Below are 144,179 nucleotides of genomic sequence, written 5' to 3' on the forward strand. Positions count from 1 at the left end.
CAACTACTGAAGTCTGTGGGCCTAGAACCTGTGCTCTGCAACAAGAGAAGCCACCGCAATGAGAAGCCCATTCACTGCAGTGAAGAGTAGTCCCCGCTCACCACAACTAGAGAAGACCCTTGTGCAGCAACAAAGACCAACGCAGCCAAAAATAAATAAATAAATAAATAAATAAATAAACAAATACACAAATAAATAAATAAATTTATTGAGGGAAAAAAAAACAATCCAACAAATTCAGTTCAGTATCTTTCTGGAAGTTACAGTCTTCTGACTTAATTCTCACCTGAATTCAAGGAAGTCTTCAAAATACTAAAAAAGGAATGAAAAAGTTTAAAGTAGTATAATGTAAAAGATATGTAAAACATTTACTATACATCTTATTTGCTTATTTACAACACAATGAACATTGTAAATTGGTTTAGGTTCTCTGAAGTTATAGGCAAAAATTTATGTGATGTGTCTGCTATGTACAGTTTTCTGGGGAGTAGCTTCATAGCTTATTGATTTCTCAAAGGATCTAATGACTCCCCTCCTCCCCAATCAAGTATTTCCCTGAGTAAAATTATGGTGTAGATAAGTTCATTTTTGGAAACATCTCCCTTGATAATACCTAGCCTTGTGTAATAATAATGATAATAGCTGACTTAAAAAAAAGATTATTATCTGCTTATGTGCCAGGAACAGTTTCATAACCTTATGAAGAACATAGTACTATTATCCTTGTTTTACAGTTGAGGAAACTGAGGCATAGTAACTTGCCCATGGTTACACAATTAGCATGTGGTGGGGCTAGGAACCCTAGCATATTGGCTTCAGAGGGTCCCATGCAATGAGGCCATGTTCATGAGCTATAGTTTACTCCTTTGTAAATTGGGGACAATAATAGTAGCCAGTGTCATTGTGGGTATTAGATGAGTTAAACTGGGATAGTCCATAGCTGCATGCCTGGCACATACTACAATGGGCAGTTAATAAATAGGAGCTCTCCATGCTTAGCCTCTGTTTTATTCCTGAAGTCTTTGCTATCTTTCACTGTAGCGATATGGGTGTGATAAAATGCAAGACGGAACAGGGGGTGGGTGGATAAGTATTTGAAAGTCTAGGGCCAAAGCTGGAGATATTGCTCTTCCCATTAAACTCTTTAAGGCCTCATGTTTTCTCTTAAAATTGTATGCAAATGTCACATGCTATTCCACAGTTCAATTGCTTATCTATTAATATAAAACTTGTTTACTCCAAAGCTTTCGGGATCATTGTTCTTCTACGGAGAAGATGTACCTTATTTATGCCTTGGTTTCACACACACCCCTTTGAGGGACTCAGCCACGCAGGTTTGGGAATTTGGAGGCCTAGATTCCCAGCTAGGACCCTCAGCTTGTTTGGGCCTTATATTTTTCATTTATAAAATGGTGTGGGTAGTAAGGACTATTTTACCAAAGTCTTTTTTGCCCTGGAATTATACAACATAAAATTGTCCTAAAAGTGTTTTCAAACTGTGGGTCTCCATTTAAAAGTAGGCGAAAAGACCAATTCGATTGGTCAAACATTAAAAAAAAAAAAATCAGGGTAAGTACTGTTTGGTGAAATTTTTGTTTCAGAATAGATATTAAAATGTAATATGTGAAACATACACCTAAAAGGTGTCTTACTGCGGCTGGTAATAGAAACATTTTAAAGCTACATTTAAAGGAGCGCAATGCATCCTCTAAACGTGCCCGCCCTCGGGGGAAATCAATCTCAAAACCTGCCCACTTGAGAGCCCCCTAGAGAAGCGGAAGACGCAAATCTGGGTGCGGTCCTGGGCCCCGCCTCTCCTCGCGATTGCGGCGTCCCGCGGGTCTCGGGGGCTGCACCTGGGCCCACGTGGCGTCTCCCGCCTCCCGCCTCCCGGCCCCGGCCTGGGCCCACAGGAAGCTGCGCACCTCCTGACGTCATCAAAGGGCGCCGCTGCCTCGACCTCCTTCCACTTCGCGGGAGAAGTTGTTGGCGCGAATGGATCCCGAGCCGCGGTAACGGATTCCCCAGCCGGCCGGCCTGCCCGCCCACGCCTTCATCCGTGGGCTGCAATGGTGAGCCCCCGGGGGAGGCTATGCGGCCAGGGGGCTGGGGAGAGTTTGCAGGCTGGGCGTGGACCTGGCATTCCTGGCATGGAGGGTCGGGGAGGACCGCGATGCGTGGCTTCGGAGGGGAGCGAAGGCAAGAAAGGGGCCACAAACTGGGCACTGGTCTCACAGCTTTCCTTGCACCGCGGGCTTCAGCTCTCAGCCGCAGCCAGCGCGCGGGGCTATTCGTGCTGCGCAGCAGTTTTAACTTTTTTCCACTCTTGGGGGAAGGGAGAAAGGAAGGGAGTAATGAAGGTGATTTTGGGGGCTCAGCGGTACAGTTGCTTTTCCTGTTCAGTGTTGCTTCGAACCTCGGTTTGAGTCCTGCCTAAAGCGTTGATTTCAGGCCTTGGGTCTCGAAGGAGAAGAATGTTACAGACTTTCCTTTCTAATGAAAAAGTTGTCTTAGGCCTTCAACTTTCATCATTAACAGCCCTGCGAAATGCTCATCACAGAGCCGTTTTGAAATCGATGGCATGGGAAGGATGTTTTATTTTGTTTAGATGAGTTCATAGAAATCAAAGGGATAACACGGTTTACCAGGAAAAAAACAAAGCAAAAAACCTGGTAGAAACAGCTGTAATACATTTGACAGCTGTCATCGCTTATCACCTGATGTTAAAAATAATCTTAAAAAAGAAACCCTCAGTGCATAATTCTGCATAAATCCTTTAAATAGAGAGTGAAATAATTATGCAGGCGTCAAAACAGACATTTACACTGGAATGGCAATAGATACAAGTATGTATTTGAAATATTTTAATTTAAAGGACAATTTATGATGGTCCATTAAGCCAGAATCTACTTAATAATCAGACATAATTTTTTCAGTCATTTTATCTTCAATCAGCTTATTTGTCTGTCACAATGCCAGCATTCTGAGCTGTGTGTGTGGAATTTTATGCCAAATTGGGAACCCTTACAGCCCTTCGTGTTTCTTCTCAGAGAAGGATGAAATGATGATAATAGCCACCTTGTAACAAGTATCTTCTTCAGGTGGATATGCAGGCTGTTTGTTTTACATGCCTTTCTTCATTTAAACCTCACAGCAATCCAGTTTTACAGATGGCAAAGGAGACTTTTAGAGTTTGAACAATTTGTGATATGACTAATAAATGGTTGAGCTAGAATTAGAACCTAGGTTTTTCTGACCACTACATTATACCACCTCCCTATAATGATCATAATTGCATTTTGGACTTCAGGCACTATGGTAATTGTGTAAAGTTCATGAGATTTGGAGTCTTGAAGGTGAGAGTGAGGCAATGTTTTGGTCTTGCTCTGCCATTTAATGGTTAAGTGGTTTTGATTAAGTAAATATCTTAACTTTAACCTCTTAAATCCTCTGTTTCCTTACCTGTAAAAGGGGGGAAATATAGCTGCCTTAAGTGATTGTCTTGAGGATTAAACACGATAATAAATGTAAAGCTTCTATTCTGTTGCCTGGCATGTGGTAGGAAATATACAACTACATTACTAATGATCTAATTTTCTCAGGAAGGACTCTGTGGAACATTACAAAGAGTTTAAGGGACATCAAAGATGCCTCTGATGTTGTCAGTTATGGTGAACAACAGCTTATATAGTCAACTTTTGATTATTCAGTTACTTTTTTTTTTTTAATTAATTAATTAATTAATTTATTTATGGCTGTGTTGGGTCTTCGTTTCTGTGCAAGGACTTTCTCTAGATGCGGCAAGCTGGGGCCACTCTTCATCGCGGTGCGCGGGCCTCTCACTGTTGCGGCCTCTCCCGTTGCGGAGCACAGGCTCCAGACGCGCAGGCTCAGTAATTGTGGCTCACGGGCCTAGTTGCTCCGCGGCATGTGGGATCTTCCCAGACCAGGGCTCGAACCCGTGTCCTCTGCATTAGCAGGCAGATTCTCAACCACTGCGCCACCAGGGAAGCCCATTATTCAGTTACTTTAAATGATTGGTTCTTTTCCCTCTTAGTACTCCTGTTCATAGTGCATATGAAAAATAAAGACCTTCTCAGAAAAGAAGTGGGGAAAAGGTTCTGTAAAGTACGTAAGAGTTTTGGATTATATTAGTGTTTAATTTAGTCCTTCTGTCTTGTAGTACAAAAATTAGCAGAATCCTAGACCAGAATTCTGTTCAACCTATGTTTATTGAACACCTATGCACAAGTTATATTGTACAGTAGTTCTTAACTTTTGCTTGGGTCACAGCTTTCTTTGATGTTGTGGTGAATGGTATGCAAGTTTTCTGCCCACAGAAATACATACGAATACATACCATTTTAGGGGATTCACATATCTTCTGAAGCACTTCTACAGGTGCAAGGTTAGTAACTCTTGCCCTTGGAGCTGCATCTTTTTCTCAGATCTTTTCCAATTAAAGTTATCAAAGGAATAAAATACTATATATCCACAAAATGGAATACTATGCAACCACTAAAAAAGAGAAAACTTTATGCCCTGATGTGAAACAGTTGCCAAGATAAGTGAAAAAAGAAGGTGCAGGACAATATGTAAAGTATGCTACCACTTTATGTAGAAAAGGAGAGAAAAGAATATGCATATTTTGCTTGAAGATGTGAAGGATACACAAGGAACTAACTGATAACATTTGTTGCCTCCAAAGATGGGAAATGTGTGTCTGAGAGGCAGGGTGGGAGGGAGACGTTTTACCCTTTTGAATTTTTTTTTTTTTAATTTTTATTTTTTTTAATGAGGATCTTGAATCAGATGCGTATGTTTGATTGATTGATTGATTGATTGATTTTGGCTATGTTGCGTCTTCGTTTCTGTGCGAGGGCTTTCTCCAGTTGTGGCAAGCGGGGGCCACTCTTCATCGCGATGCGCGGGCCTCTCTCGTTGCGGAGCACAGGCTCCAAACGCGCAGGCTCAGCAGTTGTGGCTCACGGGCCCAGCCGCTCCGCGGCATGTGGGATCTTCCCAGGCCAGGGCTCGAACCCGTGTCCCCTGCATTAGCAGGCAGACTCTCAACCACTGCGCCACCAGGGAAGCCCCGACCCTTTTGAATTTTTGAACCATGTGAATATAATGTCTGTTAAAGGAATCTAAATGAAATTAAAATAAACAGAATAAACAGTAGCCATGTAAATGATTTGAATTGCTACAAGGATTTAATTATTTGCTCAAAATGGGAATAAAACTTGAAAGATGCCGTTTTTAAGAAATCAACATATATAATTCATTGGCTGGCATAGTTATTTATTGAAAATATGCATAAGTTTGAATTAAACATGCATGAGACATAAGGGAAAGCCTTTTTGAAGAGCTGTCAAAGAGAGTCTGACTACATCTAAGCTGCTTCATTGCAGCATTCTGGGGGAGACCTTTCACATTGTAGTTTACTATGTGAATGCTCTCCCGGAGCAGCGTTGTCACCCTTTTATAATGTGTTGGGTTTTCGTTGCTGCGCGTGGGCTTCCTCTAGTTGCGGCAAGCGGGGGTTACTCTTCGTTGCGGTGCGCGGGCTTCTCATTGCGGTGGCTTCTTTTGTTGGGGAGCACAGGCTCTAGGCGCGCAGGCTTCAGTAGTTGTGGCACCTGGGCTCAGTAGCTGTGGCTTGCGGGCTCTAGAGTGCAGGCTCAGTAGTTGTGGCGCACGGGCTACAGTAGTTGTGGCACACGGGCTCAGTAGTTGCGGTGCACGGGCTCTAGAGCGCAGGCTCAGTAGTTGTGGAGCACGGGCTTAGTTGCTCCGTGGCATGTGGGATCTTCCCGGACCAGGGCTCGAACCCATGTCCCCTGTATTGGCAGGCGGATTCTTAACCACTGCGCCACCAGGGAAGTCCTGGAATTGTTTTCTTAATTTCACTTCTGGATTGTTCATTGCAAAAGTATAGAAATATAATTGGTTTTAGTATATTGATCTTGTGTGTCATGCAACCTTGGAGAACTCATTTCGTAGTTCTAAGAGTTTTTTTAGTGAATTCCTTAGGATTTTCTCTATTTAAGATCATTTCATCGGCAAATAAAGATAATTTTTCTTCTTCCTGTCCAATCTAGGTGCCCCTTTTATAATTTATTTTTTTCCTAATTAGTTTTTTTTTTTTTGCCACAGTGTTGAATAGGAGTAGCAAGAAGGATCTGTATTTTTCCTGACCTTAAGGGACTACATTCCAACAACTTACCTGTTGTTTTTAAAGTATAATGTAATTTTAACTATTTTAAAATTATTTCATTTCATTTGTTTCTTCTGTGCTGCTATCAATATACAATATTAGTCAGATGTATAATTTTGCATTTAAGTGGTTTTAAAGATAAAAGATTTTTACATTTGGATAGGTTTTGTGAAGTGTGTTGGTGATAATCAATTTCTGCTTGTGGATTTGGTGGAGGACTTAAAAATATTAATCAGAAATATTTATATTTCTTTACTTTCAAAATAGAGAAGTAAAGCCAAAATGTCATATTTTGGCAGCTACCCCACAGAGCACTGCAGTACTTATTTTGCATAACATCCTGTACTCTTCAAAGTAAGTGAACACAGTGGCATGATTTGCTTTCTCTTTGCATTTTTGGTAGGCACATATAACTTGTTGGTTGGTTGAGCCCATCAGCAGTGAAAAAAAGTTATTAGAGCTGTTTGGTTATACTTCAAAATAGATATATATCAGCTTTTGTACTTTGACTTCTTAAAGTTAAAAGGTCATTATGATGGCTTACTTTGTGCAGGTTTAGGAGTATTTACTGCAAAAGAAATTTTTTAAAAATCTCTGTTAATAGATTTATAATCAACCAAGTTAGAAAATTCTAAAAAATGCATGATTTTTTTGAGTACCAGCGAGGTCTGGTACTTTGTCTTGACTTATGCATATTAAAATTGCATTTGGGTTGCCTGATAGGCGATGCTTCTCTTTAATAGTGTTGTAGAATTGTTAGTTACACCTTAGGGTAGGAGAGTGCAATAAATCTTTTTTTTTTTTTTTTTTTTTTGCTTACACTTAAGAGCATTTAAATTTCAAAACTTTTACTAGAAAATGCCTTGTTGTCATTCACAGTTTTTTCATCTGTCAATTAAAGTTAAAGAATGTCATAGATTTGTTCTGTGGATTAAATTAATTTTTTAAGTGTTTAAATCATTGTCTGGCACAGAGTAAGTCCTATTTAAGGGTTTGTTAAAAAAGTAAATAAATGAAGCCCTAAATCAGGGCATTGGCAACAGAAATAGAGGAAAGAAAACAGCAGTATTTGGGAGATTAGGTTGGGTTGGTTGATTAGGTGGAGGGTCAGAATGAGGAGGAAAAACAGTGCTCATTTTTCTGTTTTCGGTGAATGGTGGTGCTATGCATTGAGGTGGGAAATAAAGAGAGAGAAGCAAGCCTCCAAAATATGGGCTTAGTTTTGGATATTATGAGTTGGAGGCACCTTTGGGGCATTTGGTAGAGGTGGAGATGACAGACTATTGGCTACATGGATATGGAGCTCAGAGGTCTTGAGTCGAGACAAGATTTAGGAAGTAGCAGTGTGTTTTTAAGTGGTACTGATATTGGGCTTCCCTGGTGGCGCAGTGGTTGAGAATCTGCCTGCTAAGGCAGGGGACACGGGTTCGAGCCCTGGTCTGGGAAGATCCCACATGCCGCAGAGCAGCTGGGCCCGTGAGCCACAGCTACTGAGCCTGCGCGTCTGGAGCCTGTGCTCCGCAACAAGAGAGGCCGCGATAGTGAGAGGCCCGCGCACCGCGATGAAGAGTGGCCCCCGCTTGCCGCAACTAGAGAAAGCCCTCGCACAGAAACGAAGACCCAACACAGCCAAAAATAAATAAATAAATAAATAAATAAATAAGTGGTACTGACATTGAGATGGATGTGAGTTAGCTTGTGCAGTGTGAATATGTGAATCAGAAGTTTTTAACTTAAGGTTCATGGAGAGCCATTAATAGCCTTCAGAAAAAAGCCCTGAAGAAGAGGAAGTATTATACTAAAAGTGAAAGTGTTTTGCTTTTTGTAGCCACAGTGTTGTAATATGACAAGAGAGTACCATATGATAGAAGTAATAATACACAATAAGTGTTAATTTAATACCCACTTAAAGTTTCTTAAAACAAAGTGCAATAGGTAAAGTGATGGCAAAAAATTAATCTCAAGTAAAGATTATTTTAATACACAATCTTTAAAAACAAATTTACCATGAATTTCATTTTACATAATTAAGAACTTCTGTTTCTGAGCCCAGGTGTGAAGGTCAGTGACCTTAGGAATAACCACTCATGTGTTCAACCATTATTAATTAAGCATCTGCTTATCTGAGGTGCTGGCCCTGTACTTGAGATACAGAGGTGAGTAAGCTAGACAGGCCTGCTGTATGGAACTTACAGCAATGTTTTCAAACTCAGATTTCTATGACTGTCAAAAGTATCTCCTACTAATCATTTTGGGACCCATTTCAGGTGTTGCTTCTTTTGGTAAACTGTCCCTGAGGCTCTCTGTGTTAGGTGCTCCTGGTGCTCTTACAGTTTTGTGACTTAGCTCTGTCTTAGCACTGCTTTGTATTTAATTCTTTATATACTAATTTGTCTCCCAGGTAGCCTCATGAGGGCATTTTCCTGTTTGTGTCCTAAGTGTCTGCCTGTAAGCACACAAGGATCAAATGTATCAGGAATAATGAGAATGGAAAGGCCGTATTGCTAGTTGTGGAGTATGGCTACTTTTGCATAGATCCTTAGAATTATGGTAAAACTATGAGGGGGCAGTCATGGTCAAGTAGAGAACTATGAAAGGGATTTGGAGTCAGAGGACCAGGTTCCATTCTGTTGTGCCATCTCTTCTAATCCCCACAGGAATCCTGTGGAGTAAGTGGCATTATGAGGAAACTAAGGGCCAGAGAAGTTACGTAATTCATCCCAAGTGTCTGGAAGTAGGTGGCAAAACTGACAAAAAGCTTTTTTTTGTCTGACTTAATTCCACTTACTTACCTATAAAATGGAGATAAATCATTCTATTTGCCTTTATACCTCACAGAATCATCAGAAGAGATAAATCTCTATGTCCAGTAGCTGTAAGTAAAAGCGTGAAAAACTTACTTGTTACTATTAGCTGTGTGTGCTAAAATTTGTTTTAATTTTTATGTGATTTTTGCCTAAATCTTTTGCCTTATTTGAACTGACCTGTTCACTTAGTAACTATTAAAAAAGAAAGTAAGAAGAGTGAATTACTACTCTCTTTTGGTTCCCGAAATAAAACTATTTCTTTTACCATTTACTTTAGAAATGAAATTACGGGGACAGAGGGTATGCACATTTAAAATTTTGATAGATATTGTTGGATTGTCTTGGAAAGGTTATACCAATTTTTACTTTTATTAGCAGTGTAGTATGTGAGCATGTTTCCCCACAACTTTGACATATCTGGGCATTATCAATCTTTTAACGCTTAGGGAAATATAATCAAGTTCTAATTTATCTGTTTATTATTTGTGAAGTTGAGCATCTTTTGTTACGTTTGTTGGTTATTTGCATTTCTTTATAATTTGTCTACTGGTAGCTTTTACTCATTTTTCTACTGGGTTATTTTTTATTGATTTGTAGGAGCCTTCTTATATATAACATGTTGTAGATATTTTCTGTTAGTTGCTTATATTTTAACTTTGTTTATGGCATATTTTATTTTATTTTTATGCAGTCAAATCTGTCTTTCTTTATGGGTGGCTTCTAGCCTTGATGTTCTGCTTGGAAGGACTTCCCTTTGCTAAGATTATAAAAGTAAACTTAAAAATTTGTTCCTTTTTCTACTCATATACTCAGCAAGAATTATTCCGTGCAGTTAAGAGTGATGTCTAGATCCATTACTTGGGAGTTTGATTAGTCACTAGTCTTCGAAGACCTGGAATACCAGACAGGGAATGTTAATTAAGAGTAAGGTGAAGTCACACTATAAATTAAAGTCAAATTGGTGACCTTTGGCTCTTAAATGTTCATACACCAGATGGCTGCTCACACTGGAGATAATCCCTAAAAAGGTGTGAGTATAGAATCGCTTTCATTCTGATGTAAATTCTTTTCCGAAAGTTTAGATTTTTAATGTATATTGAGTTAGATCAGGATGCTGTAATTTAATTGTTCAGCTGCCATCAGAGTATAAGGGCATGGGGAGTGGGAGAGTAGGGTAGAATAAAGGGAAAAGAAAAGAAAAGGGTTGTGAATAGGAAGAATTACTTAAGGAGGAAAGGTTGCAACAATGCTAAGGATTGGCAGTATGGAACAGACAAAAATCAGAGAGCTCAACGTTACCAACAATTCCATTTCCTGAATTATATTTTGTTTTCTTTCTCTTGCTTTTTTAAGTATTTGTGGTTCCAACACAGATGGAAAACCACCATTGACTTTAAGCTGATTATTAATATTTAGTTTTGATATTTCCATGGTGCATGTGTGCTGTGTGTGTGTGTGTGTGTATGTATGTGTTTGTATGTGTTTTAAAAATCACCACTGTTTCAATGAAGACTCACTTGGTAATTTCAAAAGTGAAACTCCAATGTGAAACTCTCATTTCCTCCAGAAGCAATAAAGTAAGTAGTTGTTAGCCTCAAACTCAATTCTTTGCAAATTATAGGGAAGACTGTGGCTTTCTGACTTTCTTATTCATATATCTTTTCTTTAGCACCTGACACAGATGTCTCAGTTTCATAGCTGAGGTATCCATTCTGCAAACAGTATTTTTTAGACTTAGATTTTATTAGGATGGATTTGTGACTTTTTTATATTAAGAAATTTACAAAAGAGGGTATAAAACTAGGGAAGTCTGTAACCTTTCAAAAAAAATTTAACATGTCTGTGTACCTCATTTATCTGTTTTCTTTATTGCCTTAACCACAAAGCTGTGTGTGTGTGTGTGTATGTCTTTCTATAACACACTTGTTTGGGATTTTTGACATTTTAAGGGTTTGACAATTACTGCGAGGATCTAGGAGAAAAATTGTTACCTTTCTTACACTTGGTAAAGTACTTTTAACAGGCATTTTCCTCACTACAATAGAGATAGGTTGGAACAGGTTAAAAGAATTGAAGACTCAGGCTTATGACCATTAAGGATAGGAATAGGGAAAACAGTACAACAGGCTCTTGAGCCCATCCTTTGGAATTCAGATCCTAAATTCTCACTATTCTTTGTTCCTTACACCCTTGCCTGTGAGCAGAGACAACTGTAAATGGAGATGTTTCAGTGACATGAAGGGATAATAGTTCATAAATGAGGGAGAAGGGAAGCTTTTTACTGAGCCAATATTGTGATAGATGCATGATTAATCCTCATAAAGTGTAGGGAGTATTAGTCTCACTTTACTGATGAGAAAACAGATTAAAGTAACTTGCTCAGGGTCACCCAGCTAGAAAGCACTAGAGCAGAGATTCATACCAGAGGTTTCTCATTCTAAGGTCCGTTCCCTTTTCTCTATACCACAGTTTCTTCAAAGCTAAAATCTAAAAGGGTAGGGAAGAGTATGTATGCAAAGGATAAGAAAGGTGAGTGATATTAATTGTAAATTACATTGTAAATGTTTCAGTATGATTAATTTGATTCTGTTGTTTAACACGGGGTAGAGTAATTGAAGAAAGTATTGTAGTCAAAATTTTTTCTTCAGAATTTGGAAAAATCATGTAAAGGAAAATAATTTCAAGGTTCTTAGTTATTAAGGTCTTAAATGATCAGGGTTCTGAGAGTTACTCTTCTCTCAAACTGGAGTATAAATCCCATAGGTGGGACTTCCCTGGTGGCACCGTGGATAAGACTCCGTGCTGTCAGTGCAGGGGGCCCGGGTTCGATCCCTGGTCAGGGAACTAGATCCCACATGCATGCCGTAACTAAGGAGCCCTGGAGGTGCAACTAAGGAGCCTGCCTGCTGCAACTAAGACCCAGTGTAACCAAATAAATAAATAAATAAATATTAAAAACAAAATCCCATAGGCAAGGATTATGTTCTTCAACTCTTTGTCTTTTCACCTGCTATGCCTGAGATGTTGGGGTGTGTGCATGCATGATCAATAAATGCTTGTTACTTACCTCTTTAGTAGTTGTGCTGTCGTTAGGAAAAATTTCCTTTGTTTATTTTTGCCCTGTTTTTGGCCAGATTCTGAGAATTAATATTACTTTTCATTAGGCACATTATTTTTTTAATCTTTTTTTTTGGGGGTGTGATGCACACCACGTGGCTTGCGGGATCTTAGTTCCCCGACCAGGGATTGAACCCGGGCCCTCAGCAGTGAAAGTGAGGAGTCCTAACCACTGGACCGTCAGGGAAGTTCCCGGACACATTATTTTTAACTGAGGTAATTTTATCAGTTAACTTTTGCATATAGAAAGAATGCTGCTGCACACATGGAACTATCTCATTATGAAGAAATTACCTAGAGTAAACCAGTGTGTGTGGAGAGTTGTTCCTTTTTACAATTGAAATTAGAATTTTGTGCAGTTAATGTTTGTTTATGATTCTCCTTTTTTGCTTCTAGGATATTCGAAAATTCTTTGGGGTTATACCAAGTGGAAAGAAAGTTGTAAGTGAAACAGCAAAGAAGAATGAGAAAACTAAGTCTGCTGAAGAAACTATAAAAGCAAAGAAAGGAATAAAGGAAATCAAGGTCAGTTTTCCAGATACAATATTGAATTGTATAAAATAAACTCAGTTCTGAGATTTGATTTATTTGGAGCCTTGAGTAAATATAGATTTCAACTCATTTAGCAGAGGAAGAAGAAAATAATAAGGTATTACTTATTTCTGGTTAATATATCTTACTGCATTCATAGCTTGGTGTTTTCCTTCACTAGACATGGAACCCTTTTTAATTGTTAAAACTTTGTGTTTTAAGACCAAAATTTGCTTATAAAGACAGGAGAGCCAGGTGAATGGTATTGGGCTTCTGGTGAGGGAAGGCTTTGGAGGAAAGCTTTATTCTTTTTCCTGTCCTCCTTGGGCCTCAGAGAAATTAAGATACAGCGTCACTATGAAAAGCAGACAATGACTACAATAGTGTATTTGAGTTAATATTGTTCCACTTTGTGTAAAATGTAAGAATTCTGCAACTCTACAGGTCTGTTTACCACCACCCCATCCTTTATGCCCTAATTGGCATATGTATTATATCGACATATATTAATACTCCACATTCAGTGTAATAATTATTGCTGTAAACTGACATTATTTTGAAGAAGTTAAAAGAGGAAAATTGATTTGTAACCACGTGTGGTGATGGATGTTAATGACTTGTCATGATCATTTTGCAATATATACAAATATCAAATCTTCATGTTATACACCTGAAACTAATATAATGTTACATGTCAATTATTTCTCAATAAAAACTTAAATTAATAAGATAAGCAAAATTAAACAAAATTTTAAAAATATGTAAGATTAAAATTATAAACAAATACATATAATAATTTAAAATAAGCAAACCATCAAAATCATCAATAAATTATAATTTAAACACATAAATAATTTTTTTTATTTCTTAGGTGAGACTAAAATAAACACCTCAGTTTTCTGCTCTGCAAAAAAAAAAAAAAACAAAGAAGAGAATTGATCTTTTGTACTTAACTATGTATTTGCTGCTTCTAGTGCTTTTCATTTCTTACTGAAGATCTGAATTTCCATCTAATATAATTTTCTTTAAACCTGAAGAATTTTTTTAAGCATTTCTTGTAGAGTAGGTCTGTTGGCAATGAATCCTGTAAGTTTTTGTTTATCTAAAAATGTCTTTATTTTGCCTTCATTCTTGAAGGATATTTTTGCTGGATATAGAGTTTTGGATTGACAGTTTGTTTCAGCACTTAAAAATGTCCCATTCTTTTTTTGGCCTCCATTTTTCCTGGTGAGATGTTAGCAGTCATGTTGTATTCTCTTGTATGTAATGTATTATTTTTCTCATGCTGCTTTAAAAGATTTTCTCTTTATCTTTGGTTTCAGCTTTGCCCATGGTGTACCTGTGTGTGATTTTCTTGTGTTTATACTGTTTAGGGTTTCTGAGCTTCTTGACTCTGTAAATTTATATCTTTCTTCAAATTTGGGAACTTTTGCCATTATTTCTTCAAATATATTTCTGCCTCATTCTCTCTCTCCTCTTCTTACGGAATTCCAATTATATACACATTAGAATTTTGGAATTGCGGGACTTCCCTGGTGGTCCAGTGGGTAAGACTCCATGCTCCCAGTGCAGGGGGCCCGGGTTGATCCCTGGTCTGGGAACTAGATCCTGCGTGCATGCCGCAACTAAGAGTTTGCATGCTGTAACTAAGAAGTCCTCACACCGCAACTAAAGATCCCGTGTGCCGCAGCTAAGACCTGGTGCAGCCAAAATAAATAAGTAAATATGTAAAAAAAAAAAAAAGAATTTTGGAATTGCATCACAGATCATTGCAGCTTATTCATTTTTATTCTTTTTTTCCTCTGTACTTCAGATTGGATAATTTCTCTATTACTGTCCTCAAGTTCTTTGACTCTTCTGTCATCTCCAATTTGCTATTAAGCCTGTGCAGTGAATATTTTGTTTTAAGTATTGTATTTTTCAATTCTAGCATTGCCTACTAATTCTAACGTCTGGATTCATCTCAGTTTAGTGCCTTTTATCTTGAGTCTGTGGGTCATGTATTAGTCAGTTTGGGCTACCATAAAATACCATAGACTGACTGACTTAAAAACAGGAATTTATTTTCTTACAGTTCTGGAAGCTAGAAGTCTATGATTAAGGTTCCAGTCAATTCAGTTTCTCTCGAGAACTCTCTTTCTGGTTTGCAGATGGCTCCCTTCTTGCTGAGTCTTCACATAGCCTTTCCTTGGTGTGAGCACGTGGGGAGAGAGGTTGAGAGACAGAGTGAGTGAGTGTATGCACGTGAGTTCTCTGGTTTCTCTTCTTATAAGGACACTAACTTGTCAGATCAGGGCTCTACCCTTATGACTTCATTTAACCTTAATTACCTCCTTAGAGACTCCATCTCCAAACACAGCCATACTGGGATTTAGGGATTCAATCTATGAATTTTGGGGGGATACAAGCATTCATTCCATAATATTCTGCCAATGGTCCCCCAAAATTCATGTCCTTTTTGCATGCAAAATACATTTATTCCATTCTAAAGCCCCCCAAAGTCTTAATTCAGTGCATCACCAGTTCTAAAGTCTGAAGTCCAAAGGCTTATCTAAATATCATCTAAATCATATATGGGTGAGACTTGAGGTATGATGCATCCTGAGACAAAATTCTTCTCCAGCTGTGAACCTGTGAAACCAGACAAAGTATGTGCTTCCAAAATATAATAGTAAGACAGGCATAGAATACACATTCCCATTTCAAAAGGGAGAAATCAGAAGAAAGAAGGGGGCGACAGGTGCCAAGCAAGTCTAGAACCTAGCAAGGCAAATTCTATTTGATCTTGTTTGATGAAATATCTGGGCACCTTGTGGCCCAGTCAGGTTGACAGATAAAAGTAACCATCACAGGTCACATCTCCTATTTCTTTGTACATCTGGTTATTTTGGATTTACCTTGCATAGTGTGAATTTTACAATGTAGGAACTTTGGATTCTGTTATTTCCTCCAAAGGGTGTTAATTCTTTTAGTTTAGCAGGCAGTTAACTTGCCTGAACTCAAACTCCAAACTCCTGTCCACTCTGTTATGGGCAGCATCTGAAATCTTTGTTCAATTTTTTTTAACCTTAGTTGGGCACTTCGAGTTTTTGTGTGCATATATAGTTCAGGAGACAGCCACAGATTTGGGCTAAGTTTATTGACAGAATTTGGAACACCCCTTCTGTGGCTCTTTCCCTCCTGGGATACCCCTTTCTCTCACTTTTGAGTTATTGTCATTGTTTCTAACCCTGTCCTCTAGTCTGGTGGTGTATTTGAATTACGGTGATTTATTCATCTCATTTTCTTCCAAGCTAGTTGATTGTGCTTAAGTTTTTGAAGTTTTATTATAATGGATAGAAACATATTTCTACCTTGTAATTGATTATAGTCAGTTTTTTTGCTGTCTGCTTTCTTGATATTTGGGGGGAAAATTTGAATGTGTTAGAAATGTGATGTATAACTACAAAATGTTAGTAATACCTTATGAATATGTTAGAAATGTGTATATAACTAAAAAATATAAATATTAATACCCTTTGCCTTGGTTTTATTTAGTTTTCCACCAGGCAATGAGTAGTGATACGCCCACAACTCCTTAGCTTTTATTTCTGTCTCAATTTTTCATTTTCAGGAAGCACTTGCCTTGTAATATCTGATATCCTTTTACTCTTTGTTATACATAGGTTAGTGTTGAAAGTGGAAATGAATAATAATATAGCCTTTTCTACAATCCTGCCTTTGCCATCTGATGCAATTATTATCCGGCTTATTCTCTCCCCTGCTCCTCCCCGCCCCCACCAAGTTTTATTGAGAAATAATTGACATACACCACTGTATAAGTTTGAGGTGTACAGCATGATGGTTTGACTTACATATATTACGAAATGATTACCACAGTGATTACCACATGTGGGTGCAGATACCTTTTCAAGTTAGTGTTTTTGTTTCCTTTGGTTATATTCTCAGAAGTGGAATTGCTGGGTCGTATGGTAGTTAGTTCTATTTTAAAGTTTTTGAGGAACCTCCATACTGTTTTCTATAGTGGCTGCACTGATTATAGTCCCACCAACGATGCACAAGGGTTCCCTTTTCTCCACACCCACAGCAGCATTTGTTATCTCTTATCTTTTTGATGATGGGTCTGGCCTGTTCTTTTTTTTTTTTTTTTTTTAAATTTTATAGCTACTTTATTTATTTATTTATTTATTTTTGGCTGTGTTGGGTCTTCGGTTCGTGCGAGGGCTTTCTCCAGTTGCGGCAAGTGGGGGCCACTCTTCATCGTGGTGCGGGGACCACTCTTCATCGCGGTGCGCGGGCCTCTCACCATCGCAGCCCCTCCCGCTGCGGGGCACAGGCTCCAGACGCGCAGGCTCAGCAGCCGTGGCCCACGGGCCCAGCCGCTCCGCGGCATGTGGGATCTTCCCAGACCAGGGCTCGAACCCGTGTCCCCTGCATTAGCAGGCAGATTCTCAACCACTGCGCCACCAGGGAAGCCCTGGCCTGTTCTTTAGCCTAATTCAGGCATTACTGACATTTGGGGCAGGATAATTCTTCGTTGTGGAGGACTGTCCTGAGCATTGCAGGATGTTTAGTAGTATCCCTCATCTACCCACTATATGCCAGTAACACCCTCAACCCAGTTACGACAAGCAGAAGTGTTTCCTGGGGGGGCAGCGTTCCTCTAGTTGTGAACTATTGAGCCCAAATCTAATGAGGAGAAAACAGCTAAGTTATATGGGCTTCTCTGTGTTCTAATTATACTGTGATGTTTATAGGTAAAGAGTTCTTGTAAAGAAGATGACTTCAAGCAGAAGCAACCAAACAAGAAAAAGAGGATCATCTATGATTCAGGTAATATTTCTTTTGAGGAGCTTTCAAGTTTACAGACTATTTTATATCTGTTAGAACAGTGTTTTCCAGACTGACGTTCTGAGACACACAGCTCTCTGTGATGTTAACAGGTGCTGTGAGAAGAGGGCTCTATGTTCAAGTAAAGTTGAAAACAACTTTATTATACTATAGAATTTATCAGAGCCGAAATATGTTAATATATTAAAGTTTTGTTCGGGAGGGGAGATAGTATATACAGCGTGTCTGAAACTTACTTTGAATATGGTATATTTATTTTTTAAAATATTCATATTAACTTCTCTTTCAGCTGAGGTTCTTAGAAACTGAATTTGAAAAATAGTGCCATAAAATGTTGCTTTAGAAACAAAGATCTAAAATATAATTTTTGTGCTTTTGATCTGGTCCTTTTTTGTTGCAGTTAGAAAGGAACAAACACAATTTAAAAACTTTGAATATACAGTTGACCCTTGAATAATGCAAGGGTTGGGTCTTCAACCCCCCTTGTAGTTGAAAATCTGCATATAACTTTTGACTCCCCGCAAAACTTAAGTACTAATAGCCTACTGCTGATCAGAAGCCTTGTCAATAACATAAAAAGTCACTTAATACATATTTTGTATGTTATATATATTTTTTACTATATTCTTACAATAAAGTAAGCTAGAGAAAAGAAAGTGTTATTAAGAGAATCTTAAGGCAGAGAAAATACCTTTACAGTACTGTACTGTATTTATTGATACTGTAAGTTTATGTCATCTGTTTACAAGATGAATCATCTCTCAGTACCTACATCAATATTGTCTAATATGATACAAAAGACTGTAGATGTTATATGTATTACTAACACTAGACATCAAAAATGAAAAGGTAATGTGAAAAGGAAGTTAGTATTTATTTACAGATATAACGATTCATGCATTGATAATGAAGAAGCAGCAGTATGATTGCTTTATGGTAGCCTAGTGTTATTGATACAATTGCTTCATGATAGCCTAGCCTATGCACTAATGAATGAATCTGTTATAAAATTTTGGCATACAGTATTACAGTCATATTCATAATACAGTATTGGAAACATTGTTACATTAAAAAAAAACTCACCTGTGATGATAGATAGGCTGATATGCAGTTTCTCCAGTTACAGAGAGGCATACTGTATAGTAATGTAATTCTTTGAAAGCAAAGTTATAAAACAGAAAACTAACACATTAATTTTATATTGAAGATCACCTTATACCTATGTAGGGATAGACTAGTATCTACACATATTTTATGCATTCATAACATACTTTTTTCTTAACTTTTTCGATATTTCTAGGCTACGTGGTTTGTCTCTTTTTTCAAATTGTTGCAAATCTCCAAAAGTTTTTCCAACGTATTTATTGAAAAAAATCTGTGTATAAGTAGACATGTGCAATTCAAACCCATGTTCAAGGATCAACTGTACTTTTAAGATAGGGAATATACACTTTTATGCATGCCTTTTATGATATGTTAAAATAATGGTAGAACTCAGGAAGTTTTAGGTTTTGCTTTTTTTGGAGAAGATCTATTTGGTATGAATTCTTAAAATTAGAAATGTAACCTAAGGAAGCATTTATAGAATGTCAGGATTTTGACAGTGATAGCAAAGATTCTGACTCATTTTCTAAAAGTACTTGAGTGTTTATCGTGAGTCTTTTACTGCTGTATAGAATTGTAAAGAATTTGAAATAAGTACATATCACCATTCCCCAGGAGTTTCCATCTTTTGGGAAAGTGGAAATTTAATTGTTTGATACATTTTAGAACAGTATGAGACAGGGTTTAAAAATGCATGGTGAGAGGAAGAGGAAGGACACTAAAGTTTCTGAAACTCCTCTATTGTGTACCAGACGTATACTAGGTATTTATACTTGGTCTTGATTTATATTTAAGTGCTCTGGGTGATTAGATTGTGGTAGACAGAATAATGGCCCCCAAAGATGTCCACACCCTAGTTAATAGAACCTGTGTATATGTTAGGTTACGTGGCAAAAGGGAATTAAAATTGTAGGTGACATTAAGGTTGATAATCAGATGACCTTAAAGTAGGGAGATTATCTGGATGGGCCCAATGTGGTCACAAAGAAGAGGAAGGCAGAAGAAGAGATTTAGAGAGAGATTGACTATGGAAGAAGGTTAGAGAATTAGAGAGATGGCAGCATGAGAAGGACTTTGCCTAATGTTGCAGGCTTTGAAGATGGAGGAAGTGGGGGCCATGAGCTAAGGAATGCTAACAGTCACTAGAAACTAGAAAGGTGAGGAAATGGATTCTTCCCTATAGTATCCAGAAAGGATCACAGCCATCCTGATGCTTGATTTTAGCCCAGTGAGACCCAAATTGGATTTCCAACCTCCAAAACTATGAGATAATACATTTGTGTTGGTTTGTTGTTTTTTTTTTGGCTGCTTCATGCGGCATGCGAGATCTTAGTTCCCTGACCAGGGATAGAACCTGTGACCCCTGCAGTGGAAGCACGGAGTCCTAACCACTGGACCTCTGGGGAATTCCCCATTTGTGTTGTTTTAAGCCACTAAGTTTGTGGTGATTTGTCACAGCAGCAACAGAAAAGTAATACAAAGGCTTAACACTGGATAGAAGGCAACCTATGAGAATTTATAAAAGAGATTTACCTTGAAAAGGGTCTTGAGGAATTGGTTAATAATAACCACTTTAAGGGAATTCCGTGGTGGTCCAATGGTTAGAACTTGGTGCTTTTACTGCTGTGGGCCCGGGTTTGATCCCTCGTCGGAGAACTAAGATCCCGAAAGATGCATGGCACAGCCAAAAAACAAACAAAAAAATCACAAAAAAACCCACTTTAAAAACACACTATATTTTACTATTTCTTTTCAAAGTTTTAATTTTCCTGTCATTTAGATTCAGAATCAGAGGAGACAGTGCAGGTAAAAAACTCCAAAAAGCGACCAGAAAAATTGCCACTGTCTTCTAAACCTGCTAAAATTCGACACCAGGATCCTGTTACATACATTTCAGAAACAGGTAAGGGTACCGAATATGTTTATTGTTTTAGAAAAAAGTGCAGTGTGTGTTATGTTCTTGAGCTTCTCGTTGGTATCTAAATATACCTCCTTCACTTTGAACTGAATTTCTGTTGCCTTTTTTGGTTTGTTGAATTATATTTACCAGGGGAAGGCTGTAATTATCTTTGGCATTTTCTGTGAGTTAAGGGCCAATTACAGGGGAATTGGTTCTTAGAATTTTTTTAAAGTGCTGTATATTGAAGCATATATGTTGAAGTTCTGTCTTGAATCATATATTCAAATATTATTGGGTTGTTTTAAGACTTTTTAATGTAAGTTTTTTTATCTTGGGTGTTAAAGTCATAACAATCTTAAGTATATAATGACTATTCATATTTGTGCTTTATAATCTAGCACAGATGTGACCTAAATTCCTTATATTCTCTGGTGACACAAAAGATTTTAGCATTGGCTTTTAAAAAAAATGATTGTTATTGTATTTATATTTATTTGAGCTGTTTTGACTGGTCAAAAAATAAGACATTTATAAATGTACACTAATCTTAAGATTTCATAGTATAAATAATTGTTTCATAGATAGTATTCTTTTATGGTGAGGAGCCCTGAATTATATTGTCATCTTAGGAAAAAAACTTAGATGGGTGCATTATAAAGTCATTTAGATTTTAGCATTGTTAACTCGTTAACTCCTAGAGGAGACCATCTTCAAATTCACAGAACCTGTTTTATCAGTTCCTATATAGAAATGCTTAAAGGGGCCATGAGAGCATCTGATACCTCATTGGTTTGTTCATCTTAAGGAAAGCCTCTGACACCATTATTTTTAGCACTCTGCTACTTGTATTGCTAGTGAAGTGAATACACCTGGTTTGAAGAGACAGGGTAAAAACCACAATTATTTTGACACAGCATGTTACAACTTACATTCAACAGACATTTATTGTTTGTCTTTTCCGTCCTAGATACTAGGTGCTGGGGATACAAAGATGATTAAAGACTCCTAGGTACTATAGGAATTGCCTGAGGCTGCAATATGCAATAGTCAGGGAGAGGGCTTGATGGAGAGGGTAAGATTTGATCTAACCCTTGACAGATGAGCCTGTGATGGAGGGAAAGAACATGTCTGGTTAATAAGATGGGATTATTTAAAGCACAGCATCCAGCACAAGGCTTGATGTATTCGCAGGACACTGAAGAGATTGCTTGCCCACATGATGAGGAATAATGAGAGGTAATGAAGCCCGTTTAAGGAAGATCTTGGAAGCTAGGCAGAGGAATTCCACATAGCAGGGAAAAGGGAACCATTAAAGTTTTTGAACAGTTATAGAATGATGAAAATAGTATTTAAGAGTGATTGCTAGTATTTAAGGTGGGAAGGAGAATAGAAAAATCATAATTGGGGAGGCTGAGGCATTTATGGTAATCTACAAGTGAAGTAATGAGAGTCTTAAAAGTTAGCAATAGTTAGGGACTGATCTGTAAACATTTTGGGAGATGAGTTATAGGTTAGGTTTTTGGATTACCTATGGGTTTCATTCAGCCATGCTATCTATGGTTTACTATTAGGATAATTGGAGAGCTGATGTTATTAGCATGATTACATATAAAATTTTTTTATTTTTTAACATCAGCTTTATTGAGATAAAATTCACATACCATACAATTCACCTTTAATGGTTTTTTAATATAATTTTTTAAAATTTATTTTATTTATTTTTGACTGCGTTGGGTCTTTGTTGCTACATGCGGGCTTTCTCTAGTTGCGGCGAGCGGTGGCTACTCTTTGTTGTGGTGCGCTGGCTTCTCATTGCAGTGGCTTCTCTTGTTGCGAAGCACGGGCTCTAGTCGCATGGGCGTCAATAGTTGTGGCACGTGGGCTCAATAGTTGTGGCTCGCGGGCTCTAGAGCTCAGGCTCAGTAGTTGTGGCGCACAGGCTTAGTTGCTCCACGGCATGTGGGATCTTCCCAGACCAGGGCTCAAACCTGTGTCCCCTGCAGATTCTTAACCACTGAACCACCAGGGAAGTCCCACCTTTAATGTTTTAATGTTATTGGAATTTGCTTACACGTATGGGCTGTTACTTGAGAGTATGAAGGTACTCATGGTAGATAAATTGGTCAGTAAGTAGGGAATGAAACAGGAAAGAAATCCTTGTGTTGTAGAAGGAAGCTGAGACTGGAAGGTCAGAAGCCCTGCCTGGAGGGTACATCCTTGGTTCCCATCTAACAGCTGTGTGACTGGGCTAAAGGGCAGTGAGTCTGTCTCCCTTTCTGTAAAGCAGAAACACTAATTGAATAGGCTAGTTGGGAAAACTTAATGGGATGATGCATATGAAAGGGCCAGACCCAGTGCCTGAAACAGATAAATAACAGGCTGTCAAAAGGAAAAAATAAAAATGAAAGAAGCCCACAGATGAAGCTTTGTAGGTTCTCTGAAACATTTACGTATTTGATAAAGTTGTTCAAATGACCAAAGAGAAAATCTAAGTGACATGAACATATTTTCTGTAAAATTTTTTGTAAGCTGAGATAAATTTCTTCATTATGGCCTGTGGCAGATTGACTCTTGAACCTTTCTGTTCTGTTGCTAAATATCTGCTCAGGCACGTTGTGCAAATGTGCTCTTCCATTAAAAGGCTCCCTCTTACATCTGGCCACCTTTGTCAAGTTTTGAATATGTGGGAGGGATACTAAAACCAGTATGGTGATAGGTTTATTATGTAACTGAAGGTGGTGTGATCAAGCTTTCCAGTGACACCCTGAAAACGTCAAAGTTAGTGTGCAGACAGCGATGGCCTTCAACTGTGGATCAAGGCTATCGTTATCTTGTGACTTTAGGTACACAGAAGGGTCAAACAATTTAAGCTCTGATCACAGGTTTTCTTTAACACGGGACTGTTTATTTCAGACCAGGTATTTTCGAATGTTATTTTCTGAAGAGATAACTATCATCTTATCTGAAATTTTTATGACCATTAGACAGTAGTTATATCACCCTGCCAAGGGTATGTACATGTGAAAGTGAATGTTGTCATCTTGTCTTAGCAAAAAATCTTGGGGTACAGTATATCTATCTCATATGATGTTCAGTATTACATAGTATTCTGCTTTTTCCTGGATTTGAGATACAGGAAAGAAGTTAGCTGTTTTTTTGCCTGTTTTATCTTCTCATAATTTTTTATGCCTTGGAATGATAGGTGAATGGGAGAAAAGCCCTTTTCCTTCCCATCATAAAAGAGAATGAGACTGTTAGAAAGAAGTCTGCAATAAAATTAGCATAATAAAATCAGAAATATAATGAGTTTCAAAGAAAGAAAAGTGCAGCTTCTTGAAATTAATAAACTAACTAGAAATTTCTTGACCATAAAATAATTTTTATTCTTTTTTTTAAAGCCAAAACTACATACAAATTTTCAATGCTGGTTATGAATAAGTATTCATATTGTAGAAATAAATATTTATCAGTATATTGGGACTTGCCTGGCGGTCCAGTGGTTAAGACTTCATGCTTCCAATTCTGGGGGCATGGGTTCGATCTCTGGTCAGGGAACTAAGATCCCACATGCCACGTGGCCAAAAAAAAAAACCACAACAACAATTTCTCAGTATAGGGTTAAATAAAATATTTGTGGTAATAAAATTGTACTTTTTTTTTTTTTTTTTTGGAGTTTGGAGCTTCTTGTGGAAAAGGATTATATGATATGATTCAGTTTTAAAAACCTGTCAATTCCAAAAGAAACAATTTTCTTTACTATTCCATATTTTATCTTTTATAAACCAACTTCTTTTTTCCTTACAGCATAGCATGTGTAGTGTTTAAGAGCATGAGCTCTTGAGTAAAACCTCCTGCCTGGGTTAAACCTTCATTTACCTTCCCTGTGTCTTAGTTTCCTTGTTTGTGAAATGGGAGTATTACTAGTGCCTACATCAGAGGCCTTTGTGCTTGATCAAATGAGATAATGCTTGAAAAGCAATTAAAATAGGGTCTGGCACATTACGGAAAGCTCAGTAAGTATTAACTGTTATTATTATATTTTGACCTGATCGTATACCTACATCTGCCTTTAAGATTATGCTAAAGACATTTGCTTTTGCTTAGATACTTAGGGCTTTTTTTGATTATATAACTGTGCTTTAGAAATTTAGAAATTGTATTTGACCCACTTATGTTATAGATGGTCTTTGTCCAGTATGGAAACTACTACATGTGGCTTTTGAGTGCTTGAAATATGATTAGCCCAAATTGAGAATGTTTTATGTGTGACGTATAGATTTCAAAGACTTACTACAAAAAAAGGATAAATTATCTTATTAATAATTTTTTAGCATTGATTACATGTTGAAACAATAATCTGAATATGTTGGGATAAATGAAATATTAAAATTAATTTCATCTGTTTCTTTTTCCTTTTTTAAAATGTGGCTTGCATTTTATTCCTGTTGCACAGTGCTTTATAAACAATGAGAAACATATTTAGGAAATAACCTTACTTTATTTATTTATTTTTAAATATTTATTTATTTATTTACTTTGGGTGTACCAGGTCTTAGTTGCGCCATGCGGGCTCTTAGTTGTGGCCTGTGGACTTCTTAGTTGTGGCATGCATGTGGGATCTAGTTCCCCGACCAGGGATTGAACCTGGGCCCCCTGTGTTGGGAGTGCAGAGTCTTACGCACTGGACCACCAAGGAAGTCTTGGAAATAACCTTACTTTAGAAAATAACCTACTAAGCAACTATACTCCAATAAAAATTAATTTAAAAAAAGGTTAAAAAAGAAAAGAAAATACCCTACTTAACCTCCTTCAGGTGCTTTTGTTTGTACTATTACACAATTCTTTAGGCTGTATTATTATACAGATCTTTAGGCTTATCATTTAGCTCCATGACACACTTTTCATCATCACTTTGTTTGATTAAATTTGTCTTCTATTACATATTGATTTTTTTAAAGATTTTTTTGATGCGGACTATTTTTAAAGTCTTTATTGGATTTGTTACAATATTGCTTCTGTTTTATGTTTTGGTTTTTTGACCGCGAGGCATGTGAGATCTTAGCTCCCGACCAGGGATCGAACCTGCACCCCCTGCATTGGAAGGCGAAGTCTTAACCACTGGACTGCCAGGGAAGTCCCTTACTGATTTTTAAAGTACTTTGACTACATTAGTTTCCCATATTACAGGAAAAGGAAAAAAAATTGCTTATACATATCTTCATAGCTAACCATTGACTGTAGTAAAATGTTCTTGTAGGTTGGTAAAAATCCAAATACTTGTTGTACTGGGTAAATATGTTTACTTTTAGTTGTTTAATGAAGTGAGAGACCTTGAGTTTTGTTTGACACAGATGACCTTTTATTATGCAGTTTCATCAGGGGCTGCTTGTGTTTGGTTGAAATGGTGGGGGTTTTCCCTATCTTGAGAATTGTTTATGACGGGTAATTTTAAAAAAATTTTTATTGGAGTACAGTTGATTTACAATGTTATGTTAGTTTCACGTGTACAGCAAAGTGAATATATGCGCATATATATATATCTCTCTACTCATTTTTAGATTCTTTTCCCATATAGGTCATAACAGAGTATTGAGTCAAGTTCCCTGTGCTATACAGTAGGTCCTTATTAGTTACATAGTAGTGTGTATATGTCAATCCCAATCTCCCAACTTATCCCCTCCCCACTTCCCCCCTGGGTAACCATAAGTTTGTTTTCTACATCTGTGACTGTTTTTCTGTTTTGTAAATAAGTTCATCTGTACCATTTTTTTGGATTCCACATATAAGCGATATCATGTGATATTTGTCTTTGTCTGACTTACCTCACTCAGTATGACAATCTCTGGGTCCATCCGTGTTGCGGCAAATGGCATTATTTCATTCTTTTTTATGACTGCATAGTATTCCATCGTAAATATGTACCACATCTTTTTATCCACTCCTGTCAGTGGACATTTAGGTTGCTTCCATGTCTTGGCTATTGTAAATAATGCTGCAATGAACATTGGGGTGCATGTATCTTTTCAAATTGTGGTTTTCTCCAGATATATGCCCAGGAGTGGGATTGCCAGATGATATGGTAGTTTTATATGTAATTTTTTAAGGAACCTCCATACTGTTCTCCATAATGGTTGTACCAGTTTACATTCCCACCAACAGTGTAGGAGAGTTTCCTTTTCTCCACACCCTCTCCATCTCTCTACCCACCTCTTCAGCATTTGTTATTTGTAGACTTTTTAATGATGGCCATTCTGACTGGTGTGAGGTGGTACTTCATTGTAGTTTTGATTTGCATTTCTCTAGTAATTAGTGATGTTGAGCATCTTTTCATGTGATTTTTGGCCCTCTGTATGTCTTCTTTGGAGAAATGTCTATTTAGATCTTCTGCCGATGTTCTGATTGGGTTGTTTGGTTTTTTTTTTATATTAAAAAATGTACAAACAGCTGTTTGTATATTTTGGAGATAATCTCTTGTTCATTGCTTCATTTACAAATATTTTCTCCCATTCTGTGGGTTGTTATGACTGGTAATTTTTATTGAGCATATAATTCCAGAGGCTGATAGTGTCCTTGAAGTTATAATTATTTTGGGGACATTAAGTGGGAAAAAATTGGGAATGTAGTGTTCTCCAGGTTACCATGTAATATCAGTGACTTGTGACTCGGGAAAATAGCAGCAGAAAATATTATTGGGGAATGTGTGTACTAATTTTCAGTGACATACAGCTTTGTGTACCAGACAAATAGGAATAGATTTCTGTATAGGATAGAGAACTTCTCTTAGATATTTTCAGGGAAACCCAGTGTGACTGAGACAGAGAATTTCCTTGAAGTGAGAGGAAACCTAAGAACTGTGTATTATATTTCTTTCATTATACTTGTTCAAAAATTAATATGGATTTAAAATCAATATTAATTAAAAAAATTAATACTATTAATATTTATAGTCTTTATAAGACTATAAAAGAAACTAAGTTTAGATTTTTGAGGATGAGTATTTAGATTAATATTTTTCAGAATTACCTAAGTAACACATTCTCACTGAAAAAGAAACAATTCAGATAAAAAATGTTCCATTCCTTCATCCATCCCTTTTGCCTTACATAGCTATATAAATTAAAAATATATATATACACACACATATATATTTACATATATACACGTATTTGAGAGTGGCATCTTGTAACATTTCTGCAGCTTGCTTTTTCATAACTTAATGTCTCCTTCCCTTCCTCCTTCCTTCTCTCCTTTTCTCCCCACCTCCCTCCCCACTCCCCAGCCTCTCTTTCTTTCAATACAGAAAGATTCCTATCTCATTCTTTTAAACTTCTGCATAGTAAATTTTAATAATATGCATTTAATTTTTCTCATACTCTTATTTTGGATATTGGATTATTGATGTGAACATACTTGTTTATGCTTCAGTGTAATAGAAAATATTTAACTATCAATAAGTGGACAATTCACAATGAAGAATATTATCACTTAAAAGAGAATAGAATTTCTTGAGGTTAAGTGGCATTTGTTTTAAGGGTGTAGTTTATTCACCTGTATTATGAAGAATAGAAGGGGGTTCCACTTTGTGCTTCTCAGGTCCAGAAAAGGGACTTTATGTTTATCCTTATTAAATATTTTTTCTGAAAATTTTTTCTGAAACTCTTATGTTTTTATCTTGTTAGATTCCAGGCTTTTGTATTCTGATTCTGTCATCTATTTTTTTTTTATATTTTACATTTGAATACTTTCATTTAACAATATTAAATTCTCACTGATTTATTTATTTAACAAACATGATTGTTCACTGTTTGTGCCCAACAGCATACTGGACAATCTATTAAATAGATAAGAGAATAAAGCTCAGTCCTGTTTTCAAGGGCTTAAACTCTACTGGGGAGATAAGCCTTTTACATAAAAATTGTAATACAAGGAAACAACAGTGATAAAAATATCTTCCAAGGATATTTGGGCATAAGAGAGGTAACTTTTATTTTGGAAGTTCAGGAAACATTTCCTGGGAGAGAGAGAAATTTGAGATAAACGTCAAAGGTTTTGGTAGGATTTAACATGGAGATTTAGGTACTGTGTATACTAGAAAGGAGAATAATGTGAAGTTTGGAAATCAGTAGTGCTATTTCATATGCATTATTCATTACTTTCTAACTTATAGAAAGAGAAAATCTACTTTAAAAAATTCAATTTATAAACTTTCACAGATTTACTTATACCAGATTAATACTACCTAGTATTGTATTGTCCCTTGTATTTTCTTAATTACAGATCATCTGTGTAGGAATCCCTTACTTTACTTGAAACCTCTGTGTCCACGTGAAAGGCAGAGAGAATTCGACCTTAATAATGTTAACATAAATTTTGTCTTGTATACTATTATAAATTTTTTTCAAAACACTTTTAGACTGACTTTATGGAATGGAATAACTATTTATTATATGGCTTATATTTCCTATCTGTCTCATTTGATCTTCAAAACTACCTATTAGGGCTGACTTACCTTAAGAAAACTTACTCTCAAAGAATCAATTTTCAATCTAAGGTTGCACAAAGCTTCAGTGTGAAAGAATCCTGTAGTTCTTTGGATGCCCCTCATCCACTTATTTTTTATATCATCTGATTTCATATCTTCTACAAATTTGATAAACCTATCTATGTATTTCTTTCTGAATCATTAGTAAAATTGTTTAGTATTAAGGGGCATGTAAAGAAACCTTTTTCAAAATTGACGTGATCGAATATCAGCATCCTGGATACAGCTTTTCAGTTTCTTCTGAAGAGCTTTTCAATTAGTTATGAATCTCAGAAACCACTGTTACGTATCTTGTATTTCTCCATCTTGCCATAAATCAGTGCTTCTTAATCAAGGGTGATTTTGCCTTCCAGCAAAAAATCTGGCATATCTGGAGTGCTATTTTTGGTCATCGCAACTGGTGGATGCTGCGGCATCTAGTTGGTAGAGGCCAGAGTTGCTGCTAAACATCCTACAGTGCACCAGAGAGCCCCCTGCAAGAATTATTTGGCTCAAAATATCAGTAATGCAGAGGTTAAAAACCCTGCCATAGCCTATCGGAAGACAATTTGGTAGGTGCTTTGTTACAGTCCAGACATCCCTGTTTCTAATATTCATCTCATCTACTAGTCCTGTAACTCAAAGAATAAATGATGGCTCAGGCCAGCATAGTTTAATCTCAGTGAATCTCTGTCTGCTTCTGTTAAATACTCTCTTTTTGGTTTTTGTTTGTTTGTTTGTTTTTTATTTTAATTTTTTATTGAAGTATAGTTGATTTATAATGTGTTAATTTCTGCTATATGGCAAAGTAATTCAGTTATACATATATGTACATTCTTTTTCATATTCTTTTCCATTATGGTTTATCATAGGATATTGAATATAGCTTACTGTGCTATACAGTAGGACCTTGTTGTTTATCTATTCTATATATAATAGTTTGCATCTGCTAACCCCAAACTCCCGCTCCATCCCTCCCTCACCCCCCTCCCTCTTGGCAACAAGTCTATTCTCTGTGTCTGTGAGTCTGTTTCTGTTTTGTAGATGAGTTCATTTGTGTCATGTTTTAGATTCCACATATAAGTGGTATCATATGGTATTTGTCTTCTCTTTCTGACTTACTTCAGTTAATATGATAACCTCTAGTTGCATCCATGTTGCTGCAAATAGCATTATTTCATTCTTTTTTATGGCTGAGTAGTATTCCATTGTGTATATGTACCACATCTTTATCCATTCATCTGTCGATGGACATTTAAGTTGTTTCCGTGTCTTGGCTATTGTGAATAGTGCTGCTATGAACATTGGGGTGCATGTATCTTTTTGAATTATAGTTTTGTCCAGATATATGCCCAATAGTGGGATTGCTGGGTCATAGGGTAGTTCTACTTTTAGTTTTCTGAGGAACCTCCATGCTGTTTTCCATAGTGGTTGCACCAACTTACATTCCCACCAGTAGTGTAGGAGGGTTCCCTTTTCTCCACCCCCTCTTCAGCATTTGTTATTTGTTGACTTTTTAATGATGGCCATTCTGACTGGTGTGAGGTGATATCTCATTGTAGTTTTGATTTGCATTTCTCTAATAATTAGCCATCTTGAGCATCTTTTCATGTGACTGTTGGCCATCTGTAAATACTCTCTTTTTGCCCTGCTCTTGATATTGTTGTGTAGAATTGTTACCAAACCTTTCTCCCTCTATATTTCTGTAGCTGGGGATCTGCCTTTCTCTTTTTGACAATTAGGACTCCATTTCTCCTCTTTAATCTTTAGAGACTTCTTCCATTTTATATGATGATTCAAGGTCACTGATATCCTTTAGCAAGTTCATTCCCAAATTCATTTTGACTAAAGCATCATTATAAGAGCTAGATGCTTTCTTATAGTCTTTTTTCCCTAGTTTGCTCTTCAGTCCCCTTTCAGTAGTGCCTATTATGAGACCTGAAAAAAAATTCAGTGGCATATGAAGAGGGAGAACTGAAAAGGACATAGTGAATAAGGAAGCACTAGAGTATCTGGAATGATTATTGAGTGTCTGAAACATCTTTGAAAATGAACAGACTGTTGTTTTCTGGTGACACATATTTTGTTGTCAGGTACTTGTGAAAGTATGAGAGATACAGGATTGTACTCCAGAATGCTAAGGAAGTAGGATTATGTTATGAAAATGTCATTAAGCACTAATAAAACAATATACAGGTGATTTATACTTGGTCTTAGCATATAAACCAGCGTTGTTATGTCCTCTCATGTGCGGGGAAGTGGAATGTGAATGGAAGTGGAGAATTGCATTGCTGAACCACTCCCTTAACTCTTCCGGTCAGTCGAGTTTTCCTTCTATTGCCCGTTTCATGCTTTAGAGTTGTACGAAGCTCTGGATAATGTACCTGTGGCTAGTTATGTAAGCCCTCCCTCCCCTAACCCTGAACCTCCTTTTTCTTTTCCTAATTGGTGCGGTGGAGATGGAGGAAGGAGGCGAGTAAGTAGTAAAATGTTCCACTTTCTTCTCCTGCGTTGTTTTCTTAGTAATTGAAACCAGCTGTGACTTTCCATGGACTGTTATTCCTGCTCTGGGGAGGACTCTATATGGTAGATAACATCACAGCACAAGCCAGTACTTTTTTCTCTTAATGATAAATATCATTACTTACCTACCTCACTAGACCTCACGAATTATTAAATAATTTTATTCTTAAAATATAACTGACTCCATTTGATTCTAAGAGGATTTATTAGTAAAGAATCATGATATCTCTAAATTTCTTGATTAAGGATGAGCAGTCTCAGTTTTATTTCATTATACTGAAATATATCTGATTCACCACGTAAATCATTCAGTGATTCACCCCAGAATGTCTGATTCTCACACCCTATAAGTGGTGCAAAGATGACATGTGTAGTTTCTCTCCCGTCTACTTAATTAACAAATGTTTATTGAAGACTTGGAATATGCATGAACCTTTCTCTATGTCCACAACCAAAATGACAGTTTGGATTTTTGACTCAAGGAAGTATTGAAAAGGAACTTAGTAGAAAAAGGCTCTAAAGACTCAGATTCCCTTTTTAGTTTCTGACTTGTTGCAAAATAAATTATTTTTAATCTCTGTAACCAGATTCTCTCGGATGGTCTCCATTAATTTGGTTTCTGTGTGTTTCACACTGAAGGAAAAAAATCAGAATCCCAAACTCTCAGCAGTAGGAACTTCAGAATTAGATTTTTTTAGAGACCTGCACATTATTTTCTTGCTCTTTCATTTGTTATCCTTTTAAATAAATGAATGTATCTAACTCAGAGTGGCAAAGCAATCTTCTCTTCCAGGCAATTCCTCTGCTGTATGTTGGATAATGCTAGTTTACGTGGTGATTCTTACCACATTTGAGGTTATGTTGTATATAAATAAAAATAAATGGTGTTTTTATAAGGAGTCAGATATCCTGGGGGGAGATTCTAAGTGTTCAGTTGCCCATGATTTTCAACTAGGTCACAGAAATCTGACTTAGATCTGTTTATCATTATTTTAAGTTAATGCCAAGAAGAGAACACAGTTTTGCCTTTGGCTTCTGACAAGGCAGAACAAATTTAGGCTCATTACAAAACAAGAACAAATGTTAAAAAAGAAAAACAACCATAACTTTATTTGGGATGTTCCATCTCTACACACTGTGTAGAATTGTAAAATATTTATTTTACATAAGGATGGTCACAGCCTTATAGTTACAGGTCCATGTAGCTATAAGGACTATGGAGAAGTTCACAAATCACAGGGCACTAAATGAGCATTAAATCAAGCAAGTCAATATTTTTTTTCCTTTTTGCATAACTGTATTTCACTAGAATTGGTCCTACTTTCCAGGGGGACTTGGAGAACCATTTATTTTGTGGTTAGTAGAGAACAAAGGACCTTGTATACAATTTTTGCTTAGTACAGTGAAAGCATACTTGAAATTTCATGCAGAATATTTCCATATTTTTTCTTGAAAATTACATTTTTACTCAATATTTATGAAAATGTTTATAAAATTATGTCTATGTTTAGATGTAGTATATTTTTGGGATCTGTAGCTTGAAGACATTGTTAACTTTAAACCCATTGTAAAAAGATCTCTAGTAGAGAAGGCTTTGGAAAGAAGCTCTCTTTTAGGAGTGATGTTTAAGGCTAACCTAAAGAACAAAGTGATGCATTTTTGGTTTTTTGCCAGCTTAATTTTACTGTTTTCATAATTTTTTTTTGATCTTTGAAATTTGGGCTTAATTTTTTTTGACTGCATGAATTCATTGTATGACTAGATCACAATGTATATAGCCCTTCCAGTTTTAATTATTTTTGTTGCCTACATTTTTAATGTTCTTAGTAGTGTGATGAATATATTTGTATATAAATGTTTGTCAGCACCTCTCATTATCTCTAAGAATTACTATGCTAAAGGTTATGAACTTCTTTAAGGTTCTAGATATATTTTGCCAAATTGCTTTCTAGAAAAGTCATACTATTGGGTTGACCAAAAAGTTCATTCGGGTTTTTCGTAAGATGTTACGGAAAAACCCAAACGAACTTTTTTGGCTAACCCAGTAGTTTACACTTTCATAGTTAGTGTTTATATTAGTACAGACTTATCACATTCTCACCAGTATTGAGTACAGTAGCTACAAAATCTATGTGACTATCCACAGATTTTTCAGAATTATAGAAGGGAAAATCTTAAAAGAGTTTGTCTGGTCCAACATTTTGCAGAGGACAACGAATCCCAGATAATTAATTAAAATAACAATAGAAAGTCGAAGTCAGGTTAGCATTTTAGTTTTCTGGACTTTTGGTTCAGTATTGTTTTCACCAGAGAATACTGCTTTATTGTTTATTGAATGTTTATTATAACATGGCGAGGTACTATACTGGGCACTTTGATTTTTAAAAATCTAATCTTTCCAATAACCCAAATGGTGAGTGGTTTGAAACTTTACCATTTGTAGGGAAGAGGAGCTAAAGAAGTAAACGAAGGCAGTCTTCAAACACTGAATGTGAAAAAAGATTAATTAAGGAAAATAGGTGGAATTCACAGGGAAGTGTTTTGGCTTAATATAAGGAAGAACTTTTCTAAAGAGTACAGTAGTGCTGTTCACCAAAGAAAGAGGAGGTCACGTTGAATTACACTGCTCAATTTTGAAAGTATTTAAGCCCAGTCTGCATTTGCCAGGAATGTGGAAAATGGAATCCATGTATGGAATAAGAGAACTAGTTGACTAAAGATAATGCATTATAAAGAATGTGGTAGAGTACCTGGCATGGAGTTTAGTGCTCAATAATGATAACTATTATAAACTAATTATATCATAAATTAGATAAAAAGATACCATGAAGTCCCTGAAGCTAGTGACAGAATAAGCAGAGATGCTAATAAATAATGAAAGAAGTAAGCAAAGAAAAATGGAGAGGAGGGAGAAACTAAAGCCAAACCTTTTCTGTCTCAGAAAGCCAAGGGGACAGAGTTTCTAGGAGATAGTCAATTTGTTGTAAAATATGAGACATAGGTTAAAAAGAAAGAGAAGTGTAATATACAGATGAAAAAGATACAATGAAAGAAATGAAAAATCACCCAGAATCCCCTATCCAGAGATAAAAGTTGGTAACATTTTATTCTTTTCAGATCTTTGAACGTGAATTTAAAAGCATATCTATAAATACATAGATGGGTAGATTTAGATATATCACTAAACATCTTGTAATATCTCTTTTATCACTTAATACACATACAAATATCCTGATGTCAGTAAATATGGATATGCATTATAATTTTCGGTTGCATAATTCATTACATGGTTGAACATAATAGTAGGTATTCAGGTTATTTGTTTTCCCACTTTATAAACAATGTTCACTTATTTCTATCTTTGGTGCAACTGTCATAGTTGAGGCTGTCTTTTTGTCTAAACTGTATTAGTCCCTTAATTTTTCCTTCATCTTTTCTTGCCCTCTTGCAGTCTGTTCTCCATACTTTTGAATGGACAAATGCCATGATAAGCATTTTTGTACATATATCTTTGTGTACATGTTCATTTGTTTTGTTTTTTTTTTGGCCTCGGTGCGCAGCATGTGGGATCTTCATTCCCCGACCTGGGATTGAACCTGCGCCCCCTGCAGTGGAAGCGCGGGGTCTTACCCACTGGACCACCATGGAAGTCCCTGTTTTAATTTATTTATTTACTTTAAATTTTATTTATTTAATTTACTTATTTTTGGCTGCGTTGGGCCTTTGTTGCAGCGCGCGGGCTTCTCATTTTGGTGGCTTCTCTTTTTGCAGAGCCCAGGCTCTAAGCCCGTGGGCTTTAGTAGTTGTGGCTCGCGGGGTCTAGAGTGCAGGCTCATTAGTTGTGGTGCACGGGCTTAGTTGCCCCACGGCATGTGGTATCTTCCTGGACCAGGGCTCGAACCCATGTCCCCTGCATTGGCAGGCGGATTCCTAACCACTGCGCCACCAGGGAAGACCGCCCCCCCCCCCCCGTTTTGTTTTTAGACTAATTAGTTAGAAGTGGAATTGCTGGGACTTTCCTGGTGGTCCAGTGGGTAAGACTCTGTGCTCCCAATGCAGGGGGCCTGGGTTGGATCCCTGGTCAGGGAACTAGATGCCACCTGCATGCTGCAGCTAAAGATCCCGCGTGCCGCAATGAAGATCCTGCGTATAGCAACTGAGACCCGGTGCGGCCAAAATAAAAAAAAATTTAAAAAAGAAGTGGAATTGCTGGATCCAACTAATGGGTATGCATTTGTGAGGTTTTGATGCATGTTGCAAGATTGCCCCCCGTAAAGATTTTTTTTAATTTACTATTTTAAAATACTATTGCCTATTGCGTATGTAAAGGTCCCATTTCCCTACACCCTTGCCAACAATCTTTTTAATCTGGTAGTCTTAGAAATTCTTGATCTCACTAAATTTCATGCTCATCTGTTACCTGTGAATATTTATGAGATTGCTGGAGAAAGCGTTAAGCTAGGGATTGCAAATATCTACAATACCATTGTTTCCCTTTCTGAGTCTATACCAAATATTAGTGATTGATCTTGTTTGAGTTAATTGCTTAAGGACAATTACAATATTTTATATACTAAGGAAGTTCTTGAGTGAAGGGGAAGAACTATAACAGAAAAACATAGTGGTTGAGTTGGTCCATTCAGTTGGGATTTTCTGTCATACTGCTTGTACACATGGCTAGGGGTAGTGGAAATGGAATGTTACTGCTTTTGGCATTTTTAAAGCGAGGGAAAAACTAGTAGAAGACTGTCATTTTGCAGATACAGTTTAATTTTGTTCTTTCTCCATTAAGGAAATCCTTCCTACCCAGAAGTACAGTTGTTGAATTCAAAACAAACCAAGTAAAAATTATAAAATTTAATAAGCTCTCAGATAAGATTGGAAGTCTTGTCTTGTATATACTAGATATGCTTTTAACTTTGCACTTACTGCCTAAGGAGATATATTGGATATCTATACTTAGGAGGTTCCAGTTTTGTGGCTTTCTTATTTTATTTTATTTTTATTAAAGCCAGGATATCAACAATGTTGTTATTATTTTTAAAAATAAAGAAATTTATTTATTTATTTAGGGCTCCATTGGGTCTTCGTTGCCGCACGTGGGCTTTCTCTATTTGCGGCAAGCAGGAGCTACTCTTCATTGCTGTGTGTGGGCTTCTCGTTGCAGTGGCTTCTCTTGTTGTGGAGCACGAGCTCTAGGTGCGCGGGCTCAGTAGTTGTGGCTCGCGGGCTCTAGAGTGCAGGCTTAGTAGTTGTAGCGCAGGAACTTAGTAGCTCCATGGCATGTGGGATCTTCCCGGACCAGGGATTGAACCTGTGTCCCCTACATTGGCAGGAGGATTCTTAACCAGTGCGCCACCAGGGAAGTCCCAGCAATGTTAATTTTGTTTTGAATCTTCTTTTAAGGGGATTTCGTATAATTTGTTTTGACTGCTAAGGTAGAATAGTTTGTTTTTGAATGCTACTGGTTTGGTTATGCTACAGCTTAACTGTGTCTAGGGATTTAAAATAGACAAACCTTAAATTATAAAAAATTGGATTTCAATAATATAACAATTCATTATGTTGTTATCTTAGAGAAGAGGGAAGGAGTTTCAGATTATATTATCAATGGTTACTAGGATGGTTATGAGTGATTTACGTGGTTATCATACCTAAGTGGAATGGGGATAATGTCACCTGACCTTTGCAGAACCATCTGAATCAGATGGCAGAGGCAGAGAAGGACTGGTTGTCATGTAGGAAGAACAGATATATGAGTGACTAAACTTAGTCTGTTGACTCTTGTCAATACATGGATTGAAATCTGGTAAGTGTTTCAAGCCTTGGATGTGCTTAGAAGGATTGATGAATGAATTTTTAATTTAATTTTGAAGGTAGATTGGCTATAGTTGAAGATAAGAAAACAAGTATGCTTTAACTAAAATTTTTGGTTGCAGGTTAAGAAGAAAACCTAGCTTGTTGTAAGCAAAATGGAATTTATTAGAAGGCCATTGCTGAATGTCATTGCATGCAAAAATAAACCTTTAGCACCTTAGTTTAAACACATTAGTTCAGCAGACTGATCAAGGGTAAGATTCGCCCCACCTTGTTCAAGTGCCCACTCCTGGTCCGGTTTGTGATGGCAAGGAATATGGAACCATCTAATAAATATATCTGTGGTTATTGGAGGCCCCTGGAGGGTGGAGTGGGGTGTAAGGCCTTAGGGAAAGTAGGCTTATAGTGAACGGTATGGACATCCTCAGAGGTGTCTACTCTGCTCTTGCTTTAAATAGTGGATTACTTTTTGCATTTAGTACTCAGAAACCTGTAAGAGTTATTTATGCTTTGTAAAGTTTATAGTTTAATTTTAATATAAATATAATAATTAGAGAGACTAAATCCTTCTTGATTTTTACATATCTTGGATACTTTTTTGTTTGAGATGGCAGCACCTAGGAACAGCACAGTGCTTGGCACATATGACCCTTAGCAAATACTAGTAGTTGAATGAGTACTTGAGAGGAGGTAAAGACCCATTCATATGTGGCCTTGAATACCAAACTTATAAAGTGAACCCTCCCTCCCCCACAGTGACCTGACCTAGTCTTCACGACTGCCTTTTAAATTTTTCTTTTTATTGGATTTCTTTTGTTATTAGGCCAAAGTAAAAAGCTTTTTATCTTGCGAATCACTGAATCAAACAAAAAAGTTTACTGAGACCCTTTTGAGGTGCATTTTTGGGGTCTTTAATTATCTATGCATTGTCATGAATGCTTAGAAAGACTTTTAAAACCAGGTGTTCAATGGAAACTTTTTGGAAAGAAAATGTTATAAGACAAAGTGTTTAAAGTCTTCAATGAATAGCTAGATATTGCTAGATAGTCCACCTTCGATGTATAGCTAGACTCTGACAACTTCTTAACACCTCTGCAAATACCACCCTAGTCCAAGGCTTCAGCATTTCTTCTGGAATTATGTAGAATAGCTCCCTAAATGGTCTCCCTGCATTCGCTTTTATCCCTTGACAGTGTGTTCTCCAAAGGACGTGACTTAAGTTGGATGACGCACAACTCTGCTGAAAATTCTCTGGTGGATTCCCATTCTAAAATAAAACCTAAAATTCCTTCTGTGATCTACAGAGTTCTATGGGATTTGGCCTCTACCTCTCTCACCTTAACTCTTGTGGTGTACCCACTTCATTCTGCTGCAGTCACAGGAACCCCCAAGCACACTCAGTTTAAGGCTTTTGCACTTGTAGTTTTCATTGCCTGAACATTCTTGCCTGAGGTAACTTCATTTCAGGGCTCTCTTCAAATGTGGCTTATCAAGAAGCTTTCCCTGACTACCCTATCTAAAAGAGCACCCTTCATCACTCTCTAATTCTTTCATTCTGTCTTACTTTTCTTCATAGCACTTATAACTTGACAGTATATGTTTATTTCTGTATCTGTTTCCTCTTCTAGGTTCCAAGCTCCATGAGGGCAGGGATTTTGTCTTTTTTATTCACTGCTGTATCCTCAGTGCCTAGCACATAATGGATGCTCAGTAATTATTTGTTGAATACATGAGTAAATATACACATTTGTGTACTCTGGGTAGTAACTGGGGGAGATGGTGTATTACAGACCTGGCACTGGTAAATGTGAGGATAACTGTTGAATTTAGGAGATAGGAAGAAAAGAAAATCATTAGCATCCCATAGCACTTGTATATTTTTTATAAAGTTGGTGGAAGTGGTTGCTTTTGTAATTAGAATTGATATTTTATCAAGCCATATCTGGTCATATTTCATTTAAGATGAAGAAGATGACTTTGTGTGCAAGAAGGCAGCCTCTAAGTCAAAAGAGAATGGAGGATCTCCAAATAGTTATCTTGGAGCATCAAACATGAAAAAGAATGAAGAAAACACTAAGACACTAAACACTAAGAATAAGCCTTTGTCACCGATGAAACTTACCCCCACATCAGTGCTTGATTATTTTGGAACGGCAAGTGTCCAAAGATCGGATAAGAAGATGGTGGCAAGCAGAAGAAAAGAGGTGAGTGTTCTACAGGCAAGCAGGAATGTTCAGGATTTGTACCCGTTCAGTTGTTAGTAAGAGGTGAAATTGGATTTTATGAATAGACCAACATTTTATTGATGAAAACAATTTTCCTATGATTATGGGTAAAATGTATTGCTATTATGTTGGAGGACGACCAAGTTAGAATATCACACATTTAAGTTTTTAATATTTGAAAGTGAGAAAAGATCATTTAAATCATAAGAATGAATTGTGATTCTTAGAATTTAAATACTCAGAATGCAAACTCATTTTACTCTTGACCTCAGACAACATAATTGTTCCCAAATGAGGTCATGAACACATAACTTAGAATAGAGCCTCCCTATGCTGTACTTGTGACCTTCTCTATTTTGGCTGATGTTGGTTTCATCTTTTCCTGGACATTTAGGAAACAAATACAGATAAGTTAGTGAAAGTAGTTCCCTGCGAGGAAGCCTGCTGAGCAGTGTGTGTGTTGATTTCTTTAGTACCTCCGTTAGACAATGTAATCTTTCTCATGTATTGGTGTGCCAATGTTCTGGACTACTTCTGAAGCCAAGACGTTAGTCTCTAGGGTTTTGGGGGGTACTTCTTTTGAACATTTCAATAGAATTAAGTGAGAATCATCTGTCTGTAGGATATTTGCTTGTTAAGAAATTGGATGTGGTCACGGAGTAGCCATGAACATAATTTTTTGGCTGGTGTGCATTGAGTCTGTTTCATAACTGATACATTTATCTCTCATTGGTGTATTTATTCAGCTAGTTAAGAAAAAGCACCTTACTTTGAACTTAAGGTTTATGCTGATCTTGCTTGATTTTCCTTGAAATATAGCCTTCACAAAATGCAGATGATTCCAGATTAAATGATGAAGCCATCGCCAAGCAATTGCAACTTGATGAAGATGCAGAGGTATTAGCATTTTCTTTAGATATCATTAGCACCTTGATGTTGTCACTTGCTATTTAGTCTACCCAGGCAGACAATTAAGATAGTTCTAGTTTCATTTTGGATTGAGCCTCATTGTAAGAGTTATGTGTAAAATAAGTTAAAATCTAATTCTATATGAAAATCTAAGTTTATATAAAAGATAGATGATGAGAGCAGAGGATAACTAAAGATTTATTATTAGATTTCTTTGAATGGAAGCCTCCTTTAGATAGTTAAAATAATTTAACTTGGTCATATCTCTTCTCTTTCCACTCTGGGCAATCTCATCTACTCCTGTGGCTTTAAGTACTATGCATATGCTGGTGATCTCTAAATCTATCTTCAGTTCAGAGTGCCCTTTGTAGTGAACCTGTTATATTCATTCAGTAAGTATTTATCGAGCACTTACTGAGTGCGTGGCACACTTCTAGGTGTTAAGGATACCAAAATTAAAAAAAAGAAAAGTCAGATCATTATAAATGCTACGAGGAAAAGTAAAGGAATGATCAGTGGGGTTATGAGTGTTCTATTTGAAATACAGGGGTTAGGAAAACCCCTCTGAGGAAGTGACATTGGGGCACATAATTCATGATAATGGTGAGCCATGGGGCTTCCTTCTACCTGGAGGAAGATTTCCTCTAAACATAGAGAATAGCAGGTGTAAGCATCCTGAGGTAGTAATGTTTGAGTTTGATGAGTTTGGAAGAAATGGCCAGCAGCAAATCCTGTTATGTCATGACTGGTCTTTGGTACCTACCGGAAGGACTTGGGATGGTAAGGAGTTTGGATTTTAGTCTCTGTGAGATGAGAAGCCATTGGAGTATTGAATAGAGAAATGACATGACTTTTGATGGATCTTAAAAGAAAATTATTCTGGCTGCTGTGAAGCTAAAGAAACCACGGTGGGCAAGAGCAAAAGCAGATCATTTTGGAGACTGTTACGGTAGGGGAGGTGAGAGATGTTGGCTTGTACCAGGATGGGGGTAATGGAAGAGGTAGTGAGAAGTGGTCATCATCTGTATATGCTTTGAAGGTGCAACCTTCAAGTTGTTGCAGATAGACTGGACGTAAGGTATGAGGGAAAGAGAAGATTCAAAGATGACTCCATGTTTTTCGGCTTGAGCAACTGGGTGAATGGTGATATCATTTATTAAGACTGGAACACTGGTACAGGGATATCAAGAATTCTGTTTTGCACATAAGTTTGAGATGCCTAATAGGCTTCCAAATGGAGATGCAGAGTGGGTAGTTGGGTAGAGGAATCTGGAGCTCAGGGGAGAGGTCTAAGCTGAAGATATTTATTTGGGATCATTAACATTTGAATGGTATTAAAACCAGTGTAACTAGATGAGATCATGGGGAGAGAACGTAAACAGAAAAAAAGTCTCAGGATTGAGCTCTGGGGCCCTGTTAACAATGAGAGGTCAGGAAGAGAAGGATGATCCAGCAGAGGAGATTTAAAGAAAGTGGCTAGTGAAGTAGGACAATCAGGAAAGCTTGGTATTTTATTTTAATTTATTTATTTATCTTTTTTAACATCTTTATTGGAGTATAATTGCTTTACAATGGTGTGTTAGTTTCTGCTTTATAACAAAGTGAATCAGTTATACATATACATATATCCCCATATCTCTTCCCTCTTGTGTCTCACTCCCACCCTCCCTATCCCACCCCTCTAGGTGGTCACAAAGCACCGAGCTGATCTCCCTGTGCTATGCGGCTGTTTTCCACTAGCTATATATTTTACATTTGGTAGTGTATATATGTCCATGCCACTCTCTCTTTGTCACAGCTTACCCTTCCCCCTCCCCATATCCTCAAGTCCATTCTCTAGTAGCTCTGCATCTTTATTCCCATTTTGCCCCTAGGTTCTTCATGACCATTTTTTGTTTTGTTTTTTAGATCCCATATATATGTGTTAGCATACGGTGTTTGTTTTTCTCTTTCTGACTTACTTCACTCTGTATGACAGACTCTAGGTCCATCCACCTCACTACAAGTAACTCAATTTCGTTTCTTTTTATGGCTGAGTAATATTCCATTGTATATATGTGCCACATCTTCTTTATCTATTCATCTGTTGATGGACACTTAGGTTGCTTCCATGTCCTGGCTATTGTAAAAAGAGCTGCAATGAACATTGTGGTACATGACTATTTTTGAATTATGGTTTTCTCAGGGTATATGCCCAGTAGTGGGATTGCTGGGTCATGTGGTAGTTAGTTCTATTTTTAGTTTTTTAAGGAACCACCATGCTGTTCTCCATAGTGGCTGTATCAATTTACATTCCCACCAACAGTGCAAGAGTGTTCCCTCTCCTCCACACCCTCTCCAGCATTTATTGTTTCTAGATTTTTTGATGATGGCCATTCTGACTGGTGTGAGATGATATCTCATTGTAGTTTTGACCTGCATTTCTCTAATGATTAATGATGTTGAGCATTCTTTCATGTGTTTGTTGGCAATCTGTATATCTTCTTTGGAGAAATGTCTATTTAGGTCTTCTGCCCATTTTTGGATTGGGTTGTTTGTTTTTTTGTTATTGAGCTGCATGAGCTGCTTGTAAATTTTGGAGATTAATCCTTTGTCAGTTGCTTCATTTGCAAATATTTTTCTCCCATTCTGAGGGTTGCCTTTTGGTCTTGTTTATGGTTTCCTTTGCTGTGCAAAAGCTTTTAAGTTTCATTAGGTCCCATTTGTTTATTTTTGTTTTTATTTCCATTTCTCTAGGAGGTGTGTCAAAAAGGATCTTGCTGTGATTTATGTCATGGAGTGTTCTGCCTATGTTTTCCTCTAAGAGTTTGATAGTGTCTGGCCTTACATTTAGGTCTTTAATCCATTTTGAGTTTATTTTGGTGTATGGTGTTAGGGAGTGTTCTAATTTCGTACTTTTACATGTACCTGTCCAGTTTTCCCAGCACCACTTATTGAAGAGGCTGTCTTTTCTCCACTGTATATGCTTGCCTCCTTTATCAAAGATAAGGTGGCCATATGTGCATGGGTTTATCTCTGGGCTTTCTATCCTGTTCCATTGATCTATATTTCTGTTTTTGTGCCAGTACCATACTGTCTTGATTACTGTAGCTTTGTAGTATAGTCTGAAGTCAGGGAGCCTGATTCCTCCAGCTCCTTTTCTCGTTCTCAAGATTGCTTTGGCTATTCGGGGTCTTTTGTGTTTCCATACAAATTGTGAAATTTTTTGTTCTAGTTCTGTGAAAAATGCCTGTGGTAGTTTGATAGGGATTGCATTGAATCTGTAGATTGCTTTGGGTAGTAGAGTCATTTTCACAATGTTGATTCTTCCAATCCAAGAACATGGTATATCTCTCCAGGAACACTCCCCAACTCATTCTACGAGGCCACCATCACCCTGGTACCAAAACCAGACAAAGATGTCACAAAGAAAGAAAACTACAGGCCAATATCACTGATGAACATAGATGCAAAAATCCTCAACAAAATACTAGCAAACAGAATCCAACAGCACATTAAAAGGATCATACACCATGATTAAGTGAGGTTTATTCCAGGAATGCAAGGATTCTTCAATATATGCAAATCAATCAACGTGATACACCATATTAACAAATTGAAGGAGAAAAACCATATGATCATCTCAATAGATGCAGAGAAAGCTTTTGACAAAATTCAACACCCATTTATGATAAAAGCCCTGCAGAAAGTAGGCATAGAGGGAACTTTCCTCAACATAATGAAGGCCATATATGACAAACCCACAGCCAACATTGTCCTCAATGGTGAAAAACTGAAACCATTTCCACTAAGATCAGGAACAAGACAGGGTTGCCGATTCTCACCACTATTATTCAACATAGTTTTGGAAGTTTTAGCCACAGCAATCAGAGTAGAAAAAGAAATAAAAGGAATCCAAATCGGAAAAGAAGAAGTAAAGCTGTCACTGTTTGCAGATGACATGATATTATACGTAGAGAATCCTAAAGAAGCTACCAGAAAACTACTAGAGCTAATCAATGAATTTGGTAAAGTAGCAGGATACAAAATTAATGCACAGAAATCTCTTGCATTCCTATACACTAATGATGAAAAATCTGAAAGTGAAATTAAGAAAACACTCCCATTTACCATTGCAACAAAAAGAATAAAATATCTAGGAATAAACCTACCTAAGGAGACAAAAGACCTGTATGCAGAAAATTATAAGACACTGATGAAAGCTTGGTATTTTATGTAAGCCAAGTGAAGAAGGTATTTCAAGGGGGAGTGTTCGTCTCTGTCAGAGGCTCCAGACCTTGGTACCTGCTGTTTGAACCTCCTTCCTGTTTATTAGCATAAGTGTCACTTTCTCATATTCCCTAAACTATGTTAGAAATCCCTTCTGTATGCCCTGTAGCTACTATTAACGTTTATTTGTGTCTTCTTAAATTGCTATTTCAGTGTCTTCCTGTATGTAGACTTTAAACTCTACCTCCCAGGGCTGTTTATGTCTCAACTGTTGTGACATCAGTGTTCATCTTAGTGCTTGGCAAAGAAGAGGCTCTTTTTTTTTTTTAAACGTCTTTATTGGAGTATAATTGCTTTACAATGGTGTGTTAGTTTCTGCTTTATAACAAAGTGAATCAGCTCTACATATACAAAGAAGGGGCTCTTGATAACAATTGTTGTGAGAGAACAGTATTCTAGTCTTCTGAAATATACTGACTGTTCACATTTTATTAATTTGGCAGTTTATAGTATGTGTTTTCAAAATCTTTTTCCATCTTATTGACGACACTGAATTTTATAAACTACATACAGATATCCACATGACTCAGGGTAGGACAGATGGCCTAGGTAAAATCATGAAGTGATGTTTTTAGGGACCTGACTTCTTATCTGTCTGAAATACTGGAGGCTTACCCTATCCTTTCCAAACCAGGTGTGGCACTTTGTATCACAATCCTCTGTTTTCCCATTTCTATCACATTCTTTCAGTATCCTGTTTGGGTAACTTATTAGTCTGATGAAGGACTTTCAGAGTGTTAATAACTGACTGATGATGTCTTTCCTAATTATCCCTCTAAGAGCATCTATTTTCTTTTCCCCCCCTCACTTTCACCTTTTGGTTTATTCATTTAGTGAATGTGTGCCCAGAATCTAACATGCAAGTCAGTATGTTAAACACTATCTGCTGTGCTAATAATAATAAACATTGTATTAAAATATAAGACTTTTGGTCACATGATGCCATAATTACCAGTAATGAATTTCTAATGGAAGTATTTAAATTTCTTCTGTCTTCTAAAACATCTAGAATCCTCTTTACTAGAAGTATACTACCTAGTGTGAAATTTTAGAAAAATGGTGTAAAGTTCAACCAGAAATCCTTGCAGGACCACTGGAAGTTTAGAGTTTGAAGGACCTTTATATGATGAAGATTTTCATATTGTTTTTAGAAATTAGATGTGTAGTTCAGTTATGGTGAAGAAATATTAGGCAATAGAGAGTATATTGATCTGCATCTGTCTGGCTTGCTTATAGTTCTTTGTAGCTTGAGTTAGTTCATTTTATAGACAAGAGGAGGCTTGGTTACTGAGCTCTTATCAGGCTTATACCAGTTTCTAAACCTTTTCTTTTGGATTGGGTGGATTTTGAGGTCCTTTCCTTTGTTAGAATAATAGATTGTATTAGGCCATTTTATCAGGGAGCATAAAACCGTTTAATTTATAATGAGATATATACTCTACTTCCACACGTTCTCTTCTGGAAGAGCTCCATTTTACTGAAAGTAAAAATATTTGGAAATAACAGCGAGGTGACTAGAATGTCTGTGTGTTACATTAGCATTTTAGGAAAACTTCTGATATAATGACTTAAATTTTCAAAAGTCAGGACAGATAAATTACTACTGTGTTGTACCCCTTAAACTAATATGCTAATGTTAAGTCTACTATACTTCAATTTAAAAAAATATCAGAACAGATACATTTGAATTAGTAATTGAAAATAGAAGTTTGATGATATTAGTGATAGTTGCATTAGTATGTATCTTACTGTGTGTGCAAAGAAGGTATATAATTTTCTTGGTTTATAGATTCAATTCTATGTGTGCCCCCCCCATCCCCCACAAGGCTATTGTTTTTCTGTTAGGATAATGATTCTCTCCTGAACTCTTTTCAGAGTTTAAAATTAATAGAGATGAGAGATCTGTAAGTGTTGCATTGGGACCATTAAGAAAAAGCTAAAGACTTGGAACTTTATGCTCAATTTATCTATCATGCCTGCAAAACTAGAGATATATGTTCTGCGGTCTAATTTGGCTTAGCGAAACAAACTTGCGATACTCAGCTATTAAGTGAAAAAATGTCCTAGTTACTTTCTGGGAAATGTTTTTCCGGTTTCTTTTAAGCATCATGAACCACACATTTTAAAACTTTTCATTTACAAAAAGAAAAAAAGCAGCTCACTGTGTTGACGCTTTTTACAGCTAGAGAGACAACTGCATGAAGATGAAGAGTTTGCCAGAACATTAGCCATGTTGGATGAAGAACCCAAGACCAAAAAGGTGGTGTTTTACCAGGCTGTTTGCACTCTGAATATACAGTACAGATCAGTGTTCCCTTTCAGACCTGTGTAGTCTAGGCTCTGGAGATAAAACCATGAATAACTCTTGTAGAGAGAAGCTAAATTATTTTCATTTATTAAAATGTTTTTGGAGAAGCTCATTGAGAAACTTGTTCCTAAAGGAAGGTTGATAGAGCCAAAGCCAACCAAAACCCTTCTTCACAAAACAAATTGTAACTTTTACTTACTCTCTGTCACAAAGGGGTTCTCATGTACTTGTTCAGAGAATAACACTTATAAAGATTCCGATGGAATCTGAAGTTTAATAATTTTAATATTAATTACTGTCTTTTTAAAAACATAATTTTGCTGTTTCTAGTTAGCTAACTTTAAGATCTGTATTAGGACAGTCTCAAATAATAATGAGTGCATTTTTGGGAATCTCTAAAAGCATCAAGATTTTTTTCTTTAAGCACTTGATCTCCAAAAAATTAGCCTTATTTCTGTTAAATCACATTCTGTTAATATTGTCATTATCAATATCTGACTATTTTAAAAGATTTTACAGCAGGCAGGTGTAAGACAATGGGGTATGGTGGGGACTTTGTCATTTGAAAAGCCTTACTTCATCTAAAGGCATTTAAGTTAGAATTATTTTAAAAAAATGCTGTGTCATGCACCCCAATTTGTGACCTCTTTGTAAAATGTAGAGTTTTGAAGGAGCACTGAAGAGAATGGACATTTTTTTTCTCTTGAGAAAATACTCTTTATTTTTCTTTTGATCTTTAGATTGTTTTTAATTTAGTCTTTTGGGTTTAGATTTTAGTTTTTAACTGCATAATGCTAACAATTTGAGAATGGAGATGAAACCAGCAGAAACAAGGCTTTCATTTTCAGACTCACAAGTGGGGAACAACTGGCATAATTTTTTATAGATGTATTTTTTATACCCTTTCATCTGTTTCCTCATCTGTAAAATTAAAAGTAATAAAACATGTTTCATTTACCCCAGAAATTTTGTGTATAAATGAATGAAAATTTATTGTATTGTTCCTCTACTTTGGAAGATGACCCTTAATCTTTGGTTGATTTTAACAACATATTTTGTGGTAATAGTTTTCCTGTTGTTTGTCACATTTGACACTTTTTACGTTTTCTTAGGCTCAAAAGGACCCAGGAGAGAGAGAGACGTTTTCATCTGTACAAGCCAGTTTATATAAAGCAGAAAAACCTAAATATCATCATAAAGGTAAAACTAGCAGAAAAAAGTAAGCTGGAACATTTATCTTTATCGAAGAAAATTCATGTAACCATTTTTAAATGTTCTGTTCAGTAATTACCTGGTATTCTTAGATAGATATTTCATAGGAGTGCTGGAGCGTGTTCTACTTAGATACCTAGGAAGCTGTTTGGATATTAGTTGGTGTAGAATGCCTGTCTGCTCTGATTGTGAGAAATGTATCATAGCTCTTGGCTTCATGTTTATTTCCAAGTGTAGTGCAACTGTGTGGACTTCAATACATGAAGACAAAGAACTAGATGTTTCAGGCTCATAGAGTTGGCTCATAGTTGTCCAGGTCATCTGAAGCTCTTCTGCTCGTTGTCTGTAGGTTTTAGTTTTTTTTTTTAGTGGTTCTGATATCTAACCATCTGTTAATATAGATGGGCTTAATCTTATAAGTATATCTGTTCATATAATTTTAGTCTTGAAATCCCAAGATTCTTTCAGACTTTATTACAAACAGAATTTTTTATGTGATATATATATTTTTTTAATGACTTATTTATTTATTTATTTACAGCTGTGTTGGGTCTTCGTTTTTGTGCGAGGGCTTTCTCTAGTTGCGGCAAGTGGGGGCCACTCTTCATCGCAGTGCGCGGGCCTCTCACTATCGCGGCCTCTCTTGTTGTGGAGCACAGGCTCCAGACGCGCAGGCTCAGTAATTGTGGCTCACGGGCCTAGTTGCTCTGCGGCATGTGGGATCTTCCCAGACCAGGGCTCGAACCCGTGTCCCCTGCATTGGCAGGCAGATTCTCAACCACTGCGCCACCAGCGAAGCCCCTGTGACATATTTTAATTAGCAACTTTTCTCTGTGTGAATTTCAGATCATTGACATTTATCTGTGGAATAAAGTCCATGTTCTCAGATGTAGTTTACCATATTATTTCAATTAGTGAGTAATTTATATTTAAAAAGGCAGATCCCTTAATTTGAACTGGTTATACAAAGAAGTAATATACAGATGTTTAATTTTTTTTTTTTTTTTAAAGGATTTTCTTATTTATTTATTTATTTATTTATTTTTGGCTGTGTTGGGTCTTCGGTTCGTGCGAGGGCTTTCTCCAGTTGCGGCAAGCGGGGGCCACTCTTCATCGCGGTGCGGGGACCGCTCTTCATCGCGGTGCGCGGGCCTTTCTCTATCGCGGCCCCTCCCGTCGCGGGGCACAGGCTCCAGACGCGCAGGCTCAGCAATTGTGGCTCACGGGCCCAGCTGCTCCGCGGCATGTGGGATCTTCCCAGACCAGGGCTCGAACCCGTGTCCCCTGCATTAGCAGGCAGATTCTCAACCACTGCGCCACCAGGGAAGCCCCAGATGTTTAATTTTTAAAAATAAATGTTCTGTATAAACTGAAGAACTAAAATCTTAATGTGCATGTTATGAAGTCACCATATGACGTTGTGTCCTATTAAGACTATTCAGTTGAAAAATGAAAAAATAATCTTGATATTGGGTATCATTTTCCAAAAACAACAATCATAATCTTTTCTTTTTTCCTAATAAAAACAGAACAATTTTCAGATAACAGAAAGAACTGCAGTCCTAAGAAGCAAACTAAATGTGAAAGTTCAAAAGAATCTCAGCAACATTCCAGGTCATCCACTCATAAAATAGGAGAAACTTCTTCTCCAAAAACCAGTTCCAAGCTGACACTTTTGAAAAAAAAAGAAGAAAGTTCTAATAAAGAAACAGAGCCTATGGCCTCAAAAAGAAAAGAAAATGCCATTGAGTTAAAAGAGACAAGAACTCCTAAGAAAATCAAAAGTTCTCCAGCTAAAAAAGAGGTATAAATTTTCTAAAAGCATATCATTTGGGGGCTGTGTGTTGATCTTGGTTTGATTGTTTTCAAGTTTTATTTCTAACTTTGTAAGTCATTATAGTACTTTTTTTTTTAAAATAAATAAATTTATTTATTTATTTATTTTTGGCTGCGTTGGGTCTTTGTTGCTGCATGCAGGCTTTCTCTAGTTGTGGCGAGCAGGGGCTACTCTTTGTTGCGGTGCATGGGCTTCTCATTGTGGTGGCTTCTCTTGTTGCGGAGCAGGGGCTCTAGGCGCACAGGCTTCAGTAGTTGTGGCATGCGGGCTCAGTAGTTGTGGCTCGTGGGCTCTAGAGCGTAGGCTCAGTAGCTGTGGCACATGGGCTTAGTTGCTCCGCGGCATGTGGGATCTTCCTGGACCAGGGCTTGAACCCATTTCCCCTGCATTGGCAGGCGGATTCTTAACCACTGTGCCACCAGGGAAGTCCCCCTTTTCGTTTTTTTTGCTTGGGGCTAACAACTTGGCTTATACACCCAGTCTACCCTGAGGTATGTGCCTTTAGAGAGAGTCAACAGGTTTGAGAAGGGCTGATGGCAGGGATATTTATAAGCCAGGCACGTGTAAATTGGGGAGTACCTCTGTAGCTAAAATTGTTAATATCAGGATCAAACACTGAAGTGACTTAATGTTTATTTATTGATATGTATTTTTAATTTTACATTAAATTTGCATGACTTTATTCAATTTCCTCTCCCTCTCCCCGAAGTCTATAAGTCCTGAAGATTCTGAAAAGAGACGCACTAATTATCAAGCTTATCGAAGCTACTTAAATCGAGAAGGTCCCAAAGCTCTGGGCTCCAAAGAGATACCGAAGGTAAGAGTACTGAGAGGATATGTCATGGCCTCTGGTCTGTGGGTCCATGTATGTATTTACTATGTTTACAGTAGCAGAGAATTAATAATTAAAAATGAACAGAAAAGCCTTAGTCACCATCTTTACGAATTAGGAGATAGGCTGTGGCAGTCACAAGATTCATGCTCTTTGCCTTCATGGTGCTTATGGTCTAACTCAGGAAAGAGACATTAAGTAAATTATTATTTAATTATAATTGTGATATGTGCCATAAGGGAAAAATCCGAGATTCTTTTAGGGGGTGTGACAGAGGAACCTGGCCCTAAGAGGAGTTGTAAGTGGGGAAAAGTATGACCAGATTTACATTTGAAGGGGAGCACTCTGGCTGCTGAATATAGAGTGCAGTGGAGGGGGAGGAATAAATATAGGGAGATCAATTAGGAGAGATAGTGAGAAATAATAGTGACTTGTCTAGGCTAGTAGCAGTGAAAGGGCTGAGAAGTGAAGTAGCTTTGATGGAAAAGGCAAAATCTGTAGGACTTGGCTCTCTTTGGCACGTGTCTTTTGTATTATCAAGTTAACTTTCCAATCAAGAGATTATGTGCTGTTGCCTTTAAGTTGCTCGCAGGTTGTTAGATTTACTATCATAGGGTAAACAGCCAGAGAGAAGGGCAGGAGCTCAAACTTGTTTAGTTTTTTCAGAATTGAAACTTTCATTTTTTAACAATAGCAAGATATTCTGTAGGTGCATTGCATCTGGTTGTTAAAGTTTTACAAGTTAACTAGTAGTTTAAATATTTAAAAGAATGAGAATGGTATGAATGGATAATTTTAACACACTTTCCTAACCACATTGGACATATATTTTTTATTGCTGGTTTTATAAGTTTATTAAATGTTAACCTACATAAGAATTTCTCAGGATTTAATTTGTTCCTGCTTATTTGCTGTAAATTTCCTGTAAATTTTTTCATGCTGAGATTATTTATGATGTCGAATGAGAAAAATCAACTTCCTGCAGCTTTGATGCCAAATATTTCTTTGGAAAGCTGTCATGTAATTTCCTCTCTGCTTGAACACTTTGGTTTTTAGGGAGCTGAAAATTGCTTGGAAGGCCTTACATTTGTAATCACAGGAGTGCTGGAGTCCATTGAACGAGATGAGGCCAAGTCTCTAATTGAGCGTTATGGGGGAAAAGTAACAGGAAATGTCAGCAAGAAAACAAACTACCTTGTCATGGGTCGTGACAGTGGTCAGTCCAAGAGTGATAAGGTGGGTACTGCTGTGTTCTCAGCACAGTGAAGTAGCCTGCTTGCCTTGGCAGGCTCTTCATGTGACCATATGTAGTAATGTCCTTTACACAGAGTGAGATGAAGGAAAAAAATGGAAAAATAATTTCTTCATTATTTCTTCTCCACAGAAATGTTGTTTGGCTTTGACCCTGGGATTTTGGTTTTCCAGTTGAAGGCACAGTTCCTATTTACTTGGCTTTCTTAGTGTAGTATTCTAGTCAAAATCTCTTTTTGAAGATAGAAGCAAATGCAGTTTTCCTCTTTTTCTAGTCCTAAGTATTCCTATATATGCTGCTGTGGACTCCATCTTAAGTTTTTTAACTGGAAGATCTTTTTATTGGAAGGTCTGTTGCATTTAATTCCAAGTAATAGAATACCTGACTAACTGGTTTTGACAAATAGCTGCTTATTTCCTTACCTTATGAGAATTCCAGAGGCAGGCAGTTGCGGGGGATGGTGCAGCACCTTGGTGATGTAGCTAGACTTAGTGCCATCCTCCACTTCTGTCTTCATGCACGTTGCCTTGTGTTGCAAGGTAGCTGCCACTCTCCAGTTCACATGTCAGGCAGGAAATAGGGAGCAGTGACAAGATGTCATACTAGCTGTGACTGACCTTATAAGAGTTTTCCTGGAAACACCTCTTAACAGAATTCCACTTAAGTCTCAGTGGCCGGAGCTGTCACATGGCCATTCACAGCTACATGAGAGGTTGGGGAGGATGAGGACTTTTCTGATTCTCAGACCAATCATAAGTCATCACTTGGAGATGGACACATTGGAGTTCTGTTAGCAGGGATAAGGTGGAGGAGAATGTCTGCCAGCCGATATGGCTTTGACCCTAGTGGCTTTGACCTTTGTAGGGCAGAGGGAGAGGTAAAGCAATCCACAGAAGTGGCAGTGTGATACCTCAGGTGCCAACCCACCACTCTTAGAGGAGGTATCTGTTATTTTCTTTCTTTTTAATGATACTTTTTCATGAACATGGTTTTAGAAAATATTCCAGTGTTATCTAATTTACAAATGTGGTTTTTCACCTTCTGACAAGCCTGAGAATCATATTTTTTTTTTTACAGAAAGTAATGGTTTCAATGATTTGCATTTTTAATTAATAGGCAGCAGCCTTGGGAACAAAAATTATTGATGAGGATGGCCTATTGAATCTGATTCGAACTATGCCAGGCAAGAAGTCCAAGTATGAAATAGCAGCTGAAGCTGAGGTTTGTATACAATGAACTTGACTTATTTAAGTTGGTGTATAGCAACTTCCCTGTTTCACAGAGACATTTCTTGGGTGGATGAAGGTCTGTGGGCTAAAAAATTAACTTTTCCTTCTACCACAAATGAACTTACCTTATTTCCTTTTGAGTGGTGGACTCTGCTGTAGGCTGTTGTCTTTGATGTATTTCCTTACCTTTCTCAAAGGAGTATGAGGAGGGAGAGGGGACCTTGTATTGCACTTACCATATCTACTTAAACCGTCCATATTTTCCATATTCTTGCAATAACATTGTGCAAAGGTTCTTGTTTAAGAGTTCTTTGAAGGATATACTATAGGTATCAGCATGATAATATTTTCATTTAGAACTATATTAGGACTTTTCCAGTTGTGACAGAAACCAAGCCGATATCAGCTTTAGCAAAAAGGGAAAAATTTTGACTCACATAACTAAACTCTGGGCAGTCGGATGTAGGAACTACTGCATGTACAGACTGCAGTGCTTTTAGGACCCTTTCAGTTTCTGTCTCTTTACTTCTTCTAGTGTTAGCTTTATTCATTTCCACTGTATACAGGTCTTTTCCATGTGTAGGACACAGGGGTGCCAGCAGCCCAAGTTTAATGTCCCCAGCTCTGTCACCCAAGTGGTGAGGTGGTCTTCCGATTTATTCCAGTTAGAAAAATCTTGGGGAATGATTTGGATTAGCCTGTCATCAGTGTCCCCTAATGTTGACAGCTTACATAGCCGTAATACAGTTATCAAAACCAGGAGGTTAACATTCATGCCATGCTGTTAACTTCACAATTCCCCCCCATTATCCTTAGGATCCCACACTGCACTGAATTGGGTCTTCTTAGTCTCCTCCAATCTATGATAGTTCCTCAAGTCTTTCCTTGTCTTTTTATGACCTTGATTTGATGAGTACTAGTCAGTTGTTTTGTAGAATGTCTCTCAGCTTGGGTTGTTGATGTTTTCTCATGGTTAGATTGAGGTTATGCATTTTTGGCAAAGAAGACCACATAAGTGATACTCTGTCCTCCTCAGTGCATCGTATCAGCTGTGCATGATGTCGATATGTCTTATTACTGGTGATGTTAACCTCTATTACTTGGTTAAGATGATTTCTGCCTGGTTTTCCCACCGGTGAAGTGACAGTTTTTCCCCTTTGTAATTGATAAATATCTTGGGGAGATACTTTAATACCTTGTTTTTCCTCAAACATTCACCCACTAATTTTAGCACCCACTCACTGGTAAAGAGACACTTTTTTTTTTATTGAGACATTATTCACACATCATAAAATTCACCCTTTTAAAATGTATGTTAGTGGTTTTTAGTATACTCACAAGACTGTGCAGCTGTCACCACTGTCTATTCCAGAACATTTTCATCACTCCCCACAGAAACGCTGCACCCATTAGCAGTCACTCTTCATACCCACCCCTGGCAACCACTACTCTACTTTCTGTCTATGTATTTGCCTGTTCTGAAAATTTTCTATAAAGGGAAACATGGAATATGTGGTCTTTTTTTCTGGCTTTTTTCACTTAGCATCGTGTTTTCAAGGTTCAGCTATGTTGAAGTATAAATCAGTGCTTCACTCCTTTTTATTGGTGATTAGTATTCCATTGTGTGGATATACCACATTTTGTTTATTTGTTCATCTGTTGATGGCCATTTTGGGTTGTTTCCATTTTTTGGCTATAATAATATAATTATTTGTATATATAAAATATAATAATGCTGCTATGAACATTTGTGTATGAGTTTTTGTGGAGGAATTAAATATTAACTAGTCAGAAAACAAATTCTTAATCCTTTACCTTTTTTAAAACTGATTTTATAATACTTATTACTTTCAAAAAACTAATATCTTCTCATTTTAAAAATTGTATTTGGGTACTTTTTGGTGTGCTGTTAATTTTTTTAAAGTTTGGAAGATGGGGATTTCCACAAATAGCAGGGTCCATTGTGAAAAGACAGACCCAGGCTGGGTAGCTCATTTGGATATCTCAGATTGCCCTCTAGAGTACATTTAGAAGGATGGAAATTCTCTATATCTCATCAGGTTTCTTTTTTCCTCCAATTTTTAAGATGAAGAAAGAAAAATCCAAATTGGAAAGAACACCCCAAAAAAATGACCAAGGAAAACGAAAAATTAGTCCAACTAAGAAGGAATCAGAATCTAAAAAGTGCAAACTGACTCCCAAAAAGGAAAGCTCTATAAAGTCAATAAAAAAGGAAACAAGTATGTTTCAGAGAGGCCTGCACTTCAAGGAGCAGGTGGCTGAGGAAACAAATGGTGACAGCTGGGCTAGGAACTTGGCTGATGACAGCAGTGAAAACAGAGCGGAAAATTTGCTCTGGGTGGATAAATATAAGCCAGCCTCGCTCAAGACCATAATTGGACAGCAAGGTGACCAGAGCTGTGCCAACAAACTCCTGCGCTGGCTCCAAAACTGGCACAAGAGCCCATCCGAAGATAAGAAACACGGTGATTTTACAGCTTCATTCATTTTTCTGTGTGTCTGTCACCATGTCATTGCTCAGCGACACATGTGTTAGGAAGTGTAGTAGTTGGTTCATTGATCTCTCAGCAAGCATTTATTGAGAGCCTGCTCTGAGCCTAAGTGCTGTACTAGACCGCAGGAGTCCTATTGTGAACAAAACACAGTCCCCTTTAAGGCACTCCCGGTCAGTGAGGGAGACGTAGATAAACCAGTAATTAAAATGTATTGTGCTAAGTACTGTTACAGGGTTAAGTATAGGGTCCTCGGGGGTGGAAGTTTGTGGTCAGGGATTCTCATCCCTAGAGGAAGAGATATCTGAGCTAAGACTTGGAAACTAAGAAGGAGTTAGCTAAGTGAAGGGAGGGGAGTGTCAGGTGGGAGAGCATACATGTACCAAGGTCCGAGACATGTGAGAGCAAGACCCCTGAGAGGGCCAGAGAGACTCGGGAGGAAAGGTGCAAATAAAAGTTGAGGTATGCTTACGGAGTAGGCAGCCTGAAAATCCCAGTAGCATGTTTGCTTTTGGTAGGCACGGAAAATGAACAGTCACAATATATATTTAATGTCCAAAGTATTTATTATGGGAACTGAAGTTTCCAATCACAAATGTTAGTAGTGTTGTCTTGAGCTCCAGCCACAGCCCTGGGTGATACTGTGTGAGAAATAAGAAGGAAAAATTTAGTGAGCATCATAGTGAATTCTCAAAGCAATGACTGGGTTATTAATGTCTAGGTGGTCACTAGACATTGGCCAACAATGCCAGCTTATTTTATTTATAACAGTTAGATAATATAATTATAATAATACAGGGTTAAACTTAAGCTGACCCCTTTTCTCTTTCCAAAACCAAATAAAAGGTGGTATAAGTGCTTTGTGTACCTAGAGAAGACTTTTTAAGGCTTCGGGTGAACTATAGTCCGTTTTCCCATGCCTGAAGTAGGTTTAACCATCTCTCTCTCAGTCCTTGTATATGAACTGAGAACCCATTATGTGCCAGGTCCCCACGTGATAAGGGGAGGAGTTGAGCTGGGCAGGATAGTTGCAGATACAGCATCTTCAATTCATTCTTTTTGTGATCATGTAGGTGACTGTGCTTGTTAGTATTTACTGAGACATGCCAGGCTCTGTGCTCAGCATGTCCGTCCTCACAACATGCCCACCAGACGCATTACTATTGTACCCTCATTTTACAAAGGAGGAAACAGATACAGCGGGGTTACGTCACTTCTGAAGTTCTCCCAGCTGGTGAGCGGTAGAGTTAGGATCAGAGCCCAGGCAGTCTGCTCCGGGACCTGTGCTTTTATAGGAAAGGAAACTCATTAGATTATTGTTTCAAATCAGGGTTTTAAAGTTACTTATAGTGTTTCATTTTGAGTGGAGGTGAGGTAGGGAGTAGAATTTCACTAAATGCTCTGGAAACTGTTGTTTATACTTTGTAAAAAATATTCTGCAAATTTCGAACTAAACTGGAGGTGCTCCTGATGCTAACTTTATGCAGCTATTCCTGCCATTCCTGCATTTCTCTTAGGTAGTAGAGGTTAACATTCTGGAACTTCTTTTTTCCTAGCGGCAAAGTTTGGTAAATTTGCTGGCAAAGATGATGGCTCCAGTTTTAAAGCTGCACTGCTCTCAGGCCCTCCTGGTGTTGGCAAAACAACCACAGCTTCTCTGGTTTGTCAGGTGGGTATTCTGTCATTACTTTTCTAAAATCAAACCTCTAGAATTTGCTTTGGTTCTGGGCATATTTGTCATTTTCACCCTTTTTTTAATATTGGTTATTATAATAATAGGTGATATTCACTTGTGTGCCAGACAGTGTGCAAATAAGCCCTTGGGTGTATAATCTTATAGATAATATGTCTTACAGACTCTTATAGATACAGATATCTTATATACCCTTGTAGGAAGAATTCTGTGTACTGAATATAGGTACTGTTGCCATCCTCATGTGACAAATGAAACAGGCTTATAGAGGAGGGTGGTGGCACAGTGTGAACCCAGGTAGTCTACCTCTTCACTGCTATGGGATCCTGCCTTTGCTCTTGTTGTCTCTACAGCTGCCATATCTCTGGACAATGAGAGGATGAGGCACTAGAGCCAACCAGGGCTCCTGTATCAGGATGGTATGAAACGATACATGATGTAGTATCAGCATAATAAAATGAGAGGTTTTAAACTTACTTTAAATTTATTGCTGGATTGGGACTGCCCTGGTGGTGCAGTGGTTAAGACTCCATGCTCCCAACGCATGGGGCCCGGGTTTGATCCCTGGTCAGGTAACTAGATCCCACATACATGCCACAACTAAAGAGTTCACATGCCACAACTAAGGAGCCTGTGTGCCACAACTAAGACTCGGTGCAACCAAATAAATAAATAAATATATATTAAAAAAATTTATTGCTGGATTTCCCAACCCTCTGTTGGATAGGCTGGTGGTTTCATTTAGTCTTTGTTGTATGGACCAGGCCATACATTTTTAGTTGGTGTAATAACTATATATTTTCTACTCTATTATTTAACATTTAAAAAAACAAAAATTTTTTCCCCTAGTCTCTACAATTGTGAAGATGGCTCTTATTTTCCCTTTATTATTATCATTACTTTCTTTGGGAATTGAATTACGGTCTTTCATAATGCCTTATGATCAACATAATGATCAATTTTGGGAAATAAGTCCAAATTACTTTTCACAATTTGAGAGGAAGATTGTGTATAGGGATAGTTTGACAAAGAATGATTTAACTCTATAGTTTATCTTAAAGAGTCAATAATTACTTTTTGGTATCTTAATAAAGATTAATTCTAGATCTACTATTGAAATTTTAAGATGGTTATATTTAATTCTTTTGGGGACTTTAAGAAGCAAACTTATTAAAATTGCTTATGTTCAAATATACTCTTCCAGATTAGTGATATGTCAGCTAAGGTTTTAAGACCAAACTTGTGTGTGTTTACGTGTGTGTGGTATGTTATGCATATGATATTTTAAAAAAATCTCTTAATAATGTGAGGCATATTATAGTTAATCTTATTGTCTGTTAGTATCCTACTTTATCTTTGCACCCATGGTTACTTATGTGACTTCTCTACCCTCTTTCTTCCTTAATTGCCTTGTTTTTGGGGGTGAGTTATTAATTTGCATTGTGATAGTAATGGTGTCCAACATTTTGATTAGGAATTGGGATATAGCTACGTGGAACTGAATGCAAGTGACACTCGGAGTAAGAACAGTTTGAAGGAGATTGTTGCTGAATCGCTGAATAATACCAGCATCAAAGGCTTTTATTCAAGTACGTGGATTTTTAAACTGGTTTTTTGGGTGAGGGGGGGAGAGGTTATGTAAGAAAAACAGGTTAATTTCAATGTTCAGTAACCAGTATTGAACATTACTATGTGCCAGGCACCCTTCTAAGTCCTAGGGCTAATGAGAGAATAAGAAAAGCCTCTGACATAATTCTGATAGAACAGTAGTTAACTTTTTTTTTTGGTCAGGTCTTAGTGGTTTCTGAGAATGTGATAAAAATGTATATGTGGACATATTTATGCAGATTTTGGAGGATTCAAAAGTGAATCCTGTGAAGAGAGAAAGTTGATAAATAATACAGTGCGATGAGAGAGGAGATAAAGGCTGTAGGTGAAGGAATGATTCTATTTGAGACATTGGGGAAAACTACCAGTAAAAGGGTGACGTTTGTTCAAAGGGTCTTGAAGAATGAGAAAGAGAATAGTTTGTGAGTGGAAGAGGTTATTTCAGGCAAAGGTGGTAGAGGAGGAGAAAGGACATAGTGTGAAAGTGCCACTGTGTTTCAGGTTGTAGCTAGTGGTCTGGCGTGGCCAGGGTTTATGCGGAAAATAAGATACCCAAATTACAGACTATACTGCATATTTAGAATCTATGGTATATTGCATGGTCACCTGAACGGTAGAAGATGATAAAAAGAATTTGCTCAGGAAACGTCACTCTTATACATGATTGGTGGGAGTATAAATTGGTACAGCTCTGGAGAGCAATCTGACAGTATTGCTCAAAGTTAAATTATACATACTCTTTAACCCAGAAAATCCAATTCCTGGAATTTAGCAACCGTTATACTTGTATATATGCAAAATGACATATATGTGTAGGGGTATTCATTGCACACAATTCATAATAGCAAAAGATTGAAGGCATTTCATATTTTATCAGTGGAAAGTGGTTAATTATGATGTATGTGTAAAATGGAATATTTAAATAGCCTTTAATAAATGAGGTGTTCTGTATGTGCAGATAAGGAACAGATCACAAAAACATATTAAATGATAAAACCAAGGTATATATTTTTATGTACACATGTTTTTAATATGTATAGGATGTCTCTTAAGGGATATACGTACAGGAGACTGTTCCCACTGTTTGCCTCTAGAAACTGCGTATCCTAGGGGACAGAGGTGGGAAAGAATTTCTTTTCACTGCTTACTCTTGTGCCTTTTGAATTTCACGCCATGGACCTGTGTTACATAGATACATTTTTAAAGCAGCCGTGTTTGAACAATTGTGATTTTGTTTGTGTCCCATCCCATTGCTTCTCAACATGGGGTAGGCGGAGCAGCCCGTTCAGTAGGCACGAAACATGCTCTCATCATGGATGAAGTAGATGGCATGGCCGGCAATGAGGACAGGGGAGGAATTCAGGTAATGAAAGCACCGTATTTTTGAAGTTTTACTGTTGATTTTTATTTAAAAAAAAAAAAAATTTAAAGAACTAATTATCATGCTGTGATATTTACAGCAATTCAGGCACATGTTGCTGAGGAGGTTTTAAAACCTAAAATACATACGTTGTGTGGTATTTTGTTGTTCTTTTATAAATTTTTTATGTTGCAAATTTGCCTTTCAGGAATTAATTGGCCTGATAAAACATACAAAAATTCCCATTATTTGTATTTGCAATGATAGAAATCATCCCAAGATTCGATCTTTGGTTCATTATTGTTTTGATCTTCGTTTTCAAAGACCTCGGGTTGAACAAATTAAGGTATGATAATTGGAATATTTTTCTCCATCACACTATCCTATATATTTTTGGGTCAGTTTTTTTTTTTTTTTTTTTTTTTTTTTTCATTTTAAAATCTCGACAATATATTGTGTTGTCTAGGGTATGGGAAAGGGTATTTTCATATGTTAATGACAGATGTATAAATGAGTACAATTTGGGGAGGGACTATAGCTATTACAGTTTTAACATAAACGTAACTTTTGAACCAGTGCTTCAAGTTCTGAGCTTTTTAAAAAATTATTATTTATTTATTTATTTATTTATTTTTGTCTGTGTTGGGTCTTCATTTCTGTGCGAGGGCTTTCTCCAGTTGCGGCAAGCGGGGGCCACTCTTCATCGCGGTGCGCAGGCCTCTCACTATCGTGGCCTCTCTTATTGCAGAGCACAGGCTCCAAACGCGCAGGCTCAGTAGTTGTGGCTCACGGGCCTAGTTGCTCCGCGGCATGTGGGATCTTCCCAGACCAGGGCTCAAACCCGTGTCCCCTGCATCAGCAGGCAGATTCTCAAACACTGCGCCACCAGGGAAGCCCAAGTTCTGAGCTTTATCACAGCATATACACAGAGAAAATATGATTTCTTTTTTTGTTTGTTTGTATTTATACTGCAGGTTCTCATTAGTCATCAATTTTATACACGTGAGTGTATACATGTCAATCCCAGTCAACCAATTCAGCACACCACCATCCCCACCCCACCGCGGTTTTCCCCCCTTGGTGTCCGTACGTTTGTTCTCTACATCTGTGTCTCAACTTCTGCCCTGCAAACCGGCTCATCTGTAACGTTTTTCTAGGTTCCACATACATGCGTTAATATACGATATTTGTTTTTCTCTTTCTGACTTACTTCACTCTGTATGAAAGTCTCTAGATCCATCCACGTCTCAACAAATGACTCAATTTCGTTCCTTTTTATGGCAGAGTAATATTCCATTGTATATATGTACCACAACTTCTTTATCCATTCGTCTGTCGATGGGCATTTAGGTTGCTTCCATGACCTGGCTATTGTAAATAGTGCTGCAATGAACACTGGGGTGCATGTGTCTTTTTGAATTACGGTTTTCTCTGGGTATATGCCCAGTGGTGGGATTGCTGGATCATATGGTAATTCTATTTTTAGTTTTTTAAGGAACCTCCATACTGTTCTCCACAGTGGCTATATCAATTTACATTCCCACCAACAGTGCAAGAGGGTTCCCTTTTCTCCACACCCTCTCCAGCATTTGTTGTTTGTAGACTTTCTGATGATGCCCATTCTAACTGGTGTGAGGTGATACCTCATTGTAGTTTTGATTTGCATTTCTCTAATAATTAGTGATGTTGAGCAGCTTTTCATGTGCTTCTTGGCCATCTGTATGTCTTCTTTGGAGAAATGTCTATTTAGGTCTTCTGCCCATTTTTGGATTGGGGTGTTTGTTTCTTTAATATTGAGCTGCATGAGCTGTTTATATATTTTGGAGATTAATCCTTTGTCCGTTGATTGATTTGCAAATATTTTCTCCCATTCTGAGGGTTGTCTTTTCGTCTTGTTTATGGTTTCCTTTGCCGTGCAAAAGCTTTGAAGTTTCATTAGGTCCCATTTGTTTATTTTTGTTTTTATTTCCATTACTCTAGGAGGCGGATCAAAAAATATCTTGCTGTGATTTATGTCAGAGAGTGTTCTTCCTACGTTTTCCTCTAAGAGTTTTATAGTGTCCGGTCTTACATTTAGGTCTCGAATCCATTTTGAGTTTATTTTTGTGTATGGTGTTAGGGAGTGTTCTAATTTCATTCTTTTACATGTAGCTGTCCAGTTTTCCCAGCACCACTTATTGAAGAGACTGTCTTTTCTCCATTGTATATCCTTGCCTCCTTTGTCATAGATTAGTTGACCATAGGTGTGTGGGTTTATCTCTGGGCTTTCTATCCTGTTCCATTGATCTATTTTTCTGTTTTGTGCCAGTACCACACTGTCTTGATTACTGTAGCTTTGTAGTATAGTCTGAAGTCAGGGAGTCTCATTCCTCCAGCTCCGTTTTTTTCCCTCAAGACTGCTTAGGCTATTTGGGGTCTTTTGTGTCTCCATACAAATTTTAAGATGATTTGTTCTAGTTCCGTAAAAAATGCCATTGGTAATTTGATAGGGATTGCATTGAATCTGTAGATTGCTTTGTGTAGTATAGTCATTTTCACAATGTTGATTCTTCCAATCCAAGAACATGGTATATCTCTCCATTTGTTGGTATCATCTTTAATTTCTTTCATCAGTGTCTTATAGTTTTCTGCATACAGGTCTTTTGTCTCCCTAGGTAGGTTTATTCCTACGTATTTTATTCTTTTTGTTGCAATGGTAAATGGGAGTGTTTCCATAATTTCTCTTTCAGATTTTTCATCATTAGTGTATAGGAATGCAAGAGATTTCTGTGCATTAATTTTGTATCCTGCAACTTTACCAAATTCATTGATTAGCTCTAGTAGTTTTCTGGTGGCATTTTTAGGATTCTCTATGTATAGTATCATGTCATCTGCAAACAGTGACAGTTTTGTTTCTTCTTTTCCAATTTATATTCCTTTTATTTCTTTTTCTTCTCTGATTGCCGTGGCTAGAACTTCCAAAACTATGTTGAATAATAGTGGTGAGAGTGGACATCCTTGTCTCATTCCTGATCTTAGAGGAAAGGCTTTCAGTTTTTCACCATTGAGAATGATGCTTGCTGTGGGTTTGTTGTATATGGTCTTTATTATGTTGAGGTAGGTTCCCTCTATGCCCACTTACTGGAGAGTTTTTATCATAAATGGGTGTTGAGTTTTGTCCAAAGCTTTTTTCTGCATCTATTGAGCTGATCATATGGTTTTTATTCTTCAATTTGTTAATATGGTGTATCACATTGATTGATTTGCGTATATTGAAGAATCCTTGCATCCCTGGGATAAATCCCACTTGATCGTGGTGTATGATCCTTGTAATGTGTTGCTGTATTCTGTTTGCTAGTATTTTGTTAAGGATTTTTGCATCTATATTCATCAGTGATATTGGTCTGTAATTTTCATTTTTGTAGTATCTTTGTCTGGTTTTGGTATCAGGGTGATGGTGGCCTCATAAAATGAGTTTGGGAGTGTTCCTTCCTCTGAAATTTTTTGGAAGAGTTTGAGAAGGATGAGTGTTAGCTTGTCTCTAAATGTTTGATAGAATTCACCTGTGAAGCCATCTGGTCCTGGACATCTGTTTGTTGGAAGATTTTTAAACACAGTTTTAATTTCATTACTTGTGATTCTTCTGTTCATGTTTTCTATTTCTTCCTGGTTCACTCTTGGAAGGTTATACCTTTCTAAGAATTTGTCTATTTCTTCCAGGTTGTCCATTTTATTGGCATAGAGTTGCTTGTAGTAGTCTCTTAGGATGCTCTGTATTTCTGCGGCGTCTGTTGTAACTTCTCCTTTTTCATTTCTAATTTTATTGATTTGAGTCCTCTCCCTCTTTTTCTTGATGAGTCTGGCTAATGGTTTATCAATTTTGTTTATCTTCTCACAGAACCAGCTTTTAGCTTTATTGATCTTTGCTGTTGTTTTCTTTGTTTCTATTTCATTTATTTCTGCTCTGATCTTTATGATTTCTTTCCTTCTGCTAACTTCGGGTTTTGTTTGTTCTTCTTTCTCTAGTTCCTTGAGGTGTAAGGTTAGATTGTTTGAGATTTTTCTTGTTTCTTGAGGTAGGCTTGTATAGCTATAAACTTCCCTCTTAGAACTGCTTTTGCTGCATCCCATAGGTTTTGGATCGTCGTGTTTTCATTGTCATTTGTCTCTAGGTATTTTTTGATTTCCTCTTTGATTTCTTCAGTGATCTCTTGGTTATTTAGTCACGTATTGTTTAGCCTCCATGTGTTTGTGTTTTTTACATTTTTTCCCCTGTAATTCATTTCTAATCTCATAGCGTTTTGGTCAGAAAAGATGCTTGATATGATTTCAGTTTTCTTAAATTTACTGAGGCTTGATTTGTGACCCAAGATGTGATCTATCCTGGAGAATGTTCCGTGTGCACTTGAGAAGAAAGTGTAATCTGCTGTTTTTGGATGGAATGTCCTATAAATATCAATTAAATCTGTCTGGTCCTTTGTGTCAATTAAAGCTTGTGTTTCCTTATTTATTTTGTTTGGATGATCTGTCCATTGGTGTAAGTGAGGTGTTAAAGTCCCCCACTATTATTGTGTTACTGTCACTTTCCTCTTTTATAGCTGTTAGCAGTTGTCTTTTGTATTGAGGTGCTCCTATGTTGGGTGCATATATATTTAAAATTGTAATATCTTCTTCTTGGATTGATCCCTTGATCATTATGTAGTGTCCTTCCTTGTCTCTTGTAACATTCTTTATTTTAAAGTCTATTTTATCTAATATGAGTATTGCTACTCCAGCTTTCTTTTGATTTCTATTGGCATGGAATATCTTTTTCCATCCTTTCACTTTCAGTCTGTATGTGTCCCTAGGTCTGAAGTGGGTCTCTTGTAGATAGCATATATACGGGTCTTATTTTTGTATCCATTTAGCCAGTCTGTGTCTTTTGGTGGGAGCATTTAATCCATTTACATTTAAGGTAATTATCGATATGTATGTTCCTATTCCCATTTTCTTAAATGTTTGGGTTTGTTATTGTAGGTCCTTTTCTTCTCTTGTGTTTCCCACTTAGAGAAATTCCTTTAGCATTTGTTATAGAGCTGGTTTGGTGGTGCTGAATTCTCTTAGCTTTTGCTTGTCTGTAAAGCTTTTGATTTCTCCATCGAATCTGAATGAGATCTTTGCCGGGTAGAGTAATCTTGGTTGTAGGTTCTTCCCTTTCATCACTTTAAGTATATCATGCCACTCCCTTCTGGCTTGTAGAGTTTCTGCTGAGAAATCAGCTGTTAACCTTATGGGAGTTCCCTTGTATGTTATTTGTCGTTTTTCCCTTGTTGCTTTCAATAATTTTTCTTTGTCTTTAATTTTTGCCACTTTGATTACTATGTGTGTCGGTGTGTTTCTCCTTGGGTTTATCCTATATGGGATTCACACTTCCTGGACTTGGGTGGCTATTTCCTTTCCCATGTTAGGGAAGTTTTCGACTATAATCTCTTCAAATATTTTCTCTGGTCCTTTCTCTCTCTCTTCTCCTTCTGAGACCCCTATAATGCGAATGTTGTTGTGTTTAATGTTGTCCCAGAGGTCTCTTAGGCTGTCTTCATTTCTTTTCATTCTTTTTCTTTATTCTATTCTGCAGCAGTGAATTCCACCATTCTGTCTTCCAGGTCACTTATCCATTCTTCTGCCTCAGTTATTCTGCTATTGATTCCTTCTAGTGTAGTTTTCATTTCAGTTATTGTATTGTTCATCTCTGTTTGTTTGTTCTTTAATTCTTCTAGGTCTTTGTTAAACATTTCTTGCATCTTCTCGATCTTTGCCTCTATTCTTTTTCCACGGTCCTGGATCATCTTCACTATCATTATTCCGAATTCTTTTTCTGGAAGGTTGCCTATCTCCACTTCATTTAGTTGTTTTTCTGGGGTTTTATCTTGTTCCTTCATCTGGCATATAGCCCTCTGCCTTTTCATCTTGTCTATCTTTCTGTGAATGAAAATATGATTTCTGGGATATATGAGGCTTGGGAAAGGTAATATCCAAGATCCACAGCGGCTCTTCAGTTCCACAATTCTACAAGCTCATGAAGATTGGAAGTGTGGGCAGAGCCTCATCATAAAGAGGAAATCTTTTCAGATGAAAGCTTTGTAGAAAAATGCCCCATAAGATCTCCAATCTTCAAAGCCTGGAGACTGAAACTTATAATGTTCCTTGGGAAAGTGTCATTTTATTTTTTAAGTGTTTTCTGGGTCAGTTTTTAAAAGTACCTGATAAATATTTTTTTTAAATCTGATTATATGAATTAAAAAAAAATCATTGAAGATTCATTCCCCTTTGTCAATTTCAGGGTGCTATGATGTCTATTGCATTTAAAGAGGGTTTAAAGATCCCCCCTCCAGCTATGAATGAAATAATTTTGGGAGCCAATCAAGATATCAGACAGGTAAATTAGATATATATTATATAACATTGATGATTATTTTGAATGGATGCCTTCAGTGTTTTGGGGATGGGGAGTGGCAGTATTTTCCTGTCTTAACAGTGTCTTACTTGTGTTTCTTTCAGGTTTTACACAATCTGAGTATGTGGTGTGCACGAAGTAAAGCACTAACCTATGACCAGGCTAAGGCTGATTCTCATAGAGCCAAAAAGGATATCAAATTGGTAAAATAAATTTCCACTTCTTAAGTGCCAAAGCCCTTCTTTTCCTGTCAGTATTAATTTAATTGAAATAGTTCTTATAGTTCCTTGAGACACCTATGGAACCTATGGATATTTATAGTAAGAGATATAGACAGCTGCTAAAAGTGTTTCTAATTCAAATGAATTTTTCCTTAAGGACTGTCAATGTAATTGTAAATTTTGAGAAAGGGAAGTTTTATGCCTCAGTAGTTATGAAATGGCCTTTCTAGAGTCCCTTATGTATGGATTTCATGTTTTGAATGGTTTTGGAACTGTTCAGAATAATCTTGTTTCAGTTGGCTTATAGTTTAAATGACCTCTCTGAAACTAGAGGTCTGTATCAATTATCTCTGTGTTGTTTCACCTAGTCACCAGTCAGAATTTATTATTACAGTTAGAGCAATGATTAAACAGTATTTTTCCCCTCCCTTCCTCTTTTTAAAAAATTAGTAAACATTTTCAGAGCCATTTTAGGTTCACAGCAAAATCGAGATTGCCTGCATATCTCCCTGTATAATGTCCCCCACTGTCAACACCCACCACCAGAGCGGCACATTTGTTACAATTGATGACCTACACTGACAGACCATTATCACCCACAGTCCGTAGTTTAACATTAGGGTTTGCTCTTGGTGGTGTACATTCTATGGGTTTTGACAAATATGTAGTGGCCTTTATCCACCATTGTAGTATCATACAGAATACTTTCACTGCCCTAAAAATCCTCTTTGCTTTGCCTGTTCATCCCTCCCTTCCCCCAGCCCCTGGTAACCACTAATCTTTTTACTGTCTCCATAGTTTCACCTTTTTCAGAATGTCATATAGTTGGAGTCATATAGTATGTCATCTTTTCAGATTGGCTTCTTTCACTTAGTAATATATGTTTAAGGTTTCTCCATATCTTTTCATGGCTTTGTAAGTCATTTCTTTTTATGTGGATATGTTTTCAGTTCACTTGGGTAAATACCAAGGAGCGGAGTTGTTGGATGGTATGTTAAGAATATATTTAGTTTTGTAAGAAACTACCGATCTGTCTTCCAAAGTGACTGTACCATCTTGCACTCCTACCAGCAGTGAAAGAGAGTTTCTGTTGCTACACATCTTAGCTAGCATTTGGCATTGTCAGTGTTTTGGATATTGGTCATTCTACTAGGTATGTCCCTCTCTCTTTTTAGGGCCCATTTGATGTTGCCCGGAAAGTGTTTGTAACTGGAGAGGAGACTGCTCATATGTCACTTGTGGACAAATTAGATCTCTTTTTTTATGATTATTCAATAGCACCCCTCTTTGTCCAGGAGAACTACATACATGTGAAGCCTGTAGCCGCAGGGTGAGTGTTCAGAGCTAGTGAGGGGTAGAATTAGTACCCCTCCCAGCCCTACGAAGGCCAGATACCTGGGAGGGAGGGGTGTGGAGTGTGGACAGTGGTGTAATTCGGACTGGTTTATTCCTGCAGGGGTGACATGAAAAAGCACTTGATGCTTTTAAGCAGAGCAGCAGACAGCATATCTGATGGTGACCTAGTGGACCGTCAGATCCGGAATAAGCAAAACTGGAGTCTTCTGCCCACACAGGTAAGCATAGGGCTTTCCTTAAAGCACAGACCCTGCTTTAGTTAGAACAAAATAGCTTTTAGCTCCTGTAATTATTTGAATTACCAGATAAACATTATGGCTCTTAATGGCAAAAAATATGTTATAGATTATAAAGTACCTTGTGGTCACTATTGTCTATTTCTTAATCTACTCTTATTTTTCAACGTTTTTAATGTAAATGGACATACGGAAATAGGAATGTCAGAGTTTGGTCATAACTAAGATGTGAGTCAAAAGTTTCATTTGCTCTCTTTTACCTTAAGAATCCATTTCTTTTTTGTCATTCTTGGCTCTCCCAGATTGTTACTAAGTAGCTCATCCCTGAAGAAATGCAACCGGGGCAGGTCCGCAGCCAGTTTTCTGACATATGAATTCTGATTTTCTTTATTCTTCCTTGCTACAGAGGCAGCTTTGTATTGGGTACTTTATTTAGGTTGATATCTTTACTCAAAACAGAGTTTTGCAAACTTTCGTAATTAAGACTGGTTATTTATTCTTGAGTTTTGCATATTTATGTAATATTGACCTAACAAGCAAGGGACTTCTGGAGGTCTACTCTTCTTTTAAAGATTCCTTTCTCTTAACGTTTTAAAAGTGTTCATTTTTTTTTATACCTAGTAATTATACCTATGAGAATTTATCCTGAAGATTTGCTTAATGTGCAAAAATTAATGTGCTTAATGTGCAAAATTTGCTTAATGTGCAAAAATACTTCCTAAAGTAGGGGTCCCCAGCCTTTTTGGCACCAGGGACCAGTTTCATGGAAGACAGTTTTCCCATGGATGGTGGTGGTGGGTGGGGGATGGTTTTGGGATGATTTAAGCACATTACATTTATTGTGCACTTTATTTCTATTATTATTACATTGTAATATATAATGGAATAATTATACAACTCACCTTATGCAGAATCAGTGGGAGCCTTAAGCTTGTTTTCCTGCAACTAGACGGTCCCATCTGGGGGTGATGGGACCGCCTCAGCTCCACTTCAGATCATCAGGCATTAGATTCTCATAAGGAGCATGCAACCTAGATCCCTCGCGTGCACAGTTCACAGTAGGGTTCACGCTCCTATGAGAATCTAATGCCACCACTGATCTGACAGGAGGTGGAGCTCAGGCGGTAATGCGAGTGATGGGGAGCGGCTGTAAATACAGATGAAGCTTCGCTCGCTTGCCCGCCGCTCACCTCCTGCTGTGCAGCCTGGTTCCTACGGATACCGGTGCGTGGCTTGGGGGTTGGGGACCCCTGCCCTAAAGCATTAATTTTGATAGCAAGAAGTGGGAGAAAATCTCCATGTTCAGCAATAGGAGTCTGATTAATTATGGTAAATCCTCTTGATGGAACATTATGCAGCCTTTAAAATTACTTGTAAAGATGATCTAATATAAAAAATAATTATGAGAGAATATTATTAGAACAAAGCAGGATACAAGATTTATGTATAATTCGAACCTTTAAAAAAGTGAAAACCCTGGGACTTCCTTGGTGGCGCGGTGGTTAAGAATCCACCTGCCAATGCAGGGGACACGGGTTTGAGCCCTGGTCCGGGAAGATAACACATGCCACGGAGAACTAAGCCTGTTCGCCACAACTACTGAGCCTGTGCTCTAGAGCCCATGAGCCACAACTACTGAGCCTGCATGCCACAACTACTGAAGCCCACACACCTAGAGCCCATGCTCCACGACAAGAGAAGCCACTGCAATGAGAAGCCCGCACACCGCAATGAAGAGTAGCCCACGGTCACCGCAACTAGAGAAAGCCCACAACGAAGACCTAACACAGCCAAAAATAAATAAATTTATATATATAAAAAAAGGTAAAAACCCTGGATATAGAAGATATCCAAGGATACCTTTAAAAAAAACTTTTCTCAAGTGCCAGTTTACTTGATTGCCTAATTAGATTTTCCATGCTTTGATCCACCTGGTTTATTGATACCTTATGTTGAAGACAGTCATATTCCTCTTAAACAGTTTTTTCTATAACACTGGCATTGTGAGGTAACTGGTGTATGTTGAGATCAGTTGGCTGAGTCTGGGTTGGCAAGATGATCTGTGAGGGCCATAACATGTTTTGGACCAAGGCATTTACTGCAATTAATTGTTTTCTCAAGTTGAAGTTTCCCACACCAACAGATGAGAGAGAGAGGGAAGGGGCCTATCTTGGAATTAGGTACCAGGGGCACTGTTACTGCATTTTCCGGAGACTGCTTGGAAGCCAACAGCTGCTAAAGAAGCAACTTAACTCAGTACTGAATTTAACTTGTGGACTGCAATTAATTTTTTCAGGCCATTTATGCCAGTGTTCTTCCTGGAGAGTTAATGAGGGGGTACATGACCCAGTTTCCTACCTTCCCAAGTTGGTTGGGGAAGCACTCATCTATGGGCAAACATGATCGTATTGTTCAGGACCTAGCATTGCATATGAGTCTCAGGTAAGCGGGGTATTACTCTATGTGTGGCATTTTATCAGGGTCGCATATTTAGCCTTTAATAAGGATAGCATGAGTCACAAAGGTTTGTGTTTTAGTTTTGATTTCATTACTAACTAGATAAATGAACATGGATAAGTTCATGGCCCTGAGTTTTATTATCTGTAATTAGTATGACAGTTGTTTTATCGCTTAGAAGGGTACTTTGGAGAATAAAGCCAGATGGTAGATACGCCATGACGTTGAGGTAAGTCCTAAAGCTCTTGAAATCCGAGGCAGTGCTGTTATTTGTTGTTCTTGTGACCACGCCTGTTGCTAGGAGGCACACATGATATCTTGGCCTCCAAATAAATTAATAGGAGAAAGGGAACTATTTAAGTAAATGAACTAGTGTTTGCCTCCTATCCTAATAGTAAACTGACCTGGTCATTTGGGACAGGGGGATACAGTTTAGCATATTACAGAAGGTGGATACTCAGATGATTGAAAACCAGTATCTTCGGAGAAGTTTAAGGAAGTTCAAAAATTCTTATTATTTGGTTAAATTTTTTACAGTTTAGAAACTTAGAAATGCGCTTGCACACAAATATTAAGTGAACTTTAGGGATTCGTTTTTAACCATGAAGAACTACTTAAGCAATCTTATTTTCCTTTCTAGTCCCTGGAGAGAATATTAATATTAGTCTAACCTTAACTTTTGTTTAAAACTGAACTGAGATGTTCCTTTCTTCTGTTCCTGTAGAATTCTGCTTCCTACTATGATCCCTCTTCGTAGCCTATGGTGTGGGTCTTTTTTTTGCTACCCCACGTTAGTTTTCTATTGCTGCTATAGCAAATCACCAAAATTTACTGGCTTAAAACAACACAAATTTATTTCCATCTTGAGATGGGAAGATTACCCTGGATTATCTGGATGGGCCCAATGTAATCATAAGTGTTTTTACAAAAATAAATAAATAAAAAGAGTGGTGGAGGTAGGCAGCAGCGTCAGTCAGAGAGATGTGAAGATGCTGCGCTCCCACTGCTGGCTTTGAAGATGGACAAAGGGACCATGAGCCAAGAGATACAGGTGGCCTCTAGAAGCTTGAAAGGGCTCTTTTCCCCTGCTCTTCTCATTGCTCAAGCTGAAGGCCTGCCTTTCAGCTCCTTTCCTATTCCCTGCCCACCACTTTTTCAAGGTGATGTATCACTTTGCCCTGGGATATGCCTCTTTGATGCTTCCACTGTATTTGTGTAGATACATTGGTATGTATCCATTACCCTAGTGGTGTAGTGCTAAGCTTTCCCTACACCAGCTGTTCCTTAGTAAGCATTCCATTAAACATTATTAAAAGTGGATTAAACTCCAGCAAACTATGAGTTGGTGGTAGTTTGCCATTGATTACAGTGTATCTCTTTTGTTTTGGTTTAAGAACTTACTCCAGCAAAAGGACTGTAAACGTGGATTATCTGTCACATATAAGGGATGCACTTGTACAGCCCTTGACCTCACAAGGGATAGAAGGAGTACAGGATGTTGTTGCTCTTATGGACACGTATTATTTGATGAAAGAAGACTTTGAGAATATCATGGAAATTAGCAGCTGGGGAGACAGACCTAGTCCCTTCTCCAAGCTGGATCCCAAGGTAAGCTGTGTACCCCACTGGTTCTCCATCACTTTGTAATTACCGTGTACTAGGAGTACTTCAGAGATGTTTAAGATGCTTTTAAAAGTTTAATTTCTTTTTTTTTTTTTTTAATTTATTTATTTATTTATGGCTGTGTTGGGTCTTCGTTTCTGTGCGAGGGCTTTCTCCAGTTGCGGCGAGTGGGGGCCACTCTTCATCGCGGTGCGCGGGCCTCTCACTGTCGCAGCCTCTCCTGTTGCGGAGCACAGGCTCCAGACGCGCAGGCTCAGTAGTTGTGGCTCACGGGCTTAGTTGCTCCGCGGCATGTGGGATCTTCCCAGACCAGGGCTCGAACCCGTGTGCCCTGCATTGGCAGGCAGATTCTTAACCACTGCGCCACCAGGGAAGCCCTAAAAGTTTAATTTCTTTTCTTAAATGCTTTTTGCTTATGGTCTGTGCTTTCCAAAGATACTATTTGAGTACAATATTAAGAGTAGACTTTGGGATTTGACTTTTATAATTTATAGTTTTATCTTTGCCTTATCCTGCATGGAAAAGCAAGGTGTGAAATCCGAGGAGCAAATGTAGATGTATTCCTAACAAGGGTAGGCAGATGAGCCTGGGGAAGTAAAAGTGAGGTGGTGGTAATGCATTATGAAAAGAAGTGTTTACTGGCTGAGCATTTTTAGACTTTTTCTTAGTCTGCCTAATCTAATCTGTGTTTTAGTGTATTTATTACAGTTGGACAATCTATTATGTAATAATGTATCCCCTACTTTATATAGTGAACATGAAAAAACTAAAGTGACATAAATGAGTTTGTGATATCTAATATGTCACCCTTGTGCTTGTTTACTTGGTGCTGTTCTAGAAGCATGTTCTCTGTGGCTTGCCTTCTCTAGAATTTTGACCTGACTATGGGTATGACTATAGGTAAATTCTCACAAGAGACATCCATTGTTAGAATTTGTGGACTAATTCTACAGTTAGGTTTAGAAGCTTGAGGTTAAGGCTTTTCAAGTTACTTAGTATTTTGAAATAGCCTATTTTTGTGGTAACAGTAATTTATATATTTTGTGGTAATTAAAGGACAACTTTAACTTGTACTTTATTGTAAGCCTTTTTTGATTTATTGGTTCACTAACTGTGCTTGTCACTTTGTAGAACTGCAGAGAACACTGAATAGAAAAAATTGATGACTTAGAGTGACTTTTAAAAATCTGCCTAATGTTCCCAAATACTGATTCTTACTTTTTGAGTCATGGCTCTATTAAGAATGTCATGAAAAATATGGAACTTCTCCATAGGAAAATGCATATAGATATACTTACATGTACATGCATACATATTTTACAAACAATTTTAAGGGGCTCCTAGGGTCTCTCAGAGCCTCTAGGCCTACAGAGTTTAAAGGGGTTGTTTGGCAGTTAGAGTTTTAAAAACCTCCCTCTATTCCTTTTGTGTAGGTGAAAGCAGCCTTCACAAGGGCTTACAATAAGGAAGTCCACCTTATTCCGTATTCACTCCAGGCAGTGAAGATACACAGACACAGCACAGGCCCAGCGCTGGATTCTGAATACAATGAAGAGTTAAATGAAGATGACTCTCAATCTGATGAGAAAGACCAGGATACTTTGGAAACTGATGCTATGATCAAGGTAGTATTTTCATCTGCAAATAGGAGAAGCTATGGTACTCCCTCAAAATTGCTTATCTTCTGTATAACTTGCCTTTTGAAATTATTCAGAGCCTGTTTAGCAAGTAACAGAGGAAGCCGAAAATACTTTTTTTTTTGTTCATCACAGTTCCGAGGGTGAAGAAGGTGTAGATTTCATTTTTATAAACAGTCGGCTTCTTGTAACAGTGGAAGAGCCAGACAGCAAAAAAAATAGGCCATCATATTGATGGTCATATGCTCTGTTGGAAAAAGGACTATTTTTTTTTATTTGCCATTGGTGTGTGCTTTACCCACAGACACATTTTCATAGCATAATCCAGAAAAGCATTTTGAATGAAACCATTTCTCCTTTCTGTTATTGATTTTTTGCTACAGCTGTTGAACTGCCCATAGAAGTTTTCCAGGGCAAAACATCCTCATCTTTTGCTAGGAAGGATTAAAATCATTTATGGTGTCAGTCCCCTGTTTACCATTGGCTGAGGCAAAGGAATCTAGTTTGTATCCTCTTCTGTCCTGAGTGTGTGCGCGTTTATCATTCTTGCCCCTCGATTCTGTTTTGTATGTGCAGGGGTGGGAATAGTGGCCTTCTCCAGTGTGGCTCTCTCTAGTCTTGTGCAGACATAAGAAGTCTACTCCCTCCCCTGCTCAAACTGAGTGTGTTTGGATCTCTAATCTGAAACTGAAAGAAAAGGAAATTCTTCATGAAAACATTACCGTGTGTGTAAATTATCTCTTGCTTATTTTGCCTTTCCTAAATATGTCGGTGTTCTGGGGAACATATCCTAGTTCTAGAGTCTAAATAGCTTTCCAATAGTTCAGAGCTACAGCTAGCCAGTTGTTATTAGTAAGCTCATCGGGGGTAGCTGTAGTTCAAGATCTAGGTGTTTGCAACCTTTCTTCTTTATTAAGTTGCAGGTAAAGATTTGATTTATTGTAGAGATGAACTTATTTCATTTACTCATAAACACAGCTACTAACTATTTTGTGCATCTTTCCCTCCCAACAGAAAAAGACAAAATCTTCAAAGCCTTCAAAATCAGAAAAAGAGTCCAGAAAAGGAAAAGGAAAAAGTTCAAAGAAATGAAACCATTTTTCACTGCTGACCGCTACTTTTTACTCAACCTGCTGACCAGTCTAGCTGGTCTTAGAGAATGCCTTGTTTTTCCAAAGGAACCATGTTTTAGTGTAATGGGGCAACCTCATGGTCCCATTACAAATAAACGGTGGTACAGCTAGAAGGATGTAAACAGTAGGCTGATGTACACCTCTTATAGAGGTTGATAGGACTGCTTGGGTCCTCCACTGTCCCCTGTCAATCTAATGAGATTGTACTTCAAAATGACTGTATATTCAGAATTAGAAACTACATGTGGGCTTTGGAGTCAGATTTTTTTTAGTTAACAGTAATATGTCTGGGAACAGAGGTACTAAGGTGGCTTTTGTAGGCTTAAGAATTTATCCTAATGGCCATTATAGGAGCAATGCCGATTTTTAAAAAAGAGTAGTTAGTTACTATTATGTGGAGAAATTTTGTAAATAAATCAAAATACAAAACAATCACCACCTAGAACTGGTTATTCTTTGTACATTGTCAAATATCTTGCAAAATAGAAATTAGAAATAAAAATGTTTCACATGATACATGTACAAATTCTTAAGATTGTCATCTTGTACAGTAAGATACTATGTTGGTATATTTTTTCCTTATTAATTTGCAAATGATTGGATACAAAAGCTAACTGTATTCCTACTAACCTGTTCTGTGAAACATAACTTTGGCAGTTGATGAGTCAGAACTCTATAATTCCCAAGTTCATTACCCCTATGAGTGTCAACCACACCTCTGGTGTGAACAGAATTTCATGGAGAGGCCTGTTTGTTATTATTAGAGGGTATTGTGGCTGCAGAAAGATTGTCAGATGTTCCTAGCCTTCCAGAGTTTCAACTCATTAGTTTAAAACCAGTGGGGCCTAGGCTGGGTCAAACTCTTATCCTCACTCTGGTTTGGGACTAAATGAACACTGGCTTTTGTTTACTTTGTCCCTGAGGGATCCAGTTCTGTCCTGACAGATTCCACAAACCCTACTGGAACTTTAGATTGTACCTGTAACTGCTTGTTGAGGGGCCTGAGGCTGTGGAACTAGTCTGGAATTTGGGTGTCTAGCAATTTCTTTAATCTTGTCAGTAAATGCTCAAGGGTATGTGCTACTTCTTCGAGGTATGTGCTAAAAGGAATGTAAAATCAGGATTCTGTTCCCTGCCTTTAAGGAACTGATAGTCTTGTTTGGGAGGCGAGAGGAAGTTCTTGAGACATTTAAAATGTATTTACCAGTGTGAAAAATGTCTTTCATGTAGATTAAAAGTTCATTATGGGAATAAAATGTTGCCTTAAACCTTTGCCTACTAAGCCACGTCCCTCTCTTTGTTAAAAGCCCTGCTTGAAACTTCTGCTTCAGTGAAGATTTTCTTGATTGACAACTGCCTCACCTCACCAGTGGGGTGAGCATAAACTTCTTATGTGTATTTTTCCATTTCTATTGCTTTTTGATATGCAAGTCATATCTGCCTACTTGCTCTGTGCTTCCCAGGAAAGGGACTGTAATCTCCTTGCAGCCAGAACAACAGATAGTGTCCTTTACTTGTTCATTATGATTTGGAGCAACCAGTAAATCCTTATTGGAGCCACTGGATGCCACACATCATCCTTGCAGCCTAAAACTGTATACATGCTTTCTTTGCGATCCATTGAATCTTGGCCATTTGGTAGTCTATAACAAACTACTACTTTATTACTAATACTACTTCATCCTTCATTTTTTAAGTTTTATCAGTGTATTATTTACAGCAACATTATTGGGCCTCTTGAAGTTATTAATAAGGAGCACATAGTTATGTGTACTAGGAGGAGTATCTTCCTAAATAAATTCTGGTACAATTATGCTCATTAGTGAATGTCTAAGGCCCATAACTAACTCCCAAAATATAATGTGCTTACCCTTACAGATCCCAAGTGCCTATGGCTCTTATTATTCCTGTAACCTTACAACATCCCTCAAGTGATAACACAAAACAAAGGGACCACGGGTGGGTTTGATGGTAATGACTTGTATCACTTACTTAGGAAGGCCAGGGCCTCTAGCCAGCCTTTGGGAAGGAAAAACATAAAGCTGGAGGCATGCATACGGATACCTGGAGGCTGTAAAACTTTATTGGCACTTTGGGTTCTACCCTAGGCTTGTAGGTACCTCTGTAATGCTCAGAATGCTGGTGGCTATACTGTAAAATCATATCATCTGATGATACACTCAGAGTTAGGCTACAGGATTCTGTCAGCTGCTCAGACTTTGGTACTTTGGCTTTGGATGGCAAGGAAGCATATACTGATATGTATAGTATTGGGTGTGTGTGACATGGGAAAGGAACCCTCCGACCACCTTGGGGAAGATTCTGAATAATGTACGTCCTCAGGGGAAGTCAAATGATTTAATTTTGTGACAGGAATTCCATACTATGTAGTTAGTATAATGACTCAAGAAACATAAGCTTATAGTTTCATTCTTTAAAAATGCTGATTTTACTGATTTTTGATGTTTTTATTCTCAGACTGATTCTGCTAAATAGCCTTGATTTGTGTAAGCCTCTCACTTCAAACTTTTTAACACTGTTAATATCTGTGCTGCCCAAACTTCACGGTATGGTTTAAAGCTATCTTCATTTCTTTTTCTGTCTTTAAATCTGGGAAAACATTACAAATATCTAATCAATAAGTTTATTTTAAAGTAGGTATTTCAAAATAGAAAAGATATCAAAAAGCTGAATATTTACAGTTATGTCATAGGTTACTATTAACAGTATAGAGCATAGAATATGTAAGACTCAGAAGAGGAAATATACAGAGTATAATAAACAGCATGTTATATGTCACTGTTTGTTTGTTTGCCACTCTACAGAAGTTGAAAGTGGTGACATGGAGAGGTGACCTTGTTTTTTCTGTATTCAGGAAGGACCATCTTGAAATCTGCCAGGGGTAGAAACACAGCCTCCTGTGGAAAAATGGTATCTTCTCAGGACCATAATACCTAGAAAGGACAAAAAAATAAAAAACAAAAACCCATATGCTTTTAGAAGGGTTTCAAGTAACTACTAGCATTTAGTAATAAAGCCAAGCATAATAAAGAAGATATTATTTTTGCTCATTTCTGGAATGTGGAGCAGGATCACTACATTCAAGTAAGAAATTTCCAGTCTGTAATTGAGTTTCAGTCTTGGCTTTTCAACTGACTAAAACTGTATGGGCAAGCTGTTGAACCTCTGTTATAAAGTGAGGATGATGATAACAGCCACCTTACTGAGAAGAATGAGAAAGTGCAAAGTTAGTGCTCAGCAACTCAACCCAAAGAGGCCCCGTACCAAGACAAGTTATAATTAAACTGCCAGAAGTTAAAGACAAGAAGACAATCTTAAAAGCAGCAAAAGAAAACAGCTTGTTATGTACAGGGGAACCCCCCCCCCCATAAGACTGTCAGCAGATTCTTTTGGCAGAAACTTTGCAGGCTTGAAGAGAGTGGCCTGATACAGTCAAAGTGCTGAAAGAATAAAACTGCCAACCAAGAATATTCTACCTGGGAAAGCCATCCTTCAAAATTGAAGGAGTGAGGAAGTTTTCCAGGCAAGGAAAAGCTAAAGAGGTTCATCATCACTAGACTGGCCTTACAAGAAATGTTAAAGGGACTTCTTTAAGCTGAAACACAAGGGCACTAATTAATAATATGAAAATATATGAAATTGTAAATCTCAAAGGTAAAGTTAAATATATAAATTCAGAATAATCTAATGTTGTAATGGTAGGTACTTATAAATCTAGTGTGAAAGTTAAAAGACAAAATAGTAAAAATAACTAATAATTTGTTAATGGATACACAAGATAAAAAGATATAAATTGTGACATCACAAACAATGTGGATGGTGAGAGTAAAAATGCATTTGAACTTAAGTTGTTATCAACTTCAAACAGGCTGTTATATTTTATGTAAGTCTCATGGTATCCACAAAGCGAAACCTATGGTAGACAAAAGAGAAAGGAATCTATCTAAGCATATGACTACAGAAAATTGTCAGATCACAAAAAGAGAAAAAGGAGCAAGAAAAGAAGAAAGGAACAAAGGAATTACAAAACAGCCAGAAAACAATGAACAAAATGGCAGCAAGTCCCTATCTATCAATAACTACTTTAAATATAATTATAAATTCTCTGATCAAAAGACAGAATGGATAAAACCCAAGATCCATCTATATGCTGCCTGCAAGAGATTCACTCAGCTTTAAGGACACACAGACTGAAAGTGAAGGAATGGAAAAAGATATTCCATGCTAATGGAAACCAAAAGAAAGCTGGAGTAGCTATACTTAGACAAAATAGACTTTAAAACAAAGACTGTAAGAAGGGACAAAGAAGGCCATTATATAATGATAAAGGGATCAATCCACAAGAGGATATAACATTTGTAAGTATTTTTTATTTACATTAGCAGCACCTAAATATAAGCAAATATTAACATATCTAAAGGGAGAAAGAGCAATACAGTAATAGGAGGGGACTTCATTACCCCACTTTCATCAGTGAATAGATTTTCATTTGACAGAAAACCAATAAGGAAACATTGGTCTTAAATGACATGTTAGACCAGATGGACTTAACGCATTTACAGAACATTCCATCCCAAAGCAGGAGAATACACATTCTTCTCAAGCACACATGGAACATTTCTCCAGGATAGATCATATGTAAGGCCACAAAACAAGTCTTAATAAATTTAGAAGACTGAAATCATATCAAGCATCTTTTCTGACCACAAAAGTATGAAACTACAAATCAATTACAAGAAGAAAACTGGAAAATTCACAAATACGTGGAGATTCAAACATGCTACTCAACAACCGCTGGGTCAAAGAAGAAATCAAAAGAGAAATAAAAGAAATACCTGACACATGAAAATGGAAATAGAGTTGGCGTTCCATATCCACAGATCCAACCAACCATGGATCAAAAGATTCAGGAAAAAAAAAAAAGTACCAGAAAGTTCCAAATAGCAAAACTTGAATTTGCTACATGCTGGCAACTATTTACATAGCATTTACATTGTATTAGGTAATATAAGTAATCTAGAGATGATTTAAAGTATACGAGAAGATGTGCATAGGTTATATTCAAATACTACACCATTATATATAAGGGACTTGAGCATCCGTGGATGTTGGTGTCCACTAGGGATCCTGGAACCAATCCCCCACGAATACTGAGGTACAGCTATACAGCATACCAAATCTTCTGGGATGCAACAAAAACAGTTTCTAAGAAGGAAGCTCATAACAGTAAACACCTGCATTAAGAAACAAGAAGGATCTCAAATAAACAGCCTAACTTCACACCTTAAGGAACTAGAAAAAGAACAAGGTAAGCCCAAAGTTAGTAGAGGAAGGAAATCTCAAAGAGCAGAAATAAATGAAATGGAGACTAAAAAGACAATAGAAAAGTTCAATGAAACTAATAGCTATTTTTTTCCCCCAAAAGATAGATAAATAGACAAACCTTTAGCTAGAATCACCAAGAAAAGGGACTCAAAATCAGAAATGGGGCTTCCCTGGTGGCGCAGTGGTTGAGAATCTGCCTGCCAATGCAGGGGACACGGGTTCGAGCCCTGGTCTGGGAAGATCCCACATGCCGCGGAGCAACTGGGCCCGTGAGCCACAATTACTGAGCCTGCGCGTCTGGAGCCTGTGCTCTGCAACGAGAGAGGCCGCGACAGTGAGAGGCCTGCGCACCGCGATGAAGAGTGGCCCCCGCTTGCCACAGCTGGAGAAAGCCATGGCACAGAAACGAAGACCCAACACAGCCATAAATAAAATAAATAAATAAAAACTTTAAAAAAAAAATCAGTGCTTCTTGCAAGGTTTCTCTAAAAGAGTAGCCTGAAGCCCCCAGTGTAAGTCCAAATCTTTAAAAAAAAAAAAAAATCAGAAATGAAAGAGGAGATATTACATTCGATACCACAGAAATACAAAAGAGACTACTACGAAATACTATAATGCCAGCAAAATGGACAACCTAGAAGAAATGGATAAATTCCTAGAAACATACAACCTTCTAATACTGAATCATGAAGAAATAGAAAATTAGACCAATTACTATCAAGGAGATTGAATCAGTAATCAAAAACAACCTGACAAACAAAAATCCAGTACCAGATGGCTTCACTGGTTAATTCTACCAAACACTTAGAGAAGAATTAATACCAATCCTTCTCAAACTTTTCCAAAAAACAGAAGAGGAAACACTTCCAAACTCATTCCATGAGGCCAGCATTACTCTGATACCAAAACCAGAGAAAGAAGCTACAAGAAAGAAAATTACAGGCCAATATCTCTGATGAACATAGTTGCAAAAACCCTCAACAAAATATTAGCAAACTGAATTCAATAATACATGAAAGGAATCACACACCATAATCAAGTGGGATTTATTGGAGGAATGCAAGGATAGTCTAACAGCCAGAAATCAATCAAGATGATGCACCACATTAACAAAATGAAGGATAAAAATCATATGATCATCTTGATATAGAAAAAGCATCTGACAAAATTCAACATCTGCTCATGATAAAAACTTTCACAAAAGTGGGTATAGAGGGAACATACCTCAACATCATAAAGGCCATATAGGACAAGCCCACAGCTATCACACTCAATGGTGAAAAGCTGAAAGCTTTTCCTCGAAGATCAGGAATAAGACAAGGATGTCACTCTTGCCTTCAGGCGAGAAAAAGAAATAAAAGGCATTCAGATAGGAAAGGAATAAGTTAAACTGTCGCTATTTGCAGATGACATATTATATATAGGGAACCCTGAAGACCACCAAAAAAGCTGTTAGAACTAATAAATTCAGCAAAATTGCAGGATACAAAATCAATATACAAAAATCTGTTGTATCTAATAATGAACTATCAGAAAGAGAAATTAAGAAAACAATCTTATTTACAATTGCATCAAAAAGAATACAATACCTAGGAGTGAATTTAACCGAGGAGGTGAAAGACCTGTGCACTGAAAAACTATAAGACACTGATGAAAGAAACTGAAGATATAAATAAATGGAAAGATTTTCTATGCTTATGGATTGGAAGAATTAATATTGTTAAAGTGTCCACACTACCCAAAGCAATCTACAGATTTAATGCAATTCCTATCAATTTCCAATGGCATTTTTCACAGAAATAGAACAAACAATCCTAATATTTGTATGTAACGACAAAGACACTGAACAGCCAAAAAGCAATGTTGAGAAAGAACAAAGCTGGAAGCACCACATTTCCTGATTTCAAACTATATTATGCAGCTATAGTAATCAAAACAGTATGGTATCAGTATAAAAACAGACACACAGATTAATGGAAGAGAATAGAGAGCCCAGAAATAAACCTGTGCATATATGGTCAACTTATGACAAAGAAGCCAAGAATATACAATGGGGAAAGGCAGTCTCTTAAATAAATGGTGTTGGGAAAACTGGACAGCCACGTGCAAAAGAATGAAACTGGATCACTGTCTTACACCATACACAAAAATTAACTCAAAATGGATTAAAGTCTTGAACATAAGGCCTGACAACATAAAACTCTTAGACGAAACCATAGAGAGTAAGCTCCTTGACATTGGTCTTGGCAATGTATTTTCGTATGTGACACCAAAAGCAAAGGCAACAAAGCAAATATAAACAAGTAAGACTACATCAATCTAAAAAGTTGCCATCAACAAAATGAAAAGGCAACCTATGGAATGGGAGAAATATTTGCAAATCATACATCTGATAATTTGGGTTAATATACAAAATATATAAAGAACTCATACAACTCAATAGAAAAAAACATCCAATTAAAAAAATGGGCAAAGGCTCTGAATAGACATTTTTCCAAAGAAAACATACATATGGTCAATACGTACATGAAAAGGTGCTCAGCATCACTAATCAGGGAAATGCAAATCAAAACCACGATGAGATATCACCTCACACCTGTTAGAATGGCTATTATCAAAATGACAAGAAATAACAAGTCTTGGCAAGGATATGGAGAAAAGGTATCCATTGTGCACTGTTGGTGGGCATGTAAATTGATGCAGCCATTATGGAAAACACTATAGAGATTCCTCAAAAAGTTAAAAATAGAACTACCATATGTTCCAGCAATTCTACTTCTGTGTATTTATCTGAAGGAAACAAAATCACTACCTTGAAAAGGTATCTGCACCCCAGTGTTCATTACAGCATTATTTACAATAGCCAAGACATGGAAACGACCTAAGTGTCCACTAATACTGGATAAAGAAAATGGTACTGGATAAAGAATATGTGGTGTATATGTATACATGTGTATATACATATAAAAAAGCAGGAAATACTGCCATTTGTACCAACATGGATGGACCTTGAGGGCATTATGGTAAATGAAATAAGAGACAGATACTATATGATCTCACTTACATGTTTAATTAAAAAAAAAACCCCACTGAACTCACAGATACAGAACAATTTGTTGGTTGCCAGAGGGTGGGGGTGGGCAGAATGAAGGCGGTCAAAAGGTATAAAATTCCAATTACAAGTAAGTCCTGGGGATGTAATATACAGCATGGTGATTACAGTTAACAACACTGTATACTTGGAAGTTGCTAAGAGAATAGATGTTAAAAGTTCTCAATTAAAAAAAAATTGTAACTGTGTGGTGATGGATGTTAACTAAATTACTGTGGTAATCATTTCACGGTATAAACATATATCAAATCATTATGTTGTACACCTAAAACTAATACAAGGTGATAATTATACCTCAAAAAAAAGTTGTGAAATATTAAATGTATATTGTTTTAAGATGCTAAATATGTCATAATATGTGGCAACAGAAAAATAAACATATCCCAATCATAATTTGCGCAAGATTTTAAAACAGAATTTGACAAACTGATTCTAAAATTTTAGAGAGAAATGGAGAGAAGTAAGAGTAGTCAAAACAGTCTTGGAAAAAATGACAAAGTTGTAGGATCCACAATACCTGGCTTTAAGATATGCTATAACATCACAGTAATGAAGACAGTATAGTGTAAAAATAGGGGACAAATAGAGCAATGGAAAAGAAGAGAGGGTCCAGAAGTAGACCCATTTTTAAAACCCAGCTGATTTTCAACAAAGGCATGCAAGCAGTTCAATGGGGAAAGGAAAGACTTTTCAACAAATGGTGTTGGAAGACTGGATATCTACTTAAGGGGGAAAAGAATCTCAATCCCCACCTCATACTGTAAACAAAAATAACTTCAAGATGGATCACAGACCCAGAGCTTCTAGAAGAAAACATAGGCGAATATGCTCCTGACTTTTGAGTAGGCAAAAATTTTCTTAGACACAGAAAGTAATAATAAAATGATAAATTATAATTCATCAGAATCAAAATCTCATCAAAAGACCATTAAGGTATATGTATAACTGATTCACTTTGCTGTACACCTGAAACTAACACACTGTATAGTTGATAAATCAACTATATTCCACCCCCCCCAAAAAAAAGACCATTAAGAAAAAGAAGTGGGAAGCCACAGAGTGGGAGAAAATATCGGCAAAATAAATCTAAGATTTAGATCTAGAATATACAAATAAAGAACCTTTGTAACAATAATAAGACAATACCCAGTAATAATAGGAAAGGAACAGTCTTTTCAACAAATGGTGCTGAGACACCTGGTCATCCACACACACAAGGAAATTGGGTCCCTACCTCACATCATACACAAAAATTAAATGGATCAAAGACGTTAAGTATAAGAGCAGCAACTATAAAACTCTTAGAATGAAACATAAGTGTCAATCTTTGTGACGCTGGGTTAAGCAGTGGTTTCTTAGACATGACACCAAGAACACAAGCAGCCAAAGGAAAAAAAATAAATTGGACTTCATCAAAATAATAAAAACTTCCGTACATCAAAGGATGCTATGAAGAAAGTAAAAAAATACTTCCACAGAATAGGATATTTGCACATCATGTATCTGATAGAGGACTTGTACCTAGAATATATTAAGGATTCTTACAACTCGATAAAAAGACAAAATACCCAGTTAAAAAAATGGGTAAAGGACTTGAAGACAGTTATCTAAATAAGATACACAAATGGCCGACAAGCACGTGAAAAGATGCTCAACATCATTATCATTAGAGAAATGCACATCAAAACCACAATGCGATACTACTTCACACCTACTAGGATGGTTATAATCAAACATGCAGACAACAGCAAGTGTTGGTGAGGATGTGGGAAGACTAGAACCCTTGGGTGCTGCTGGCAGGAATGTGAGAGACTGCAGGTGCTATAGAAAGCAGTTTGGAGTCCGAGGAACAGCCAAGAGGCCAGTGGGGCTGCAGCGTAGTGAGCAGAGGAGGAGGCTGGGGCCAGTTCATGTCGAGTCTTTTAGGCTCTTTATTTTTGCAGGTGCAATAGAAAGTCCCCCTGAGGAAGGGAACCAGATACACTGCAGGGGGACTGAGAGGACTCGCCCATGGACTGGGGGATTGGTGGTGTCCACATTTCCATCCTGATCAGCTGGTAGGATGGAGCTGCTGTTTACTGATGGAGTGAAGATTGTGAGAACAGGTTTCGTGTGAAAACCTAGGGTTTTGTTTTAACTATGTTTAGTGCTGTGTCAGGGACTAATCTTACTTTTTCCTTTTAATTAAAGAATCTTAAAATTAAAGTTTTTGGCAGGGGCTTTTGGCTTTCCACCTGGAGACTATGTTTCCCTGCCTCTGCTTGCAGTATGTGTGGCCCTATGAGTAAATTCTTGCCAATGGAGTGAGAGTGGAAGGGGTATTGTGCTGCTTCCATGCAACAAAAATGACACTTGGAAAGAAAAAGAAATGGGGATTTTTCAAGCCTCTGGAAGCAAAAATTTTTACAATATATTCTCCTGAATTATAGAACTCAAAAACCCCACTGTTAATAGCTAGCTACAGTTTTAATGGACTGGTTAAAAAGAAGCCCATGTGATTTGATAATATACGTTTTGGTTGGAATCCATGATGCTGCTTGGCCAAATAACCTTTGTCACCATGGAGACTGTACAACCTGCGTTTTAGCTTTTTTTTTTAAGTACATAAAAGGTTTGTTTCAAATCTGACAAGTTTTGTTCGTTCAAATCTGACAAGTTACATGATGCACAAAAAGGAGCCAATGGCAAAACACACTGTAAAGCTGTGTCCACCCCGTGGATCTCGGGCCCTGGGAAGGTAAGTGGATGGTCTGGCACTTACCTGCACATGCCACTCACTGCTCCACTTCTGTCCGCAGGTACTGGGTACAGTCTGAGATTTTTTTCAGCTGAGCAAAGTTTAATCTTTCTGAACACATAGGACATGTGCTTTCAGTGTTTAACATGCTGTTTGGAGAGGGAAAGACAGAGTAGATTAAATATTCCTTTACTTTTGGGTTATTGTGATGTGAAAAGCAACTATTCCTTTCTACTTCTTAGTACATGTTCATCATGAGACTTAAGAATTGGGAATATTCAATCTCATGTGAAATCCCCTTTAAGGAAAATGTTCTCAAAGATCACAGAAGGTTCTTCCAAGAAGACAATTTGAGTCTTTAGAGATTTTTAAGAACATGAACAAATAAAAAGACCTCAGTATAAAAGTGGTTGAATAAAAGGCCTATTATTCGATAAATCTGTATGGCTGAGTGAAATGATGCGCACTTACATCTTGAATTCTGAATACAGTGCAGGGAAGTCGCAATGTGGACACACTGTCCAATCATCCTTTAACATATGTCGACCCTGGAAACAGTACATTGAAGAATAAAATTCATCTTTATTTTTAAAACTCCCCCCATTATTCAATTAGAATACATGGTTACAGTTAAAAGCCAGACCTCTAAATTATGAAATTATTGATATTTCACATAGGTGGGTAATTGATTAGAAAGAAATGGCATCAAAAGGACTAAAGCCAAATTTATCAGATTCATGTATAAAGAGAATAATCTTCAATATTGTGACATTACCTAGATTTATTTTCCTTTAAAATAAAGCTTATGTTAGCCTAGTGATGAACAAATAATCTGATATTTAAAAATTTTCTAATAATAGGTCTTAATATTAAAGTGTATAATAAAAGCCATCACTTATTAAGTGCTACAGCATGCCGGGAATTGTATTAAGGCTTCAAACATGTCCTCTCGTCAACCTGCAGTTTACCTCAATAGGCAGGTACTGTTAACCGATGGACCTAGCAAGGTAAAAGCAAATCGCACCAGGTTATGTAACCAGTAAGGGGCAGAAGACGATCTAAGCCTAGGACCATCTGATCCCCAAGTGTGTGCTCTCCTGCCCCACAGTGCCTTCCTGATACTCACTTAGGTTATTATGTGCCTTGAATATAACTTTCAACTTTGTTGACCATGAAATTGTATGCTAAATGTTGCAGGAAATTTGAGGGATAAGATTATTTCAGAAGTGAAGAAAGTATTGACACACAACAAGTATTCAAATGGGCTATAGATACATATGCAAAGAAAGGGAAATGATGATAAAGAAACTTACTGTTGCAATGCAATATGGGATGTTATTTTTACATCCAGGACAGAGAAGTTCACACTCTGGGAGAAGAAATTCGCAGAATGGACATGGGGTTGTGGCCTCTTCTGTCTCGGATGTATCAGGTCTCCTGTGAGGAAGAATCACATGAAATGCACCAACTTCTTCATAGTCAGACTCTGAGACTAGAGATACACGCCCCGGCCCACGGAGGAGCGAGAGGAATGAGGACTGCTCAGACTAGCATTCCATGGCCACCTCTGGGAGCTGGAGTTCACAGCACATTACGTGGGAGAAAACACGGGTGGGTCTGGCTGTCTCGTGTCTTCCTTGCCACTGGAGTAGTGAGCTTGCTACTTCTCTGTCTTTCCCTTTGTGTACTGAGGTCGTGAAGGCTGTCCAGGGCTGTGCACCACAACTTTCTGTGACAATGGCCCTGTTCTAATTCTGCGCTCTCCAATATGGTAGCTGTGAGCCACATGGAGCTCAGAGCACTTGAAATATGGATAGTGTGAGGAACTAAGTTTTACATTTTATTCACTTTTAATTAATTTAAGTTTAAATAGCCACATGCAGCCAGCAGATACCGTATTAGACCTCATAGCTAAGAGTACTCTTGCGCGGGCAGACAATAACCAGCGCCTCTTCAAGCTGGCACCTAGGCTGGTGTGGCACGAAACTGGGGGATAAATGTGCTCTAGCTTTTTCTCCCCACCTCACTCTCCCTGATGGCAGGTATGTTGGCTCAGACTGATTTGGTCTGAAGCTACTTAGGCGTATCAGCTTTGAAAAAAAAAAGGGAGTGTTCCATGTAGCCCCTCTCCAGGTTAGAGTTCTCTGCCATGAGCCCAGCTAACCATAAGTAGTATTTGCTTCCCTTTGCCATTACTGGTGTAGCCATCTCCCTTGGCTGAGATGAGAGAATTCTGGGTCAAGATTCAGGTACACCTGAGTTCCCTGGTCAAAATGGGACTAACAGGTACCCCAGATGTCATCGCTATGAACAAGTGGTAGTACAGAACTACTACAGGATTGCAGTTAATTTTTCCTTTTGTAAAGATGAATGCTACTTTCTCCTAGTTTTCCTGTTGAAAACCAGGCTTTCTGAAGTGAGGATATGCCTTATGTGCCTTTGGAGCTACACAGGATTTCGAAATGGAGTCTCTTTTGGCAATAGGCGGTATAATTACCAAGTTTCTTACACTGAGAAATATCCACTCTTTGTCTGTCTGTGGCAGACACGCTGTTTGCTGCCTCCCTAATAGCCATCTTTTCCTTCTTCCTTGCCGACAGAACTTGGTTTTTACTCAGCAGTATGCTTTTCAGCTAGAGGTAGCCACGTGGCTGAGTAGTGAGATGTAAATGCAAGTCCTGGGGGTGGTGTCCTTCCTAACTAAAAAGGCAAAAGACCTTTTCATCTTTTAATTTCCCTCCTTCCTTCTGTGTTGAATGGGGTACATGATGTCACCCCACCACGACAACCACCGCTGTGCAGCCATGAGGAGGAGACCTCTGTGCTCTGGACGGTAAAGCCAAAAGGCAGAGGGACCGGCCCTTGGTGACATCGGGACACGGCACCACCAGCCCTGGACTACGACGCCCTGTGCATGAGTCAGATAAGTCAGATAAAGCCGTCGTTGGGTTTCCAGGTGCTGGTAGCTGAGTACAGTCCTAATTGCTACCCCCAATCTGTGTTCTTGTTCAGCCCACAAAATAGCAGCTACGTTCTGAAAGATACACTTGTGAAGTGCAATTAGATGGTAGAAACAGCTGTCGCCGCCTACCTGACCATTGCCTCGATCTTCTTTTTGTATTTGACGTCTATCTTGTTGCGGTACTCGGGCCTCATCAGCATGGCTGCAAAGCTGAAGGCAGAGTTCTTCAGGCCGGCCCTGTGACACTCGATCACGGTAGACGTCAGGATCGGCACGATGTCTGCAACGCAAACAGGAGCAGGAAGAGCATGTTGCCTCTGCTGGCGTGACGCCAGGATTGCACCTCTCTAAATTCGCTTTTTCTGACCAAGAACCAGAAATGGACTGTTTAACTAACTAGGAAAGGGCACGGCAGTGGAGTCAGGTAACTGCTCACCACAATGTCTTTCCCCTGATGATACTGTGTTTGGCCTGTAACACCAGGACCCACACTCCCTCGCGGTAACCTTTTGTGTGCGTCCTTCCCCGCCTCTGAGAGAGTTTTGCATTTGACAGGACTGCTGATGAATGGGTGGGGAGATGAACAATTTCATGCACTAACCTCTCTGCGTGCACCTGTTTCTTCAGGACAGATACCTAAAAGTCAAAATACTGGCTCAAAGAACGTGACTTTAAAGAAAAAATACTCCTAGCACAAATTGCCAAACTGCTTTCTAGAAAGGCCACAACAATGTCCATTCCCACCAGCAGTCATGAGAATGCCTGTCCTATCACACCCTTTGCCAGCATGCTGTACAATTATTTTAGTCATTATTATGTAACAAAAAAGAACACATTTAGAGAACAGGGGTTGGTGAATTCTGACCTGTGAGCTAAATCTGGCCCTCTGTTTCTGTATGGCCCATTTGCTAAGAAAGACTTTTACATTTTTAAACGACTGGAAAAAAAATCAAAAGGAGAAGAATATTCTGTGACATGTGAAAGGTTTATGAGGTTCAAATGTTAGTGTCCAAAAGAGTAAAGTTCTGTCGGAACACCCACGCTCATCCGTTTATGTACGGGTCATGCTGAAACGGCGGAGTCGAATAGTTGCAGCAGAGACACATGGCCCACAAAGCCCCGAACGTTCGACATCTGACCCTTTACAGAAAACCTTTGTTGACCCCGTCATGGAATGTGACAAAATCTAATCACTGAAAAATGTTATAATGACATGTCTTTTAGAATACTGGGACCTTTTTCAGAGGCAATGGTCTACAGTGGTTGAGAACACAGAGTCAGACTTACTGGCTGACAGTATGGTCTCGGGCAAGTGTTACCTCACTTCTTTTGCCCCAGTTTGCTTATCTGTAAAATAGGGAAGATAACAATAGGCCACTTGTGTGCAATCTTGAGACTGTTTTCCTTAGAAGGATCTGCCTGCAACTGGGATCTGGGAACTTGGATTTTGGGAGAGTTCCCGCCATTTCCAGAACCGAGAAGAGTGGCTGCCTGTGCCTGGCCTTTTTGTACAAACAACAGGGTTTATGCGGAGCACCTGCTTTCTGGGAGTCTGAAAACTTGGTACAGGCCAAGCAGGCGGTGCTGACGTGGCCAGCTCCCCAAGACCACCCCTGGGTACCGAGTCTCTCACAAGCACCCTGTAGACACCACCTTCCACGTGCTGCCCGGAGGTGCTGAGTGTGTCCCGTGTGACTTCACTGCGGCGGGGGGGGTGGCAGGAGGAGTGTGGACGCTCGCCCCTGACTCCGGGCCCCCCCCCACCCCGCACCTTTCCCCGCTGCCGATTTTGCTTTGTATCCTTTCCCTGTAATAAATCTTACCTTTAGCACTACTGTATGTTGAGTTATGTGAGTTCCCCTCGTGAATTATCACACCTGGGGGTGGTCTTGGGGACGGGCGCCGGTTACACCGCTTCACGGGGTTGTTGTGAGGATTAAATGAGTTACTACGTGTAGAGGACAGCGGCTGGCAGAGTTAGTGAGGAGGATCTTGTCATGCTACAGTCAGGCAGAAATGGGGACCACGGGCTCCTCTGAGTACTCACGTGACGGAAATTTGCTGATGTTGTTGGCCACCCGGATAAGCATACGTGCCCCTTTCATATGATTTCCATTTTTAACGTGAATCTGAAATAAATGATAAATTTTACTCTTCTTAGAGACTTTAACCCTAATCCATGTTTCATTCACCCAAATAAACAACTCCTTGATTGTGACCCTGAACGGGTGGTCACGGGCTCCTTGCAGCCTTACTTTAATGCCACTTGGGGTTTCTCCCTTATCCTCCTTCCAGCAGCTGCGACTTGGCCCCCTGGCGTCACCGGCCTCACCCCTACTCTACACTCTGCTTTTTACTTTGCCTGAGACCACTCAACATGAGTTCAAGTCCCTGGTCCATCTCTTACTGGCCATTATGGGGGGACTAACAAGTTGTTGTGAGACCTGAAAGCTGAGTTCTGAGTTAGGCAGGCGAGAGGATGAGTTGCTATAGGAAGAGGGCACTGCCTGTGTAAGGGAAGGGGCAACGATGGCTGGAGGGGCCTGAGCTTAGGTAAGTACGAGTGGGATCTGTGATGAAAGGAGGGGGTCCACTTAGGATGACATGAGGCTGGGGAGTCGGCAGGGCTGGACCACAATGTCACTGCTGTCGTCCAGTGAGAGGTAGCGGCCCACAGAGGGCAGGCAGTGGGGATGGAGAGAAGTAGACAGATGAGGAGTCAGAACTGATGATATTTGGTGAGAAGGTGAAGGGTGAGTACAAAATAACTCCCAGGCATAACATCCATCCGGTCTAAGCACATGGATGATGATATAATTTACTGAGCACTGCAACGTAATTCATAAATATTAACTGAATCTAAAGTCACCCTCCACTGACTCCCTGGGCCTCAGACTGCCCGGCTCAGCCCCCCATGTGCAAAGGCCGCAGGCTGTCCTTCAGCCAAAGTCCCTGTCTCAGCTCGGGGAGGAAGCATCCACCAAAGCCAAGTCTCCATTTCCCCTGAAATGTGGCTGACTTTCTCCAGTCCTTTGTGTCAAAGAGGGCTGTGACATTTTTACATCAATTCTTATTTGATAAGGTCTAATAGTTTCCCTTCTGATACCACAAGCAGTTAAAAATCTTGAAAATATCTGGTGCTTGAATAAGAGACTAGAGCAGAGGGGAAAAGTCACATGGGTGCTCTTCAGTGGAAGGGGAAGAGATGTCTGGTCCAGTGGAAGTGATGGGCCAGCTCTTAGGGCCGGAGGAAAAGAAGAAGACTCGAGAACCATCCCTATGGCTTTTGGTGGAAGAAAGCCCTGGTCCTGGAGGGCTTCTTACAGCAATCCCTATTTTTTTTTTTTTTATAGCTACTTTATTTATTTATTTATTTATTTTTGGCTGTGTTGGGTCTTCGGTTCGTGCGAGGGCTTTCTCCGGTTACGGCAAGTGGGGGCCACTCTTCATCGCGGTGCGGGGACCGCTCTTCATCGCGGTGCGCGGGCCTTTCACTATCGCGGCCCCTCCCGTTGCGGGGCACAGGCTCCAGACGCGCAGGCTCAGTAGTTGTGGCTCACGGGCCCAGCTGCTCCGTGGCATGTGGGATCTTCCCAGACCAGGGCTCGAACCCGTGTCCCCTGCATTAGCAGGCAGATTCTCAACCACTGCGCCACCAGGGAAGCCCAGCAATCCCTATTTTTGTTCCCATCTTCCACTAACTTGTTTCTATCCTCCCCTCCACCCCTAAAAGCTGGATTCTGTGCCCCCAGCACATTGGCACCAGCACTGATGTCTGAAGCTGAGAAAGTCCTCCCTCCCCCTTTCTATTCCTTTCTGTACAAGAGAAGGGACCCCTACAGCTCCGAAGGGAAATGCACTCCTGGTGGTTGCAAGTTGGAATTCTAAGTTTTCTCTTACAATCAGGACTATAGACCTATGGGGCCTAAAATGGTAGCCACTAGTCACATGTGGCTAAGTAAAAATTAAGATTATATAAAATTTAAAGTTTAGTTTATCAGTTGCACTATCTGTATTTCAAGTGCTCCACAGCCAGGCTAGTGGATACAGAACACTTCTAGCACTGCAGAAAGTTCTATTGGGCAGCGCTGTTATGGACCATAATTAGGATCTAAACCATTCATAACGTGATTGCTGTAACCTAGAAAGCTTCAAAATTGCATAAGCTCTTGTGGTCTGGCCTGAAAACCGACTTAGCGTTAACATGGGAAGATGTACTTTGACATAAGTGAAAATTTGGAAAAGTATGTAAGTTGGCATCAACCTGTATTTTTACGAAGATATGTGTCTGTATATAAATATGTGTGTGTGTGTATATATATATATACACACAAATAACATTCATGTAAATTGTAAATAGAAGTATTTCAGGTTTGCATGTTCTATTTTGTTTTTATTGAAAATCACTGATTAAAAAATATCTGGTTTTTATGGACATAAATATATTCCTAATGTAAAAAAAGGTACACACATGTATTTTAGAAGTATGGAGGATATATACAGCACAGTGTTAACAATTGTTATATCTGGTGATGGATTTAAAGGGGGCAAGTTATTTTTTCATTATACTTTTCTATATTCTCTAAATTTTCTCAATGAATATCTATTTTATATTCAGATGAAAACTAAATAGTATTAAAACACAGTGGAATTGTATAAAATCCACTATCCTAGAATTAATAAACTTAGGAAGCTCTGTTTAAACAAAAATGTTTTTGGTAAATCTTTTTTTGACCAAGTAATACATTTATATGCTTCAAAATCAAAACAGTATAAAAAGATATACTATATGGAGAAACCTGTTCTTCCTCTTCTCCCCTGACTGGGTTTGGTGCCACGCCTCCTCTGCCCCACGCCTTGATCCCTTTAGGAAACTATTTTTCCCAGGTTTTTTTAAAAGTATATTTATAATTTTATTTGCAATGAAAAAAAAATATATATTTCTGCCTTTTGGTACACAAAAAGCAGCATATTGTATAATTATTCTGTATCTTGCTTTTTCGGTTAACGCTACAGAGATCTAGGAAATGGCTCTAATCCAATGGAGAGGTGCCCAGAAGGAAAGTCCTTCAGGTGATTAGCGCACCTGGCAGACTGGGTCCCAAACCACTCAAAGGGCCTCACCTTCACTAGTATGTAACTGTGCAGAATCATGAGGTTGGTGGCCATCTCAGAGGGAATTTTGATCTTCTGAGATTTAAGTTCTGCATACATGCTGAAGAGAACGTCATGTGCATTCCGATAGTTTCCTTGAAAAGAGGTGGTAAGATGACATTACCGCAAAGGATGAAATCTGAGGACTTTCTATGGGCCACCATTTTACAGGTGGATTTCGTTAATCATCTTATTAAGTTACTAAGTAATAATGAATGACGTTTAATCCCATATTTTCCAAAATTGTATTCCATATTTATGAACATCTAAAAGAATCAGCTTGCAAAAATTAGTGAAGATGTCAGACTAATTCTGACTTTTTCAATGAGTATTTACAGAGCATAGACATGAACAGAACCATTCTAGAGATTCTATAAACAGTCCCTGCGTGTTATAAAGAACTAGGTCAATAAGAATACCACACCGTCTTCCACCTTGTAATATGTTTTATATTGTTAAGGCCAAATACCTGGGATGGAAAGAGTGTAGTGAAAGTGCAGGGGGGTCTGTGGGCTGGAGATGTCAGAGAAGTCGCCGTCCAGGAGACAGAACTGTGAGGAGGAGAGGAACTAGCACCTAACATGAGAAGGCTTCAGTGGAGCTGTTCTGTGATGGTGAATTATTTCACTTCCCTGAAGCCCAGAAATGGCCATCCGCCTGGCCTTTTGGGTTCAAAGCAAGCCTAGATTAGAAATGGACAGAGAAGGGGCTGGAGCTGGCTTCTACTACTTGTTTGGGGAGAAAAGCATGCCTACTGGGGACCTACCTGCAGACTGCTCTTCCCTGGCAATGATGATGGCAGTCCGGGCGGCTTCTCGGTACTGCTTCAGGGCCATGTACAAGCGGAACAGGTACTTGGCATCCTGACGTACAAGCCGTTAGAGAAACATCACTTTCTACATTTGCTAAGTGGAGAAACATCTAAAATTTTGCATTTCAGTTAGAATCACATTCACTTTGCAGTAACTGAGGGTTGAAATTGTTTTTTTTTAAAGCCAACAAAGAATTATTTATCAAGTATTTATTCGGGGTTTAATATGTGCCAGGTAAGTATTCTAAGTATCCTTAGAAGTAATAACTCGTTTAAATCCTCATACCCTCCCTGGGAGGAAGGTGCGATTCTGTACTAATTTCATTGATGAGAAACTGAAACACAGCAGCACCTCTCCAGAGCCAGGATCTGAACCGCAGTGGTCTGGCTTCAGAGTCTGCGTGCTAACCCAAGTCCACAGAGTTCTCTCTCGTGTGCTTCAAACAGAAAGGTGCTCTTATACAATGTACCAACTTCGCAAGATTTCAAAAATTTTTACACCTATATAAATTTCTCTGGCCTATAAAATTTTCTTTGGCCCATTTTCCATTCCTATGTTAACTCTAAACAATTTCACATACTTGATGCTGGTTTGCTGATTATTAGAATAAGTGGACATAAGGTGAGGTGGTTTGGCACAGTTTAAGGACCTGTGCCCTTTGGCAGATTAACTTAGCCTCCCTGGGTCTCAGTGTCTTTATCTGTAAAATACAGAAAATGGACTCAGGGATCAGGATGGCTACAATCCTCTCCAGCTATGACATTCCAGCACCTTGTATCCAAATCACTTACAACTGACCCTTGAACAATGCTGGGGTTAGGGGACGCCGACCTCCACGCAGTTGAAAACCAGTGTTTAATTTATAGTCATCCTTCTGTATCTGCGGTTCCTCTGTATCCTCGGATTCAACCAACCTGAGATCGGGTAGTATACTATAGTATTTACTATTGAAAAAAATCTGTGTATAAGCGGACCTGTGCAGTTGACACCCGTGTCATTCAAGGGTCAACTGTACTCGAGTTTCTTTCACAAGCAGATCCCCTTAAAACACCAAAGCAAAAGTGAAAAAAAAGGCTCTAGGGGCATTCTGAAAGGAGTCTGTCCTCCTTAGGACTGAGAGAAGACCAACTTCTGCACAAAATCCAAGAGTCACCTATTTCGAAAACATGTTCTTAATGATTTATTTCTATTTTATATTTTCAGTGAGTTACTTTTACGGTAAATAGGATTTTTATTAAGTCCCCAAATTTCTGAAATATGAACAAAGTAAACTGATTTTTAGGGATTAGTGCTAACTCATGGTTTTAATAATCATTTTCATAGTTCCTAGAATAAATAAAACTCTATAACATTTGAGAAAAATTGTGGGTGGTGAGGATTGTTACCCAGAAGGGCGTGGCTATTTCACAGGGGGCAATGCCAATATCAAAGAGTGAATGTACACAATATCTAAAATTCAGGGTCTGCCTAGATGACCTAAAGCTGCACCCAGAAAGAAAATTTTTTACATCTATGATGCAAAAGTCCTAACAGATAAAAACAGAATAAAGTAAAACCATAACTAAGATACTTGAGAATCTCAGTGGCGAAAACACTTTTAGTACCTTAGGCATGCCGTCACTCTCCCCCATAAGGTGGTCTATCAGTTGACTGGTCAGCAGTTCATCTTTGGCCTGACCAACCTGTTTAGGAAGAGAACGAAACAATAAGTCCAGCATCTTAAACTTAGGAAGGGGTGGTCGTGGACGGCGCGGGGGGGAGGACAAATAATCTACTGAGGAGACGAAATTTAAAAATTGTGGAAAAATACCTATAGTCAAGTGCCTGAAACATGATGTAAGCTCAGGGTATGTCTTCATTCATTTGTAGAGTCTCCATTAATAAAAATCCATCCTTAGAAGCTATAGCTTTTCTAAGTTGCCGTATCACAATACTGTGGTATTTTTTTTACACACAGAGAGAATGTACTTCTTGGATGTTTCAATAAAAACTTTCTTAAGATAAGTGACTGTGACATGGAGAGAATGCCGTCTTGAGCACAGGAGCTGGACCTTATACAACAAGATACCTCCAAGTGGCTCATCTCCAGCAGCTCCCCGAGAAAAGGCGTTTGCATATGGCTACGTGTAATTTAAAGTAGAAATAAAAGTATGGCCAGAGGATCCCAGAAGAGGGCAGGCAGCTGGAAATGTGGGGTGGAGTTCTGGAGAGGACTTTGGCCTGGAAATCTGGATTTGAGAGTCATCTCCATAAAGCTCCGAGTTAAATCACTGCCGTGTTGGGCGGTGTTGATCAGGGAAATTATTTATCAAATTGGAGGACGGAAATGTTATTAGATTTAGATAGTAGGAATAGTTACTGACAAGATTAGGAGGCTTAAGAGTCTTGTGTCTATAAAAAAGAGGTGAGCCAAGAACCCAACTGGAGCTCAGCCAAGGAGAAGGAACACTGAACAGCGCAGTCACATTAGCGATACAGTGAGAAAAGCTACCGGAAAAGGAAGGAAACTCATTAGGGACAGAGCAACATGTGGCCTAGCTTGCCACCCCTCCGGGAAAGTGTAAGGAAAAGTTCGGAAGTTCTTTGTGCAGGAGAGGAAGGATGAGATCAGTAGACTTGAGCACAGAAGAGGTGGCCGTGAACCTGGACAGAGGCTCTCGGGCTGCAGAATTTCTACACGCTCCACTGACCGTGGTGGTCCCCAGTGTAGGAAAGCTAAGCTTTGACCAATCTGTTGCCTCTGCTCTCGCCACTGCTCTAAGTAAGGAAGAGAAGGTAGAGCTCATCACCTCGACGGCTTCTGTGCGTGGCTTTGGGTGAATAAGCCCGTACGGAGAAATGGTTAAAGCAAGGGCTTTGGGGTCAGCCTGCCTGAGGTCAAAAGATAACCTGTGTGATCCAGAGCAGGTCACTCTTGGGACCTCAAAGAGGATAAAAATAATACCTAACTCACAGAATTGTTGTAAGGATTAAATAAGTTAATACACATAAAGGGCTTGGACTGGTGCCAAACAGGCATTGTTGCCAGATAAAGCAAACAAAAAATATAAGATGCCCAGTTAAGTTTGAATTTCAGGGACTTGAGCACACCCAGGACATTAGGACAGATGGAAAGGGGAGCCAGCAGGGAACAGATGTGGCCACTCAGAATTAAAGTTAAAAGAAGGGTGGAGACAGAATGCTGAGGACACTTCCACGACGGGCAGAGGAGCCAGAGAAGAAGGCTGAGAAGGGACCATCGGAGGAGTACCTGGAGAGCAGGAGGGCAGTGTTCTAAGGGAGTAAAAAGTTGAGAAAGATGCGCTGTAATAGTGTAAAATGCTGCCATAACATGGGGTAGGGTGCAGGCTGAGAAGGGACGTCCGTATTTAGCAAGGACGAGATCAGTGGGGACCTTTTAGAGAAGGTTTACGGAGTGGTGAAGGCAGAAGCTGACTGCAAGGAGGTGAGCAGGCCCCCGACAAAGCTAACCGTCAGATGCTGTACAGACCCATCTTTCCCATCCCTATCGTGGGTTCTCTCAGGTGATAATTCCCAACTAGGGGTCTATTACTGGCCCCCTTCTCCAACACACACACCAAGAAGGTATTTCAGAACTCTGAGGTGTAGAGGATGGGGGTGGGGGTGAGTTAAGTATGAACATTTTAAAGATGTTCTCAAATGATTAAGGGCTATGCTTTCTGGTTGAGAATCAGCAGGTACCACTGCACAGGTTGTGAGAAAATGCATGTCACAAGTAAAGGTGATTTTTTTTTTCAGGGGAGGGGTCTCAAGGTGGAAAGAAGATAAAGGAATAAAGGAATGGGAAGGAAACTAATATCACCTACATAGTAGTTTCAATAAATATTTATTGAGTGTCCACAATGTGCTAAACACTCTATAAAGAGATGGGCCTTTGACCTTGAGGAACTACTAATCTGAAGGGGGTTAACTGCAGCAGTAAGTAAGGTTCAGAGTACTTACAGGATTCTAAGGAGGGTGAAATTTCATCCAGAGGACAGTTCAGGAAAACTTTACAGGGAGTGGCATGTGAAGTGGGTCCTGCATGTTGGGTAGGAGGCAGGGGTGCAGGAGGGAGGGCGTCCAAGGTGTGGGTAACAGCAAGAGCGAAGGAGCAATATCAAGAAATTATTGTTGGAGAAACTGGAACCCCAATACGTAGTTGCTGGGAATGTAAAATGGTGTAGCTGCTTTGGGAAACAGTTTGGCAGTTCCTCAAAATGTTAAACATAGACTTAACATATGGCCTAGCAATTCTGCTCCTAGGTATATACCCAAGAGAAATGAAAACACATGTCCACACAAAAACTTGTACACAAATGTTCACAGCAGCATTATTCATAATAGCCCCAAAGTGGAAACAACCCAAATGTGTATCAACTGATGAATGGATAAATGTAGTGTGTACACAATCAATTAAATATTATTAGGCTTTAAGAGGAATAAAGTACTGATACATGTTACAACAATGTATCTATCTGATGAAACAATTTGTATCCAGAATATATAATACAGTCCTACAAATCAGTAAGAATGAGATGATACAATTAAAAATTAGAAAAAAGACTTGAACAGAACTTCATAAAAGAGGATATTTGAATGGCTAATGAACACATGAAAAAATGCTCACTTTCATTATTCTTTAGAAAAATGAACTAAAACCATACAAGATACCACTGCACATCTATCAGAATAGTTACAATGAAATAGACTGATAAGTGCTGGTGAAGATGGGGAGCAACTACATTCTTTTACATTGTTGGTAGAGTGAAACTGGTACAACTACTTTGAAAAAAATGTTTGGCAGTACCTACTATTGCTGAAGATATATATATACTCTGTGACCTAATAATTCTACTCATGGATATATACCCTATAAAACTGAGGGCTTATGTACACAAAAAGACATGAACAGCAATATGGCAACTTTATTCATAATATGCCCAAACTGAGGCAACATAAATGTCCATTAACAGAATAATGGGTAAAGAAATTGTGACAGTCATATGGTGGAATACTACACAGCAATGAATAAGAATGAACTATTGCTACACACGATAACACAGATGCTTTCGCAGACTTAATGTTGACTGAAAGAAACTGGACACAAAAGAGAACATATGTATGATTTCATTTACGTGAAATTCATAAACATGTAAAACCACTCTATAAGAATAGAAGTCAGAACTGTGGTTACCCCTGGTGGGGAACACTGATTGGGAGGCAGCAGTGGGCCTTCTGGGGAGCTTGATCTGGATGGAGGTTACACCGGTGTACACAGATTTTATTTGAAAAAACTAATTGAGTTGCATATTTAAGATTCACGCATTTTACTGTATGCAAGTTACACCTAAAAGAAAATGCAAAGGTTCTTATCTTTTAGAGATAGATTTTGTATCCACAAACGAAATGATATGATGTCTGTGATTTGCTTTAAAATAATATAGGGAGAGAGGGTGGGTGTATGAATAAAATATGACTGGCCATGTGTGGATAGCTGTTGAAATGACATGATGGGTATCTGGGGGTTTGTTATGCTGTTTGGTCTACTTTTGTAAATGTTTGGAAATTTCCTCAAAAAGTTAAAAGAATAATTAGCATTCATGAAAGTTTCATTCCAGAGTTAACTTACAGTTTCAATTGCCATTTCTATTGCTGCATTGTCTTCTGAGCTTGGGCATTTCAGCAAGTGTTTAAGTGCCTGAAATGAGAATTGTATAGAAATTAAAAATTTTCGGACTGCTTTCACATTGGGAAAATCAAAGTTTTCACACAAACAAAGTAATCACAGTTGAGATGAAGAAAGTATCTTCATCTCAACCAGGAGCTTGCACAGTGCTGAGTCTTAAAATATATACTTAAAAGGCTGAGTGTAGTTTAAAAAGTGGAAGGATCCAGTTGACCCTTTGAAGAATCTAGTTCTGATTTCAAATGAAATCAGAATGAAAAATGTGCCCTCTTTCAGTAGGAAGATTTAATTATTTTCATTCATTTATTCACTCAACAAATATTTACTGACAACTTGCTGCTCTGTATATGAGACTGTGCTAGATGCTATGGAAAATACCAGGCCGTCTCTTTGTATCATGTACAATCTAACTGGAGAGATCTATGTGATGTGATGAAAATATAATTATTATAATCAATTATTTTAAGCCATAGTTGTCTAACTCCTGAATGCCACACCACCACACCTATGAAGACGTTTAAAGTTACAAAAGTTTCAGAGGCAAATGGGCAGTATTGCCAGTTGGGTTTATAGGTGGTCTGAAGAAGAAAAGATGATTAGACGTGAGGATGATCTTGAAGATAACACAGAAGAAAAGGACTTGAAGATGAACAGGTCTGTGGAAGGTGGGGAAGAGGGCAGAGAGGAACCCAGGTGGAGAACAGGGACGGGAAAAGGCTAGCGGGAGCGTAGGATTCTTCAGCGGCAAAAGCTAGATGCCAGATTGGGAAGTTCAGGCTGGTTGGTCAGTTGCGGAAATTCTCTTGAGTGCCAGCTAAGGAGTTTAGACTCAGTAACTAAGAGGCCAGAACAGCAAATTGATGGCCTGAAGGCTGAATTCACACACAGACATGTTTCTTTGGCCAGTGAGATGTTATACAAATATCTGGGCCTATATTTTAATATTGACCCAGACTTGTGTTTCTTGTGAAAAATCCTATGATCTGAGCTAGTAGGCCCAAACTCCTGAATGGCAACACTTTTTTGGAGGTGAGCAGCAGCTGTTCCCTTCAGATGAATCGCGTCCCGTCCAGCAGTCCCTGCCCTGTCACTCAGTGAGTGCACAGCCTGACCCTGCAGCTTCACTTGTTTACGTCCATTGCTTGAACACCGTCCATTGCTTGAACACCGTAACCCCTGCTTTAAGGGCTCTTTGTCAGTCAAAGTTAGTACCATTTGGGGAACAAAATGAAGAATGAGTTATAGACAGAGAAGCTAAAAACAAGGAAAATAGGAAACCATTGCCATAATCTAAAGCGAGGTGACCCAGGTTTGGATTACATGGATGGTAGAACGAAAAAGAGAGAGCTGTGAGAGAGGTTACGAAGGCAGAATGTGACTGGGTGTGGGAGAGAGGGGAAGAGTTTAAGGCTGACTCTGAGACTTCAAATCTGGGTGTCTGGGAGCGTAATATATTTTAAGATATTACTTAAAATAATATCGTTATTTTAATGATTATCATTATTTTAATAATATCATTATTTATTTTATCTGATCATTCCTGTGGAGTCCAAAGTATGTTTTCTTGGCAAATACTCACTCGTGAATACTGGCCACACAGCAAGAAGAATTTTCCAGCCTGAAAATGTCTTTTTTCTCCTTCGAAATATAAGGCAATGCTTTGATAGTCCTCATTAGTAGTGTCTTCAGAACCTACAACAGAAATTCATTGAGTAAAATATTTAAGCAAAACTTGTTTACCTCTTATTGCTAATCTAAAAGTAGGATCTAAAAACAGGTGATCTAAAAAGAGGTGATGAAAACCTTTTCACAGCAAATATTATTATCAGTGTCTTTTTCATCACAAAACACATTCACCATAATAACCCCACATATCAACTCTGTTCCATCTTCTTTTCGCTCTAAATAACAATCAGGAGAGGAAGTTATGACGCTTTGTGAGAAGCTGGGTTATGGTTTGACATTACCCTTAGTGACTTTTATCTTTCTTTAAGAGTCTCAATCTTATTTCCTAAAACAAGGAACAATCCAGGATTTCCCTAGGGTTTCGGAACAATCAGGAGCAAAGTTAACCATAATGCAAATGTAATCCATCTCCTTTCTCCAATGCCCAGTTTAAACAATAGTCTGTATGTATTTGTCAGACAAGGGAGATGATACTCAAATGGACAACAGATGCTATTTAAAGATAATTACTGTTTTCCCTTTTTAAAAAAAAAAATTTATTTATTTATTTATTTATTTTTATTTGGCTGCGCTGGATCTTAGTTGGGGGATGCGGGGTCTAGTGTCTTGACCAGGGATCAAACCCGGGCCCCCTGCATTGGGAGCGTGGAGTCTTAACCACCAGGGAAGTTCCTTTTCTGTTTTTCTTTTACAGGCTTAAACATATTAAGCACAGAAGACCCCAAAGCTGCTGGAATTCCAATTCATTGTTTACATTTACCCATGGGAGTTGGAGGCCCAGCAGGGCACCAAAGTATAAGAACAGCTCCGTGTCTCCAGACCAAGGCAGATATGGAGTTTATAAAAGAAGGGAGTAAAGAAAGGTGAAGAAAAGTGTGTGTTATGTTTTGGGAGTGGGAGGGCATGTGTGTATATATGTGTGGGTGTATGATTTAGGATAAGCCACATCCTTCTGAAATTAGAAAAACTTAAATGCTTTAGTGCAATGATGATTTGCAATTGTTCGGACAGAAATGTCATCTGTCATGTTAAACATTAATATTTGTAATGTTGCTTTTATCTGTATTTCCTTTTTTTCTTTAGCTATTTATTTTCTCCAATTACCTGAATGACCTCCTAAGATATTAGAAGATGCTTTTACCTATTACTTCCCTTGAAGACTGAAACAAAAATTTTCTCGTGAACCCCACCAACAGTTCTTACAGTCATTTTGTGAATTGTAAAAAAATGAAATAACATAACAGGACAAATATTATAATTCCACTTATAAAAGGTACCACGAATAGTCAAAATCATAGCAAAGAAAGTAGAACAGTGGTTACGAGGCTGGGAGGTGAGGGGAATGGGAGCTATTGTTTAATGGGTATATAGTTTTAGTTTAGGATGATGAAAAAATTCTGGAGATGGATGTGGTGATAGTTGCACAACAATGCGAAATGTACTTAATGCAACCAAACTGTACACTTAAAAATGGTAAATTTACGTTATGTATATTTTACCACAATAAAAAAGGAAAAAAAGAAGAAAAATCACACCACAAATAATGTTATACATGGCCCATGAAGTGAAAAATCTGAAAATTATTTCAGTAATTTCTAAGAATAATTACAAACAGGGGAAGAAAACCTATAAGCCGGTATTCTCAGAATATAAAATTTTCTTTTGTACTTTCAAAATCTTTAAAAACCACATCATATATTCTTAATTTATAACTCAATTTAAAAAATTTATGAAAACATTTACTTTTTCAAAAATCATTCTGCATTTCCTATTACCTTCATCTTGGAACCTTGCTTTACCAGGTTCCTTGAGCAGTAGCAGGATTTGGGAAATCTGGCCTCTCGCGGAAGTCACCCAAAACACCTTAATTTTTGAAAATGGTCTTATAATTCCATCTCATCTTTAAGGTATAGTAGGGATCTTGAAATCTAACAAGTAACATATAGCTGGTGTGTGTGTCTGTGTATAAATGGTGTGTGTGCATGTCCTTGTGGATATACAAATCTGATCATCAGACCATAAGAGTCAAAGTGTTCCTTTGATAAAGTCTTTAAGAGAAATTAGGGAAAACAACGATATTTACCAATAATGTCTGCATAGATTTCCATTTTGTTGTGCTGCTGAGCCAGTGTGAAAGCTTCATTATTACATTTGGACATAACAAGAAACTGGATGGCAGACCCGTAGTCACCTAGCTGTAGAAAAAACCTGAAACAAAGTACTTTAATGAACTTGACTCATTTAAAAGAAGTTTGTCATTTACAAAATAAGATCTTTTTCAACCAGGAGAAACCATTTAAAAGTAAAAATGTATTCGGTAAACTGCAGTTCTATACCATATGTTTATACTTGGAAAACATACTCTCATACGTTGACCACAACAAACAGCCTTTGAATTTAAACACTTAGATATAATTTTTAAAAAACCCCCCAAAACAGAATAAGTATTCCATTTGAATTGATTTATTTGATAAGAGGAAGCGGGGGCTCTCTTTTAAGGTTAGTTTTTGGAAGTCCAAAAATATTAATGCGTTATGTTACCGAGCTACCATCTTGGCTCCGTCCAGGGACTGGGTTTCTCTGACAACACTGACAGCCTTTTCTGGATTGTTCAGGTGGTCCAGGTAGATGCGGATCACGCTGTTCCACTGTTTTGCGTTCTCATAAGCCACAACAGCTTCTTTGTATCTATAAGAGATACTTATTTCGGACAAACTTTCTTAACACTGTCACATGTGGGGAAAAAATGTCAATAAACGTTTGGGACACTTTTTTATTGACGGTGGTTGCTTATTTTTCTTGAACTTCTTCATTTTTTATCAGAAAGAATACCAGGAAGCATTTCACTAAAATATGTTCTTTTCAGAGGTTTGATAAACTAACAGTAAAATACCAATTTTACCGTTTTCTCATCTGAACCATATATATACAACTTTTTACATTTTATTGTTTTTGTTAGAGTGGAAAGATTATAATAGTAATACAGGCTTATTTTAGAAAACAGAAAATAAGGAATTTTTCACAATTAGAGATATAGCTTAACAGTGATATATAAAATCATTGTGTGTTGACCTCTAGATGGAGCTCAAGACTTCTGTTCAGTCCCCATGAGCTCTCTAGCTCTTTGCATTTTAACAAGACATTTAGTGTATATCTCTTTCTTAAGGTTACTTTTCTAAAAGTAGAAGGAAGTAACCTTTAAAAATCTCTTAATACATATCGCTAAACAATTTTCTAAAGGCTTTAGAAATTTACAGTCTCACCAGTCATGTAAAACAAGTGCTTTTTGACAATATGGTTTTTAGTTTAAAATAAATCTTTTCCCAATATAAGTTAAAATGATATACTATTTGCTTTAATTTAATTACTGTTAGTGAGATAGAACTTTTTCACGTTTGCATAAAATATAATTTCATAACTGTATTTCTTCCTTGTCTTTAGCCCATTTCCTCCTAGTGCCTTTGAGTTTCTTGTATTAAAGTTCCAGGAAATATCTGTATATTTAGGATACCAACTATCCATTGCTATATTTTAATACTGTTTTGTGGCTTCAACAGTATTCTTTCCCTCTGCATCTGTAAGTTATCGTCCTTAATAAAATGACTATTGCCTAACTTCATTTTCATGCCATATTATATCAAAATTTCAACTTATAATATTTAACCCTCAAGTAAAAATGAGATTTTAGTCCATATATGAATACATAAAGGATTGACTGAGGTATATAAAAGTGTGGGAAAAACTTAATAGTCTGGCATTTCAAGCCAGGTGAGGAGTAAAGATATTTTCTGTCTTTCTGTGCTTTGCCTTTCTTAGAGGGTTGCAAATATCAATAGTTAATTTATAAAACATTCTTTTATATTTGAATAAAATTGAGAAATTGTACAAACCTTCCATCTGCTTCTTTAGCTTTGGCATACTGCAAGTGAATCTTTGGAGAAGAAACATGAGGCAGAAGTTCACCAACTTTTGCCCTAGAAAGGTAGGTTTAGGAGAATAATATCAGCACTACATTTGATCTAAAAGTAGCTTCCTACAATCAGATATTAGTTTTTAGGATTCAAAAAACAGTTATCATGATCTTTAAAAAATCTTGGCCTCCTATAGGTAAAAGATTTAATTTTTTTGGTAAACCTATTTTCATTTTGGAAAATATTTATGAATAAATAGTTTTATATGACGGCTGGCAAAAAAAAAAAAAATGCTCTTTCTCCGGCCCCCAACCCCACTAGCCCACCCTCTGTGGGAAAATGAAGGTTAGTTCATTAACTCTTTGGGCACAATAGGGCTTTTTTATTCTAGCAATTTATCTGATCAGGTATTTCCCCATATTAAACCAAGGAAATGGGCTGTTCTTTGGAAAAGGAACTATTAATGTGAACTCATCTAAAAAGAAAAAGAGGAGATGGAAGGAAGGCCCAGATAGAGGCAATAGTTGTATAGCTGGGAGGAGCAGCAAGAAAACCAGTGGGGGGATCATCGACACACATTCATTTCCACACCTGCTCAGAACAAATTTTAGCAATTTCTTACCAGTTCTTACAGCGGATGTAAACAGATGCTGCTTTGTCATAGTAGAGACCTTTTTCATAGAGTTGAGCTGCTTCTGAAAATTGCTAAAATAATATGAGATTGTCAAAATACTAAATTTATTATGTATGAGACCACATGAATATTTATTCACAGAAAAGTCCACCTTCATATTCTCCAGTATGGCTCCACAGTCTCTTTTAAGGACCCTGCTGGGGTGCTTGAGGGCTAGGCTAACCCCTCGGCGGATGTCTCCCATTCTTATGGACATCTGGGCCACACCAGCCAGACATACCTCATCATGTTCCTGAAATTAGAAGGCAAATAACTAATGAATCAGACCCTAACTTAAAATGATGTATTCTAGCCAAACAATTTAAATCTAAAATGAGCCCAAAGGTTATGGTTTACTTTCATTAATCCTTTTCTGGCAAATCTCAAGATTTTGAAATAACGTTGAGTCTTTTTTTAAAAATCACCTGTTGTAAAGTTATATATATATTTTTTAGAAGTCTATACCTTTTGTGCTCAAGACCAAATTTTTACTGTCCCTTTGTCGTAATACCTTGCATCTCTTTGTATGTCTTCTTGGTATAAAATTTTAAGTGAGAGGAAATATACTGGGCACATAGCATAAATGCTATGTATGAATAACATTGAGAAAATATTTATCAAACTGAAAATTTCTCTACTAGGCCTGATGAAACATAAAAACCTTTATTTATTTATTTTGTGACAGAGGAACTGAATTTTATATTTTATTTAATTTTAAATAACTTAAATGGCCACATGTGACTAGTGGTGACTGTCTTTAATAACACAATTAAGGACGAACTTAAATAGATGCAGCCAAACAAAGAAAATGTCAAAACCCCAAGAGATAAATGAACAAAGGGTATAATCAGGCAATTCATAAAAAAACATACAATTGGCCAATAAATAAATAAAACATGCTTGACTTCACTAATAATCAAATACACGCAAAGTAAAATGAAATACCCTCTTTTTTTTGGCTGATCAAATTGGTCGAGATTAGTAGTGTTGAAAATGTGAGGGAAACAGACACTTTCCTACACAACTAACAGCTGGATGAATTACTACAAGTTCTTTTGGAGAGCAATCTAGCAGTATAAAAAATTAAAAGCACACATTTTATGACCTAGAAATTCCACCTGTAAGAATATATCCTGCTGAAATACTATTTTAAGTAGCTAAAGATATATATACTAGGTAGAATATTCACTGTGGTGTTTTTGATAGAAACAAAACCCCAACTACCATATAATCAATAAGGGAGTGGATGAAAAAACCATGGTACATCCAAACAACGAAATTTTAGAAGCTCTTAAAAAATTAAAACATTCATAATGTATTGATTTGGAAAGACCATAAAGCAAAATGCTGCTTTTCACAGAATGGATTCTCAGTTGATCTTTGCTGAATGAATGGAAGTGAATGATTTCATTTTTAGCAAAAATCCCTATTATATACATATCTGTATGCTTAGCAGAGATTCTGGATGGAAATATATAAAATCATGAACAGTGGTTACCATTAAGGAGTGTGGATGGAGGAGAGAACGTTGGATTCTCACTTTGCAGGTTAACATACTTTGGTGATTTTTCAAATTGACTATACTGAAATTGTATTACTTTTGTAATAAAATGCTAGATATAATATAGAAAAGAAAAAGATTTTCAATCTTGACATCACCTAACTTAAAAACATCAATTTTTATCGCAAAATTTAGCTTTTTGAGCTAAAATTCTGGGATCGTCTGGGATGGGAGAATGGACTGGAATGGTGGGTAAAGTACATGCTTACCAGGCTCATCATAAAAGATACAGCATAAGGAATGAAATGGCAGAACAAACTTTTATGGACTGGGAATTCACTTTCAAAGTGGTTATTGAAACTTTTTAAGAGTAAAAGGAACAGCTTTATGAAAATCATAGCTAGCCTGTAACTGGGAAGGGATAAAAATCTTACTCCCAACCTTAATATGAAGCTCATAATTAGGGTGTAATGGAAAACATAGCTTTTTCAGACTGATAAAAATATTGTCAACTTCAGTTTTTAAGAGTTCTAAGTGTTTTAAAATGATTTAACCATATCCTTACAAAGCTGTTAATGAACTGAAAAAAGGCTCACCTGCTATATAGGGAATAAATACAATGCAAATAAGATTATTTTTTAAAGGAAACTAACAACAAACCCAAAGATAATTACGCATATCTTATCTTTATTCAAGGTTACCTTATTATCACCTGTTATTCCTTTCTCATAATGAGCCAAAGCATTTACATAATCACCCCTGAAAAAAAAAATGTGAATTTTAATACACATTTAAGTATCTTATTTACATATACAAGATTTAAAAGATCAGCTGTCACTGAATTGCTTACGCACATAAAAGTTGTGATAAACGACATTTATACATGCATTCTTTCAAGTGCAGTCCATTATTTTGCTACTTTAAAAATATTTATTGTAAACAGAGCTGAACAAAATGAACATTTTGGTACATGACTCTTTAGATTGTGCTAAGACTGTAAGGTACTAACTTTGCAGTATGCTAGGCATTTTGGGGAGGTACATTAAATTTTATGGGTCACTTTTGCTTAATTATCTCCTTTGGGGCACTAAAGACAATCATGTGACCATAAAAAAGAATGTTTTTTCCAAACACCCAATATTTATAAGTACAATATGTATTGAGAGAATCTGGGTAGAAATGAAGGAAAACATTGGGGATGACAGTATTAAGGGCCCTGGTTCTTATTCTGATAAGAAGTATTATACATGAAATAAATAATACCACTCCCTATTCCCATGACCAATGCTAACATGGATCTGCATATCTAGAAGTCATATTTATTACCTCAATTCATTTTTATTGCTTGGAACAGAATGGATCAGTGATTTGCTTAAGATCCATTTGGAGATCCACTGTCCTCTGAGAAATCATCTCCTCCATAATAAATTAATCAGCTCTGAAAATGTCATTATTTGAGCTCCACCTTATCAGCTTAGACCAGTTATTCAACCTCTCTCAGCCTCACTCAGTTTCCTCATCTGTTGGTTACAAGGAATTTTCTGGAAGAGAAGCCGATTGAGAACTTTGTTTTGGACAGCCCAGGGCTTCACAGTCAGCAGTGTTCCTAAGTGGGAATTTCTAATATTTGGACCCAATTACATCAACACAGCTAGAGATGTCTCCTGATAGTTCCTCCTTCAGGAATCTGAGGTTTTCCTTGGGCAAACCCAGTTAGGAGATGCTAAATTAAGACTTTGGGAACTCTCACTTTATTTTTATGGTATTTTAGTTCACTCACTTTATTATTATTTTATTTTGGAACGCTCATGTGGATCTAGCTCATTATTCTAGTGCCAGACTGGAGAGCTAAATCCCTCCCACAGGTGACAGACTGGTCCTGCTTTGATCTAATCAATGTCTTGGATGCAGAATAAAACAGACTGATGGAACTGAGCACAGGCCTAGGGCCTTAGCATCAAAATCAGCAGCTGGTGGCTACTGGGATATCGGATGATGATGAGATATACTTAGTTCATTACTATTATCACAAGGGAAAGTCTCCTGATTTGGGGGGCTGGGGTGTGTACCTAGATCAGGGTCCAGGGGTCAGCACAGAAATAGCAGTGAAAGTTTTGGGAATTGGTGGCTTCACGGTGAAGTGTTGAGCAGAAAGGGTTAAAAAATATCAACAACATCACAGGCTTTCAACTGGCTCAGCTCATCTGACTATAACGAGACAGTTTTTGAGGGTCTGCTACAAAAACTTTGATTCTCCTGAAAGAAGAGACAATGGAAGTTTTCTGGATGGTTCCAGGGCTTACTTGGGTGTTTGTGCTCTGACAGGAGATGGTGGGTCATCTCCCAATGTAATGACCCTTTTCTCTTTACTCTAAGACCCAGTCACTCTCAGGACAGACACGGAGGGCCTTGTCCATTGTGTTATGTACCAAGATTCTTATTTGACCTTTTCAACATATGGATTAACTGTATAAGAGGCAGAAATGTGCCAAATTTAGATCAAGGTTGACTAAGAAGAAATAAAATCTCCAAAAAGTTTTTACTTGCAAAATGGAAAATTTTAAATAAGGTATCTTGGTTAGAAATGAAAGAATACTTTTGATGGAATAATTTCTACAACTATTAGCTGTCAACATTCTCAATGAATCTAAAGTCTATAGAAAACAAAGTGGAACTATATAAAAATGTTTTTTTAAATGCTAGAACCATATTTTCTTTGTTTAAAAAACAGTATTTTTCCCATTTTATAGTTTTTGAAATTGGAATGTATCCTATAAATGTCAAAAGAAATTGTCCAGTTGTGATATAACTGCCATTGCACATATACCTGTGAACTTATATTTGCAAATGAATTATTCATTTTTTGTCTCTGCACGTATCTCCATTAGTGGCATTAACCATGGCTGAAGGTGAGCTTACAATTGGATCTTGAATACCTCTAAAATTACACTTTTATGCAGCATTGAAATAAAAATGTATAGTCTGTCAATTAAGACTACTGACAGTTAAGACCATCTAGCAATTAACAGCACTAGAAAATTCTAAATCTCTCAGAATAGATTATGGCGTTTTCAAAGGTAGGAAATATCTGTGAAGCCTATTCATCATGCATCATGAAGGATTATTATTCAAGCACTACATATCCACCTGTGAAAAATTTCTGGCGTGATTTTCAACATTAGCTGTTGAATTTTTATCCATGTGCAATTCAATTTACAAAAGAAAAAGTACAAATTTAAGCAAATAGAAGTTGTAGAACAAAGCCTGGTATTTTTCGCCGTGCCTTGAAATCACACTGCAAATCCTCCAAGTGTTCAAAGAGGTCAAGGTCATGGGCGTAGGTTAAGAAAAGCAGAGTCATCCCAATGTTTATGTGTAACTGTTGTTGGCCAAATGTGATTCAAAATAATATTTAGACTCTAAATATAGAAAAGGCTTAGACCCAAACTTGGCTTTGATGCTGAAAATGCAAGTGGATAAATACATGGATAAGACATCATTAGTTAAAATAAAACACTTTTTGGATGTATAATTAACATGGCTTTTTCCACCTAAGAAGCAATTATTAAATCAATGGATTTAATTATTAAATCAATGGCCTTATAATGAACAGCAGTTTAGAATTGAAGATATTCAATAATTAGATACTGACTGAAACATATAAAGACAAGTACTTACGTGAATTCAAGCTGAATAGCATATTCTTTTGATATAAACGGTATTTGGTCTGGGGCTAAACGCTTTGCCAGCTGTAGAGCACTGTCCCAGTGCTGTAAATCCCTTCTCATCTATTAGGAAGAGAGAGATACTAATTTCAAATAGCAAATTATTCTGCACAGTCACCATATAGTTTTTAATAAAAGTGATTACAGATACTTTTTGTTTAAAAAATGAAACTTGGTCTTTCCAAAGACAATAAATTACTATAGCATACATTCTCAATGCAGGTGACAAAGCCTCCAAAAGGGTGAAAATTGGTTCTTGGGGACCAAAAACATCTTGGCTGTTACAATGGTTTGTGGCCCTCCAAAACTCAATCCTAAACAAAATCTTATTCTCTTTAGTATTTAATTTTTCTCCATAGGAAAAAATTACATTGAATTAAAATTAATTCAATCAGCTAAATTAAAATTAATATTTCTCCTTAGAGGGGAGATGATAAAGAAAAAGTTGAGAAATACTTTACTGTAGGAACTGATGTTATTTTCTGAGAAAATCTGGACCTATATCATGAGACGAATAGTAGCAAACATAAGTAAAACGTGAACGTGTCTTTCTCTCTGGCTCCCAAGGTCTTTTATCTGTGTCTGGTACATAATTCCACATAAAAACTAACCATTAAAGATTAAACCATTAATTTTTTAGAGTTCATTCCTCACTTTATTCACTCTTTGTAAAGAATTAATAATGGCTAACATTTTGTAAGTGCTATTTTCTGCCAGGTACTGTTTTAGGACATTAGCCTATTTACTTTTCACAACTAGGCTTTTTGTAACGAGCTGCTCTTGTGCCCATTTTAGGGATCCAGAAACTGAGGCAAACAGAGGCTAGTTTTGCACACAAAGTCTCAATGTTAGTGTGTGGCAGGGCTGGGCGGCAGGGCTTTGCTTCCAACCTCTTTACTTAGCTAACCTATCAGTCTTCAGAGTGAGGTTAAAGGAACAACGGGGTGCAATCACCTCTTTCCATTGGGAAGCCATCACCTTAAATCCTTTACAAATCCAGCAGCACACAAGTGTCCACAGCTAATGCAGAAGAGCTGGGATGACACGTTGCCCTCACTCAGTGCAGCCATGTTCCTACTTCAGTGCTTACCAATCCAAGTTCTGAAAATTTCTCAGGGTGTCCCCAATGATCTCAAATAATGTTGTAAAATTATCTAATTTTTTCTTAAAACAAAAGTAATTTAGTCCACTTAAAATTTAAAAATGAAAATTTGCTATAGAACAATTTGAAAAGACAAGCTGTGAAATCAACAGCACATATGCTTCCCTCTATGTGGTTGCAGAAATGCGGGCTGGGGTGAAATAATGTGAGAGTCAGCAGCCACGATCTCTGTCTTTACAGCCCGTCAGGCACTGTTCCAAAAGATCTAATCTCATTCTTAAATCTTTACAACACCCTGTGGGCTAGATATTGTTATCCCTCCTTTAAATGGGATCTAGGGCACAGACAGATGAAATAACTTGTCCAAGGTTACACAGAGCTGGGATCTGAACCCAGCCACGTCCGACTCTAAAATCCACGTTCTTAACCACTACTCTATACCACCACAGCTCTCTCCTTCCTTGCGCTGAACTAGGTCCTTCACTCCGTTCTGACCCTTCCCCTGCAACACTCACCTCTGGGAAACTAGTGATGATACACAAGCCTTAGCCCCCTCTTCATACACAAGAGAATTTCACATAAGAAATAAAAGACAAATGCGCCTCTATTTTCCCATTTGGAAAATAGAGAAAATAATAGTATTATCTCACAGGACTGTTGTGAAGATTAAATGAATTAAAATATGTCAATGCTTAAAAAAGTGCCTGGCACGTGTGAGCACTCGATAAATGGTGGCTGTTCAGAGCTAAACCCATGCACCTATGGTCACCTTATCTTTGATAAAGGAGGCAAGAATATACAATGGAGAAAAGATAGCCTCTTCAATAAGTGGTGCTGGGAAAACTGAACAGCTACATGTAAAAGAATGAAATTAGAACACTCCCTAACGCCATACACAAAAATAAACTCAAAATGGATGAAAGACCTAAATGTAAGGCCAGACACTATAAAACTCTTAGAGGAAAACATAGGAAGAACACTCTATGACATAAATCACAGCAAGATCCTTTTTGACACACCTCCTAGAGAAATGGAAATAAAAACAAAAATAAACAAATGGGGCCTAATGAAACTTAAAAGCTTTTGCACAGCAAAGGAAAACATAAGACGAAAAGACAACCCTCAGAATGGGAGAAAATATTTGCAAATGAAGCAACTGACAAAGGATTAATCTCCAAAATTTACAAACAGCTCATGCAGCTCAATATCAAAAACACAAACAACCCAATCCAAAAATGGGCAGAAGACCTAAATTGACATTTCTCCAAAGAAGATATACACATTGCCAACAAACACATGAAAGGATGCTCAACATCACTAATCATTAGAGAAATGCAAATCAAAACTACAGTGAGGTATCACCTCACACCAATCAGAATGGCCATCATCAAAAAATGTACAAACAATAAATGCTGGAGAGGGTGTGGAGAAAAGGGAACCCTCTTGCACTGTTGGTAGGAATGTAAATCGATACAGCCACTATGGAGAACAGTATGGAGGTTCCTTAAAAAACTACAAATAGAACTACCATATGACCCAGCAATCCCACTACTGGGCATATACCCTGAGAAAACCATAATTCAAAAAGAGTTATGTACCAAAATGTTCACTGCAGCTCTATTTACAATAGCCAGGACATGGAAGCAACCTAAGTGTCCATCGACAGATGAATGGATAAAGAAGATGTGGCGCATATATACAATGGAATATTACTCAGCCATAAAAAGAAACGAAATTGAGTTATTTGTAGTGAGGTGGATGGACCCAGAGTCTCTCATACAGAGTGAAGTAAGTCAGAAAGAGAAAAATGAATACCGTATGCTAACACATATATATGGAATCTAAAAAAAAAAAAAAAAAAGGTTCTGAAGAACCTAGGGGCAGGACAGGAATAAAGACGCGGACTAGAGAATGGACTTGAGGACACAGGGAGGGGGAAGGGTAAGCGGGGAAAAAGTAAGAGAGTGGCATGGACATATATACACTACCAAATGTAAAACAGATAGCTAGTGGGAAGCAGCCACATAGCACAGGGAGATCAGCTCGGTGCTCTGTGACCACCTAGAGGAGTGGGATAGGGAGGGTGGGAGGGAGACGCAAGAGGGAGGAGATATGGGGATATATGTCTGTGTACAGCTGATTCACTTTGTTATAAAGCAGAAACTAACACACCATTGTAAAGCAATTATACTCCAATAAAGATGTTAAGAAAAACAAAAAAACAAATACTCTTAAAATATACATCTTTGTCTATAAAAGAAAGAAAGAAAGAAAGAAAGAAATGGTGGCTGTTTTTATTTGTATGCGTTTTTGTAAGTTATGGAATCTGTCCTCTCTGGACACAGTCTGACTTTAAATTATTTGGTAATGTTACAATACCATGCCTTTCATGGCTCCACAGAATGCAGAGTGAAAATATTTCTGAAGTTAATGAATACTCAGGAATTCTTAAAGCTGAAGTCTGAATTCTAGGAGGGGGAAGGCATGTGGTATCTGGTGCTGAGAGATTTTAACTCTACAAAAGGTGAGAGCCTCTTTGCGTGTTTTCCCCCTCATTTGCTGCCATACCTCCAGGGCAGCAATGGGACAGCTGGATGCCAGGTACAGGTCCTGAGCCAGGTTGAAATCATTAGTAAACATGGCAAGATGTCCTGCCAAAAGATTGTAGTCCTCTATTCCCTACAAATAAAAGCAGTTTTAATGAGAAGAAATACAAGGGTTTTTTATTTAAGGACTGTACTTAGGAGGAAGTGGTAGTGGTCTATCGATTAATTTGTTTACGAGTTAGGTAAGAGTAACTGCAGAAACTTTAAATGTTTGACTAAACACCATTTAAATGCTAATCTGATAATTCCCATAAGATGCTGTTTACCTTTATTTGTTCCAAGGACATCACCATGCCAACGTTTCCAATTGTCCGATAAACACGGATTGCAAACTCCACTTCCATGTGGTGTAGACAAGCTCTGGCCAACTCATTCCAGGCAGCATGATCATCCAGAGTCTTGCACATTTCCCAAGCATCAGAAAACCTAGCAGTTGAGTACATAAGCTTAATCAGGGAGCTCTATTTGCTCCCTATGAGGCAATTTTCAGATTGTATATAATTTAATGTTATGCCCTAGATAAATTTTGCAGAAACATTTCTTAATCTTTCATCATTTTCAAGTGATGAAAAGCTATATAAACTTTTCTTCCAGTTTTATGCAGATGTTTTTTCTTGAATTTCTTGAATTAATCTGAATCTATTCTGTATAACCACCTTCCCTCATCAACAACTAATTCTGTTTATTTATTTTTGGTTTACTTCACACACAGATGAAAATTATTTTTGTTCTCACATAAGTCTAATAAAATTAGTACTCTATTCCTATAAATTGGGAACTTTTAAAACAGGGGTCAGCAAACTATGGCCCACAGCTGCCTGTTTTGGGGAATAAAGTGTGAGTGGAACACAGACACTCACCCGCCCGCTCTTTACGGACTCTCTTGGCTGCGCTTGCACTGCAACAGCTGACCTGAGTAGGTGTGACAGACCCTATGGTCCTTAATGCCTGAAAATACTTACCACCTGGACCATAACAGAAAAAGCTTGCTGACCTCTGGTATAAAACTTAACCATAAATGCCAGTGAGACTTTTTGTGGAACCCCTACATTAATGAATATGTTACGCCTTCCCCTCTATTCACTGATGCATTTTTCCATCCAACACACATTCACTGAGCACCGTTATGTGCCAGGAACCAAGACGTAAGGCTCAAATGCAAATCACTGTCCTTTAGGCAGTCATACTTGGGGAAGGTGGAAGAGACAGGTAAGAAAACAGATGACTATGACACAGTATGACAAAGGTACCGGAGTGCCTACAATATGTGAATCTTTGTGCTAAGTGCTTTGTATAAATTCTCTCGCTGGATCACCCTAATGACACTATCCACTATGTATTATTATTATTTCTCCTTTAGAGATGAGCAAAGTGAGGCTTAGAGGCCTTAAAAATCCAGCCCAGGTCACACAGCGGTAAGAGATAACGTGTTCTAAACCACTCTCCACACGGGATCCTGGCTCTGAGGCAACACATTGGAAAGGCCCTGACCGAGACTGACAGTGGTCAGGGCTTCTGGGAAGGCTTCCTGGAGGAGGAGAGGGCTCCGCTGTATGGTGAAGAATGAGGAGTTACTATCTACAGAGACAGGGAGGGGCAGCCCAGGATGAGAAAGTGGCGCGTGCCAAGGCAAGAAATCATGAAAAATACTGAATCCAAGCAGTCAGCGCACAGAGAGGCGTGGAGGAGTGGGGACAGATGAGGCTAGTATTAAATCATCATGAGCCTAGCGTGTCATGCTGAGGTCCCGAGAAGCAGGGGTTTCTTCCTAAAGGCAACAGGAAGTCACTGGAAGATCTTCACCAGGGAAATGAGAGGATCAGATTCACATTTTCCGAAGTGTGTAGAGAATAGATTAGATTGTCATGAGACTACCAGCAGAGAGAGCAGTCAGGAAGTGGTTCCGATATACATTACTCCACGTGAGGGCCTGAGTTAAGGTGGGGGAATAGCAGAGGACAAAAGGACCTGGGGTATGTGTGTGGGGTGTGTGTGTGTGTGTGTGTGAGGGTGTGTGTGTGTGTGTGAGGGTGTGGGTGTGAGGGTGTATGTGTGAGGGTGTGTGTGTATGAGGGTGTGTGTGTGTGAGGGTGTGTGTGTGAGGGTGTGTGCATGGTGAGGGTGTGTGTGTGAGAGGGTGTGTGTTTGTGTGTGTGTGAGGGTGTGTGTGTGTGTGAGGGAGGGTGTGTGGGTGTGGGTGTGTGTGAGGGTGTGTGTGTGGGGTGTGTGTGTGTGTGAGGGTGTGTGGGTATGTGGGTGTGTGTGTGAGGGTGTGTGTGTGGGGTGTGTGTGTGTGTGTGAGGGTGTGTGGGTATGTGGGTGTGTGTGGGAGTGGGTGGGTGGTAGGGCATGTGCACCATGTGATTAGGGCAGGGGGAGAAGAGGAGGCTGGGGAAGATGATGAGGCAAGTTTGAGGAACTCATGGACTCCCAACTACATATGACTGGGAGGCAGTGGTAAACACAGGTTTAAGTCAAGGATGCACATTTTGGAGTCAGCCTCGTATAGATGGTACTGAAACCATCTTTGAGGAGATTCACTCTGGAAGAATAATTAGACTGAGAAGAGAAGAAAGGAGCTCAAGGGACCCTGAGGAAGAGCAACATTTAAGAGATGGTGAGAAGAATCAGAACCACAAAGGAATTCACAGTGGCCCTAAGAGGTGAGAGGAAAAAGCAGGAAAAGGAAATCTCAAGTAAGGTAAAATCAAACTTTGTTATGATGAAATTAAGAGTGTTGAAATAATTACGTTTATTAGAATTTCACAGTAACTGTGCTATTTGGGTGATGAGAAGCCTTTTTGTTCTGAAGGGCTTTTCCTGGAATAAAGCACCGATAGTATTGCACAAAAGTACTTCCCTTAGAATTTATATACATTCTCATATCCATCATATTATCTGAGCCTCACAATAATCCTGTGAAGTAAACGAGGTAAATACTATTATCTCTATTTTAATGGAAGTTGACCTTTAAAATCACAAAAGCAAATGAGAGGCCCCATGAGAAGTGTTTAAAACCATACCTTTTTAGCGTTAAAGTCTGCGTCAGCATCTGCCTCAGATCATTAAGCCCCACATCTTTTAAACTGTGGAGGAAGCTGTGGGTGCTAAGGTAAATGTTGTTTATTTTTCCACTCTGCGTCTGGCAGGTCAATTCTCCGTTATATAACAGCAAAGGTTTATGACAGAAGGGAACTTTGGTGCCACCAGCCAAAATGACCTTGGATCCTATATTATAAAACAGACCTCTTAATGCTGAAAGCTGATACTCAGCACACACATCAGAAAGGAATGTTTTAATTTCACTGCAGTGGAAATGTATTTCTCAGTAAATGTACAAAAAAGTGATTAAGTACCTTGTATAGTGTCCTTGTGAAAGACGTAAGTGTACACCTTATCATCATCGTAGGCAATAAACACACCTTTATCCATTGGCCAGTTTTCCCAAAGAACACCTTTAATGGTTGGTGAAAAATCTGGAATCTCATAGGTAGCATCATTAACCTACAAAATAAGGATTTACAGATTTGCCCCAAGTCTGTACTTAAACCATTATCATTTGCCTTGGTAGGAAGGAGTCTGTCTACAGCCTTAGCTGGCAAAGCTTACCAACCCACATTCAACTCAGCAACACCCCAAGATAAAGGAAGAAAAGTTTCTTTTCCCATTCCTATAGGTCTGGCTTGAAAAAAAACTGTAGTTATATGGAAAATCAAGGATTTTATCTAAAATTTGGTGAATTTGCAGGAAAAACTTCAAGTCTGGACACAAAACTTCAGGTTAAGAAAAAAAAGTTGAAGTTGCTCAAGATGACGGAAATTTAAACTATGAACACACTTGTGCTTAGAAAATTTTCGATAATACTGGGTACAGAAATGCTCCAACTAGAGAAGAAACAAATTAATTTGTATATGATTTGAGATCTAAATAAATTACACTGGGTATGTTTTATTTCAAAAACTTCTCTACAGTGCAATTCCAACAAACATAAACTGTAGTTACAGTAATAAAAGCTATTAAAAAAAATCAGTCCACATATTCCAATTCCACATATTCCTCAGGCAGATAGGCTTATATATATCCTCAATGTGGAGCTAAGAAACACGGGTCTCCTCTCTAATCTATCTTCCTCTCAAAATAAGAATGAAATATAAAATTCCTATAAATAATAATAACTAATATTATACAGCCATACAATACAGTATGGCCACTATTTAATATCCACATGTGGCTCTTAAGCACTGAAATGTGTCTAGTCCAAATTGAGATGTGGGGAAGTGTAAACTACCCACCAGATCTCAAGGAGTTAGTATGAAAAAAAGAGTGTAAAACATCTCATTAATAATTTTTATGTTGATTGCATACTGAAATGATAATATTGGGCTAAATTAAAATTATTAAAATTAATTTCACCTGTTTCTTTTTACCTTTTTTAAAAAATGTGACTAGTAGAAAATTTTAAATTATATATGTAGTTCAAATTACATTTCTATTGGATAGTGTTGCTTACCAGGTAGTGTACTTATATTTAATTATACTTATTGTACTTACATTTACTTAATTTACTTTATAAATTACTTTTTGTAAATTATACTTATTGAATTTAATATATAGAATTACTTTAAGATATGTAAATATATATAATTTAATAGATTATAATTTAATATATTGAATTCTAATCTCTTACTCTATAAGACAGATACTATTATGCCCATTTTGCAGATGAAGAAACTGAGGCACACAGAAATCTGCCCGAAGTCACACAGCTAATATGTTGAAGAGTCAGGATTTGAACCAGGCAGTCTGGCTCCACAGTCTATGCTTCTAACTACTATGTCATACTGACTCTCAGTCAGTTTGTAAGGATGAGCACACCAGTGCTAGATGGCAGAAATGTTTTAAAGGGGGTAACCATTTGTTAAATGCTTACTATGTGGCAGATGCTGTACTGAAAGCTTTATGTGCATTATCCCATTTAATTTTTATACAATCTACAAAGTAGGTCCTGGAACCATATTCATTTTATAGGTGGGGAAACTGGGAATCCAATCAAAGTGAGAGCCCTGGAGGAAGCCGGCCTAGTCTCACACCACTGATACCATGTGCTGACTGTGTGACCTTGGACAAGTGACTTACCTTTTCTATGCCTTAATTTCTCCACCTGTAAAATGGTAAGATAGGAGTATTTATCTCTGGGGCTGCTGTAAGGATTAAAAGAAATCCCTGATATATGTACAGCATACTCAGCACAGAAATATTAGTTGTCATTATCACTAATCTCAAATCCAGGTTTGTCTGTCTGCCCATGCACTAAACTACTATACTCTACTGCCTCTGTTTATGAACTTCCTACAGTATATCACAAGTCATCCTTTATGGGTATATAGGGAATGATGGGGTGCAAAGTTTTCATTAGGGCACATGTAAGAAAAAAGCCATCTCTCCCAATTCTAATGTATGACAGGAGTCACTTCCTTACCATCCACACAGTGAAGGAAAAGAGGTTGAATAAATGTACATAGGAAGAGAAATTGCGAGTATATATGAGAATTTTAAAGAGGAATAGTTGAAGTTTGAATTATTATATACTTTCATATATGTACATCACAGAAGCAATGTTTTTCTCACTTTGAAGTTGGATGAAAAAGTAAGCTGTAATAGTAGCACACTATGACAGGGTGAGTGTTAAAATAAAAAAAAAAAAAAGCACAGCACTCTGGTCAAGAGTCCAAGGGCCTTAGCATAGCTTCCTCTTGTGTCTGAGGTGTGGGGAGGCTTTGCACCACAAGCTCTCCTTTCCCTTCCCTGCCAGGCTGGCCTTACTCCTAGGCAAGACTGGGTATTATTTAAAAGAGGGACTGCTCCTGTGGGTACCACATGCCCCTCAGATATCTTGTCCAACAGCCTAAAATTCTAACCTACCAATGAGACCCTAACTTGGAAAGAAGTTCACACCCAACCCATGTTGGGTTAGGGAGGGGCTATGCCCTCGTGGAGTCATTCTTTTGTGCGGATTTGTTTCACCAGGGTTTTTCTTTTTAACTTAACTGAGTTGCAGGTTAGACTTGGAAAAGGGATTGGGGATGAGCAGCAACAGGTGACAAAATTCTGGAACGTGAGGGTTTTAAGTTGTGATAAAGAGGTAAAGAGGGCAGAGCTTTAACTAACCCCTGCTAAACAGCTACCCTATGCCTGATAATATGTTTGGAAAAATCAGCTCACTGAAACCTCGTCCCAACGCCAGGAGGGAGGTCACACTAGCCTCTTTGACAGAAATTATCAAGGAAAGGAGAACTGTAAAAGGACAAAGAAAAAAACATCAACGTGTCCGGGACAGGTCTTACCCCTGGCCCTTTTCCGAGCCGTCAGACCCCTCTTCTCACTCTCAGTCCTGTCCGTGCCCGCTGCACCCTGCTACCCTCTTGTACACCCTGTCTAAACAGCAGACTCCACCCGGGGTGAACCCACATAGGAAGCAAGGCAGCTTAACTTCCTTATACCCTGTTCCAGAAAGGAAATCTCTACAGACTGAATTTCCTTATTAAGTAGAGGGAACGCAAGGTCATCTTTATATTTAGGTCATTTTCCTCATTTGTTCTGTGATCGAGAAATGGGTTGAATAAGAACTAGAATATTAGGAACTTGGCATAAATAATTCAGACACCCATGGAAACCTGTTACATTTGTCAAAGAAAGAAAAGAAAAAGAAAAAAAATGAAGGGAAGATAAAGAAAGGAAGGGAGGAGAGGAAGAGAGAGAGAGACAGAAACGGAAGGAAGGAAGTCTTTATATCTAGGAGAGTGTATTGTGAGGGGAGAGCTGTCTTCATTGAATCATGTCTTCACTGTGAAGCACAGACGAACAGTTATTAAGGGTGGGTCCAAGAGCAGCTGTAGGCTGTGTGAACTGTGACCAACAACATACAAGTCATTAACTGGAAATCAAAAGTAAATGAAAAATTCAAGTATAGTAGATGATGTAAAAGCACAACATTTCCTTTATCCAAATCTATTCTCAAAAAAGTTAAGGATGTTTAAAAATAAGAGTAACTAAGTCTAAAAGTGGGTTCATCTGTTTTCAATCACCTCATACAAAAATACCTTTCCTTTATGTTCAGGATCTTTAAGGGAAGAGGGAAATCAACTGAGGTGGGCAGAAAGGACAGAGAACAGTCCCTGCCCTCTGACGCTATTGCATTTCTAGAGAGAAAACTCATGTACCTGAAGATACACTGTAATATTGTGCAGTAAATAAGGTTAAAAATGGTGCAGAATGTAACAACTATTCTTTCCACTAAAAAATCTCTCTGAAGATTTTTAACACTGAAAAATGGCAAAATAATGGAAAAACTTTTCTTGATGTAAATAGTCATGAAAACTGATCACAAACATGATATCACAAACATGACAGCAAAGTACTACAATCCTTGGCAAGGTTTAAGAGAAAATGATCTTATATATGGAATATATTTTAAAAACACTTTTTTCTTCATATGTTGCATTTTTTAAAAACAAGCATTTGAAAACTTTTCTCGACTTACTGGACAGTAGACATATCCATCACTTTTTTCATCAATGAAAACTAATCTGGTCCCATTTGGGTCAGGAAAAATCTTTTTCACACTGACAGGATGTCGATAATCATTAACAAATTGCCAGTCTTCAATGTAGAAATACTGAATGACACCAGTCTAAAAAAAATACAGTCATAGAAATAAAAGGTTGTCAAGAAAATACAGACTTTCAGCATTTATGTTAAACATATTTCCTAACTTAAAGAAAAAAATGTCATATTTTTGATCAAGGAAGAATCTAAGAATAATATTTACTATATGAGCAAAGTACAGACCCAAGAAAATTAGTAAAATGAGAATGCACATGTGATTCAACAGTCTATTAATTCTAACATTCTTAGTGATATTAAAGCTTAATTGATTTTTCAGATTTTCCACTTGCAAGAAATACCCTTATTGTTTAAGTGACTTTCAAGTCATGTTACTTTAAATATTTTTGCTGTTAATTAATAAATTAGAAAATTAAATTTAAAATAAAAAATAAACCAAAACCCACCAGATACAATCAATTGTAGTTCTATATGTTAGCAAAGAACATGTAGACATCAAAATTTAAAAATATATCATTTACAATCACTCAAAAAAATTAAATACTTAGGTGTAAATTCAACAAAGCATGCATAGGATTTGTGTGCTGAAAACTAACAAACACAAATGAAAGAATTAAAGAACATCTGAATAAATGGAGAGGTGAACTGCATTCATGAATTGGTGTCACAGTAAACATGTTACTTCTCCTGAACTTATATACAGGTTTAATATAATTCCAACAAAAATCTCAGCAAGATTTTTTTGTAGACACAGACAAGATTATTCTAAAATTTATATGGACCGGCAAAGGAACTAAAATAGCTAAAACATTTTTGAAAAAATACAGTGGGAAAATTAGTCTATTAAATTTCAAGACTTTTTTTTATAGCTACAGCAATCAAGATTCTGTAGTACTGGTGGAGGGATAGACACATAGATCATTGGAATACACCAGAAAAGCCAGATTATTTGTTACCAGGGATTAAGGATGAGGTGGGGGCAGGAGGAAAGTGGATGTGGAGATAAAACAGCAACATAAAGGATCCTTGTAGTGACAGAATTGTTCTGTATCTTGACTATTAATGTCAATACCCTGGTTGTGATATGCAATGTAACATGACCATTGGGGGAAACTAGGAAAAGGGTTTATTAGGATCTCTCTGTATTGTTTCTTACAACTTCATGTGAATCTATGATGATCTCAAAATAAAAAGTTTAATTGAAATAAAAACACATGATAATATCTTAGATTTCTATTCGGGCCAAGATGGAATAACAGACGTGATTTAACTTTCCCACCCAAAATGACCAAAAATAACAGACAAAATACATGAAAAAACAGTTTTTAAGATACTGGAATAAGGCAACAAAGGAAAATGATCTCTGAGAGATGGGAAACAAACAAAGTAAGTCCTGTGAATGCTCCAGCTTTCGCCTTGAGAGAGTTTTCAAGCCACGGCAAAGGGAGGGAAAATGCAGGTAGAGCATGATTCCCTGAGGTGAGGAGATAGAACTGAGAATCCAGTGGGGGCAGGGAAGGAGGCGGCTAGACTTTGCAGGGTATAGTACCAGAGAGGAGAAAGCTGCACTGAGAGAGAAACTTGGAGACCTTCAGAGGGCCTACCTTGAGTCTTCAGCAGAGAACTAATCACTGCATAAATATGAGAAAACTGCTGAAGCCAGGAAAAAGAACCATCCAAAAGGATTAGAGTGAACAGTGACTGGCACTCACACAGGACTGGGAACAGTGACTGTTCCCAATAGCCAGACTGGAAAACATAATTCATGGGATATTGGGTAGAGTATTCAGGAAGATCTTGCCTCAAAAGTGGGAAGTAATTAGCTGTAGACTAAGCAGTGTTTCACATCTACCTAACAAATCACAAAAGCAGACTCAAAAGGGTCAAACTGTTTCCAAGCAAATTAACTGCATCCCAGAACAAAGCTCAAGAGTATTTTTAGGAATACAAAAACATCCAGCACGCCAAAAGGTAAAAGTACCATGAGTGCAAAGAAGTAGGAAAACATAACCCATATTAAGGAGAATAACTGATCAATCAAAACTGACCTGGATATTAGATTTAGCAGACAATGTAACTAAAACAGTTAATATCACTGCATGGCATATGTTTAAAAAGGTAAGTGGAGACATGGAAGATACAAAAACAGACTCTAATATATCTTCTGCAGGTGAGCTACCATGTCTGAAATGAAAAATACGATGGATGAAACTACTGGCAGATTAAACATGACAGAAAAAAAGGCTAGTGACCTTGAAATACAGCAGTAGAAATTATCCAAAATGAAATTGAGAAAAAAATAAAAAAATTTAAAGAGCATCAACTGTGGGATAATTTAAAGTGGTTTAATATATGTATAATTGGAGTTTCTGAAATTGGAATGCAAACAGAGAGAGAAAACAATATTTGAAGAAATAATGGCTGAAAATACTCCAAATTTTATTAAAACTATAAACCTGTGGATTCAACAACCTCAAGCAAAGAAATATGAAGAAAATTACATCAAGACAGATCACAATCAAATTGCTCAAAACCAGTGATAAAGTATTAAAAGAAGCCAGAGGAAAAAGACAGCTTACACACAGAGAAACAAAGATACAGATGACCGATTTCTCATTAGAAATAATGCAGGCAAGAAGACAGAGGAGCAACATCTTTAAAGTACTGAAAGAAAAAACTGTCAACCTACAATTCTATATCTAGCAAAAATATTTTTCAAAAATGCAGGTGAAATAAAGATGTTTTCAGACATGAAAGCAAAAGAATTCATCACCAGCAGACCAGCAGTACAAACAGTGACAAAGGAAGTCCTTTAGTGGAAGGAAAATGATACCAGCTGGAACTATGGGTCCACATAATAGAATGAAGGGCACCAAAAATGGTAACTATATGGAGAAATATATAAGATATTTTTTATTATGTAAGTCTCTTAATTGATTGTTTAAACAAAACTAATATCAGTGTATTATGGGGTTTATAATACCTGTAAAAGTAAAATGTATGACAGCAACAGCAGAGGTAGGAGGGGACACATACTATTCTAATAAATGAACTTATACTATTCACTATACCTTACAAGGTATAATGTCACTTGAAGGTAGCCTGTGATAAATTAAGGAGGTATACTACAAAACCTAAAATAACCACTAAAATAAGAGTTGTAGCTAATAAGGTCAATGAATGAGATAAAATTGAATAATAAAAAATACACAATCCAAAAGAAGGCAAAAGAAGAGGAAAAAGGCAACAAAGAAGAGATGGGACAAATAGAAAACAAATAGCGAGATGGTAGATTGAACCTAAACACAGAGATAATCACATTAAATTCAAAAGTCTAAACAACATAATTGGACTTCCCTGGTGGTGCAGTGGTTAAGGATCCACCTGCCAATGAAGGGGACATGGGTTCAAGCCCTGGGTCCAGGAAGATCCCACATGCTGTGGTGCAACTAAGCCCGTGCGCCACAACTACTGAGCCTGAGTTCTAGAGCCCGCGAGCCACAACTACTGAGCCCATGTGCAACAAATACTGAAACCCGCATGCCTAGAGCCCATGCTCTGCAACAAGAGAAGCCACCACAATGAGAAGCCCGCGCACCACAACAAAGAGTAGCCCCCACTCGCCGCAGCTAGAGAAAGCCCGCGTGCAACAACAAAGACCTAACACAACCAAAAATAAATAAATAAATAAATTTATTAAAAAAATAAACACTGTAATTAAAAGGTAGACTTTATCAAATTGTGAGAATATGGTGCCTACAAGAAAAATATTTTACATATAAAGACACAAATGGTTAAAAATAAAAGAATGGAAAAATATATACCAGGGTAACATTCTAAAAAACTAGAATGGCTATATTAATATCAGGCAAAATCAATTCCAGAGCAAAGACTATTGCCAGGGATAAAAAGGGTCATTTCAAAATGATAAAGGGGCTAATTTATGAAGAGAACATAACCATCCTAAATGGTTATGTACCTAATAACAGAGCTTCAATACACATAAATAAAAAAAAAAATTACAGAACTGCAAAGAGAAATAGATAAATCCACAATTGTAATCTGAGTTTTCAATACCATTTTCTCAATAATTGACAGAACAAGTATATATAAAGTTGCAGAAGTCTTGAACATTATCAACCACCTTGATCTGACATTCTAGAACAGCATATTCTTTCCAAATACACAAGAACATTTACTAAGACAGATCATACTCTGTACCATAAAGTAAGTCTCACAAATTTAAAAGGACTCAAGTCATACAAAATATGTTCACTGACCATAACAGAACTAAATCAGAAATCAATAACAGAAAGATCTCTGTAAAATCTCGATTGTTTGAAAACTAAACACGGGACTTCTAAATAACCCATGAATCAGAGAAGAAATTAAAAGAGAAATTGTAAAACATTTTGAACTGAATAAAAATAAAACACAACATATCAGAATTTGCGGGATGTTGCTAAGATAGTACTTAGGGGAAAATGTCTAGCACTAAGGGAGTATATTAGAAAAGAATGGTCTCAACTCAATGAACTCAGCTTCCATCTTAAGAAACTAGAAAAAGAACAAATTAAAGCCAAAATAAGCAGGAGAAAGGAAATAAAGATCAGAGCAGAAATCAATGAAACAGAAAACAGAAAACAACAGAGGAAAATCAATGAAACAAAAAGTTGCATTCTTCTAAAAGATTGATAAAACAAAACTGATAAACCTCCAGGCAGACCAATCAGGAAAAATGACACAAGTTACCAAAATCAGGAAAGAAACAGGTGATATTACTACAGATTCTACAAATATTTAAAAGGATAATAAGGAATATTATGAATAATTTTATGCCTATACATTTGATAAGTTAGATAAATGGACAAATTCCTTGAAAAACACAAACCACCAAAGCTCACTCATGAAAAAAACAGATAATCCAAATATTTTGATATTGATTATAGGAATTTATAGTTTAAAACCTTCCCATAAAAAAAAACTCCAGGCCCAGAAGGCTTCGTAGGAGAACAGCTCTGCCATGGCACCTGGCTACTTTGCAATGCCACAGAGTCAAGGCTCAACTGTAGTCTGACCCATGTCTTGGCAGAATCCTCTGTTATCTTACAAGAAACATGATGAGATGGGCACTCTTGTGAAAATCTGTCACCGAGTCATTTCTCATCCACCTCTCTGTCTTGTGGGAGACTTCCATGAGGAATTTCTCAGCTGCTTCCCTGGTTCCAATGATGTCCAATTCATCTTGGATTGTCCAATTCATCTTTCTTAGTGTATAGCTGCAGAGTATAAACTGCTTAGTTGTAGCAGAGTTGAGTCCTCCACCACAGAGTGCCTAGAAGAGCATCTTACCCCTTCGGTTTGGTATTATCCTGTGGCACTAAGGATGTGGGGAGCTCTAATAACATGATCTTCCCTTGCTGTATACATCTATTTGGGACTGTTTCCTCCTTACCAGCTGAATCTATGGAAGTGCAGCAAGCCAACCTAGCAGGTACTACTTAACTGCTGCTAGGAATTGCTTGATCACCCAATAGGCTTCACTGGCACATTCTTTCAAACATTTAAGCAAAAAACAAACAAAACACTAATTCTAATCAACTCTTCCAGAAGATTGAAGATGACTAACTCATTCTACGATCATTACCCTGATACTAAAATCAGACAAAGGCATCATAGGAAAAGAAAACAGCAGACCAATATCCCTCATGTACGTAGATATAAAGATTTGAAATAAAACTTTAGCAAATGAATTCAACAATGTATAAAAGGAAGAATACATCATGATCAAGTGGGGGTTATCCCAGGAATGCTGGGTTGGCTTAACACTAGAAAATTAATTAATATAATCCACAAATTATAAACAAACTAAAAAAGAAAACCCATGTGATCATTTCAATAGATGGAGAAAAAGCATTTGATAAAATCCAACATCCATAGAAATTCTTAGTAAACTAGGAATAGAAGAAAACTTCTTCAACCTGATAACAGGAATCTGTAAAAGACCTACAGCTAACATCATACTTAATGGTCAAGAACAAGACGAAGACATCTACTCTCATCGCTTCTATCCAACAATGTATTGGAATAGAAGGCAGATTGAAAAGGAAGAAGTAAAACTATCTTTATTAGCAGATAACATGATCATCTATATAGAAAATCCAATGGAATCTACCAAAAAAAACGCTACTAGAACTAGTGAGTTTAGCTAGGTTTCAGGATACAAGATGAATATACAAAAGTCAGTTGCATGTCTATATGCTAGAAATGAATAATCAGAAACTGAAATAAAAAAGCAATACCATGTACAGGAGTACCCAAACTACGAAATACTTAGGTATAAATCTGAAACAAGATGTGAAAGACCTGTACACAGAAAACTCCAAAACATTGCTAAGAGAAATTAAAGAAAATCTAAATAAATGAAGATATATAACTTGTTCCTCCGTGGGAAGACTCAATATTGTTAAGATGGCAGTTGATCTGTAAGTTCAACAATGATCCCAATAAAAATCCCAGCAGGCTTTTTGTAAAACTGGACAAGCTTATTGTAAAATTTAACTGGGAATACAAAAAACTGAGGATAGCCAAAACGACTTTGAAAAGGAAACACAAAAGTTAGAGGGCTAACACTACCTGATTTCAAGACTTATTATAAAGCTACAGTAATCAAAACAGTGTGATACTGATGTAAAGATAGATAAACAGATCAAGAGAATGAACAGAGAGTCCAGAAAAAGATCTGTGCATTTACGGACAATTGATTTTTGACAAAAGTACAAAATCGACTCAACAGAATAATAGTGTTTTCAACAAACATTGCTGGAACAACTGAATAGCTACATGCACGGAAAAAACCCACAATACTCTGATCCATATCTCACAGCATAAACAAAAATTAACTCAAAATGGATCACAGACCTCAATGTAAAACATAAAAGTTGAAAGCTTTTAGCAGAAAACATAAGAGAAAAACTTTGTGACCTTGGGTTAGGCAAAAATTTCTTCGATATGACACCCAAAGCACAACCTATAAAAAAATTAATTGATAAACTGGACCTGGTCAAAATTTTTAAAATTCTCCTCTTTGAAAGACACTGTTAAGAGACTGAAAAGACAACTCACGCGCTGGGTGGAAAATACTGGTGAAGCATATATCCGATAAGGGACTTGAATCCAAAATGTGTGAAGAACCATCAAAGCTCAATAAGAAAACAAACAATCCAATTAAGAAATGGTCAAGGGCTTCCCTGGTGGCGCAGTGGTTAAGAATTCGCCTGCCAATGCAGGGGACATGGGTTCAAGCCCTGGTCTGAGAAGATCCCACATGCCACGGAGCAACTAAGCCCGCGCGCCACAACTACTGAGCCTGCGCTCTAGAGCCCGCAAGCCCCAACTACTGAGCCCACGTGCAACAACTACTGAAGCCTGTGTGCCTAGAGCCTGTGCTCCACAACGAGAAGCCCGTGCACCACAACGAAAAGTAGCCCCTGCTCGCTGCAACTAGAGAAAGCCCGTGCGCAGCAATGAAGACCCAATGCAGCCAAAAATAAATAAATAAGTAAATTAAAAAAAAGAAATGGTCAAAAAACTTGGACACTTCACCAAAGATATACAGCTAGCAAATAAGCATATGAAAAGATGTTCTACATCATTAGTCCATTAGTGAAATGCAAATTAAAATCATAATGAGGTATCACTACACACTTATTAGAGTGGCTAAAATGTAAAAGACCGATCATATCAAGTGTTAGTGAGGATGTAGAGGAATTGGAGCACTCATACACTGTTGATGGGAATGTAAAATGGTACAACCAATTAATTTAGAGAAGAGTCTGTCAGTTTCTTAAAAGGTTAAACATACATTTGCTATATGACATATCATTCTACTTCTAGGCATTTATCCAAGAGAAAAGAAAGCATATGTCTATACAAAGACTTGAACACAAATTTGTTTATAGCAGCTTTATTTGTAAATATTCCAAACTGGAAGTAACACCAATGTCCATCCACAGGTTCATGGATAAGCAAATTATGATATATGCATACTGTGGAATACTACCCAGCAAGAAAAAGGAATGAACTATTGACACACACACCAACATGGATGAATCTCAAAATAACTATACTGAGCCAGACAAAAGGAGTGCCTACTATATGATTCCACTTATATACAACTCTAGAGAAGACAAGTTCATTTGTAGTGACAGAAAGCACTCAGTGGGGAGGGACGGGAGGAAGGAATCATAAAGGGTCATGAGAAAACTTTTTGGGGTGTTGAATATGTTCACTATTTTGATTAAGTTGATGGTGTTTTCACAGGATATACATATGTCAAAACTTATCAAATTATAGACTTTCAATAGTGTGGTTTATTGTATAACAATTATACTTCAATAAAGCTGCTAAAAACCCCTGATATTTTCAGAATCACTCAAGAATGAGATATTTATAAGAAAAAAGAGTTTGTAACTATGTGTGGTGATGGATGTTAACTAGAGTGTTACCATTTTGCAATACGTACAAATATTGAATCATTATGCTGCACACCTGAAACTAATATGTTACATGTCAATTATATCTCAATAAAAAAAAGAAACTGAGGGCTTCCCTGGTGGTGCAGTGGTTGAGAATCTGCCTGCCAACGCAGGAGACACGGGTTCGACCCCTGGTCTGGGAGGATCCCACATGCCGCGGAGCAACTAGGCCCGTGAGCCACAACTACTGAGCCTGCGCATCTGGAGCCTGTCCTCCGCAACAAGAGAGGCTGCGATAGTGACAGGCCCGTGCACCGCGATGAAGAGTGGCCCCCGCTTGCCACAACTAGAGAAAGCCCTCGCACAGAAACGAAGACCCAACACAGCCGAAAATAAATAAATAAATAAATAAATAAATAAATAAATAAATAAATAAATAAATAAATAAATGAAACTGAGATAGAGATAAATGCTACGTTATTGGCAGATTACTGCACTTTGAGTTCTTACTTCACAATGCTGTGTGGCACGGTGGGAAGAGTAGCTTTTCCATCAGAAAATCTTGCTTGTTAAGTCCACCTCTTCTATAAACTTACTAACCTCTCAATCTTCAGTATCCTTATCTCTAAAACTTTCCTGCTTATATATTTATGATTATATTTACTACTTATTTACCATATCATTTACCACTTTACCTGATACATGAAACCTACCCTACTTGTGTATATTAGCTCAAAGACTCATTATTTTAGGTCAAACTTAAATTTAAAAAGTCTCTCTTCTGGCAATAAGCATGTTTAAAAATATGCTCGGTTTAAAAAACAGTATGAGGAAATGGAACCTTTGAAACAGTGAATAATTGTTTTCTAATGTGGAAAACAATGCCTTTTTTTTTTTTTTTTAAACCAACTTTACTGAATTCTTCTAGAGGCTAAGCAAGGTAAGAGGTATGATATGCTTTGAAAAACTCTGAAAACTTTTTACAAATATAAGATGCTATTACTAAACTATGTTTTATGTATATGTGGCTAATGTAATATTTAGGAGTACAGGGTATTGGTGGTTCCAAAGACCAAAAAATTGAAGTGGGATTCTCAATATTCAATTAATTTTAATTAAATGTCCACTAAATGTAGGCACTGGAGAGCTAAAGTTGAATGACGTGTCTTACATCTGTCATCAAATGAAATCCTTAAAGCATCTAGGTGAGGAAAATGAGGCTGGGAGGCGTCAAGCAGGAAGTAGCAAGTAAGAGAGCTAGTATCTGAGCCCAGATTGTCCAGACTCCAAAGCCGTTGTGCCATCAAAATTGCTTATAGTTACAAAGGCACTTGACACTGGCCAATCACGCCACCTATGTGCTCTACGTAAGTATATAATGTTTATAATTGCACATATGATATCTATATAATATATGTATATAAACACATATGTAATAAACAAATTACAAAGTAAAAATGAGAAATTCCCCCATGTCCTATATTAAGGAAGACGATACGTACATCCGTGCCATAGATGAGGAAATCACCAGTTAAGGCATGACATAAAATACGGCACTTATCATCCACTGCTGGGAAAAGTCGAGTCTCACGTTCTTCTTGAGCATCCAACGTTTCACTTTCTATCTAAAACATAAAGAATAATAGTGGATCATAGATTTATCTGGATAAACCTGGTTTGCAACATCTAAGGGGTAGGGGAGAGTCTTTCTCTTAAGTTCAGCTAAACATTCAGACTCACCAAACTATCACAGACCAGTTTACTCAGAAAGATATCAGGAAGGAACCCAGCTTGCCAGCAGGGCACATTAAACATCCCTTTTAATGGGAATAGTCTCCGCAGCAGGCTCTGCAGTTGTCTAGTAGCTAGTCTCTTTGGCTTCCCAGAAGCAAAGAGCCAAGAAACAGATGTGGGAGATGCCCTGGTTGAGAAGCCCCATATTTCAGGGGCCAATATCTCTTGAGCAACTCAACAGGCATAGTTTCAAGACCCCCACAAGTGACATGCCCAAATACATGGGTCAGTGCATTCCAGGAAGCCAGACGTATGGCATTCCCATCAGTTTTTACAATTTACTTATAGTTCCTCCTAGATGCAGTTTACACAGTCATTTTTACCATAAGCAATGTTGTGAGTAGCACAGCTGAAACTCTGTCAGGTTTCATGGGAACAGAGCTTGGGAGTTAACTGAACAGTTTGTGCAGAAGGGTAAGGAGTTCTGTTAATCCTTTATCCGTATCTGGCTTTCTAGCTAGTCTGTCATATGGTTGCTTCTTTATTTTTTTTATTTTTTAAAAATAAATCTTTATTTTAGAATGCTTTTAGATTTTTAGAAAAGGTGTGAAGATAGTAGAGTTCTCATATACCCCAAACCCGGTTTCCCCTATCATTGACACATTACATGAGTATGGTACGTTTATCACAAATAATAACGAATATCGATACATCATTTATAACATAACTCCATACTTTATTCAGATTTCCTAGTTTTTACCCTAATGCCGTTTTTTTGTTTTTTTAACATCTTTATTGGAGTATCATTGCTTTACAATGGTGTGTTAGTTTCTGCTGTATAACAAAGTGAATCAGTTATACATATACATATGTTCCCATATCTCCTCCCTCTTGTGCTCCCTCCAACCCTCCCTATCCCACCCCTCTAGGTGGTCACAAAGCATATGGTCGCTTCTTGACCAAAGTTCTTGATAATAAAACATTAGGCTGTTCATCACTTACCTGAGCAGGCCTCAGGACATCAAAATTATACTTACCAAATGTAACTGGACTTTGCCTTCAAAAAGTGCAGCTGCATAGTCAGAATGAAGGCAAACGCTGGCTACTGTCCCCAGATACTCCACATCTTTCAATTTTTTAACAGCTGCAGCAATTAAAACAAAACCAAACACATAAAATATAAATAAAATGATCTAATTAATGATTTGCAAATAAGTTTTAAACGTGTGCCTTTGCAAGAATATTCTGAACCTAAAATTTTTATTTTAGCCATTTTAAAGAAAATCTTAGTTGCCATATAAATTTGCCTTCAGGAATTTCATAGTGGTTCACATGCAACAAAGTAATGTAAAATAAAATCACATGCAAAACAACCAAAAATTAAACCTTAGTGACAGTAAGCTTAATAGAACATCTAAGGATAATTCTCAGGTTGGCTCTGTTCCTGAGGGATATCTGACCTCCAGTGGGGAAAGGGGTGGAGAGGAGGAAGGAGGGGAAGAAAAAGCAAGGCTCACTTCAGATGCTAATGGTCATTTTTCAAAGAATAAAGCGGGGGAGGGAATCAACATTTACTAAGTACCCACCAGACCAAGAAGTGCCTAAGAAAGACCGTGTGCAAAAGCAGATCACACATTTTATTTCATTTAATTTTCCTCATAAGTAGAAGAATCCTCATTTTCCAGATGAGTAAACCAATGCTCAGAGGGGTAAAGAATTTGTCTACAGGCACCCAGCTAAAAGGGGCAGAAGGGAATTTGAACCCAGGGCCCAATTCTAAAGATCACACTCTGCCCCACTATACCATGGTGTCTTCACAACAAAGGTAAAGAATAAAACCTTTCCAAAATTTATGCAAATTTTTTAGAAGATTTGCAAAACCATTTAAGCTAAGAAACAGATGTCTGAAGAAAAAGAGTGAAAGACTTGGTCTTAAAAGAAACTATCAGTGCTTCCCAAATAAAAACAAATTATATGCTAGGTAAGAAAACAACTGGATTTAGACTTGCCGTTCTCTCCAAGGACATAAAACCAAGCTCGATTATTCATTCCCACAGCCAGATGATAAAGCCCTACTGCTACAAAGTTGGGTTCCACATCCACAGAAACTGTGACTGGTAGCTCCTATAATAGAGAAAAATAACAGTAGTTAACCGCTGAAACTGTTTTGATTTTATTAATAAATAAAAGTAACACTGTTTTCATACTCCTTCAACAGGATTGGCTATGGTGACTTCAAGGAGGGAGGTGAGATATGCAATCCTGGTGCTGCAGGCATCCCCGAGGATAGGGAGCTTGGTCAGGAAAACATGGAGCGATCCCCTCTGGGTAGACAGTGCCAGCAACTGACCATCATCTGTCCAGGACAAGGTGCCCAACCCTGAAATAATGGACATAATAAAGGATTATTCAAAAACAGAGATACTGTTGCAGGCAAACAAGCAACTGTCTTCACTTAAGCTGCCAGAGGCATAAAAATTTTCAAATTTTAGAAATAGTTTAAATAGTCTTTATTTAGACTAGGACATTCATCATGGATTGGCTTATGAACATGAGCCCTGATTCATTCAACACTGGCTCAAAGGGAAGGTATGTAAGAATTTAGTTTTTGCAACTGGATTTGGGATAAAACGCACCAGAAATCTTTGAATCAAAGTGGACTTATATGCTTCTAGTCAAGGAGTATGACTCAACATAATTACTAAAATAAGGAGGCTATCTTAGGGAACTCTAGTAAAAGGTGTTAATTTTATTCCTCCTATAATTAATGCAAACCATACAGTAACACATTACTTTCTGTAATCGAAACGATAAAATGTCAATCTGCTACAGAAAAATCGGTACCTTTATTTTCATCATCCAGGTTGATTATAGCATACATGTCTTTTAATTCTGCCAAGTCATGGATTTTAATGCTGAAAAATAAAAAAAAGTCCTTTAAATATGAGCGCTAAGTTAAATTGTTTTTGTTCACAAACAATTATAAGCTATGGAACAGGTCAGTGTTCTTCAAAAAGGGATGTACAGGAGGATCCACTGGGTTAAGGTAAGAAAATATTAAATTTTCTATATTTAATTATATTTTATCCTTTAAATTTTTGTTTGTTTATTGAGATGTGGGGTAGGGTTGTGCCTAGTACATTTAAGTCCATGATGCATTGAGTTAAGTTTTGATTAAGGTGTGAGGTTTAGGTTCAGGTTAATTTTTTTGGTGTATGCATCTCCAACTGCTCTAGCACCATTTGTTGAAAAGGCTATTTTCATTCTATTTAGTTACTTTTGCATTTCTGTCAAGAATCAGTTGTGCATATTTGTGTGGGTTTATTTCTGGCTTCTCTATTCTGTTCCCATTAATCTATGGCCTTGATTACTGTAGCTACATACTAAGCTTTAATATCAGGTAGAATTTTATTGTTCTTTTTAAAAGACTGCTGTTAGCTATTTTAGGGCCTATGATTTTGCATATATATTTTAGAATAAGCTTTCTCTATCTACAAAAAACCATGCTGGGGTTCAGATATGAATTTCATTAAATCTATAGATCGATTTGGAGAGAACTGGAATCTTTATTGTGTTGAGTCTGCCACTCAATGAACACAGTATGTCTCTCCATTTATTTGCATCTTCTTTGATTTCTTTCAGCAGCATTTTGTAATTTTCAGCATACAGAACTTGTACATATTTTGTGAAGTGTGTATCTAAGTATTTCATTTTCTTTGGATTGATTAAAAATGGTATATTTTAAATTTGGTTTCCACATGTTCATTGTTAGTACATAGACATGCACTTGATTGTGTGTTGATCTTGTATCTTGCCACCCTGCTGAACTCACTTATTAGTTTTAGTTCTAAGAGTTTGTTTGTAGGTTCCTTGGGATTTCCTACATAGACTATCATGTCACCTGCAAATAAAAAATAGTTATACTTCTCCCATTCCAATCTGGATGTGGTTTATTTCTTTTTCTTGCCTTACTGCAGTGACTAGAATGTCTAATATTAGATTGAGTTAGAGTAATGAAAGTGGATATCCTTGCCTTGTTCCCAATCTTAGGGGGCCAGCATTCAGTCTTTCACCATAGAATATAATGTTATCTATAAGTTTTTTGTAGATGGTCTTTATCAAGTTGAGGTAATTCCCCTCTACTCCTAATTTGCTGAAAGTTTTTATTATGAATAGGTGTTAGATTTAGTGAAATTTTGTGTGTGTGTGTCAATTGATGTGATCATATGATTTTTCTTCTTTGACTGATGATATGGTAATTACATTGAGTTTTGAATGTTAAGCCAGCTTTGCATACTTGGAATAAATCCCACTTGGTCATGAGGTACAATTTTTTTTTACATTGCTGGATTCAGTTTGCTCAATTTTGTTGAGGATTTTTGTGTCTAAGTTCATGAGAGACAGTGGTCTCTAGTTTTCTTTCTTTTTTTAATACTATCTTTATTTGCTTTGGTATAGGGTAATACTAGCCTTATAAAATAAGTTGAGAAGTGTTTCCTCCTCTTTCTGAAGAGATTTTGTAAAATTGGTGTTAATTCTTTTTTAAATGTTTGGTAGAATTCTCCAGTGAAACCATCTGGATGTGAAGATGTATTTTTCAGGAGCTTTAAAATTATTATTCAATGTCTTTAATGGTTACAGAGATAATTCAGATTATCTATTTCATCTGGGTTGAGTTTTGGTAGTTAGTGGCTTTTGAAAAACTGTTTTTTGTTTTTTGGAATATAGTTGATTTACAATGTTGTGTTAGTTTCAAGTACACAGAAAGGTGAATCAGTTATACATATACATATATCCACTCTTTTTTAGGTTCTTTTCCCATATAGGTCATTACAGAATATTGAGTCAAGTTCCCCATGCTATACAGTAGGTCCTTATTAGTTATCTATTTTATATATAGTAATATGTATATGTCAATCCCAATCTCCCAATTTATCCCTCCCCTCCCCTTCCCCCCTGGAAACCATAGGTTTGTTTTCTACATCTATGACTCTATTTCTGTTTTGTAAATAAGTTTATTTGTACCATTTTTTTAGATTCCACATATAAGCGATATCATATTTTTCTTTCTCCGTCTGACTTATTCACTCAATATGACAATCTCTAGGTCCATCCATATTGCTGCAAATGGCATTATTTTGTTCTTTTTTATGGCTGAGTAATATTCTATTGTATATATGTACCACATCTTCTTTATCCACTCCTCTGTCGATGGACATTTAGGTTGCTTCCATGTCTTGGCCATTGTAAATAATGCTGCAATGAACATTGGGGTGCACGAATCTTTTCGACCAACAGTGTAGGAGGGTTCCCTTTTCTCCACACCCTCTCCAACATTTATTGCTTGTAGATTTTTCTGATGATGGCCATTCTGACTGGTATGAGGTGATACCCCATTATAGTTTTGATTTCCATTTCTCTAATAATTAATGATATTGAGTATCTTTTCATGTGCTTTTTGGCCATCTGTATGTCTCCTTTAGAAAAATGTTTATTTAGATCTTCCACCCATTTTTTGATTGGGTTGTGTTCCCTAGCTTCTAAGTTGTCAAATTTCTGAGTATAAAGTTGTTTGTAGTATTCCTTTCTCCTTTTAATGGTTTTCAGATCTGTAGTGATAACCTCTATTTCACTCCTGATATTGGTGATTTGTGTCTTCTCTCTATTTTTGTCATCCTTGCTAGAGACTTATCAATTTTTTTCAAAAATTCCAGCTTTTTAATTAATTTTTTTCCTATTTTTAAATTTTCAATTTCTGCTCTTTATTACTTTCTTCCTTCTGCTCTGGGCCTATTTTGCTCTTCTTTTTCTAGTTTCTTGAGGTAGGAACTTAGCTAATTGATTTGAAATCTTTTCTTTCCTGTGTATGAATTTATACTATAAATTTTCTTCTCAGAAATGCTTTAGCTGCCTCTCATATATTTTGATATGTTGCATTTCCATTTTCACTAAGTTCTATGTATTTTTAAATTTGCTTTGAGATTTACTCTTTGACCCATGAGTTATTTGGAAGTAGGTTGTCTACTTTCCAAGTGTTTAGAGAATTTCTTGTTGTCTTTCTGTTACTGATTTCAAGCATGATTACATGATGGTTAGAGAACACATTTTGTATGATTTCAATTTCAATTTGCTGAGGTTTGTTTCATGGTCCAGGATATGGTCTACCTTGGTAAATGTTCCATGGGTGCTTGGAAAAAATGTGTCTTCTGTTGTTGTTGGGTGGAGTGTTCTGTAGATGTCTGCTAGGTCTGGTTGGTTTACAGCACGGTCCAAGTCTGTTGAGAGTTTAGCTAAGCTACACCATGATGTAGCTGCCTTGGCATCTACTTTGGCCAAGTGGCTTGCAGGGACCTTAAACTAACACTAGTCCTTCCTGCACATGCATGCCCTACATAGCAGCCCACAGTCACAAGCAAAAGTAAGTTCCTTATGTGATTTCTCCAATAGCCCTTGTGACCAACAGTCTCCCCTGCCTCCACCTTACCTACCCAGCTATTTACCATTACTGTTTTCTTTTATTCTTTTTTTTTTTTTTTTTTAATTATTTATTTATTTATTTATTTATGGCTGTGTTTGGTCTTCGTTTCTGTGCGAGGGTTTTCTCTAGTTGCGGCAAGTGGGGGCCACTCTTCATCGCGGTGCGCGGGCCTCTCACTATCGCGGCCTCTCTTGTTGCGAAGCACAGGCTCCAGACGCGCAGGCTCAGCAATTGTGGCTCACGGGCCTAGTCGCTCCGCGGCATGTGGGATCTTCCCAGACCAGGGCTCGAACCCGTGTGCCCTGCATTGGCAGGCAGATTCTCAACCACTGTGCCACCAGGGAAGCCCTGTTTTCTTTTATTCTTGATGTTCCAAATTTCCTTCTGTCATCTGTTTTCTTCTATCTGAAGAACCTCCTTCAGCAATTCTTTTAGAGGAGGTCCACTGGCAGTAAATTCTCTTCATTCTCCTTCATCTGAGAATGTTTTTATTTCACCTTCATTACTGATGGATATTTTTACTGGATATAGATAGAGGTTTGGTTAACAATTCTTTTCTTTCAGCACTTTAAGAATGTTGTGAGTTTCCTTCTGGCCTCTATGGTTTATGGTGAGAAATCTGCTGTCATTCAAAATGTTCTCTGGCTGCTTTCAAAATCTTTTCTTTGCCTTTAGTTTTTAGCAGTTTGATTATGATGTGTCTGGGTCTAGATTTCTTTGGATTTACCCTTTTGGAGTTTGCTGAGCTTCTATAATATATAGGTTTATGTCTTTTGCCAAATGTGAGAGTTTCCGGCCATTATGTCTGAGATTCTTAAGACACAAATGTTAGACCTTTGGTAGTTTCACAGGTCCCTGAGGCTCTGCTCATTTTTTTTTTTTTTTCTGATCTTTTTTTCCTCTGGGTTCTGAATGGATATTTCTATTGCTCTACCTTCAACTTCACCAACTCTTTTACTCTGTGATTTCCATTCTGGTGTTACATACACTGCATTAATATTATGTTTTCAGTCCTAGAATTTCCATTTGGTTCTTCTTTATAGGCTGTGTTTCTTTTCTGAGACTGTTCCCATCTGTTTTGAGAATGCTAGCCCTTACTTCTTGGAGCATTTTTATAATAGCTGCTATTTCCATCATCTTGGCATTGGTGTCTTTTGATTGCCATTTCTCAAGTGAGTTGAAATTTCCCTGATTCTTCATATGTCAAGTAATTTGGGGTTATATTCTGGACATTTTGAATATTATGTTATGACACTCTGTCTTGTTTAAATCCCACAGAGAAGGTTAATTTTTTTTTTCTTTTTTTAAGCAGGCAATCAGCCCAGTTGGGTTCAGGCCACACATTTTAACCAGCCTTCTGTGGGTTATGATTTCAATGTCAGTTCCACTTCCAAAGCCTTTGCAGTGGTACTTGGATATGTCCCTGTATGCCTTACTCTTTGGCCAGTATAGGACCTGGGCTATGATCTATCCCTTATTTCAGTTCTCAAAGTCTTTGGTATGTGTTTAGGATGTGATACACACACACAGCTCAGGGATGAACCTGGGAGTTCATAAATATCTTTATAGGGTTGCTTTCCAGAGTTTCTCCTTCTCCAGGACCTCCCTGGTATATTCTGGTTCCCTGGGGCTCTGCTTTTTGGTCTTCCAGCAGGAAAGCTGGGGCTCTAGTTGCTCTGCTCTGCCTTGTATCTCCTACAACTGTGCCTGCAGCCACGTAGTGAGAGGACAGAGAGAAAAGTAAAGAACAAGGATAGGCCCCACCTTCTTGGGACCACAGCTCCTCCAATTGGAGAGGAAGGTTACCCTCCATCAGAGTTTTAGGTGCCTGTGGGTCCTTGCTGTCACTGCCATGGTGAGACTGCTTGGTGGCTGGGGGCATGAGAGAACAAAGAAAGACAAAAAAAAAAAAATAGGGGGATTTCCCCAACTTTCTCTGAGTGTTAGTTCTCTTTCCTGCAACTTGAGCCAGAACTAAAGGGCTTCTCTCAGAGTTCTCTCTCTCTGCCCCAGTGCTTACATCCAGGGTCCGGGTTTCAGGCTGCCTTGAGTCCTGGCTGAGAGAGACCAGAAGACAAATGGGAGACTCGCTGCTGGCTCAGTGATACTTCAAACGATGGCCTTCTTCTCCAATCTGCCTGCTACTATTTACTTTTCAGAGTCCTTAAATAGCTGTTCCATGGATTCTGTTCAGGTTTTATGGCTGTATTCAGTGAGAGTGACAGGGTGGAGTGTGCCTATTTTATTTTTAAGATTGATTTTCAAGCATACTCCATTTTAGGTTTTGTATTTAGCACGCATTTAGTATTTTAGGTATTACCCCGAGTGTTAAAGGCAGAGGTAAAGGCACGTTAGGAATTTTCAATTGTGAACATATTCTAACAGTGCAACTATGGTTGATAGATTCACATTAGTTAACAATGTCTTGGTGAATCTCTTGAATGTTCCTTATATAAGCTTTCCTGGGACTATGTGAATATAACTTACCAGTTATCACCACATGTAGCAGCTTTGTTAAGGGTCTGTGATACTGCAATACTGGTTAGACTATCTTTATGGTCACGAGCCTGAAATATCTCTTGACCGATCTCTCGAATATGAGTGGAAATGACCACAAAAATTCCACGTGAAAAACCAATCAAGATGTAGCCATCACCATACCTATAGCAACGAAGGCAATAACACAGTAAAAAGGGAGATTAACTATCATTTGCAATACAGTAAATAAGTAAATACCTTAAAACTAAGGAATTCGAGAATATAATTTATCAAGGGCCTATTTGCCAGATAATATGCTAGGTAGTTCCACATAATAAATCATAGACTGTAATCCAGAAAATGTTACATAGAGAAGTGAAAATGCTACAGACAAAAATTAAATATATTATAATTAGTAAGGGAAAACACAGGGGTATCCTTCTGTAATGAGCTTTTGTACATACCAACTATAGCAGACAATGTTGCCGTAGCGCTGCTGAAACTCCAGATCAATTGGGCTATCTGGTTCATTCAGATTAAAAAGAAACAAAGTTTTCTTGCCAACCACTACACTTATCTGCCAGAAAATAAAAGAGATTATGAAATGAATTACTCAGTACTTCATGAAAAGACTAATAAGCAAATCCAAACAGCATAAACCTA

The 144,179-nt window shown here is 37.7% G+C and overlaps 2 protein-coding genes across 8 annotated transcripts in view; one reads left to right on the forward strand and one right to left on the reverse strand.

Moving 5' to 3' along the window:
- Nucleotides 1-1,855: 1,855 nt before the first annotated feature.
- RFC1 (replication factor C subunit 1) lies at nucleotides 1,856-76,224 on the forward strand. 3 transcript variants are annotated; one of them, XM_057546462.1, is made up of 25 exons: nucleotides 1,856-2,072; nucleotides 12,538-12,666; nucleotides 17,430-17,505; nucleotides 20,408-20,530; nucleotides 39,351-39,592; nucleotides 40,433-40,510; nucleotides 46,974-47,051; nucleotides 48,212-48,299; nucleotides 49,841-50,115; nucleotides 50,858-50,965; nucleotides 52,037-52,216; nucleotides 53,349-53,453; nucleotides 55,548-55,947; nucleotides 57,531-57,643; nucleotides 59,142-59,256; nucleotides 60,547-60,638; nucleotides 60,844-60,981; nucleotides 66,934-67,029; nucleotides 67,152-67,250; nucleotides 68,444-68,598; nucleotides 68,725-68,842; nucleotides 71,157-71,302; nucleotides 72,712-72,925; nucleotides 74,374-74,565; nucleotides 75,592-76,224. In XM_057546462.1, the coding sequence occupies exons 1-25, from the start codon at nucleotides 2,070-2,072 to the stop codon at nucleotides 75,667-75,669; spliced, it is 3,441 nt and encodes a 1,146-aa protein (XP_057402445.1). In that variant the 5' UTR covers nucleotides 1,856-2,069; the 3' UTR covers nucleotides 75,670-76,224. The 3 variants fall into 3 exon arrangements, with proteins under 3 accessions (XP_057402445.1, XP_057402446.1, XP_057402447.1); XM_057546463.1 differs by having other exon boundaries at nucleotides 74,437-74,565; XM_057546464.1 differs by lacking the exons at nucleotides 1,856-2,072; nucleotides 12,538-12,666 and adding an exon at nucleotides 14,864-14,916.
- Nucleotides 76,225-78,340: 2,116 nt separating this feature from the next.
- Nucleotides 78,341-144,179, reverse strand: part of WDR19 (WD repeat domain 19) — an 83,518-nt gene continuing 17,679 nt past the window's right edge. For 3 of the 5 annotated variants that reach the window (XM_007178816.3, XM_057546459.1, XM_057546461.1), the window contains exons 8-37: nucleotides 143,981-144,093; nucleotides 143,526-143,699; nucleotides 137,405-137,475; nucleotides 136,768-136,940; nucleotides 136,570-136,684; nucleotides 135,598-135,704; nucleotides 134,329-134,451; nucleotides 124,267-124,416; nucleotides 120,083-120,230; nucleotides 119,750-119,954; nucleotides 116,993-117,152; nucleotides 116,689-116,799; nucleotides 112,972-113,081; nucleotides 109,995-110,052; nucleotides 107,905-108,045; nucleotides 107,742-107,824; nucleotides 107,099-107,182; nucleotides 105,750-105,896; nucleotides 105,292-105,416; nucleotides 103,102-103,214; nucleotides 101,466-101,534; nucleotides 97,438-97,515; nucleotides 95,788-95,884; nucleotides 94,992-95,116; nucleotides 91,915-91,996; nucleotides 89,997-90,147; nucleotides 88,219-88,342; nucleotides 87,377-87,453; nucleotides 86,930-87,054; nucleotides 78,341-78,664 (exon numbers count right to left, since the gene is read on the reverse strand). In XM_007178816.3, coding sequence (XP_007178878.2) covers nucleotides 86,943-87,054; nucleotides 87,377-87,453; nucleotides 88,219-88,342; nucleotides 89,997-90,147; nucleotides 91,915-91,996; nucleotides 94,992-95,116; nucleotides 95,788-95,884; nucleotides 97,438-97,515; nucleotides 101,466-101,534; nucleotides 103,102-103,214; nucleotides 105,292-105,416; nucleotides 105,750-105,896; nucleotides 107,099-107,182; nucleotides 107,742-107,824; nucleotides 107,905-108,045; nucleotides 109,995-110,052; nucleotides 112,972-113,081; nucleotides 116,689-116,799; nucleotides 116,993-117,152; nucleotides 119,750-119,954; nucleotides 120,083-120,230; nucleotides 124,267-124,416; nucleotides 134,329-134,451; nucleotides 135,598-135,704; nucleotides 136,570-136,684; nucleotides 136,768-136,940; nucleotides 137,405-137,475; nucleotides 143,526-143,699; nucleotides 143,981-144,093 — 3,426 coding nt within the window. In that variant the 3' untranslated portion in view covers nucleotides 78,341-78,664; nucleotides 86,930-86,942. The remainder of the gene's footprint in view (nucleotides 78,665-86,929; nucleotides 87,055-87,376; nucleotides 87,454-88,218; nucleotides 88,343-89,996; nucleotides 90,148-91,914; nucleotides 91,997-94,991; nucleotides 95,117-95,787; nucleotides 95,885-97,437; nucleotides 97,516-101,465; nucleotides 101,535-103,101; nucleotides 103,215-105,291; nucleotides 105,417-105,749; nucleotides 105,897-107,098; nucleotides 107,183-107,741; nucleotides 107,825-107,904; nucleotides 108,046-109,994; nucleotides 110,053-112,971; nucleotides 113,082-116,688; nucleotides 116,800-116,992; nucleotides 117,153-119,749; nucleotides 119,955-120,082; nucleotides 120,231-124,266; nucleotides 124,417-134,328; nucleotides 134,452-135,597; nucleotides 135,705-136,569; nucleotides 136,685-136,767; nucleotides 136,941-137,404; nucleotides 137,476-143,525; nucleotides 143,700-143,980; nucleotides 144,094-144,179) is intronic. The other 2 variants (XM_007178817.3, XM_057546460.1) reach the window with 1 other exon arrangement.

Source organism: Balaenoptera acutorostrata, chromosome 5, assembly GCF_949987535.1.
Source record: "Balaenoptera acutorostrata chromosome 5, mBalAcu1.1, whole genome shotgun sequence".
NCBI classification, from domain to species: Eukaryota; Metazoa; Chordata; class Mammalia; order Artiodactyla; family Balaenopteridae; genus Balaenoptera; species Balaenoptera acutorostrata.

Coding starts and splice junctions, on each gene's coding strand:
- RFC1 (XM_057546462.1), top strand. Junction 67,251..68,443: donor CCAAAAAGGATATCAAATTG/GTAAAATAAATT, acceptor CTCTCTTTTTAG/GGCCCATTTGATGTTGCCCG. Junction 74,566..75,591: donor AAACTGATGCTATGATCAAG/GTAGTATTTTCA, acceptor CCCTCCCAACAG/AAAAAGACAAAATCTTCAAA.